Below are 141,545 nucleotides of genomic sequence, written 5' to 3' on the forward strand. Positions count from 1 at the left end.
GCTGCTGTCTGTCTCTGTATAAACATCAACCGCGAGGAGAGACGGGGTTGGAGCTGGAGCAAGAGCGCGAGCAAGAGAGACAAACAGAAAATTGCTGGAAAGCAACCTGAGGACATTAGTGCAAAATAAAACTGTATTGTAACCCTGAAACGGGCTTACAGTACAGTATAGCTCAGTTGGTAGAGCGGCCGTGCCAGCAACTTGAGGGTTACAGGTTCGATCCCTGCTTCCGCCATCCTAGTCACTTCCGTTGTGTCCTTGGGCAAGACACTTTACCCACCTGCTCCCAGTGCCACCCACACTGGTTTAAATGTAACTTAGATATTAGGTTTCACTATGTAAAGCGCTTTGAGTCACTAGAGAAAAAGCACTATATAAATGTAATTCACTTCACTTCAATTCACTTCTCATGTCAGTGCTTGGTGGTCTGGCTTGGTTGGGCGCCAAATTGTGGAGGTTTCCCCCTAATGGGTTCTTCGGACCATCAAGCACCGACATGAGAGCCCGTTTCAGGGTCACAATACAGTTTTATTTTGCACTAATGTCCTCAGGTTGCTTTCCAGGAATTGTCTGTTTGTCTCTCCTGCTCTTGCTCGCGCTCTTGCTCCAGCTCCAACCCTGTCTCTCCTCCCGGTTACTGCTCATACAGAGCGACAGGTGATAAGACAACAAGGCCCACCTGGGCCATCTACTCACCTTTCACTGACTTCGAGGGCGGCCCTAGCACACTCCCATTCCGCTGCAGGCCCGCAGGCCACACCCCCCTCCACACCCATCTTTTTGGGACCACCCTCATTTTGATAGATTTCACCACCAGGGGTGCAAATGAGACATTCTATATTAGATGCAATGGTTTTTTTCCATATTGGGACCATGATTTCAGTCCTAACTTGTTTACCGGTCCCCATGTGGATGGTACTTTTCTTTGTTGATGTCTCAAGAACGGTAGAAACACAAGAACACACACAAACACACACACACACTAACCTCCTGACTGCGACGTACATCCCTGCATGAGGCAGCTCCTTCCACATACTCATCCTCATCACAGGGCTTTCCTGCACCGCCCTAATAAAGGAACCAAGTCAGAACCAGAACCATTTAGAACCCGGTCTAAATCATACGTACACTTTATGAAGTCTGTGTCTGTAAAGGAGCAGCGAGACCACGGCCACCATCAGGCCAAGTAAGAACACGCTGGCACTCAGACCCTCCACCACGCCCCCTAGTGGCTCTAAGAGAAGCCCTGCACATTAGTGAACAGCTGTGTGTGTTTGTGTGCGTGCAAGTGTGTGTGTGTTCGTCACCTGCTTGTGTCCTGAGGGGCGTCGACAGATAGGTGTCGCTAAAGAGCGGCTGAGGGAACTCTTTGTCGGTTTCATCAAACAGTCGAGTGTACGCCCGCACGCTCAGCCTACACACACACACAAACACACACTATAGTTGTGGTGTGTACTGAGGAGAAGGTGCACTTCCCGTTGGCTACCGGTAAGAAGTTCTGGCTTTCAGCGGTCCGTCACAGAATTGCCCGTAGCTGTCACTCAAGAAGGAGTCGTCATGGTAACGATCGCAGGTCCCGCCCAGGCGGTCTCCTCCTGCCCCCAGGTTGACCTCAACTACCTGAGCAACGAGATCAGCTCATTTCGATTTTATTGTGAAAAACCCTTTTTCTTTTTACTCTAAAGTGGCGAGGCGTCACCTGGCCGCCTGAGGCGTCGGCATCTTGCGGACATCGGTTGAGGAAATAGGCGGTCTGGTAGGCCCGGACAGAAGCGTTGTTGATGTAGTGTCGGTAGGAGGGCAGAGGGTGGCGCTGCTCCGGCAGCAAGACATCACCAGCTGTTATTTTTGGACAGTAGTTTCAGCTTTAACGAGGCAGGAAGTGAAAAGGACAATCAGCAAAATAAAAGCACAGCACCGTCAGACTCGGCCGCGATGACTGCGAAATATCGCACGGCGCCGTTGGCATCGCTAAACCAGGAACAGTTGAAGCGAAACAAGATGGAGGACGTCGTCACCTTCGCCGTCATCTCGCTCACGGTCAGGCTGGAGGGCGGGGCCGGTGGACCTGTAAGCGAAGCCACTGGATGAACAACCTGTCAATCATACAGTGGGGCAAAAAAAGTATTTAGTCAGCCACCGATTGTGCAAGTTCTCCCACTTAAAATGATGACAGAGGTCTGTAATTTTCATCATAGGTACACTTTAACTGTGAGAGACAGAATGTGAAAGAAAATCCAGGAATTCACATTGTAGGAATTTTAAAGAATTTATTTGTAAATTATGGTGGAAAATAAGTATTTGGTCAACCATTCAAAGCTCTCGCTGATGGAAGGAGGTTTTGACTCAAAATCTCACGATACATGGCCCCATTTATTCTTTCCTTAACACGGATCAATCGTCCTGTCCCCTTAGTAGAAAAACAGCCCCAAAGCATGATGTTTCCACCCCCCCCCCCCCCCCCCCCATGCTTCACAGTAGGTATGGTGTTCTTGGGATGCAACTCAGTATTCTTCTTCCTCCAAACACAACGAGTTGAGTTTATACCAAAATGGATACATGGATGATACAGCAGAGGATTGGGAGAATGTCATGTGGTCAGATGAAACCAAAATAGAACTTTTTGGTATAAACTCAACTCGTCGTGTTTGGAGGAAGAAGAATACTGAGTTGCATCCCAAGAACACCACACCTACTGTGAAGCATGTGGGTGGAAACATCATGCTTTGGGGCTGTTTTTCTACTAAGGGGACAGGATGATCGATCCGTGTTAAGGAAAGAATGAATGGGGCCATGTATCGTGAGATTTTGAGCCAAACCCTCCTTCCATCAGTGAGAGCTTTGAATGGTTGACCAAATACTTATTTTCCACCATAATTTACAAATAAATTCTTTAAAATTCCTACAATGTGAATTCCTGGATTTTTTTTTTCACATTCTGTCTCTCATAGTTGAAGTGTACCTATGATGAAAATTACAGACCTCTGTCATCATTTTAAGTGGGAGAACATGCACAATCGGCGGCTGACTAAATACTTTTTTGCCCCACTGTAAATGCTGCGTGCTGACTCACGGTCTATCATCGTGACGGCCGTCTGCGTCACCGGCAGACTTGTCTTCCCAGAGGATGACACCCGGACCGTCACGGAGTACCTCCGGAAGGCGTCCAGGTGGTCCAGCGTGACCGTGGTGAGTCCACTCGACAGCCGCAGCGTCGCCATCAGCTGTTTGTCGTCATGGCGACGACATTCCACCTCGTACGAGTCAAAGTCGGAGATAGGAGGAGACCAGGAGCACGACACAGATGATGACGACGTGGGGACACAGTGGACGGACCTGAGGGGGGCCGGACCTGGGAGGCGGAGTTTGGCATACAAGTAGGCAAAATAAACACACACCTATCTTGTAAAAAAATGTTAATAAAAAATTTAAATAGTAGATGTAAAGTAAGTAAGTAAAGTCATCAACATGTCAAAGCTCCACCCACTCATTGTAACGCCTCTTTGAATTGGTTGGCTCCTGACGCTGGGCCCGCCCATCGCCTCTCCCCCGCTGACCGTTGCTACTGTGAAGTTGTACTGTCGGCCCGGAAACATCCCGCCTATGAGGCAGCTGGTCAGCTGGTTTCCGGTGATTGACAAGCGGTCGAGGGGAGTCCAGGCCACAGTAAAGTTGTTGTAGTCTCCAGAGGCGGGGCCAACCCACGACAGCTCCAGTGTGTCATTGGATGGGCCTTGTTTGACGGACAGGTGAATGGGCGGTTCTGGAGCTATAAGGAAAGGTTGAAAGTGGGTAGTCTGGAGGCAGGTGTTTGTTTTTTTTCATCATCTTACTTGTGCGTCCGAACGTTGAGGCCACGTTGCTCAGCTCGCCACTATGAGTGATGACCTCAACACGGTACAGCCCACCAGGGGTCAGCCCTGTAAACATGTGACTCCTATGCTCCGCCCCCAGCAGCTGAGCTCCCAAGGTAGCTCCGTAGTGGTTGTACACGATCACCTGAAAGCATCGCGGACGCTCTCGTATCGATAGGACGAGGAACTTGAAGCCCCGCCCACAACCTGGCTCACCTGGTAGCTGCTCCGCCCCCCTACCCCGTGCTGCCAGCTCGCCGTCAGTTTGTCCGTCTGTCCAAAACTTTCCAGCTGCAGCCGCTCAACAGGGGACGGAACTATTGGCGAAAAAACGAGTTCAGGACGATGACGCAGGAAAGATCAAAGCACAGTGGATGATGACATCGTCACTGACCCGTCCTGGTGAGCACGGACGACTCGCTGCTCATGTCTCGACTACGGCTGATCACCTGCAGGCGGTGAAGTCGTCCTGCTTCGAGGCCTGTGAAGACGCGCTCGTCCACGCCTGGATGGACCTTGTCTACACCTACCAGCTTACCTGCCGGCTGCAACACAACCACACTCGATTAACCACACTTATTCAGCAACGCCTGTTTCATTAAACTAATTAAATAATACTGTTTAATTAAACTAATTAAATAATACCCGTTTAACCATACTAATTAAACCACACCTGTTTAACCAAAAATAAATAAATGGTACACATTTAGCCACTCTAATTAAACCACACCCGTTTAACCACACTAACTAAATCACACCCATTTAGCCACATAATTAAACCATACCCGTTTAACCACACTAATTAAACCACACCCATTTACCACATAGTTAAATCATACCCGTTCAACCACACAAATTAAACCACACCCGTTTAACCACACTAATTAAACCACAACCTTTTAATTACTTTAACCACACCTTTTTAACATTACTTATTTAACCACACCTATTTATCAACACTTGTTTAAAACCCTCCATTAAACCACACCAATTAAATCACACCCATGTAACCACACCAATTTAACCAAGTTACGACACTCTTTAGACCACATCCTTTTAACCACACCCTTTTAATCACATAATTAAACCAAACCCGTTTAACCACACTAATTAAACTACACCCTTTCAATTAATGTAACCACACCTTTTTAACTGTACTTGTTTAACCACACCTATTTAACAACACTTGTTTAAACCCACCCGTTAAACCACACCAATTAAATCACACCCATTTAACCACACCAATTTAACCATGTTACCACACTCTCTAGACCATACCCGTTTAACCACACTAATTAAACCACACCCGTTTAACCACACTAATTAAACCACACCCTTTTAATTAATTTAACCACACCTTTTTAACTGTACTTGTTTAACCACACCTATTTAACAACACTTGTTTAAAACCCTCTGTTAAACCACACCCATGTAACCACACCAATTTAACCATGTTACCACACTCTTTAGACCACATCTGTTTAATCACAACCTTTATATTACATAATTAAACCAAACCCGTTTGACCACACTAATTAAACCACAACCTTTTAATTAATTTAACCACACCTTTTTAACATTACTTATTTAACACACCTATTTATCAACACTTGTTTAAAACCCTCCGTTAAACCACACCCATGTAACCACACCAATTCAACCAAGTTACGACACTCTTTAGACCACATCCATTTAACCACACCCTTTCAATCACATAATTAAACCAAACCCATTTAACCACACTAATTAAACCACACCCATTTAATTAATTTAACCACACTTTTTTAACTGTACTTGTTTAACCACACCTATTTAACAACACTTGTTTAAACCCACCCGTTAAACCACACCAATTAAATCACACCCATTTAACCACACTAATTTAACCATGTTACCACACTCTTTAGACCAGTGGTCCCCAACCTTTTTGTATCCGTGGACCGGTCAACGCTTAATAATTTGTCCCGCGGCCCGGTGGGGGGTCCTTTTTTTTTTTTTCTTGTCATTAAAAAGGGACGTTTTTGTCATGAAAAAGGGAGGTTTTTGTGGTTGGTGCACTAATTGTAAACGTATATTGTGTTTTTTATGTTGATTTAATAAAAACATTTTATTTTTTTATTTTTTTTTTAATAAAAATGAATAAAAAAATATTCTGCGGCCCGGTACCAATCGGGCCATGGCCCGGTGGTTGGAGACCACTGCTTTAGACCACACCCGTTTAACCACACTAATTAAACCACACCCTATTGATTAATTTGACCACACCTTTTTAACTGTACTTGTTTAACCACACCTATTTAACAACACTTGTTTAAACCCACCCATTAAACCACACCAACTAGATCACACCCATTTAACCACACCAATTCAACCATGTCACGACACTCTTTAGACAATACCCGTTTAACCACATTAAATTAAACCTCACCCCTTTAACCACACCAATCAAATACCAGTATAAAGGCCTACTGAAACCCACTACTACCGACCACGCAGTCTGATAGTTTATATACCATCCATCCATCCATTTTCTACCGCTTATTCCCTTTCGGGGTCGCGGGGGGCGCTGGCGCCTATCTCAGCTACAATCGGGCGGAAGGCAGGGTACACCCTGAAATATTAACATTGCAACACATGCCAATACAGCCTTTTTAGTTTACTAAATTGCAATTTTAAATTTCCCGCGAAGTGTCCTGTTGAAAACGTTGCGGTATGAGGACGCGTATGATGACGCGTGCGTTTGACGTCTCGGGTTGTAGCGGACATTTTTTTCCAGCCCGATCCAAGGTATAAGTAGTCTGCTTTAATCGCAAAATTATACAGTATTCTGGACATCTGTGTTGCTGAATCTTTTGCAATTTGTTCACTTAATAATGGAGAAGTCAAAGTAGAAAGATGGAGGTGGGAAGCTTTAGCCTTTAGCAACACAAACACAGCCGGTGTTTCCTTGTTTAAAATTCCTGAAGGTGAAGCTTTACTATGGAAAAGAGCGGTCAAGCGAACATGGTTCCCGACCACATGTCAACCGGCAGGTTTCGGTGAGAAAATTGTGGTAATAAGTCGGCTCTTACCGTAGACATGAGCGGAGCTTGCGTCGTTCGTCGTGCACCTGTCAAAGAGGCAGCTGCGGACTCTCTTGCCTCCTCCGACCGGCCGCCCCCCTACGTGGGATGTTTCCACCGTGGAGGAGGGGATAAAAAAGCTCAGCCCGGTCCCAACGGCTGCCTTTGCTTCACCTTGTCGAGAAACGAGGCTTTCCTCAGCGACACTGGCGGTCACCACACCAGTGGCCACACCCCTACGACTTTCAGGTACCATATAATCTCACTAAAACACTAGTAACACAATAAGCAGATAAGGGATTTTACAGAATTATCCTAGTAAATGCGTCTAATAACATCTGGATCGCTCCCACTGTCCTCGCCTTTTTTTTTTCTAGTCCTTCACTGTCACTATCCTTATCCATGAATCTTTCATCCTCGCTCAAATTAATAGGGAAATCGTCGCTTTCTCGGTCCGAATCGCTGTAGCTGCTGGTGGCTATGATTGTAAACAATGTGAGGACGTGAGGAGCTCTACAACCCGTGATGTCACGCGCACATCGTCTGCAAGGCTTTTTTATTAGCGACCAAAAGTCGATGTTCTCTACTAAGTTCTTTCAGCAAAAATATGGCAATTTCGCGAAATGATCAAGTATGACACATAGAATGGAGTTCAAGTACCTAGGAGTCTTGTTCACGAGTGAGGGAAGAGTGGATTGTGAGATCGACAGGCGGATCGGTGCGGCGTCTTCAGTAATGCGGACGTTGTACCGATCCGTTGTGGTGAAGAAGGAGCTGAGCCGGAAGGCAAAGCTCTCAATTTACCGGTCGATCTACGTTCCCATCCTCACTTATGGTAATGAGCTTTGGGTCATGACTGAAAGGATAAGATCACGGGTACAAGCGGCCGAAATGAGTTTCCTCCGCCGTGTGGTGGGGCTCTCCCTTAGAGATAGGGTGAGAAGCTCTGCCATCCGGGAGGAACTCAAAGTAAAGCCGCTGCTCCTTCACATCGAGAGGAGCCAGATGAGGTGGTTCGGGCATCTGGTCAGGATGCCACCCGAACGCCTCCCTGCCTGGGAACGCCTCGGGATCCCCCAGGAAGAGCTAGACGAAGTGGCTGGGGAAAGGGAAGTCTGGGTTTTCCTGCTTAGGTTGTTGCCCCCGCGACCCGACCTCGGATAAGCGGAAGAAGATGGATGGATGGATGGACACATAGAATGGACCTGCTATCCCCGTTTGAATAAGAAAATCTCATTTCAGTAGGCCTTTAACTACAGTTAATAAACCACACCCATTTAACCACACTAAATAAATAACAACTCTTGAGCCATACTAAATAATCCACACCCGTTCAACCATAAATTGCCTCTATTGTGTGGCGAGGCTGATAAAGCTCCACGTACCTGATAATGCTCTTTCGCACTCTCTTTAGCTTCCTGTTTGTCATCGGATGCCTGCTCCTCCACGGCAAAGAGAGACAGATCATAGATGTCCACATGACCAATGGAGGGGCACCAGGAGAAAGCCAGCGAGGACGTGTTGGCGGTGGCGGTCAGGTTGGTGACGGCGGCGGGCCCTGTGGTTTAAGGCAGGTTGAGCTCTCATGTAAAGAACTAAAGGTCAAGTGTCACTCACGTGTTTGACCCTCCGCTTTGACTTCCAATGACTCCACACTGCCGCTCAGCGTCGCCAGTCTGACGCGGTACCACTTCCCTGGCGTCAGACCCGCCAGGCGCTCGCTGCGGCTCTCAGCCGGGAGTGTTCGATTGACCTGAACGATGCCGGCGTCATCGCTCACCAGCATCGCAAAGCCGTCGTACACGCCCACCGGCCCCTCCCACGTGACGGTGAGGCTGTGGGTCGTGTGGGCGTTGTCGGCCTGCAGAGCGCTGATTCTGGCCGGGGCTGCGGAAGAGTTAAATATGATTGGCGTGGGACGTAACTCAATCGGTGGTTCTGAAGCTAACCTGTGCGACCAGACGCTGTGTTGCTATTGGTCAGCTTCCCGCTTCGTGATTGAATAGTAAAATTGTAGGCCTGGCCTGGGATCAGATCCAGAAAGTCCAAAGAAGCCACGTGTTTGGGCACAAGTCGGGTTTCCATGACAGGCCCATCCTGGAGACAGGGAGTGACAGCAGGAACCGGGAAGTCTGACGTTTGACTAGTCTGGGGCGCACGACTCACAGAAGCAGAAAGCGTGGCGACGTACATGTCCATGTCTCCGTTTGCCGGCGTCCACGTGACCACCAGCCCCCCGCCAGAGTCCTTTGGGTTTCGACGTGGCGCCAAGTGCAGATTTGTCACGGCGGCAGGAACTAGACAGGAAACCAGAACCCCAGGTCACCAATGTGCGGACGAGGACTACAAACACTGCGCACGCTACCTGTCCGAGCCTCCATGAACTGGGCTCTTTGGTTCGGTCCGCTGAATGACGACACCACAATCTTGTAGCGTCGCCCCGGGGTCAAAGAGGACAGGCGGTGACCTCGAACATGGCTGGCCAACGTGACCGCAGGAAGAACACGCGTGTCATTGAAGAGTAGCGTGACCTGCACACACGAGACATAGCTGAGTTAGGCTAGGCCAAGCTAAGCAAGGATATGACTGAGCAGATGCAATGAACCCAAGTCCACCGTGACCCCTGCGTGCCTCATAGTGGTCCACATCTCCTGGGGCGGGGCTCCAGTTGACGGTGAGGTCACATGATCCTACGTTGCTTAGCGACAGATTGGCCACAGCAGATGGAACTGAGAGAAATGACCAAAAATTGTGAAGAACTTGTCAAGAATTTGAGACAACCTGCTGGGACTCACGTGTGCGCCCATCTGTCGACACACTGCTGACGTGAGCGCCGCTCCACGTTTCCACGGTTACGGTGTAAAGCCTGCCTGGCGTCAGAGACAAGAAGACGCACTCACTGCGGCTGGGCGCCACACTCTGGTTCTGCAGAACGCTGTGGTTGTAGGAGATGAGAACCACGTAGTTGTCCAAGTCTCCGGCTGCGTGTCGCCAGTACACCTAACACGGGAAGTGACATTACAGCTAATGCTAACTCACTATATTGTTTGCTCTATTTAGGAGGTAACACACCTTGAGGAAGTCTTCTCTTGCCGAGTGTACGGCGGTAGGATTCTGCACGGTGGCAGGTTCTGTTACGCAGAAAGATAACAAGACCCAAATGTTTCTCCGAGTCAACCGTAGCAGTGAAACGGAACAGGATGGAGCCAAGCTTTCGTACGTGTGCGTGCTTGGACTTGGGTGGCGTTCTCCAGGCTGCCGCTCCTCGTCACTATGACGACCGTGTATAGTCGCCCGGGCACCAGCGAGCTGAAGGAGCACTCGGGCAGCGAGGAGCGCGACACGGCGAGCGTGTGGACGTTCCGACTGCCGTCCTGAAGCCGGACCAGGTAACTGTCGACAGCGCCCACCGCGGGACTCCAGGACACATGCAGGGTGTCCGGCCTGCCCGCGTTGACCACCGTTACCTCGGCAACAGATGCAGGGGCTGGAAGTAAAGTGATTACGACTTAAAGGGGAACATTATCACCAGACCTATGTAAGCGTCAATATATACCTTGATGTTGCAGAAAAAAGACCATATATTTTTTTAACCGATTTCCGAACTCTAAATGGGTGAATTTTGGCGAATTAAACGCCTTTCTATTATTCACACTCGGAGCGATGACGTCAATCCGCCATTTTCTCAAACACACTACAAACACCGAGTCAAATCAGCTCTGTTACTTTCCGTTTTTTCGACTGTTTTCTGTACCTTGGAAACATCATGCCTCGTCGGTGTATTGTCGGAGGGTGTGACAACACGATCAGGGACGGATTCAAGTTGTCTTACGTGGAGTGTGCATCGATTAGCACGGCATGCTAATTGATGTTAACATGGTATTTAGGCTAGCTGTATGTACATTTGTAGCTATATTTGCATCCAACCTTTCCCTCCACCCACATTTAATGCCAAACAAACACTTACCAATCGACGGATTTAAGTTGCTCCAGTGTCACAAGATGCGAAAGTCCTGATTGTTTGGTCTGCACATTTTACCGGCGATGCTAAGGCAGACACGGCACAGAGATGTATGGATATCCTACCGATGCATTTCCAACGATACAGTCAACGAAATCACAAAGGTGAGTTTTGTTGATGTTATTGACTTACGTGCTAATCAGACATATTTGGTCACGGCATGACTGCCAGCTAATCAATGCTAACATGCTATTTAGGCTAGCTGTATGTACATTTGTAGCTATATTTGCATCCGGCGTTTCCCTCCATCCACATTTAATGCCAAACAAACACTTACCAATCGACGGATTTAAGTTGCTCCAGTGTCACAAGATGCGAAAGTCCCGATTGTTTGGTCTGCACATTTTACCGGCGATGCTAAGGCAGACATGGCACAGAGATGTATGGATATCCTACCGATGCATTTCCAACGATAAAGTCAACGAAATCACAAAGGTGAGTTTTGTTGATGTTATTGACTTATGTGCTAATCAGACATATTTGGTCACGGCATGACTGCCAGCTAATCGATGCTAACATGCTATTTAGGCTAGCTGTATGTACATTTGTAGCTATATTTGCATCCAGCGTTTCCCTCCACCCACATTTAATGCCAAACAAACACTTACTAATCGACAGATTTAAGTTGCTCCTGCACATTTTACCGGCGATGCTAAGGCAGACATGGCACAGAGATGTATGGATATCCTGCGACACTCAATCGTTGGTTGGAAGGCGATCGCCGAATAGCGTCAATAGCTTTCGGTCAATAGCTTCAGTTTCTTTTTCAATTTTGTTTTCGCTATTTGCCTCCATACTCCAACCATCCATTTCAATAAGAGCGTAATTTGTTGAATCGCTTAAGCCGCTGAAATCCGAGTCTGAATCCGAGCTAATGTCGCTATATCTTGCTGTGCTATCCGCCTGGATAGCATGTATATCACTCGATGACACAGGAAAATAGACGGTGGCTTCACAGATAGCAAAAATCAGGCACTTTAAAGCCTTTTTTCGGGATATTCCATAATGGGTAAAATTTTGAAAAAAACTTTGAAAAATAAAATAAGCCACTGGGAACTGATTTTTATTGGTTTCAACCCTTCTGAAATTGTGATAATGTTCCCCTTTAACATGCCTGACCTGAGAGCAAAATTCTGCACTCACCTGTTCTTGCCTCCAAGCTTGTGGCTTTGGACTCCACACCCCCACTGACGGTGACGGCCTGCAGCGTGTAAAGGGCGCCTGGCGTTAAACCCGCCATCAGGAAGGAGGCGGAGCTAGCGGGAAGACTGTGGTTGTGAACCACTATGCTGTGGAAGATCACAGGGCAACAATGACATGTTTGCTACGCTAAACTAAGCTTAGCTAAGCTAACACACCCATCCTTGAGAAGCACGACTGTGTAGAAGTCCAGGTCTCCACGCGGTTTTTCCCATGACGCCTGCAGGCTGTCAACGCCGACGCTGCGTAGCGTGATGACACTCAACGCCATGGGAACTGTGGACAACACACTCCCGGTCAGGAAGGTGCGCTTTCACAGTTGCAAAGAGAAGAAGAAAAAATGAACAACCTGTTCGCCCCTCCACAGACACTGACGTGCTGAGCATCGCGCTCCTGGTCGTCACGGTGATGGTGTAGCGCCTCCCGGGGGTGAGGACGTTGAAAGTACACTCTCTCATGTTAGGCTCCACCTCCCTGGTATCCATGGCGATGTCACCTACAGGGCCACACGTCTGTCAGTCAAGATGTGCTTGTGACAGCGCTCAGTGGGTGTGGCTACCGTGGCGAAGAGTCAGCAAGTAGCTGTCACGTGACCCAGAAGGGGCGTGGTTCCACATGGCGCTGAGGGAGGTTTCGTCTGCGTGTCGGATGTGGAGGTTGCACGCCGGCGCCGGAGCTGTCCACATGTCCACAGACTGGTGTCAGTTTTCACGCCTAGTTTGGTGCAAAACAAATGCTCCTCTCACCCGTCGCGCCGTCGCAGCTGCTCTCGGCTGCCATGCCGCCGCTCTCTACCCTCAGCGTTGCTCTGTAAGTCCATCCAGAAAGTAGCCCCGCCCCGACAAAGGTGAAGTTGACAGCTTCCTTGTTCACAGCAGTGCTAACTAATTGCTGGGAGCCATTGTACAGGAAGAGCCAGTAGCTGTCCCAGTGACCAGCAGGGGGCGACCAGGTCAGCAGGAGACCCCCGATGGAGGTGGGGCTCAGGGCGATGAGAGATGCCGGCGCTGGGGCTGCATGCCACACAAGGACAAGGTTATTAAATTAGATTTTCTTATTTAAACGGGGATAGCAGGTCCATTCTATGTGTCATACTTGATCATTTCGCGATATTGCCATATTTTTGCTGAAAGGATTTAGTAGAGAACATCCACGATAAAGTTCGCAACTTTCGGTGTTAAGAGAAAAGCCCTGCCTCTACCGGAAGTCGTAGACGATGACGTCGCAAGTGTGGGGGCTCCTCACATATTCACATTGTTTATAATGGAGGAGCCTCCAACAAAAAGTGTTATTCGGACCGAGAAAACGACAATTTCCCCATTAATTTGAGCGAGGACGAAAGATTTGTGTTTGAGGATATTGATAGCGACGGACTAGAAAAAAATAAAAAAGTAAAAAAAAACAAAAACACATTTAGTAGGATAATTCTGGGAAATCCCTTATCTTTCTATTGTGTTGCTAGTGTTTTAGTGAGTTCAATAGTACCTGATAGTCGGAAGGGTGTGTCCACGGGTGTTTTGACGCCAATGTCTCGGGGAGTCGACGGCAGCTATGGACGGCACAAGCTCAGCTTTTCTCCAGTAAGAACTGACTTTTTAACCACAATTTTCTCACCGAAACCTGCTGGTTGACATTCCGTCGTGTTTCATGTTCGCTTGACCGCGCTCTGATCCATAGTAAAGTTTCACCTCCAGGAGTTTTAAACAAGGAATCACCGTGTGTTTGTGTGGCTAAAGGCTAAAGCTTCCCAACTCCATCCTGCTACTTTGACTTCTCCAATATTAATTGAACAAATTGCAAAAGATTCAGCAACACAGATCTCCAAAATACTGTGTAATTATGCCGTTAAAGCAGACGACTTTTAGCTGTGTGTGTGTGCAGCGCTCATACTTCCTAAAAACCTGCGACGTCTTGCGTACACGTCATCATTACACGATGTTTTCAAGACAAAACTCCCGGGAAATTTAAAATTGCAATTTAGTAAACTAAACCGGCCGTATTGGCATGTGTTGTAATGTTAATATTTCATCATTGATATATAAACTATCAGACTGCGTGGTCGGTAGTAGTGGGTTTCAGTAGGCCTTTAAAGGCCTACTAAATGATGAAATCTTAACATTGCAACACATGCCAAAACGGCCAGTTTAGTTTACTAAATTGCAATTTTAAATTTCCTGCGGAGTTTCTTGTTGAAAACGTCGCGGAATGATGACGCGTATGATGATGCGTGTTTGGGACGTTATTGGTTGGAGCGGACATTTTATGGCTAAAAGTAGTCTCTTTTCATCGCATAATTACACAGTATTTTGAGCATCTGTGTTGCTGAATCTTTTGCAATTTGTTCAATTAATAACGGAGACTATAAAGAGGAATGATGTTGGTGGAAAGCGGTGGATTGCAGCTGCTTTTAGCGCCGAAACACAGCCGGTGTTTCTTTGTTTGTTGTGAAGCTTTAACACAGAGCGGTCAAGCAAACATGTTTTTCTACGTCAACCAGCAAGTTTTTGGATGGGAAAATTGTGATAATAAGTCGGTTCTTACCGGAGACTTGAGTGTATTATACAACCTCCTCCTGTGGCTGTCAAAAAGGCAGCTGTGATCTTGGCTCCTCCATTGGCTTCTCTGAGAGACACTGCCGTTCACTGCAGCCCTCTGACTGTCAGGTATGACTTTATAATCTCACTAAAACACTATTAACACAATAGGCAAATAAGGGATTATCCAGAATTATCCTAGTAAATGTGTCTAATAACATCTGAATCGCTCCCAATGCCGTCCCCTCCTTTTTTTTTTTTTGTGCTTCACTCTAACTTTCCTCATCCATGAATCTTTCATCCTCGCTCAAATTAATAGGGAACTCATCGCTTTCTCGGTCCGAATTGCACTTACTGCTGGTGGCTATGATTATAAACAATGTGAGGATGTGAGGAGCCCTACAACCCGTGACGTCAAGCGCACATCGTCTGCTACTTCCGGTACAGGCAAGACTTTTTTATTAGCGACAAAAAGTTGCAAACTTTATCGTCGATGTTCTCTACTAAATCCTTTCGTCAAAAATATGGCAATATCGCGAAATTATCAAGTATGACACATAGAATGGACCTGCTATGCCCGTTTGGATAAGAAAATCTAATTTCAGTAGACCTTTAAGCTGGTGGGAAAGAAGACAAGAAGTCGATCCTATCACACCTGTTCGTGCGCGGACCTCTGATTGGTTGAGCAGCTCGCCGCTACGAGAGGTCACCGTAACCTGATAGGCCGAGCCAGGGGTCAGCTGATCAATGACGGACCCCGTAGCGTCAGGAGGAAGACTCGTCTTATGCTCGCTCGTGTTGTTGGACCTCAGGGAGACAACCAGAGCGTCCACATCGCCTTCGGGCCGTTTCCATGACAACCATAACGAGGTGCTGTTGCTGTCAGCTGAGAGGTTGCCCACGGCAGACGGGACTAGAGACAAAACATTAGGGACGTTACACTTCAAATCATCCGACCACCTTTACTGCTTCCTCCCTTCCGACCTGTCTGGGCCTCGATGGTCGTGCCGTTCTGCAGCCCGCCTGCCTCCGTCGCCATGGTAACGTTGTAGCGTCTCCCCGGAATCAGGCCGACGAGCATGTGTCGCGTGGCCGTGCTTTCCAAGAGCAGACGGGCTAGGAGGAGGGGTCACAAAGTCACGCAAGCTTTTTGCTCATTGCCCAGAGTGCAGAATGTGTGACGTCACATACCGGAATCCTCTAGGCGGTCGGCATGTTCCCTCAACAGCAGCCAGAAACGCTGTGTCCTGCCCGGGCCCGCCTGCCAGGAGAGTCCCAGGCTGTCACAGGACCTGGAGGTCACACACAAACCAGCTGGCGCTGAAGGATCTGAAATGCACACATACACACAATAAACAACTTGCAATCACATATACTGTATACACACACAGAATGTATACATTTTTCTTAGTTTATTTCAAACATGACATACCCACAACATTATACATCAGGCAATTTCATCATTTCACAATACATCATGTCCGAAAAGGAGTAGGAAGAAGCAAAGATTATTTAATCCTACCCCTTTCCCACGTCAGAGCGCCCACAAATATATACATTCATTCACTGACCTTCTTTACAGCAAAATATCAAAATGGCAAAATGACATCCGTGAATGAGTAACAACAGTTTTGTAATATGTACTTAATTAATTCAGTCATTATTAACATACTGAGATGAAAAATATCTTATTTTCAATAAGTTTGAAAGTGTTTCTCATAATTATTCTTCTTTGTACTTTGTAAGCACTATTAATTTGAACATCCTCTTAAACTGGATCATATCAGTACAATGTTTAACTTCTTTACTTAATCCATTCCATAATTTAATTCCACATACTGATATGCTAAAGGTTTTAAGTGTTGTACGTGCATACACATGTTTTAAATTAGATTTTCCTCTAAGGTTATATTTCTCCTCTTTAGTTGAGAAGAATTGTTGTACATTCTTTGGTAGCAGGTTATAATTTGCTTTGTACATCAATTTAGCTGTTTGCAATTTTACCAAATCACCGAACTTTAATATTTTTTAATCAATAAATAAAGGGTTTGTATGTTCTCTACATCCAACATTATGTATTATTCTAATTGATCTTTTTTGTAACACAGTTAACGAATGTAGCGCACATTTGTAGTTGTTTCCCCATATTTCTGCACAATAACTCAGATGTGGTAATACTAGCGAGCAGTAGAGAATATAAAGTGATTTTTGGCACTGAATGTATTTTGCTTTATTCATCATTGAAATCTTTTTTGCAACCTTATGTTGTATGTTTTGTATATGATACCTGCTGGTATCTGGCAAGGACAAGTCACAGGTGGAACAAATCCTCAGTGCTGAACTCCTTAATATTTGCACCTGGCTCGCCGACAACAAGCTATCCATACACTTAGGTAAAACTGAATCCATCCTATTGGATCCCATATCAACCTTAAGAAAGTCAATGACTTCACTATAAAAGTGGGTGGCATAGTTATCATTAGGAAAGATGAGATCAACTACCTAGGTTCCATTCTAGAGGCTAATCTTTCCTGTGCTAAAATGGCAACCAAAGAACGAGATTCCTCTACAGAATCTCCTCTCTGGTCAACAAAAGCACCTTGAAGATTCTAGCGGGAACTCTCATTCAACCCTTTTTCCATTACGCTTGCACCTCCTGGTACCCCAACACCTCCAAAACCCGACTCCAAACATCCCAGAATAAGCTAGTTCGGTTACTTTTAGACCTCCACCCCAGATCACACCTCACTCCTCCCCACTTCTCTAAAGTGGGCTGGCTCAGGGTGGACAGAGTCAAACAACTTGCACTGAGCCTAGTCTATAAAATCCGATACACCTCCCTGATACCGAAGTACATGTCAAACTACTTCCTTAACGTAAATGACCGCCATAACCACAACACCAGGGGGAGCTCCACAAACCACGTTAAACCCAGATTCCGATCTAACAAAGGTCTTAACTCATTCTCTTTCTATGCCACATCAATGTGGAATCCACTCCCAACAGGTGTAAAAGTAAGTGCATCTCTATATTCCTTCAAAACCGCCCTAAAACAACACCTCCAGGCAACTTCAACACTTTACTAATACCCTCCTCCATTCACATCCCATCTCCCCGGATTTTAAACAACCTAATGTAAATAATCAAATGTACTTCTAAGGTATATTCTTGTTCTTATGCTATGTGAACTCACTATGTTCTCTGCTGGCTGTACATATCCTACTAAGTAAGAGCTACACTGTTTCAATGTCCATTTCTCTTTTGATGCAATTGTTGATGACTGAAGTACTGATATCAACCAAAGCTCCTAATCCCAACCCCGGGATTGTAAATAATGTAAATAATTCAATGTATATACTATGATGATTAACCTGTGTGATGACTGTATTATGCTGATAGTATACATTTGTACCATGAATTGATTAACGTGGACCCCGACTTAAACAAGTTGAAAAACTTATTCGGGTGTTACCATTTAGTGATCGATTGTACGGAATATGTACTGTACTGTGCAATCTACTGATAAAAGTATCAATCAATCAATCAAAAGATTTCCAGTTCATTTTATCATCTATTGGGGCGTATTTTATCATCTTGGGGCGGCATAGCTCGGTTGGTAGAGTGGCCGTGTCAGCAACTTGAGGGTTGCAGGTTCGATTCCCGCTTGTGCCATCCTAGTTACTGCCGTTGTGTCCTTGGGCAAGACACTTTACCCACCTGCTCCCAGTGCCACCCACACTGGTTTAAATGTAATTTAGATAATGGGTTTCACTATGTAAAAGCGCTTTGAGTCACTAGAGAAAAGCGCTATATAAATATAATTCACTTCACTTCATCTATTAATACTCTCCCAAATCTGGTTTCTTTTACGATTTTAATATCTACTCCGTCTATTTGTATTCGTGTCTGATGCTTTTTTCTACTGTTACCAAATAGCATTTGGTAACAGTAGAAAGTAGTAGGTCTTAATATTGTTCTCTGCTGCCCCTAGTGTTCAAAGTGGGACACTGGCGGCGCTACGACATTTTTGAAGATCACACAACTTGAGAAAAAGTTCCAACATTTATATAACAATGTTTACTTTGGGCGTAACGGTGTAAAAGTCGGAGTCCTTACAGGATGGTGAAAGCACGCACACGCACGCACACACACACACACACACACACACACACACACACACCATAGAACAATGGAGGGCAGGAAATGAAGCTCAGCCCTGCATGGAAACACAACAACTTCTGTTCTGGAGACCCTCCAACACTCCACACACACACGCACACACACACCCCCACACACACACTATCCCCGCCAGTCTGCCGCTGTACACTTCCTGCCGCCAATCAGAGTTCGGTGGCGAGAGGAAGCTTCATTAGCGAGGAGAAGTGCGACTTGGAGGTCACAACATGTGTGACTTGGGGCGGTATAGCTCGTGCCAGCAACTTGAGGGTTGGAGGTTCGATCCCAGCTTGCACCATCCTAGTCACTGCCGTTGTGTCCTTGGGCAAGACACTTTACCCACCTGCTCCCAGTGCCACCCACACTGGTTTAAATGTAACTTAGATATTGGGTTTCACAATGTAAAGCCCTTTGAGTCACTTGAGAAAAGCGCTATATAAATATAATTCACTTCACTTCCCACACTTTGATTGTTCTTTAGAACTCACTTGTGTGCACGGTGACGTTGGCCGCGTCCTCGCCGCTACCGGACCGAACCTGCAGCATGTACGCGCTCCCTGGTTCCAAATAATGCAACCCGCAGGTGAAGACTCCTCCCTCGTCATCCACCTGTCCACTACTTCCTGTTAGCCCAGCGATGACTTCCGGCAGTCCCTCCCTGCACTCTGTGCCATCGCCGCGGCCATCCAGCGACGTCACCTCGAAGGAGCAGCCGCGTCCAGGTGTGCTGAGCGTCAGCTGCACCCAATCCCAGTTGGACGCCACCTTGGAGACGGAGACGCTACACTGACTTGATGGTTTGTCCGCGGGAGCCGAGTGGGTCAGACCCTGACGGACAGATGGATAGAACCTCATCATTATCATCATCAACACTTGAATAGCAAGTCATGTTTCGTGTTCAAAAAATATCAATAGCGGCCCTAAAAAAACAAACATTCAAGATGAAAATGATGATTCAAATGCCGTACCTGCAGCACCTGCATCAACGTGAAGACCCGCCAGCACAATTGAGTCCATTTTTGACACCTCGGCATTTTGTCTGTTTGTGGCGTCCACCATAATCGTCCAGTCGCTCTGCTCGAAGCGTCCAGCGAACAGCAGCACCACAGTCTGAGTGCGCGACTCCCAGTTCAGCCTTTCCTGCTTCTCTTTGTCCGCCTCTTCCTGTCCGCCACGAAGAGACTATAAATAACACCTCAGAAAACCTTTCACTTCTTCGGCCTTTTCATTGTCTTCCATCGACTTTCCCTTTTGTAGCCTTTGTCACTTTTAATAACGCAGGTTTGATAATATTTCATGGCACATTCATCGTTGAAATGAAAGAATTGCGAAGAAGAAGAAGGTCATCACCTCACCTCAGACATTCCTTGACATGTGGACCAAACCTGTGTGAAGTTGCCCTTTTCAAAATCTCCCTAAATGTGTATTCATCATTTGTGCTGGTTTTTGCTTTACATATTTTTATTTGTGCTGTTACAGTTTTTAAGTTATTCTAAAATTTTCTGACTAGGGATGTCATCCACACACATTGTCAAAATCACTCCAAACGTGTTTCATTCCTTTTTGCGTTTGTGCTACAATTTTTTTTTTTAATCTATCATGGTTTTATGCTATTAATGTTTTAGGTTTTATAACCAGCCTCAACCCCCACACCTGGTCGAAGTCTCTCCAATTATGTCCCAATCGTTTGTGTTTCTTTTGTCTATTGAAGGAAGGATGGATATTTTTTTATGTCATAAACATTTAATGATTTAGAACCAGCCCCCCCGCCTTGTCAAAACCTTCCCAAACCTTTCCCATTTCTTTCGTGCTGCAATTTTTTTTGGTCTATTTCAGTTTTTAGGTTGATGTTTTAGAATTTTCATGTCATTAATGTGTTATTATTCATAACCCCCCCCCCCCCCCCGCACGTCAAAATCACCCCAAACTCGTCCCATTCATTTGTGCGACAATTTATTTTACCATTATAATTTTTATATTAACATTTAATGATTCATAACCACTGGGGCTGCGAATCTTTGGGTGTCCGACGATTCGATATCGATTCTTGGGGTCGCGATTCGATTATAAATCTTTTTTTTTTTTCGATTCAACGCGATTCTCCATTCAAAAACGATATTTTTCCGATTCAAAACGATTCTGTATTCATTCAATACATAGGATTTCAGCAGGATCTACCCCAGTCTGCTGACATGCTAGCAGAGTAGTAGATTTTTTTTAAAAAGCTTTTATAATTGTAAAAGACAATGTTTTTATCAACTGATTGCAATAATGTAAATTTGTTTTAAATATTAAACGAACCAAAAATATGACTTATTTTATCTTTGTGAAAACATTGGACACAGTGTGTTGTCAAGCTTATGAGATGCGATGCAAGTGTAAGCCACTGTGACACTATTGTTCTTTTTTATTATTTTTATAAATATCTAATGATAATGTCAATGAGGGATTTTAATCACTGCTATGCTGAAATTATAACTAATGTTGATACTGTCGTTGATAATATTCATTTTTGTTTCTCTACTTTTGTTTTGTTCTGTGTCGTGTTTGTGTCTCCTCAATTGCTCTGTTTATTGCAGTTCTGAGTGTTGCTGGGTAAGGTTTGGTTTTGGAATTTGATTGCATTGTTATGGTATTGGTGTGTAGTGGTTTGTTGGATTGATAAAATAAATAAATAATAAAATAAATTGATTTTTTAAAAATGAAAATCGATTCTGAAACACACAACGTGAGAATCGCGATTCAAATTTGAATCGATTTTTTCCCACACCCCTAATAACCACACCGCCTTCCGCGCGAATGCAGCTGAGATAGGGACAAGCGGTAGAATATGGATGAGAAGAGATAGATGGATGGAATCATAACCAGCCCTCCTCCTCTTCCCCCTTTAAAAAACATTTTCCAAACTTTTCCCATTCAATTGTGCTATGATTTTCTTTGTCAAACTCTTATAGTTTATAGTTTTTCAATGTTTTATAATTCATAACTAGCCTCAGAAAACAGTAATAACATAAAAACTATAATAATTTAACAAAATTATTTGCAGCACAAAAAAATGAGACAAGTTTCGACAAGGTTGGGGTGCTGGTTACGGATAACACATTAATAATGGACAGACCATAAAACATTAAGAACACAAAAACTATAGTAGTGAGACAAAAAAGATTTGCAGCACTAACCGAGCACAAGCGATTGGGATAAGTTCGGGGAGATTTTGACACGGTGGCGGTGGGAGGACTTGTTATGAATTATAAAACGTGCCAATTTCTCACAGGTGTGGACCAATACTGCTGATACATAGTGTGATTTACTGCCCCCTATAGGCTATTCACAGCATAGAAACGACAAGTCACTCCATTAGTTTTTATAATTGACTTTAATTTGGGTTTGGGTCAACAAGTCAATTATCTTTAAAAACAACATACGCGTACACGGTTACCATCTCGTGCTCAGACGTTTAAATAAGGTCCATGGGAATTGAAGCAAACAATTACAGTACGATGAAAGTAAAGAAAAACATTTTTTTAAACGTTACACTCTCCGTTTGACATTATTGATACGTCAACTTAAAGTGCTAATTTGGTCAAACAGCTGCTAGGCACACTAAAAACATGTGGAAAGAGTAAAAAAATAAAGTTTTTATTCACTAAAATAAATTAATTTACAATTAAAGAGATGCCTGCACCAGTTTTATGTTCAAATGAAACTCCAGATAGCCACTAGATGCTATAAATACCCAGCGGGCTATGCTATCATGTTACTAGAGTGACGTTTACACAAACATAACAACGTCCACAGACTAAAACTTTGAACTTCCTCCCAAAATTGTACCTCCCTCTTCTCGTGTCCATCTATGTCCACGTGCTCGTCCTTTCTAAATGTCAGTTCCCGCCTCGCCTGCCGAGATCTTGTTGCCACAGATGTTCATCGGCCATTTTCAGTGGCGAGCCGGGACTGGTAAAGGCTCAAGGCGTGATGAACAAAGTGGTACTGCTCGCCGGTCTGGATCATTCCGCCCCTGACACAAGCACAATGCTTCAGCTGCTGCCCCCTTTGGCCTGGAAGCCACATGACAAGCATCTCACCTGTCCATCCGGAGCTGGCACACGATGCCCAACAGGTCCACCGCGTCCTCCGCCTCCAGCTGCCGGCAGCCGATGGCGGCAGCGATGAAGCAGCCTGTACGTCCGATCCCGGCACTGTTAGCGAGGCAAACAGGAGGCGACGTGAGTCAAGGTGAGGCAACACAAGACCAAAGCTGTGTTCTGATTACCTGCAGTGGACTATGATGGGTCCCGCGGGGGATGTTGCCCGCCGCTCCGCCTCCACGTCATCCAACAGCTGCAGCAGGGGCACAGCCGAGTCGGGCGTCTTGTGGTCGGGCCACGACGTGAACCAGTAGTGCTGCAGCACGTGGGTTCGATCCTTATACTACATATACACACACACACACATCAGCGCCCAAAATGACCACACAAACCGCATCAAAGGCGCTTTGAGGTGTGTACCTTGAGTGAGAGGCGGCGAGCTGTGTAGTTTTCACTCTTTCGCACACCGGCGACCGCCACTTCTACCTTCCCGTAGATTCCCCGCCTCTCAGGCCAGTAGAGGACACACTTCTGTGGACGACCAGAGCATTAGGCCCCGCCCACCCACGCCATGTGACTTTCGACGCACCTCCTTCTTCTCCTTGAGCTTGGTGATCATGACGATGGCGGGCGCCGCCTCCTGCCACGCCATCAGCCAGAAGTCATCCACCGTGTTGACCATGGGGCCTTGCGTCGCGATGAAGGCCTTCTCGTTGCCACGGTAACCCTGGGACAGGAAATTATTTTATTTTGAAAGGATGTGTGAACGTCAGCCATTCAAATGGTCTTTTGCATTCTCATTGCTTCCTGATAGGAAATGTCTACTGTCGAACAACTTTCACCACACACACACACACACACACACACACACACACACACACACACACAAAAATGAAGAAAACATCAGATCAGAGGAGTGGACAACCGACCCGCACGTAGTTGGCGTTGATGTAGGAGCTCAGCGGGTCGGCACTTCCTCTGGAATGCAGGTGAACTCTGGTGTGAGGGTCTGGGAGACAAGGAGAGAACATTTTGATTGGTGGGAAGGAAGGAAGGAACTCCGCCCTACACAACAATGTCAGGACTGCAGGAGGAGGCCACTTCCTGGTCGCCTAGCAACAAGGACTCACTTGGCAGGATGGTCTTGTATCGATTCTTGGTCCCGTAGTTGGAAATGTCTAGCTGTTTTGGGTCGGTGAAGTTCATCGGGATCTCCTGAAATGTGAAACAGCGTTTGAAGCACACACACACACGCACGCACGCGCACACACACACACACACACACACACACACACACACTTACAGAGAACTCGGCGTGCAGCCTCTGTGTGTCATCGATGATGTCACGGAGCTGCTGCGGTGTGAGCGGCCGGCTGGCGGCGAGCAGGTACTCGCGGGCGGCCGTCTCCCTGGGTGTTACCACGGCAACGTCGAGAGGCTCCACCGAGGCGAGTGCCGACATGTCCAACACCAGCGAAACGTTGGAGCCGCGCCTGAGGAGACCGTTTCCTTCTTTAACAGGTCTTACTTGCTCATTTACAAACCCTGTTTTCATATGAGTTGGGAAATTGTGTTAGATGTAAATATAAACGGAATACAATGATTTGCAAATCATTTTCAACCCATATTCAGTTGAATGCACTACAAAGACAAGGTATTTGATGTTCAAACTCATAAACTTTATTTTTTTGGCAAATAATAATTATTTTAGAATTTCACGTGCCAAAGTAGTTGGGAAAGGACATGTTCACCACTGTGTTACATCAGCTTTTCTTTTAACAACATTCAATGAACGTTTGGGAACTGAGGAAACTAATTGTTGAAGCTTTGAAAGTGGAATTCTTTCCCATTCTTGTAAAGCTTCAGTTGTTCAACAGTCCGGGGTCTCTGCTGTCGTATTTTACGCTTCAAAATGCGCCACACATTTTCGATGGGAGACGAGTCTGGACTGCAGGCGGGCCAGGAAAGTACCCACACTCTTTTACTACGAAGCCACGCTGTTGTAACACGTGGCTTGGCATTGTCTTGCTGAAATAAGCAGGGGCGTCCATGATAACGTTGCTTGGATGACAACATACGTTGCTCCAAAACCTGTATGGACCATTCAGCATTAATGGTGCCTTCAAAATTCTTTCCCATTCTTGTTTTATGTAGAGCTTCAGTCGTTCAACAGTCCAGGGTCTCCGCTGTCGTATTTTACGCTTCATAATGCGCCACACATTTTCGATGGGAGACAGGTCTGGACTGCAGGCGGGCCAGGAAAGTACCCGCACTCTTTTTTTTATGAAGCCACGCTGTTGTAACACTTGTCTTGCTGAAATAAGCAGGGGCGTCCATAATAACGTTGCTTTTATGACAACATATGTTCCTCCAAAACCTGAATGGACCTTTCAGCATTAATGGTGCCTTCACAGATGTGTAAGTTACCCATGCCTTGGGCACTAATACACACCCATACCATCACGGATGCTGGCTTTTGAACTTTGCGCCTATAACAATCTAAATGTTTTTTTTCCTCTTTGTTCTGGAGGACACCATGTCCTCTGTTTCCAACTATAATTTAAAATGTGGACTCGTCAGACCACAGAACACCTTTCCACTTCGCATCAATCCATCTTAGGTGAGCCCGGGCCCAGCCAAGCCGGCGGCGTGTCAGGATATTATTGCTAAATGGGTTTGGCTTTGCATAGTAAAGTTTTAACTTGCACTTACAAATGTAGCGACCAACTATAGTTACTGACAGTGGTTTTATGAAGTGTTCCTGAGCCCATGTGGTGATATCCTTCACACACGGATGTCGGTTTTTGATGCAGTACCGCCTGAGGGATCAAAAGTCCGTAATATCATCGCTTACGTGCAGTGATTTCTCCAGATTCTCTGAACTTTTTGATGATTTTACGGACCGTAGATGGTAAAATACCTAAATTCTTTGCAATAACTCGTTGAGAAATGTTGTTCTAAAACAATTCGCTTACAAAGTGGTGACCCTCACCCTATCCTTGTTTGTGAATTACTTAGCATTTCATGGAAGCTGCTTTTATACCCAATCATGGCACCTAACTGTTCCCAATTAGCCTGCACACCCGTGGGATGTTCCATATAAGTGTTTGATGAGCAATCCTCAACTTTATCAGTATTTATTGCCACCTTTCCCAACTTCTTTGTTACGTGTTGCTGGCATCAAATTCTAAAGTTAATGGTTATTTGCAAAAAAAAAAAAAAATTCCATCAGTTTGAACATCAAATATGTTGTCTTTGTAGGATATTCAACTGAGTATGGATTGAAAATTATTTGCAAATCATTGTATTCCGTTCATATTTACATCTAACACAATTTCCCAACTCATATGGAAACGGGGTTTGTATGTTTTTTGAATATAATATTACATAACTACTGTACATAATCGTGTACGTGGTACGTCTGCTTTCTTCTCCTCTTGGCTGAGAAGCTTGGATTCCTACTCTCTTGTGATTGGTCAAGGGCAAAAGGTCTAAAAAGTTGCAAATGTAGGATAGGAACTTTTAAGGAGGGTTTATCCACATGGTCGAGGCCATGTTTTTTCGCGAGTCATGCCTTCTCCTCACAAGAATTTGATTGGCTGATGTCCAGGACACCCCCACCCCCCACACACACACTAATGGTGGCTTTTTGAGATCATACGCTCACCTCTCTTGTAGTCCTGAGGCAGGTTTCATCCTGAAGGGGGAGGGGCAGGTTTTCAGCTCATTAATTACCGGGGCAACGCTGACCGGGGGAGGGGGGTCAATGTTGTTGATGAAAAGCACCGGGGCGGGGCTGGAGGGACGTCAACAGGAAGTAAATGCACATAGCAACATGGTGCACAAATGAATGGCAGCTTCAGCTCACCTGGACGGAGGGAAAACTGTGATTGGCTGCTGCTGGAGAGTGGGCGTGGCAAAAGACCCCTTCGTTTGGACCATGCTCCCCAAGGTCACAGCCTGGCGACACCATTCAAACATAAACGTCACCTTAAATTGTGGCGATGAGTGCGGTACCAACAATACCTTGTTGACCTTTGACCTATGAGCACAGTCAGGCGTGACCTTAGGGGTAAAGTAAAAGTAAAGAGGGGGAGCTTTGAGTTGTTCAGAAGAGGTTTTCTCCTTCAAGCCAAACAACACCTGCGAGAAAGAATGAGCTGATGTAAGGGCGCCCTCTGCTGGATCAATCAGGACATCGCCAGCCTTACCATCAAGCAGGTGATGAAGATGATGAAGACAGCGAGGAAGAGGACGGCGGCGTAGTAATTTTCTTCCGTCAACACGTGGTCACGCGGCTCACCCTGCAGGATGTTCTTCTTTGGGTGACAAAGAGGAGGTGAAGCAGCGTTACCATAGAAACTAAGGGGCGGGGACGACACAAACCTCTGTTGAGACTTCAGTGATGCCAAAGTGCGCCAAGTGCCGATGAAGGACCCGGACATTCAGCGCCCGGACGACCTCCTCGGCCGCGCGAGGCTCGGAAATGTCCGGCCTATCAGACGACACAAAGAGCTCCACGCCGTTCTTCTCTTCCTGTAAGAGCCGCCAATCACTCAATCGGCATATCCAGGCACACCTTGATAACGCACTGAAAGCGTGTCCTCACATTCAGACGGTTGATGTGAACGCGTCCGATGGGAACGCCCAATGCCGCTGCCACGCCCCCCCGAAATTTAGCAAGAAGGCCAGTGTTGAGCCTCTTGACGTCCACGGCCAAAAACTGAAGCAGACACATCAACAACATGACATTATAACACAACTCCCGTACTTGACAACACACACACACACACACACACGTAGGCAAAGCTCAGTGAGCTTAAAGTGGGTGGGGCTAAACAAGCTTCCTGATTGGCTGCTGCCCAATAAACACCATGATCCCACTGAGCTTCTTGTCAGGATCAACTTTTATTCTTGTCTCACACGCATACAAACACACAGTGTGGTGATGTGTGGATCGAAACTGAAATATCGATAACCCCGATACCAGATCTTTATGCTCCAATAACGATTCTCAAACCAAACTATTGATACCGTAGTTATTTGAGATAATGTATATCATTAAAAGGAACACATTGTAAGTAACTAAATCATTGAGATTTCGTCTAATTGAATTTGGATTTTTCGTAGCTATCGGCCATAATGCTTTGAATTTAACACATAGTTTTCATAAAACATCAACAGAGACACTGAAAAGGTGTGTCATTGTTTGTGCCATGATGCCATCTTTTGGATGGTTCGCTGATCGAAGTTGCTGCAGATTGAAAATGTGCTTCCTGTTTTGTGCCTTAAACCGGAAATAAATCCTGTTTTGTCTATTATTCGTCTATAGTGTTTCCGCTTGAAAGGTTTCTTTATTCATCGTTTGTAAGTTTTACAATATAACTGAAACAATTCTTAATAAACCATCCTGTGTGTGAGTGTTTTCATTCATACTTGTACATGCTATCGTAATGTAATCAAGCTAGTGTCATTATTATTGGCGAAAATGCCAACCCATTTTAAAGTGTCCGTGTAAGTATTATTAACCTACAATGGCATTTTTTTTTTTTTTTATTATCTTGGTTTCTGAAATTTTCCAAAACGTCACCGTGGAGTTATTGAGTCTATTTAGCTGATTGAAGAGCTAAATTCCGCAACTAGTGGGTCCATGACTATGACTTCAGTTTTGTTTGATTAGCCGTTTTACTGCCATGTGACAGACACCGTTTGGAAACAGTAAAGGAGCGTAAATAAACATTTACAAAGACTTGTGGTCCGTCAATCCAACCATTCATCTTCTTCCGCTTATCCAAGGTCAAGTTATGGGTGCAGCAGCCTAAGCAGATAACCCCAGACTTCCCTCTACCCAGCCACTTCGTCCAGCTCCTCCTGGGGGATCCCGAGGTGTTCCCAGTCCAGCCGGGAGACATAGTCTCCTCAACATGTCCTGGGTCTTCCCCGTGCCCTCCTACTGGTCGGATGTGCCCTAAACAACACCCGAGGGAGGCATCCTGACCACATGCCCGAACCACCTCATCTGGCTCCTCTCGATGTAGAGCAGCAGCGGCTTTACTTAGAGCTCCTCCCGAAGGACGGAGCTTCTCAACCCATCTCTAAGGGAGAGACCCGCCACCCGCGGGAAGAAACGTATTTAATCCGCTTGTACCCGTGATCCTGTCCTTTTGGCCATAACCCAAAGCTCATGACCGTAGGTGAGGATGGGAAATTGAGAGCTTTGCCTTCCAGCTCAGCTCCTTCTTTACCACAACAGATCGATACAGCTAATAGTGTGGTGAAACTAATATTTGTAAAAATATGTATTTTTTTTTTTTTTCATTTGATGGGTGCGGCTTAAATACCTGGGAGCTCTATAGCCCGGAAAGGTTGTTACTTTTTTGTCTACTTAAGGCAGGGACCGGCAACCCAAAATGTTGAAAGAGCCATATTGGACCAAAAATACAAAAACAAATCTGTCTGGAGCCGCAAAAAATTAAAAGCCATATTACATACAGATAGTGTGTCATGTGATTTAAATTGTATTATGAGGACTTAAAGTTAAATTAAATGAGCTCAAATATACCTACAAATGAGGCATAATGATGCAATATGTACATACAGCTAGCCTAAATGCAGTGACCTAATATGTCTGATTAGCACTCCACACAAGTCAATACCATCCAAAAACTCACCTTTAAGCATTCATGCACAACGTTAAAAGTTTGGTGGATAAAATGAGACAGAAAAAGAAGTGGCATAAAACACGCCTTGGAAAGTCGGAGAAAGTTATACATGTAAACAAACTACAGTGGGTTCAAGGACCGCAAAATTAATAGGACAAAAGGGCGCTCGCCAAATACTCAAATCAGTGAAGCATGTTTAATATAAACAGTGTGCTTTATAACAATTAGAGAGGTTTGTGTCATGTTTGTCCTCCTACAGAAACCATATTAAAACAAAAAATATGGTTTTTTCCCTCATCTTTGTCCATTTTTCATACAGTATATTTTTGAAAAAACTCCAGAGAGCCACTGGGACAGCGCTAAAAGGCTGCATAAGGCTCCAGAGCTGAGGGTGGCTGACCCCCGGCCTAGGGTAAATACGAAATGCGCAATCAAGAAAATGACTGACAATCAAAATTAGTCATTCAGAATTATAACACAGCAAGTGCATGAATCCTTTTGTTGTAGGCTATTTGCAGACTCTACATATAGAGTTGCATATAAATAAGATAACACATTTAGTGCAAAAACACTATCATTTGTATATAATTTCTTTAGAGCACTTGAAATACACTACTTTCTAAATTTGACCAGACCTACACAGTGGCCTAGTGGTTCAAGTGTCCGCCCTTAGATCGGTCGGTTGTGAGTTCAAACCCCAGCCGAGTCATACCAAAGACTATGAAAATGGGACCCATTGCCTCCTTGCTTGGCACTCAGCATCAAGGGTTGGAATTGGGGGTTAAATCACCATAAATGATTCTCAGGCGCGGCACCGCTGCTGCCCACTGCTCCCCTCACCTCCCAGGGGGTGATCAAGGGGATGGGTCAAATGCAGAGGACAAATTTCACCACACCTAGAGTGTGTGTGACAATCATTGGTACTTTAACTTTATATATACACAAATAATCAGTATTGTCGATACCAGCCTGAATTTTACTTGGTATCGGATTGTAAAGAGAATCAGTTTGTATCGCACTTACCATGGTAACCAAGTGGTGTGCAGACACAGTGGCATGCTCCACGTGCACGTCGTCAACATGGGGATGATGACGATGATGATTATGATGTTGAAGGTGGTGAGGTTCCTGCTGCAGGTTGGAGTCCAGCTGAGTGTGCGCAGGAGGAGGGCGTGGTCGAAAGTGGAGTGGCAGCTTTTGGTCGCCAGAGGACGACTCTGAGGAGAGGAGGTAAACATTCTGTGACAAACTGTAAACATTCCAGAACTTTCAGACAGCAAAAGGCTATTTCTTAACAGTAAAAGCCCAACACATCATTCGTCAAAGACAGGGGTGTCCAAACTTTTTCCACTGAGGGCCGCACACTGAAAAATCAAAGCAAGCGGGGGCCATTTTCATCATTTTTATTTTAAAAACAATATATGTATAAAAAATATACATTTAGGCCTCCACTCAGTTATGATCCCGGGGACCCCAAAGGGTTTCGGTCAAAAAGAATGATTAAAAATGTGTCATTATTCAGTATCATTATTTTCATTATTATTCAAGTTTTAAATCTCTAGATCAACATTAGGAAAAAAATGGAAAAAACACAAAATATGCAATATTTTCACCCGATAACATTTTTTTAGGTGGAATATTTGAGATTATATAATAATTGGAGCCTTAATTTTAGATTTTGATTCATTATTATTTTTTGAGCAATGCCACTTAAAAACAAATCACACTAAAACTGGCTTCCTGTGCACTTAAGATGTGACTTTAAGGTTTTACTACTTACGTATAAAATACTACAAGGTCTCGCTCCAGCCTATCTTGCCGATTGTATTGTACCATATGTCCCGGCAAGAAATCTGCGTTCAAAGGACTCCGGCTTATTAGTGATTCCCAGAGCCCAAAAAAAGTCTGCGGGCTACAAAGCGTTTTCGGTTCGGGCTCCAGTACTCTGGAATGCGCTCCCGGTAACAGTTCGAGTTGCTACCTCAGTAGAAGCATTTAAGTCTCACCTTAAAACTCATTTGTATAGTCCAGCCTTTTGATAGACTCCCTTTTTAAAACCAGTTGATCTGCCGTTTCTTTTCTTTTTCTCCTCTGTCCCACTGGAGGGGGTCTGGTCCGGTGGCCATGGATGAGGTGCTGGCTGTCCTGAGTCGGGACCCAGGATGGACCGCTCGCCTGTGTATCGGTTGGGGACATCCCTGCGCTGCTGATCCGCCTCCACTTGTGGTGGTTTCCTGCTGGCTCCACTGTGGATGGGACTCTCTCTGCTGTGTTGGATCCACTTTGGAGTGGGCTCTAACGGTTGTGTTGGGTCCACTGTGGATTGGACTTTCACGGTATCATGTTAGACCCGCTCGACATCCATTGCTTTCGGTTCCCCTAGAGGGAGGCTGGGGGGGGCTGCCCACATATGCGGTCCTCTCCAAGGTTTCTCATAGTCATCATTGTCACCGACGTCCCACTGGCTGTGAGTCCCACTGGGTGTGAGTTTTCCTTGCCCTTATGTGGGCTCTACCGAGGATGTCGTTGTGGTTTGTACAGCCCTTTGAGACACTAGTGATTTAGGGCTATATAAGTAATCATTGATTGATTGATTGATTGACTACTCATTAAAGTGTTAAAAATAAATTATATATTTTTTTACAGTTTACTTTTAGCACAATAATCTCAAGATCAACTTCAGATCTATTCGTCAATTATTTGTTTTATTGCACCTGGGGATAGGTTGATTGGCAACACTAAATTGGCCCTAGTGTGTGAATGTGAGTGTGAATGTTGTCTGTCTATCTGTGTTGGCCCTGCGATGAGGGGGCGACTTGTCCAGGGTGTACCCCGCCTTCCGCCCGATTGTAGCTGAGATAGGCGCCAGCGCCCCCCGCGACCCCAAAAGGGAATAAGCGGCAGTAAATGGATGGATGGATGTTTTTTGTTTGTTTTAGACCTTCTTTAAAAAAAAAAAAACAGCTCACTTTTTTTATATGGCAAATCACAAAATATGCTAAATTTCCCCCAAAAAAATTTCAAAGTGGAATATTTAATGTGACCTAATCGGAGCCTTGAATAGGCCAATAATTCTAAATGACATTGATTTTGATTAATTGTTATTTTTTAAAGAAAGAAACAACCTGCATGGCAGCTTTGTGTCATACGAGAAGCATTGCAACAATTTCTTGTTACATTTCACCTGCTTGCTCTTTTATACCACTTTTTATGTTTTTTATTTTTTTCAATTGTATTCTTAAAATGTGCCGTGGGCCGCAACTTTGGACACCCCCGGTCAAAGACATCACCACTTGTGGAGGAAACACAGGAGGTGAGACTCCTCCCTAGCGACAGCATCCTGGTTGCTATGACAACCATGAGCTGAGACTGCTCTGATTGGATGGAGCGGTCCGCTCTGCTCGCATGTGAAGAACCGCCGGCCAATCCCAGCCGCTAACACACACTGTACACACACAAAATACACTCACACACTACCCAGGTTCGTGTTCTTCAACGTTTGTCCAGATAAATGTGTGTTTTTACAGGTCGTTAGCATTGCTCCATTAACGTTGCTTTAGAGACCACTATGCTAATGTGGCTAGCTAGCATAGCATCAACATGCAAATGTCGCCAACGAGCAGCCCAGCAAAGGAAATAATTATCCTTATTCAATTCAAAATAATTAAATAATAAACATTCAGACGGCTCCCTCGAGAATCTCCCAACTGTTCGCCAGACACATTTCCAGCTAAATTTAGGCATTAAGCTGACACACAACGACATGACAATTGTCATGTTAGCATAACAACTATTAGCATAAACAACCCACACCGTCAAGGCAAGCAAATTAAAGCTTCGGCTTTCACGTTAAACTCGAGTTGGACTAGAGGCTAAAAGACGAGTGTTCCTACCAGCTTGAAGCAGCCAGCAGAGAAGAAACACTCCTCCTGTCAGGGCCATCTTCATCCTTCCAGCATCGCACCTCTTTAACCGCGAACACACACCTGTCTGCGGCTGTGCGTGTGGGCGTCTGTGCTACTGCCTGATTAAAAAGAGGAGACTCAATAGCAGGGGTGTCCAACTCATTTTAGATGGGGGGCCACATGGAGAAAAATCTACTCCCAAGTGGGCCGGATTGGTAAAATCACGCCACGATAACTTAAAAACAAAGACAACTTCAGATTTCCCAACAAAATTAGACATAATAATGTGTTAATTCCACAACTGTATTGATGTCAAAATCGATAATTAAGAGTTGGACAATATCGGAATATCGGATATTGGCAAAAAAAAGCCATTATCAGACATCTCTACTCGTTATTTATACTTTCGGAATAAATGATGTGATAATGTTCATCAGTCCACTCCATCCATCCATCTTCTTCCGCTTATCCGAGGTCAGGTCGCGGGGGCAGCAGCCTAAGCAGGGAAGCCCAGACTTCCCTCCCCCCAGCCACCTCGTATAGCTCTTCCCGGGGGATCCTGAGGCGTTCCCAGACCAGCCGGGAGACATAGTCTTCCCAACATGTCCTGGGTCTTCCCCGTGGTCTCCTACCGGTTGGACGTGCCCTAAACACCTCCGTAGGGAGGCGTTCGGGTGGCATCCTGACCAGATGCCCGAACCACCTCATCTGGCTCCTCTCGATGTGGAGGAGCAGCGGCTTTACTTTGAGTTCCTCCTGGACGACAGAGCTTCTCACCCTATCTCTAAATGAGAGACCCGCCACATGACGGAGGAAACTAATTTCAGCCGCTTGTACCCGTGATCTTATCGTTTTGGTCATGACCCAAAGCTTATGACCATAGGTGAGGATGGGAACGTAGATCGACCTGTAAATTGAGAGCTCCTTCTTCACCACAACAGATCGGTACAACGTCCGCATTACTGAAGACGCCACACCGATCCGCCTGTCGATTTCACGATCCACTCTTCCCTCACTCGTGAACAAGACTCCTAGGTACTTGAACTCCTCCACTTGGGGCAGGGTCTCCTCCTCGCATTCCACCCTTTTCTGGGCCAGAACCATGGACTCGGACTTGGAAGTGCTGATTCTCATTCCGGTCGCTTCACACTCGCACAGTTTAAGAACAACATTTCTCAACAAGCTATTGCAAGGAATTTAGGGATTTCAACATCTACGGTCCGTAATATCATCAAAAGGTTCAGAGAAGTTGGAGAATTCACTGCACGTGAGCGATTATAATACGGACCTTGGATCCCTTAGGCGGTACTGCATCAAAAAGGGACATCGGCGTGTAAAGGATATCACCACATGGGCTTAGGAACACTTCAGAAAACCACTGTCAGTAACTACAGTTCGTTGCTACATCTTTAAGTTAAAACTCTACTATTCAAAGCGAAAGCCATTTATCAACAACACCCAGAAACGCAGTCGACTTCGCTTGGCACGAGCTCATCTAAGATGGACTGATACAAAGTGGAAAAGTGTTCTGTCCACATTTCAAATTGTTTTTGGAAACTGTGGACGTCGTGTCCTCCGGAACAAAGAGGAAAAGAACCATCTGGATTGTTGTAGGCGCAAAGTTCAAAAGCCAGCATCTGTGATGGTATGGGGGTGTGTTTGTGCCCAAAGCATGGGTAACTTACACATCTGTGAAGGCACCATTAAAGCTGAAAGGTACATACAGGTTTAGGAGCAACATTTGTTGCCATCCAAGCAACGTTATCATGCTTATTTCAGTAAGACAATGCCAAGCCAAGAGCTACAACAGCGTGGCTTCATAGTAAAAGAGTGCTGGTACTAGACTGGCCTGCCTGCAGTCCAGACCCGTCTCCCTTTAAAAATATGTGGCGCAATATGAAGCCTAAAATACCACAACTGAACAACTTAAGATGTACATCAGGCAAGAATGGGAAAGAATTCCACCTGAAAAGCTTAAAAAATTGGTCTCCTCAGTTTCCAAACATTAACTGAGTGTTGTTAAAAGGAAAGGCCATGTAACACAGTGGTAAAAATGCTCCTGGTGCCAACTTTTTTTGCAATGTGTTGCTTCCATTAAATTCTAAGTTAATGATTATTTGCAAAAAAAAAAAGTTTCCCAGTTCGAACATTAAAAGTATCTAGTTTTAGCAGTCTATTCAGTTGAAAAGGATTTGCAAATCATTGTATTCTGTTTTTATCTACGAATTACACAACATGCCAACTTCACTGGTTTTGGGTTTTGTACATCCCAGTTTGGGGTTTCGGGCAAATCACTTGACCGAAACTGCATGTTGTCTTCTAGTAGAAACAATAAAACAAAACCTTGACAATGGAGGTGTAGTTGGAGCAATATTCTTAGACATCCGCAAAGTATTCGATACTGTCAGTCACCCCACGTTACTTTTAAAATTAACAACTTTTAAACTATCGACAGATACTCTAGGTTGGATTATGTCATACCTATCTGGTCAGACCCAATTTGTCCGTATTGATCACACAACATTCAGTTTCACTGCTACTGCAATTGGCCTGTCACAAGGCTCCAACACGGCCCTCTTAAGCAACCTGCCACCTGTATGTGAGGATGTTATCCAGATGACATGGTAGCTTATACTTAGGGAAAAGACAATGAAACGGGAGCCTCTAACGTTCCCGCGTCTATCCAATAGTCTTCATCCTGATGATAAGATTATGGGCGTGCTGTGAACCCTTTGCCTTTGACACCTACAACAACATGTACAAACCGATTGTTGGTCCGGCAACATGTTGTGTGCAGCTTCCGCAATCACAAGTACAAGATTGAAAGGCATACTGGGTGATACAGAGTACACTGATGGTTGTGATATAAACAACTTACCAATACGCGCCACGCTGTGAAGCCACACCAAACAAGATTGACAAACACGTTTCGGTAGAACATCCTCACAGTAACACAACATAAACGCAACACAACAAATATCCATAATCCTTTCTATCCGTGACACTTCCTGAATATATTTTACACCCCCGCGCCCCCGCCCCTCCAACCCCGCCCACCGTACCGCTGCTGGCGGGGTGTATAAAATAGTCAGGAAGTGTCATGGCTGCAAAGGATTCTGGGTATTTGTAGTGTTGCGTTTATGTTGTGTTACTGTGAGGATGTTCTCCCGAAATGTGTTTGTCATTCTAGTTTGGTGCGGCTTCACAGCGTGGCGCATATTACTAAGAGTGTTAAAATTGTTTATATCACAACCATTAGTGTACTCTGTGTCACCCAGTATGCCTTGCAGTCGTGTGCATGTTGCCGCGGAAACCACACACAACATGATGCTGGACTGACAAGCAGTTCGTACATGTTGTAGAAGGCGACAAGATCAATGGCTTCTTAGCACGCCCTAATACTTATTATCTGGGTGACTGCCGGCAGTCATTCAGGAGAATAATAGCGTCTTTTATTGTCTTCTTCGCTTTATGACACGGGTCTTAAACGGCTCTTTGAATGGCAAAGGATACCGATCACAGAACCATGTATAACAAATATTTCCGGATGGTTCAACCGCCGCTTGCCCGAATCTAATTAAAATCTATTTTTTCGTCATGTCAACCGCCCGACCTGCGGTTTATTTGCGGACTCTGCGGATGAGACCGCAAACCGCGCATCTACATGCCCCTAAAGCTGACCAACACACCGGATTGTAGTCAGTTGGAAGCGTGTCTTAATGAAATTAAACAATGGATGTCCGCTAACTTTTTGCAACTTAACGCCAAAAAAACGGAAATGCTGATTATCGGTCCTGCTAGACACCGACCTCTATTTAATAATACAACTTTAACATTTGACAACCAAATAATAAAACAAGGTGACTCTGTAAAAAATCTGGGTATTATCTTCGACCTAACTCTCTCCTTTGAGTCACACATTAAAAGCGTTACTAAAACGGCCTTCTGTCATCTCCGTAATATCGCTAGAATTCGCTCCATTCTGTCCACTAACGACGCCGAGATCATTATCCATGCGTTTGTTACGTCTCGTCTCGATTACTGTAACGTATTATTTTCGGGTCTCCCCATGTCTAGCATTAAAAGATTACCGTTGGTACAAAATGCGGCTGCTAGATTTTTGACAAGAACAAGAAAGTTTGATCATATTACGCCTATACTGGCTCACCTGCACTGGCTTCCTGTGCACTTAAGATGTGACTTTAAGGTTTTACTACTTACGTATAAAATACTACACGGTCTAGCTCCATCCTATCTTGCCGATTGTATTGTACCATATGTCCCGGCAAGAAATCTGCGTTCAAAAGACTCCGACTTATTAGTGATTCCTAGAGCCCCAAAAAAAGTCTGCGGGCTATAGAGCGTTTTCCGTTCGGGCTCCAGTACTCTGGAATTTCCTCCCGGTAACAGTTCGAGATGCTACCTCAGTAGAAGCATTTAAATCTCACCTTAAAACCCATCTGTATACTCTAGCCTTTAAATAAACCTCCTTTTTAGACCAGTTGATCTGCCGCTTCTTTTCTTTCTCCTATGTCCCCCCCTCCCTTGTGGAGGGGGTCCGGTCCGATGACCATAGATGAAGTACTGGCTGTCGAGAGTCGAGACCCAGGATGGACCGCTCATCGGGACCCAGGATGGACCGCTCGCCTGTATCGGTTGGGGACATCTCTACGCTGCTGATCCGCCTCCGCTTGAGATGGTCTCCTGTGGACGGGACTCTTGCTGCTGTCTTGGATCCGCTTGAACTGAACTCTCGCGACTGTGTTGGAGCCACTATGGATTGAACTTTCACAGTATCATGTTAGACCCGCCCACATCTGAGGTCCTCTCCAAGGTTTCTCATAGTCAGTATTGTCACTGGGGTCCCACTGGATGTGAATTCTCCCTGCCCACTGGGTGTGAGTTTTCCTTGCCCTTTTGTGGGTTCTTCCGAGGATGTTGTAGTCGTAATGATTTGTGCAGTCCTTTGAGACATTTGTGATTTGGGGCTATATAAATAAAAATTGATTGATAGATTGATTGATCTCTAGTGGGTAGTAGTGGATTTCAGTAGGCCTTTAATGTGTGGCTCAAAGGAGAGAGTTGCCACACTGTTCCTCCTGATTTCGAGGTTTGACTATCAGGCTCTGTTTTCTGAAAATTGTAAAGGCATGTCTGTTTACAAATACAGTTTTTTGTTGAACATAAAAAACAGGCCCACATTCCTCCCGAAAAAAACAATCCTGCTTGATCCACATTGTCTTCCCGGTATTGACACTACTCCCGCCCCGCCCCCCCGCACCGGAAGCGACCAAATTTGGGCCTTTGTAGTCATTTTCGGGAAACTCCGCCCAACCCTCCGGGTGACTCTGACCTGTAAAACGTGCTCTCTTCCGCTTGCCTCCTCAGTTCTTACCTGACCGACCTGCCAGCTTGACGACGCCGTTGCGGTCTTTTGTGTTTTTACTGTCATCGTTGGTCAAAAAAAGTCAACATGGCTCAAGTCAACAAGTGCCTCAAGTTAACCTTCATTTTGTCCAACCTGTTCTTCGCGGTAAGTTACGTGTTTCGGTTTCGGTTAAAGATGGCCGCCGTGCCAATAAAAAAAGTGCGCACTTGCCACACCAAAGCTGTTGTTCTTCTTTCAAAGTAACTTATTTCTACTTGATAAACAACATTTTAACTTTTTACTCTCTTTCTACCACTTTTAGACATGTGTTTTTTTTTTTTACTTTTGTTAACTGGCTTGGGTTTTATCGAAGAAGCTACAAGGTGCAAAAAAATGGCGTTAATAGCTTTAGAGACTATGAAAAGAAAAAGAAAGGGACGCCATTGACTTAACTTTGATGTATCTTGTTGTTGGTAACGCCTCAAACTCAGTGCGGACGGTGAAAAGTTGAGAAGATATGATATTGACCGTGAAAGCCAAAAAATACAACTCACTTTTTTTTCTTTTTTGTTGTTGTTTTAGATAGTGGGCGTGGTCATCATCTCTCTGGCTCTGCTAATGCAAGTGTTCACACGTGGAGCCAATGTAAGATCTCACACAAACAAACAAGTTGCGCTGTTTATTTCCCACTAACTTCTCTTCCTGCCGCAGGTGGACGGTCGTTCCACTGCTCTGCTCCTGATGTACGTGGTGGGCACCATCACCTTGTTGATCGCTGCTTTGGGAGCGTTCGGAGCACACCGCCAGAGCCGAGCCGCGCTCATTGTGGTGCGTAGTCGGTCACGCCGCCAAGTTCCTCTTTACATATCAACTTTCCCCTGCTCAACCATGTCATGTTTCTGTGCAGTTCTTGGTGTGCATGGTGATCGGAAGTCTGCTCATGCTGCGCGTTGGCATCCCCTTTGCCGCGCTGCGTCCTCAGGTAGACGCCACCACCTCGCACCTGCACCACGGCCGCAGTTCCCAGCATGTCACCCTCTTGGCTTTTTGTGCTTGTAGATGGAGAACATAATGGAGGAAAGGTTCCGTCAGATGGTGCCGTTGGATGCAGCCTCCGAGCAAGACCAGTACATCGCTAACAATTTGCAAGAAATGGTGAGACGTGAGATCAAAGTCTCTATTTTTATGTCCCATGCTGATGTTGGCGCATGTGTGTAGTTGCAGTGTTGCGGCGTCTTCAGCCACGACGACTGGCGCATGGACATTCCCGACTCGTGTTTGTGTGACGGGGTGGCGCGGCTGGAGGGAAAATGTCAGACCGTCCGCTACAACGTGAGTGTTTGGATTCCCAGACCACTTAGAGAGGAACGTTATCACCATTTCAGAAGGGTTAAAACCAGTAAATCAGTTCCCAGTGGTTTATTTTATTTTTCAAAGCTTTTATCAAAATGTTACCCATTATGGAATATCCCGAAAAAAGGCTTTAAAGTGCCTGATTTTCACTATCTGTAAATCCACCTGACGTCACATAGTGATGCCAATACAAACAAACATGGCGGTTAGAACAGCAAGATATAGCGACGTTAGCTCTGATTTTAGCGGCTTAAGCGATTCAACAGAACGCATGTATTGAAACAGATGGTTGGAGTGTGGCGGCGGATAGCGAAAACGAAATTGAAGAAGAAACTGAAGCTATTGAGCGAATAGCTATTGAAGCTATTCGGCGATTGCCTTCTAACCATTGATTGCATCTTTTGACCACTGGAGCAACTTAAATCCGTCGATTGGTAAGTGTTTGTTTGGCATTAAATGTGGGTGGAGGGAAAGGCTGGATGCAAATATAGCTACAAATGTACATACAGCTAGCTTAAATAGCATGTTAGCATCGATTAGCTGGCAGTCATGCCGTGACCAAATATGTCTGATTAGCACATACGTCAATAGCATCAACAAAACTCACCTTTGTGGTGTGTTGACTTTATCGTTGGAAATGCATCTGCTTGGAGTGTCGCAGGACATCCACACATTTCTGTCGTAGCATCGCTATCGTCGGTAAAATGTGCAGAACAAACGAGGGACTTTCGCATCTTTTGACACTGGTGCAATTTGAATCCATCGATTGGTATGTGTTTGTTTGGCATTAAATGTGGGTGGAGGGAGAGGGTGGATGCAAATGAGGCATAACGATGCAATAGCCTAAATAGCATGTTAGCATCGATTAGCATGCCGTGCATATCGATGCACACTCCACGCAAGTCAACCTGAATCCGTCCCTAATCGTGTTGTTACACCCGACAACACACCGACGAGGCATGATGTCTCCAAGGTACGGAAAACAGTCGAAAAAAACGGAAAATAACAGAGCTGATTTGACTTGGTGTGTGTGTAATGTGTTTGAGAAAATGGCGGATTGCTTCCCATTATAACGTCACGGGGGAAAGGTCATCGCTCCGACAGCGAACAATTGAAAGGCGTTTAAAATGGCAAATTCACCCTTTTAGAGTTCGGAAATCGGTTAAACGTATGGTCTTTTTTCTGCAACATCAAGGTATATATTTAAAACCAGCACACTCTACTCAGGTGCGTATGTTTGTTTGTTTTTGCAGATGCTTTTGCTGCAGGTGAAGAAGTCGGTGTACATTCAGCCGTGCTTCCCTCTTGTTTCTCACTATGTCCTCTTGAGTTTCGACGTCATCATTGGAGTGGTCTTTGTGTTGGCCATTTTGGCGGTAAGAATACTTTTTGCCTCATAGAGGGTGTATGATGAGGCTTCACTTGACACCACTTTTTGTTTTAAATTTGTTGCAGCTGCTGGGCCTGACACTGTCATCCATCATCATCCATCAGCTGCGTGCAGCCAGCCGACCCACTATGGTGATGGTGGTGCCCAGCATCTTCAAGTCGGCACCCCCCAAGTACCAGGAACTGCACAACCCTGCAATGTACTAGGGCACCCCTCATTTTGTTGGAGCATCATTGGGCATTGTTACAAAGTGCCTTAAATTACAAAATGCACTGGCGCTATGGTCAAAAGCTTGCACTTCCAGTTTCTTGATAAAAGTTTGGTCACATTAAAAACTACTGTATGAAGTAAAACACATGTACTTTCTTTTGTAAACAGTATGTACTGTTTTATTCTTATGCGTAAAGATTAAAGAACTTTTAAAATTACAAAGCTTTGTCATTCCGAATGAATAAAATGTCTTGCATGTGACGTCACGGTCCTTTGCTGCCCCCTTGCTGGCCAAAGTACACAGGGCAGGAGACTTTTCCCCAATTGTAGTTTATTAAACAGCTGAATAATTATCTCTCTGAAAAAGTCTGATAGAAAGCCTGTTACGGAATCAAGCATACACATGTCCACGTGTTAAGATGTGAGGCCACCATTGGGGATTTCTGCAGGTCACCAGGAACGTGGAAAAATGGCCTCAGTGGCTTATCGTCGGTTAAATGAAAATATGCAACTTTTCAATCAAGAAGTGTAAAATGCAGAGGAGGAAGCTGTCAAAGATCAGCAAAGCGGGAAAACACCAGATGGGAAGTGATGTCATAATGCAGGCCATGAGACAGCTGTTACTACCTTTACTTTGAAGAGCACAATAACGATTTAACTCATTAAATAAGACTTCCCATGGAACAATGTGTTTGTTAGCCAGATGAGCAGCATCCTCCAGTGGGTGTGGCTTGTGGCTCATCATCAACAATTTGTACACCTCGTCTACTCGACGCTGCCTGGTTGCCTCCATTTCCCTTCGACCTCTCATCAGCCTGAGCCACCTCCATCATTCCTGTGTATCACATGGCCCATCAATAACAACAAAGATGGCCACACACACACGATAAATGTAATAATTTCATCATACTTGACCTTTCACCAGTTTATCAAACACCCTAAAAACCATTCAAAGTAGTTTAGGGATTACACTGAAAAATTAGCTGGATTTTTCCATCGCTTTTCTACATGAGACAATGGATAAAATGTGAGCATTTTTCTGAGAACATTATAGTGTCAGACATTAAATTAAAGGTTCATAACTTTTCATTATTTCATTACAATTACGATTCAGGAGCTACAATTCGATTAAACATTAATTGATGCATTTTTAATTTATGTATATTGATGCAGTTTGAAACGTCTTGTTTAATAAGCCTTTATCACTTTCAACTTTTAAAAACAGTTCATTTTAAGAAGAAATGTCAAATACATTTATTAAGTTAAGGTAAATGTGTACAAAACTATAGCATAAGTGCCCTAAAATAAAAAGGAGCTGGTCGGATCTCTCAGTGAGGTGACTTGCTGCAGTCAGCAACAATTTAGAACTGTCTGCATTAGTTTATTTATAATAAATAGATTATCGATAATTGACTCTTACTAATCGATTCTATAATCGTCCACGTCCGAAATGCAAAGCGTCTAAAGGTTGAATATTTCTCCCACCTCTACATTTCATCAGTAATGTTTGTCAACATATGTGAAACAAATATATTTAAAAAGTGTAAACAAAACAAATATTTCTTAGTACAGCTAGGATTTCTTGTAATAATAAGAAATATTTGTCTCTTTTAATTGTTATGCAGTGGTCATTGACAAACGAGATGTGCGAGCAGAACTTGGACAGCCTTGCTCCTTTATTAATTTAGAATATACAGTGGGGCAAAAAAGTGTTTAGTCAGCCACCGATTGTGCAAGTTCTCCCACTTAAAATGATGACAGAGGTCTGTAATTTTCATCATAGGTACACTTCGACTGTGAGAGACAGAATGTGAAAAAAAAAAATCCAGGAATTCACGTTGTAGGAATTTTAAAGAATTTATTTGTAAATTATGGTGGAAAATAAGTATTTGGTCAACCATTCAAAGCACTCACTCATGGAAGGATGTTTTGGCTCAAAATCTCATGATACATGGCCCCATTCATTCTTTCCTTAACACGGATCAATCGTCATGTCCCCTTAGCAGAAAAACAGCCCCAAAGCATGATGTTTCCACCCCCATGCTTCACAGTAGGTTTGGTGTTCTTGGGATGCAACGACGAGTTGACTTTATACCAAAATGGATACATGGATGGCCAAAAAGTTCTACTTTGGTTTCATCTGACCACATGACATTCTCCCAATCCTCTGCTGTATCATCCATGTATCCATTTTGGTATAAACTCAACTCGTCGTGTTTGGAGGAAGAAGAATACTGAGTTTCATCCCAAGAACACCACACCTACTGTCAAGCATGGGGGTGGAAACATCATACTTTGGGGCTGTTTTTCTGCTAAGGGGACAGGACGATTGATCTGTGTTAAGGAAAGAATGAATGAGGCCATGTATCGTGAGATTTTGAGCCAAAACCTTCTTCCATCAGTGAGAGCTTTGAATGGTTGACCAAATACTTTTTTTTCACCATAATTTACAAATAAATTCTGTAAAATTCCTACAATGTGAATTCCTGGATTTTTTTTTCACATTCTGTCTCTCACAGTTGAAGTGTACCTATGATGAAAATTACAGACCTCTGTCATCATTTTAAGTGGGAGAACTTGCACAATCGGTGGCTGACTAAATACTTTTTTGCCCCACTGTAGGTTTTGATTAAGTCTTAGTCGGTCTCAGTCTTTCCACTAAAATGTATTTTGGGACCACAATAATTCATAAAGGGGTCATATCATAATTGTATCCACATTTAAAACACTTCATTGTGGTCTACAGGGTTATTTTGTCAAACTATTGAATGGATATGGAGTCTACTGACAATGTAAGTTTGAACTAGACGCTAGTTTGTATTATAAATGGCAACAGCGAGGATTCTGCCCCACAAGAGGATAGAAAAAATGAAGAAACTTATTCCCTACAACATCAGACTAATGCAAAGGTCTTCGATTATAACTTTACCAGATATAGAGATATCCGCCGACGTCACAACTGGGAAAAATGTCACATATAGGGCAAATTCCAAATAGCTTGTATGGAGGAACTATGAAGAAAGGCAAAACTGTTTTAAAAATATCTCTGCCATGCCTCCATAGTTTGATTTCAAAATTTCAGGACTTACTCAGAACTCAAATATATAAAACGTGTACCTAAAGATAAGAAAAGTTTAATTTGCGTTACAGATCACTTTTAATTAAATGGTAAATGGGTTGTACTTGTATAGCGCTTTTCTACCCCTTTTTAAAAAGGAGCCCAAAGCGCTTTGACAGTATTTCCAGATTCACACATTGATGGCGGGAGCAGCCATGCAAGGCGCTCACCAGGGCCCATCAGGAGCAAGGGTGAAGTGTCTTGCCCAAGGACACAACGGATGTGACTAGAATGGTAGGTGGGGATTGAACCAGTAACCCTCAGATTGCTGGCACATCCACTCTACCAACTTTGCCACGCCGTCATGACGCAGTAAGTTGAATGATGTAAGATTGTAAAAGGGAGGATAGCGGGAGGTCTTGCTGTGCTCTGGCACAAAAAGCATGATGCAGTTACTAGTGTTATTAGGCTCGAAGTTGATTGGTGTATTGCTGTTCAGTATAAGTCCAATAATAGGGAATTTATTCTTAATGTGTACACTCCGTATGAATGTAAAGACAATGTTTAAACTTGCTTTTATTAATTCTTTTATACAGGACAATCACTGTACGTGTATTTATGTGGTCGGGGACTGGAATGCTGACATTTCCGATGGCAGCTCTTTATTTGCAAGACACCTTATACAGTTTTTTAATGAAAATGCACTCACCTTATTTAGTCAATGGTTGTTGCCCGCTGATAGCTATTCTTATATTAGTGAAGCCTGGCATACAACATCATGGCTTGACCACTGTGTCAGTACGGCTGACGCACACGCCACTATACGTTCTATGGAGATTGTGTATGAGGTCTCTATGAGCGACCATATTCCATTCATATTAGATATCAAGTTGGACAGTCTCCCTGAGTTGACCCAGGAGGTTAACAACCTGAGGGCCAAACTAGATTGGTCTAAACTCACAGAAAAGGAAGTGCTGTTTTACTACAGGAGAACTGATGCTCTTTTAAACAATATGTCTCTTCCACTTGATGCAATTTGTTGCACTAATCTTAACTGTAATGATATTAATCATAGGAAATCCCTTTGTGCAATGTATGACTATACTGTCAAAATCCTGTGTGAAACTAGCAGTTCTTATGTTACATGCACCAACAGCAAATCCAATGGGAAGCCAGGCTGGAATAAACATGTTCGAGTGCATTACCCTGTGGCTAAGGAAGCTTTCAGTGAATGGGTTCTGGCAGACAGACCTAGAATAGGTCCGATACTAGATCGTAAGAAGCTAACACATTCGAGGTACAAATTTGCCATTCGAAATGAGCACGCTATGAGAGCTGACTCATTAGCTGAGAAGCTCCTTAATTACAATAGGAGTGGATTCTGGAAAGAGGTGAAAACTTTGAACCGAGGAAGTATGCCGCTGCCATGCGCAATTCTCCCGTCCAAAGGCAAAACCTAGTAACTCACTTCTAGCTGATTTTGAGAAAACAAAAGAAAACCAATCTATCTTGATGCTGTCTCACAAAGATCTACAAAGTCATCAAACGTATAGATGTTTTCTTGAGCTTTCATTTTCTTGCCGATTGAGCCATGGATTGAATCTGCTCTCATGAATGTGTGCCCTTTCTCCAGATATTTTATCACAGTCTCGGGTGGGCCCCATTCTGCGTTTGCACATTGGGCAAGAGCCGTGTACAGCGTCCAGTTTTTATTTTGACCTCCACAGTTATCTGCCCAAAAGAGTATGCAAGGGGAAGAATCAAGAACAATACAATGCAGGTGCTTGCAACGTCCTGGGCCAATCTTCCAAATATCCCCTCGTGCCATAATATCACATAATCAGGTTGACCGTCGGCCCCCATTCGTGCAAATGTCTCATTAAAGACAATAAGGCGACTGACAAAGAAGCTCCGATTGGTCCCTTGAGATACTAGGTTTTTCTGTTGTATCTACGCGGTTATGCGGTAGGTGCTAGGTCCTGCCATGCGCGTAACAGCTTACTTACGGAACAAATTACAATATCGCATACACTAATGTAAAGCATATCACCTAGGAACTCCAAAATTATTATCAGCTCAGTTTTGACCAAAATTGAGTTACTGGGTTTTGCCTTTGGACGGGAGAATTGAGGGTGTAGCAGGAGCTGATAACATAGCTGAGAAATGGAGGCAGCACTATCCTGCACTTTTTAATTGTGTTAAAAGTGAGCCCTTTGATATAGGCAGCATCCGCAACTGTCAGGCTGTTGGAGTCACTGTAAGTGAGGTGCTGCAAGCAATATCCCCGCAAGCTGATAATAAAGCCAGTGGCCCTGATCATATAACTGCAGAACACCTGAAACATGCAAGCCTCAGAGTAGAAGTCCTGCATTCCATCTGTTTTACAGGCCTGGTGTCTCATGGGCTGCTGCCTGACTCCATGATGGCTGTCACTCTGGTGCCGGTCATCAAGGACAAGGCAGGTAAGGTGGGAAGCATGGATAATTACAGGCCTACTGCACTTGCAAGCATACTTTCTAAAGTTATAGACATCATTTTATTAGACCGCTTAAGTGCTTTTCTTACCACTGCTGACAATCAGTTTGGTTTTAAAACTAAACATGGTACTGACCTTTGTATCTATGCATTGAAAGAAGTGATTGATATGTATAAAGGTAAGAACTCCTCAGTTTTAGTTGGCTATATTGACGCATCGAAAGCCTTTGATAGAGCCAACCATCAGAAACTGTTTTTAAAACTGAAAGAAAGGGGCGTTCCTGATAGTATCATCAGAATTCTGTCATATTGGTGTGCCAATCAGAGCATGCAGGTCAGATGGGGCGATAAATTCTCAGCAACATTTATGGTTAAGAACAGGGTACGCCAGGGGGGAAATTCTCTCCTCTGCCGTCTTCAATCTGTAAATGAATGACCTATCTGTCCAGCTTAATACCTGTAGAACAGGATGTGTACTTGGTAATACTGTGGTTAATCATCTGATGTATGCGGATGATTTAGCTAGAGTGCTGACTTTCAACAGCTGCTGAATATATGTACAGATTATGGTTTAAAATATGATGTGAAATACTGTATAATGCAAAGAAGAGTGTCATCATGATATGTAGAACAAGAGATGACAAGGATCTCTCTTTTCCTTCATTCTATCTGTCAGGACAGGTGCTGAGTGTGTGTTATAAAACTAAGTATCTGGGGCACATCAATACTGATCTATTGGGTAATGATGATGACCTATACAGACAGAGGCCTATGCTGTATGCCCAAGCCATGCTGTATGCCCAAGCCAACATGCTGAGAAATACATTTTATTATTGTACAAATGATGTAAAGATCAAGTTATTCAGAGCCTATTGCACTCCTTTGTATACTTTGTAAAGTATAAGCAGAAAAGCTTTCAGAAGCTGCATGTTGCTTATAATGATTGTATGAGGCTTCTCCTGGGAATTCCAAGAAGCACCAGTGCAAGCCAGATGTTTGTTAGTGTTGGGGTGCCCACTTTCTCAGTGTTGATACGCAACCTTATGTATAAGTTTATGTGTAGGGCATCTGAGTCGGAAAATGACAATCACTGTGTTAACGAACCTTGGCTGCAGTTCGGTTAGATACTCATCTGGACTGTGGAACCATTGGCACACATGTTTGTATGTTAGAAACTGACATTTGGGCTTTGTGTTTCTTTTTATTATTTAGTTTTTTAATGTTTTAGTGTTTTGTTTTGTTTCTAATGTTTTGTATATGTTTAATGGATCTTAAGGTCTGCAATAAAGATTGATGATGATGCAAACGTGTTTGTTACTGGATATTTTCTAATAGGCTTCTGCCTTGGAGACTTTGTATGTGTCAGTAATATGCAACTAAAATTATTTGATATTGGTTTATATTGACAAATGTGTTGTTTATAGACTTTATTTCTACATTATGCATGTCTTGTTTGTGTAGTGCTAGCTTTTAGTAGCCTATAGCCAACCATGTTTACCTTTTGTAAATTACATTACTGAAACACAAGAATTAAAAGGACATTTATATGTTGACCGGCGGTTTAACTTTGCATAAGTAAACGTGCGGATATCCTAAATAAATTTCGGATTGGGTACACCCATAACTGCAAGATATGGTAATGCTGTGCGGCGGAAACTATTTCACAGTAACAGTACAGTGGTACCTCTCCTACAATAATTTTGACATTTTGTATTTTTTGTGCTTTAAATTGAGAGAATTCATTGGAGTGAGAAGCCTTGTCACTTCTAGAACCCCTTAAGATCTGCCTCTAAATAAAGGGTCCTCCTAAATAGCAATAGTTTATACCTAAAGGGTCAACATAACTCTTTTTCCCAACCATGGGAATGTAGAAAGTGAGTGTGAAGGATATTTTAGTATCAAGAGCTTTCATGTGCAGTGCAGAAAAATAATATGTGTCTGTGTGTGTTGAAAATTAGTTGTGGTAATTAGTTGTGTCCTTCCTCCCAGCCTCTGAAATCCAAATTGTGTGAATGACAGTCACATGACAGCAGTGCTTCTTACTTTTACACAAGTCCAAGAAGAGCTCCTCAATGCCTTGGTTGAGCTTGGCTGATGTCTGGTAGTGTTTGGCCCCCACTGACGTCGCGTAGCTGCAACGACCACATTGACTTCAACAACACTGCTCACATGACGGCCATGACAGAATTACTCACCTCTCCGCATCCTCTGTAGAAACATTCCTGTCTTTGTCCAAATCGATTTTATTACCTGCACCACACATTGAATAGGATTGACTGCAGAGTTTTCTTCTGTTATCGTGCTTTGCGTTGCAATGACAACCAGAACTTACCTACTATACATAAACAAATGTCATTGCCCAGCATCTTCCTCAGTTCCTTCACCCAGCTCTTCACCTGCAAGGACAACATGCCGTCAGACGACAAGAGACATGCAGCTTGGCCGAAAGCGGTTACCTTTTGGAAAGATTCTTCATCGGTGACGTCATAGACAAGCACGGCTCCATTGGAGTCTCTGTAGTAGATTGGACCTAACGCATGGAAGCGTTCCTGACCCGCTGTGTCCTGCAACGCACACGCCACGGTCACATGAGCAGCCTCTTGTTGATGTGCACGGTGAAAATGTGACATGTCTCACCCAAATGGCCAGATTGACCCTCTTTCCTGTTATGTTCAGCTTCTTATTAAGGAAGGACGCCTGCAACACATTTATAAATTACAATTAAGATTAATACTGATGATGTAGAACACACATCCTAGTTCATCAAGGATATCGAAATATTCCAATTGTAAAGTACCGATTTTGGCAAGTTTAGACTTGACAGAACTCCCCTGCAAATATTTTACAAGCAGTAAAATGTTATTTGGAATCCCTATTATAATTTAAAATACACATGCTGCCAAATACCTTTAAAATTCATCCATTTCCACACTTTTTTTTGAGTGCCTGGCCGTTTGTTCAATGACTCACAAGTAGAGTCCAACCAGTCATGTTTACTCAAATTTTCCATCATTTCCAAAGCTAATTTCATGAATTTAATCAATTAAAAATACACCAGAAATGTGAAACATCTTATATTTGTTTCTTTGTTTACCAAGTATTTCAATATGATGTCAACCTTTGCTAAAACTGGGGTGAAACTTAAAAAGTTATGTCATTTTTAACAAAAATCTCCAACCTAATATCATGAGCCAAATTAACTTTGTATTGAAGAAGTTTACCATGAATCAGTGCATTTTCACCGGTTTAAAAGTCCATAACTTTCTTAATAGTCATCACAGGAAAATTATACTTACATAACTGGAATCGTCGTTGCACGCACTGTCTGATAAAACTGGTTTCATGTGAATCCATTATTTTTTTAAATGTTACACACATGAATAGAGAAAATATGATGCAACATTAGCAATAAGGCAAACAAAAAATGTTACTTAAGGAATACTTAAGTGTAGGAGGGACGCTTGTTCTAAGCACTAAGACGTCTAAGTGTTGTGGCAAAAACGGATTCCCGCGGAGGGAGCACACACAACTTGGTAAATCTGCACTGCTGGGGCTTTGTCTGTACACAACTGATTACTACTTGTAAGACAAATACACATATTATTATAAGGTTTCTCATTGTATCCCATTGGGTTGAGTTTTTTCTTGCCCTGATGTGGGATCTGAGCTGAGGATGTCGTTGTAGCTTGTGCAGCCTTTTGAGACACTTGTGATTAGGGCTATATAAATAAACTTTGATTGATTGAGTGATTGATTGATTATTGCAAGAATATGTGTTTGAAATGATCTAAGCTTAATCGTGTCCAGAAAAGGAAAGAGTTGGCCATTTCTAAAGGTATTTCATGAGATTGTAAAGGACTGTTGATCCGATGATGTGCAACAACCTCTTTATGGCTTAGCAGCTACATACCAATATTAACTGTTCTTTGTTCATGCACATAATATTGATACTGTTTTTGGATGTTCTCATTAAATCAATGTATTATAGATAAACCTTTTTTTGTAAGTTACAAAGCAGAAATTCATCTTTGACTGACTTTGAATCACTTTTTGGCAACCACTAAGTTATCATGTTGGGTTGATTTCAGCTTTTTAAAGGTTACTTCAAAACGTAAACAGGAGAGTATGTGCTTTGTTATTATATATGTAACTCTTGAGGTTTCCAGTAATTTATGCACAGATGAGATGTGTCAATATCAAAATACTACTCTGAAATTTTGTTTTGCCAACAAATATACATGATTTTAAATCATGGATACATCCAAACACGTTATTAATATTCATAATGTGCATTAAAAAATAGCAGTTAATATTGTATGTAGCTTCTAAACAGGAAATAGGTTTTAGCACATCAACATCGCCTGCAGTAACTCAGACTGAAAGTCTCTGCAGAGAGTGGTGAGGACGGCGGAAAAGATCATCAGGACTCCTCTTCGTCCTATCCAGGAAATTGCAAAAAGCCGCTGCCTGACAAGGGCTCAGAAAATTTGCAGAGAGTTCTCCCACCCCCACCAAGGACTGTTTTCACTGCTGGACTCTAGGAAGAGGTTCCGCAGTCTCCGTAGCATTTTCTTCCCATAGGCCATCAGACTCTTGAATGCATCAAAATAATTCCTTCAACCCCCCCCCCAAAACGGATTAACTTGCTGGAATACAAAGACAATATAATGCACATCCATAAACATGGATGCATATGAAAAAGTGCAATATATGTATCTGTACAGTAATCTATTCATTTACATCCGCATCTTATTGCTCTTTTATCCTGCACTGCAACACCAGGGGGAGCGCCACAAACCACGTTAAAACCAGATTCCATCTAAAAAAAGGTCTTAACTCATTCTCCTTCTATGCCACATCAATATGGAATGCACTCCCAACAGGTGTAAAAGTGCATCTCTATCTTCCTACATACATATCCACCACAGTGGATATGTTTCTTTTACTTTTTATTCATAGCTGTATGTAGAAATGTCTGGTTGTATCTGCTGTTCTTTGATGTTTGATGTTTCCCTCTTACACACATGTAAGAGGGATGTGTACTATGGCTATGAGTTGTTTTTTTCCCTTGGCCTCAGTCTGCACCCCCTCTCCAGGGCCCAGGCTAAGACCGATTTTTTTATTTTATTTTAATCTTCTATTTTTTTCTCCCCCCCTTGTTTACCTGTATCTCATCTTTTTTTTGTAAGGGGCGCTGGAAGCCGGCAGACCCGTCAGCGATCCTGTTCTGTCTCCCTTTAATGTTTGTCTGATCTTGAATGGGATTGCGCTGAAAATTGTAATTTTCCTGAAGGAACTCTCCTGACGGAATAAATAAAGTACTATCTATCTAATCTATCTAATCCTTCAAAACCACACTAAAAGAACACCTCCAGGCAACTAAAACCCTAGACTAACACCCTCCCCCCACCACATCCCACCTCCCCGGATTGTAAATAATCAAATCTATACACCTGTTCTTATGCTTTCTGAGCTCACTTTGTTCACTGCTCGCTGTACATATCCTACAAAGTCCGACCTACACTGCTACAATGTCCAATTCTCTGATGATATAATTGTTGATGACTGAAGTGTTGATAGCCACCAAACCTAACCCCCCCGAACATCTCCACATCCCACCCCCCGGAGTGTAAATAATTCAATGTATATCTGATGATTAACTTGTGTGATGACTGACTGTATTATTCAGATAGTATATATTTGTACCATAAAGTGATTAACGTGGACCCCAACTTAAACAAGTTGAAAATCTTTTTCGGGTGTTACCATTTAGTGGTCAATTGTACGGAATATGTACTGTACTGTGCAATCTACTAATAAAAAGTTTCAATCACTCAAGCAATCTAAGCTAATGCAACAAATTTCATTCTTACCTGTACTGTAAAGTTCAAATGTGAATGACAACAAAAGGAAGTTAAGTCTAAATAACAGTCTTTTACAATCTCAATACCAGAAGATTTTTGAAAACCTTTTCATTTACCAGACATGATAAAAACTAAAATATTTTCAAATAGATTTCCTTACGATGACCACCAATTTGAATGTTGGTCTTACAGTACATGTAGTAATCAGTCGAGGACAAACACAGCCCAAGCAGCGCAGCTTTAACAACACTGTTTCAATGTCCATTTCTTAGATGATATAATTGTTGATGACTGCAGTGCTGATATCAACCAAACCTATCCCACCCACCGGATTGTAAATAAACTCATAAATTATCATGGTTGTGAATTCATGTTATATTTTTTGTAAATAAGACAGATTTTTTTTTACTATAAAAAGGGCAATTTAATTCCTTTGTTACACCGCTATTCTCGCGAGGTTTTGGTTTAGTATTAGGGGTTGCGAGACCTGCATTCGCCCAGACATGAAAAAGACTTCAATTGAGCCATCAGCAGCAGCAGGAACATTTACCTAGCTGAACAAGTATGCACAAGACTGAAATATTTGCTGCCCAGGAACCTCCAAAGTGGCAGGCGGCCATGAGTTTTCAAGGCATAAACCCAAGTAAAGAGCCCGTCTTTAAGAAGCCGTGCCTGTGTAGTCATTTTGGAGCCACGGAGTCTAAATAACTGTCTTTTACGATCTCATTAATACCAGAACATTTTTAAAACCCTTTTATTTTCCATTAATTATAAAAACAAAAATATTTTCAAATGCATTTCTTTAAATCCATCCATCCATTTTCTACCGATTGTTCCTTTTGGGATTGTGGGCGGTGCTGGAGCCTATCTCAGCTGCATTCGGGCGGAAAGCCGTGTACACCCTGGACAAGTTGTCACCTCAACGCTGACCACAAATTTAAATGTTGGTCTTACATGTAGTAATCAGTTGAGGACAGACACACACAGCCCAAGCAGCGCAGCTTTAAAGGCCTACTGAAACCCACTACTACTACCACGCAGTCTGATAGTTTATATATCAATGATGAAATATTAACATTGCAACACATGCCAATACGGCCGGTTTAGTTTAGTAAATTGCAATTTTAAATTTCCCGTGAGGTATCCTGTTGAAAACGTCGCGGAATGATGACGCGTGCGCGTGACGTCACCGGTGGTAGCGGACATGTTCTCCCAGCACCGATCACGGCTAAAAGTAGACTGTTTTTATCGCATAATTACACAGTGTTCTGGACATCTGTGTTGCTGAATCTTTTGCAATTTCCTCAATTAATAATGGAGACTGCAAAGAAGAAAGATGTTGGTGGAAAGCGGTGTATTGCAGCCGGCTGTAGCAACACAAATACATCCGGTGTTTCTTTGTTTGTTGTGAAGCTTTAATATGGAACAGAGCGGTCAAGCGAACATGGTTCTCTACCACATGTCAAACTGCAGGTTTCGGTGAGAAAATTGTGGTAATAGGTCGGCTCTTACCGTAAACATGGGCGGAGCTTGTGTCGTTCCGCCTGCAGCTGTCAAAGAGGCAGCTGCGACTTTCTTGGTTCCTCCATGGCTTCCCTCAGAGACACTGGCGGTCACCACACCCCTGCGACTTTCAGGTACAACTATATAATCTCACTAAAACACTAGTAACACAATAAGCAGATACGAGATTTTCCAGAATTATCCTAGTAAATGTGTCTAATATCTAAATTTCTCCCACTGCCCTCGTCTTTTTTTTTCTTCTAATAATAATAATATTAATAATAATAATGGATTAGATTTATATCGCGCTTTTCTATTGTTAGATACTCAAAGCACTCACAGAGAAGTGGGAACCCATCATTCATTCACACATGGTGGTGGTAAGCTACATCTGCAGCCACAGCTGCCCTGGGGTAGACTGACGGAAGCGTGGCTGCCAGTTTGCGCCTATGGCCCTTCCGACCACCACCAATCATTCATTCATCTTTCATTCACCAGTGTGAGCGGCACCGGGGGCAAGGGTGAAGTGTCCTGCCCAAAGACACCACGGCAGCGATTTGGATGATAATAGGTAGGAAACGAAACTGCAACCCTCAGGTTTCTGGCACGGCCGCTCAACCCACTACGCTATGCCGCACCTTCACTCTCACTATCCTCATCCACGAATCTTTCATCCTTGCTCAAATTAATGGGGAAATTGTGGCTTTCTCGGTCTGAATCGCTCGAGCTGCTGGTGGCTATGATTGTAAACAATTTGAGGGGCTCTACAACCCGTGACGTCACACACACATTGTCTGCTACTTCCGGTACAGGCAAGGCTTTTAATAGAGCGTTTTCCGTTCGGGCTCCAGTACTCTGGAATGCCCTCCGGGTAAAAGTTTGAGATGCTACCTCAGTAGAAGCATTTAAGTATCACCTTAAAACTCAATTGTATACTCTAGCCCAGGGGTAGGGAACCTATTGCTCTAGAGCCAGATGTGGCTCTTTTGATGACTGCATCTGGCTCTCAGATAAATCTTAGCTGTCATTGCTTAACACGGTAAGTAATGAATAATTCCGCTGGTAATCACAGTGTCAAAAATAACGTTCAAAATATAAAACATTCTCATGCATTTTAATCCATCCATCCGTTTCTACCGCACCTGTTCAAGAAGTGGCATTAATGGTCAAAAGTATTTTTTTTATTATAGGTTTGCTTCAGAATAACATTGTTATTAAAAGAATAAGAGATGCACGCATTTAGTTGTTGTAATCTGGGAAAGTCCAAATTAAAAAGGAGACGTAGAATTCTCTGGGGTGGTATAGATCGGTTGGGAGAGTGCTTGAGGGTTCCAGGTTCGATCCCCGCTCCCACCATCCTAGTCACTGAAGTTGTGTCCTTGGGCAAGACACTTCACCCACCTGCTCCCAGTGCCACTCACATTGGTTTAAATGTAACTTAGATATTGGGTTTCACCATGTAAAAGCGCTTTGAGCCACTAGAGAAAAGCGCTATGTAAATATAAATCACTTCACTTATAAATCACGCTCTTGTCAGAGCGTGGGATGACACTGTACAAGAGTACAGGTCTACGGGTTTCTCCTCATTGAGCTAAATTGAATCCTTGCTTCTTGTCTGTTTAATAGATGTCATCAGTGTTTGAACCTGACAGTTGTATTCAATGTTTAAAATATTATATGGCTCTCACGGGAATACATTTTAAAATGTTTGACTTTCATGGCTCTCTGAGCCAAAAAGGTTCCCGACCCCTGCCCTAGAGGGAGGGGGGTTGCCCACATATCAATCAATCAATCAATGTTTACTTATATAGCCCTAAATCACTAGTGTCTCAAAGGGCTGCACAAACCACTACGAGATCCTCGGTAGGCCCACATAAGGGCAAGGAAAACTCACACCCAGTGGGACATCGGTGACAATAATGACCCAGTGGGACGTCGGTGACAATGATGACTATGAGAACCTTGGAGAGGAGGAAAGCAATGGATGTCGAACGGGTCTAACATAATACTGTGAAAGTCCAATCCATGATGGTCGCGAGAGTCCAGTCCAAAGCGGATCCAACACAGCAGCAAGAGTCCCGTTCACAGCGGAGCCAGCAGGAAACCATCCCAAGCGGAGGCGGATCAGCAGCGCAGAGATGTCCCCAGCCGATACACAGGCAAGCAGTACATGGCCACCGGATCGGACCGGACCCCCTCCACAAGGGAGAGTTGGACATAGGAGAAAAAGAAAAGAAACGGCAGATCAACTGGTCTAAAAAGGGAGTCTATTTAAAGGCTAGAGTATACAAATGAGTTTTAAGGTGAAACTTAAATGCTTCTACTGAGGTAGCATCTCGAACTGTTACCGGGAGGGCATTCCAGAGTACTGGAGCCCGAAATGAAAAAGCTCTATAGCCCGCAGACTTTTTTTGGGCTTTGGGAATCACTAATAAGCCGTAGTCCTTTGAACGCAGATTTCTTGCCGGGACATATGGTACAATACAATCTGCAAGATAGGATGGAGCTAGACCGTGTAGTATTTTATACGTAAGTAGTAAAACCTTAAAGTCACATCTGAAGTGCACAGGAAGCCAGTGCAGGTGAGCCAGTACAGGCGTAATGTGATCAAACTTTCTTGTTCTTTTCAAAAGTCTAGCAGCCGCATTTTGTACCAACTGTAATCTTTTAACGCTAGACATGGGGAGACCCGAAAATAATACGCAGTCCTCTCCAAGGTTTCTCATAGTCATCATTGTCACCGACGTCCCACTGGGTGTGAGTTTTCCTTGCCCTTATGTGGGCCTACCGAGGATGTCGTTGTGGTTTGTACAGCCCGTTGAGACACTAGTGATTTAGGGCTATATAAATAATCATTGATTGATTGGCGACCAAAAGTTGCTAACTTTATCGTCGATGTTCTCTACTAAATCCTTTCGGCAAAAATATGGTAATATTGCAAAATGTTCAAGTATGACACATAGAATGGACCTGCTATCCCCGTTTAAATAGGACAATCTCATTTCAGTATGCCTTTAACAAGCGATGTGCATCAGTTTTTGAGACAACACCGGTATGGGCGGCTGACATCCATACGTCCATGGACCAGGACCAGGACCAGCACCAGGACCAGCACCAGGACCAGTTCTACGTTGACACGGCCCGGTGAACCCTGCCTCCCCCGCCCCGCCCCCACACGGCAAGTGTTACCTGTAGCGTCGTAATGTGTTTGTCGTTGAATTTGTTCTCGCAGTATCGCAGCACCATGGACGTCTTGCCCACGCAGCCTTCCCCCAGCAGCACCACCTTGAAGGAGAAGCTTTTGCCGCCGCCCGCTGCCGCCATGGCGGCCACTCGCTGTGTCACAACAAGCTAGCTGCTAATGCTAAGGCTAAGGCGCCTCCTGCGTCGCTCACATCAGCTCGGGGGGGGAAATAGCCGAGAAATGAAGAAACACGCGTCGACACCTGAGGTGGAACACCGAAATAGACATGTAGGACGTACACTCAAAGCCAGGTGGTGTTGTCGTCAGTCTGACGTGAACGGCTGATTTTCACCAACGAATGGCGTCTCTTTGACTTAGCTCCAGTTAGCCGGCTAGCACCAGGGATCGTCTATTCATGAAGACGCATCACTTGTGACCGAGAACAGACTTTGCGTGTTACGTCAAAAGTGGATCAAGTTTGCTATAAAGTCAATGTAAATGTACTAATAGTTGCGATATGTGATTCGCCTGGCTTTAAACTCACAGTGCTGCCGGGTTACTTCATACTAGCGATGTTAAAAACGGCACCAGAGAAAGACATCTGTCCGCACACAATCTGTGGTGTGTCACATGATGCGGCTCTGGCGCTCCTCATGATTTGTCAACAAAACATCTGACAGCTGTCACAATGTCCTTTTTTTTTTTTTTTTAAATAAAAAAATAATATTTCTAGCTTGTGACCAACAATGTGACACATTTTTCTGCGCTTCATTATGACGTCACATTCAACACAGGCTGTCATTGCTTTTTTTGTATGAACATTTAGTAATATCGCATATAAACATGCCAATATACAAACCCCGTTTCCATATGAGTAGGGAAATTGTGTTAGATGTAAATATAAACAGAATACAATGATTTGCAAATCCTTTTCAACCCATATTCAGTTGAATGCACTACAAAGAAGATATTTGGTGTTCAAACTCATAAACTTAATTTTTTTGCAAATAATAATTAACTTAGAATTTCATGGCTGCAACACGTGCCTAAGTAGTTGGGAAAGGGCATGTTCACCACTGTGTTACATCACATTTTCTTTTGACAACACCCAATAAACGTTTGGGAACTGGGGAAACTAATTGTTGAAGCTTTGAAAGTGGAATTCTTTCCCATTCTTGTTTTATGCAGAGCTTCAGTCATTCAACAGTCCGGGGTCTCCACTGTCGTATTTTACGCTTCATAATGCGCCACACATTTTCGATGGGAGACAGGTCTGGACTGCAGGCGGGCCAGGAAAGTACCCACACTCTTTTACTACAAATCCACGCTGTTGTAACACGTGGCTTGGCATTGTTTTGCTGAAATAAGCAGGGGCGTCCATGATAACGTTGCTTGGATGACAACATATGTTGCTCCAAAACCTGTATGGACCATTCAGCAATAACGGTACCTTCACAGATGTGTAAGTTACCCATGCCTTGGGCACTAATACACCCCCATACTATCAGAGATGCTGGCTTTTGAACTTCTCGCCTATAACAATCCGGATGGTTATTTTCCTCTTTGTTCCGGAGGACACCACGTCCACAGTTTCCAAATATAATTTGAAATGTGGACACGTCAGACCACAGAACACTTTACCACTTTGCATCAGTCCATCTTAGATGAGCTCGGGCCCAGCGAAGCCAGCAGCGTTCCTTGATTTTGCTTTGCATAGCAGAGTTTTAACTTGCACTTACAGATGTAGCGACCAACTGTAGTTACTGACATTGGTTTTATGAAGTGTTCCTGAGCCCATGTGGTGATATCCTTTACACACTGATGTCGGTTTTTGATGCAGTACCTCCTGAGGGCTCAAAGGTCCGTAATATCATCACTTATGTGCAGTGATCTCTCCAGATTCTCTGAACCTTTTGATGATTTTACGGACCGTAGATGGTAAAATCCCTAAATTCCTTGCAATAGCTCGTTGAGAAATGTTGTTCTAAAACTGTTCGACAATTTGCTTAAAAATTGGCGACCCTCACCCCATCCTTGTTTGTGAATTACTTAGCATTTGACGGAAGCTGCTTTTATGCCCAATCATGTCACCCACCTGTTCCCAATTAGCATGCACACTGGTTGGATGTTCCAAATAAGTGTTTGATGAGCATTCCTCAACTTAATCAGTATTTATTGCCACCTTTCCCAACTTCTTTGTCACGTGCTGCTGGCATCAAATTCTAAAGTTAATGATTATTTGCACAAAAAAAAATGTTTATCAGTTTGAACATCAAATATGTTGTCTTTGTAGCATATTCAACTGAATATGGGTTGAAAAAGATTTGCAAATCATTGTATTCCGTTTATATTTACATCTAACACAATTTCCCAACTCATATGGAAACGGGGTTTGTACGTAACAATGTTAATATTATACATTAAATAAAAAAAGACATGTAATGATAAAGATAGTAGTGTAGGTAGTTTATACAGTAATACATGTATAAATCAATCCAACAACAAAGGGGTAAAGGTGACATAAACACTGTTGTGTAATAAATACATACAATATATATTTTATATATTAAAGCAGACATTGTATGGTTAATAATTACATATAAAACTGACACGATGAAGTCCACGTTCATTAGCATCTGTGACCTTTTTTAAAACGCTGGCACGCATGCACAAGCACACGCACATTGGGGGTGTGTACAGCTGCTACTTCCTGCTCAAAGCTCAAAGTCCATCGAACAGAAAGGAGACACACAGACGCCACACAGAAGAAAATAACTTTTCTAAGCGGTTCCATCAGTGACATTTCACAAGAAGAAGAAGAAGAAGCTGCTTGGATCCATAGTAGAAATTCAAAGTCCCTAATGGATTGTACCTGAGGCCCAACAGGAGGGAGAATCCAGAGAGTCAGCGGTCAGAACCCGGAGCGGCCATCTTGGGCCAATAGGCGGGTGAGCTCCAACAAACTTCCTAAATAACGTTATTGGTACTTATTTATTATCATCACCTCTGTACCGCTCTGGGAGAACATACTATCAGTTGAACTGAAATGATATATGCTCCTTCTCAGCGCCCCCTGTCTGCCAGCATGGAACCTCACGTGCACGGCGAGAAGGAGGCGCTGCAGCAGTTCTTTGGTGGTGAGAATCATCCAGAGCCTTCTAGAATATGCTCACGTCCATCTTGGTTTTGCGGTGTCCTAGAAGGCCTCCAGAGGGTTTGTTGTTCTAGAGCAGGGGTGTCAAACTCGTTTTAGCTCAGGGGCCGCATGGAAGAACATCTATTCCCCAGTGGGCCAGAATGGTAAAATCTTGGCATGATAACTTAAAAATAAAGACAACTCCAGGTTAATTACTTTGGCCAAAAATAGAACAAGCACATTCTGAAAACGTGCAGTGGGGCAAAAAAGTATTTAGTCAGCCACCGATTGTGCAAGTTCTCCCACTTAAAATGATGACAGAGGTCTGTAATTTTCATCATAGGTACACTTCAACTGTGAGAGACAGAATGTCCATCCATCATCTTCCGCTTATCCGAGGTCGGGTCGCGGGGGCAGCAGCCTAAGCAGGGAAGCCCAGACTTCCCTCTCTCCAGCCACTTCGTCTAGCTCTTCCCGGGGGATCCCGAGGCGTTCCCAGGCCAGTCGGGAGACATAGTCTCAGAGACAGAATGTGGAAAACCAAATCCTGGATTTCACATTGTAAGAAGTTTAAAGAATTTATTTGTAAATTATGGTGGAAAATAAGTATTTGGTCAACCATTCAAAGCTCTCACTGATGGAAGGAGGTTTTGGCTCAAAATCTCACGATACATGGCCCCATTCATTCTTTCCTTAACACGGATCAATCGTCCTGTCCCCTTAGTAGAAAAACAGCCCCAAAGCATGATGTTTCCACCCCCATGCTTCACAGTAGTTATGGTGTTCTTGGGATGCAACTCAGTATTCTTCTTCCTCCAAACACGACGAGTTGAGTTTATACCAAAATGGATACATGGATGATACAGCAGAGGATTGGGAGAATGTCATGTGGTCAGATGAAACCAAAATAGAACATTTTGGTATAAACTTAACTCGTCGTGTTTGGAGGAAGAAGAATACTGAGTTGCATCCCAAGAACACCATACCTACTGTGAAGCATGGGGGTGGAAACATCATGCTTCGGGGCTGTTTTTCTGCTAAGAGGACAGGACGATTGATCCGTGTTAAGAAAAGAATGAATGGGGCCATGTATCGTGAGATTTTGAGCCAAAACCTCCTCCCATCAGTGAGAGCTTTGAATGGTTGACCAAATACTTTTTTTTCACCATAATTTATAAATAACGTCTTTAAAATTCCTACAATGTGAATTCCTGGATTTTTTTTCCACATTCTGTCTCTCACAGTTGAAGTGTACCTATGATGAAAATTACAGACCTCTGTCATCATTTTAAGTGGGAGAACTTGCACAATCGGCGGCTGACTAAATACTTTTTTGCCCCACTGTACCTGTATCACAAATAATCCTCTGGACAAAACACATCAAGGTTGTTAAAAATGCTGAGGAAATTGGTGCAGTTTCAAAATCACAATGAGCTTAAGACTTCGTCTCAGTGTATCTACAAAGCCAAGAGTAAACTTTAAGTCACAGTCTTTCTGGGATTAAACAAAAAAACATGTAAAGTCTTCGAGGTATCACATACCTCCTTTGTCATGTCCATCCAGTGCTAACTCAACAAAATGTAAGAACTGGAGGGTTAATTTTCTCGTTTTTGACAAGACATCATGGGGGAGTAAGGGTGCCAAAAAACGATGCGTTCGAAGCAGAATGCATACAACGGGTTTTAAGTTTCATTTGGATCGAGGGAGAGGAGCAGCAGCCACGTTGTACTTTGTACCTCTTGCCATACTTGCCAACCGAATTCGGGGGATGGGGGGCGGGGTATGTTGAGGTCGGCGGGTCTCTGGGGGGCGGGGTTAAGGGGGAGGAGTATATTTATAGCTAGATTTCACTGAAATTAAAATATTTCTTAGTTCTCATATATACATATATGTATATATATATATATATATATATATATATATATTAGGGGTGTGGGAAAAAATCGATTCGAATACGAATCGCGATTCTCACGTAGTGCGATTCAGAATCGATTCCCTTTTTTTTTTTTAATCGATTTTTTTTTTAATCAATCCAACAAAACCATACACACCAATACCATAACAATGCAATCCAATTCCAACACCAAACCTGACCCAGCAACACTCAGAACTGCAAAAAAACGGAGCAATTGAAAGGAGTCACAAACACGACACAGAACAAACCAAAAGTAGTGAAACAAAAATGAATATTATCAACAACAGTATCAATATTAGTTATAATTTCAACATAGCAGTGATTAAAAATCCCTCACTGACATTATCATTAGACATTTTTAAAAATAATGAAAAAGAACAACAGTGTCTCAGTGGCTTACACTTGCATCACATCTCATAAGCTTGACAACACACTGTGTCCAATGTTTTCACAGAGAAAAAACAAGTCATATTTTTGGTTCATTTAATAGTTAAAACAAATTTACATTATTGCAATCAGTTGATAAAACATTGTCCTTTATAATTATAAAAGCTTTTTAAAAAAAAAATACTACTCTGCTAGCATGTCAGCAGACTGGGGTAGATCCTGCTGAAATCCTATGCATTGAATGAATACAGAATCGTTTTGAATCGGAAAAATATCGTTTTTGAATCGAGAATCGCGTTGAATTGAAAAAAATATCGATATATAATCGAATCGCGACCCCAAGAATCGATATTGAATCGGATCGCGGGACACCCAAAGATTTGCAGCCCTAATACAATACGCAGTTGTGAAAACCCAGTTCTACTAAATTTATTGTACTTGCTGCTTAATAAAAAAAATAACACTTACCTTTCACCATTTGAGTAGCCTTTGTTCTGCCATTTGAGTACTGGCGAGCGATCTCTGAATCCGTGAACATATCCTTCATGGATTTGTTGAAAACATCCGCAAATGCAGCTATCAGCATAGCCTTCTTTGTCTCGGCATATGTTACACCCTCGGGTCTCCATTTAGCAAGGTGGCCCATAGTACCGGGCGTTGCCGCCTTGTGCTTCTCTGATTGTTCAAGAGTGACTATATCCGTTCGGCCACCGTGTCCAATGTTGAAGTCTGATCTACAAAATTTGCAGGCAGCATACCCCTTCCCCTACGAGCTGTCCTGGATGAACTGAAATTCTGGTTTTCAATCATTTTGGAACTTGCGGGCGTACTTCTTCTTCTTACTCGCCGTCGCTATGACTGTCTCTTCTTGGTTCTTCTGCTTCATGTCCTTCTTGTTGTTGTGTGTGCAGTTGTGCACTCTCCAAAAGCCGTAAATGTTAAAACGTCAATGGGCCGGGACGCTTTTGTATGGAGGAAAAGCAGACGTGACGACAGGCTGTCCTCACTCAGGTCCGCATGGACCTGGAAAGGCACGCCCCCAATATTGTTGTCCGGCTCGAAATCGGGAGAAATTCGGGAGAATGGTTGTCCTGGGAGATTTTCAGGAGAGGCACTGAAATGGGGAGGGTTGGCAAGTATGCCTCTTGCTATTCCCAACAGAATTGCTATTATGACATCTGGTGGACACATTTAAAACAACAGTTTCATTCATAAAAAAAAAAAAAAAAAAATGCAGCTCATTTTAATATTTGACAAGCTCATCACACGGGCCGGATAATACCTGTTTGCGGGCCTGATCTGGCCTGAGAGGGCTGTACGTTTCACACCCCTGTTCGAGAGGTTTTGGTGTTGAGAAGGTTCTAGTTGTCTAAAACTCTGATTGATTGATTGAGAAGTTTATTGACACCTTAAAGACTTGAATCCATGTAATGCTTTAAAAAGGCAAATGGATGGCACAAAAAGCACAAAGGCTTGTTTCCATTGTGGTCCATTAAATATTCATCCCATTTGATACATTCGATAATAAAAGATATATAACTTGTAACATGTATAGAAAAATATATGTTTAAAAAATGGATGAATTGTGTACATATACACAGTATACATGGCAGGTGATTTGAAAAACAATATCAATCGGTATAGCTCGGTTGGTAGAGTGGCCGTGCCAGCAACTTGAGGGTTGCAGGTTCGATTCCCGCTTCAGCCATCCTAGTCACTGCCGTTGTGTCCTTGGGCAAGACACTTTACCCACCTGCTCCCAGTGCCACCCACACTGGTTTAAATGTAACTTAGATATTGGGTTTCACTATGTAAAGCGCTTTGAGTCACTTGAGAAAAGCGCTATATAAATATAATTCACTTCACAATCAATCAATCAATGTTTATTTATATAGCCCTAAATCACTAGTGTCTCAAAGGGCTGCACAAACCACCACGACATCCTCGGTAGGCCCACATAAGGGCAAGGAAAACTCACACCCAGTGGGACGTCGGTGACAGTGACAACGATGACTATGAGAAACCTTGGAGAGAACCGCATATGTGGGCAACCCCCCTCCCTCTAGGATACTGTGAAAGTTCAATCCATAATGGATCCAACACAACCGTGAGAGTCCCGTCCACAGTGGATCCAACACAGTAGCGAGAGTCCCGTCCATAGTGGAGCCAACAGGAACAGCTGATCCACCTCTGAAACCATCCCAAGCGGAGGCAGATCAGCAGCGGATCAGCAGCGCAGAGATGTCCCCAGTCGATACACAGGCGAGCGGTCCATACTGGGTCCCGACTCTGGACGAGCGGTCCATCCTGGGTCCCAACTCTGGACAGCCAGTACTTCATCCATGGCCACCGTACTGGACCCCCTCCACAAGGGAGAGTGGGACAGAGGAGAAAAAGAAAAGAAACGGTAGATCAACTGGTCTAAAACGGGGGTCTATTTAAAGGCTAGAGTATATAAATTAGTTTTAAGGTGAGACTTAAATGCTTCTACTGAGGTGGCATCTCAAACTGATACCGGGACGGCATTCCAGAGTACTGGAGCCCGAACGGAAAACGCTCTATACCCCGCAGACTTTTTTTGGGCTCTGGGAATCACTAATAAGCCGGAGTCCTTTGAACGCAGATTTCTTGCTGGGACATCAGGTACAATACAGTCGGCAAGATAGGCTGGAGCTAGACCGTGTAGTATTTTAGACGTAAACAGTAAAACCTTAAAGTCACATCTTAAGTGCCCAGGAAGCCAGTGCAGGTGAGCCAGTATAGGCGTAATATGATCAAACTTTCTTGTTCTTGTCAAAAGTCTAGCAGCCGCATTTTGTACCAACGGTAATCTTTTAATGCTAGACATGGGGAGACCCGAAAATAATACGTTACAGTAATCGAGACGAGACGTAACAAACGCATGGATAATGATCTCGGCGACGTTAGTGGACAAAATGGAGTGAATTTTAGCGATATTAGGGAGATGAAAGAAGGCCGTTTTAGTAACGCTTTTAATGTGTGACTCAAAGGAGAGAGTTGGGTCGAAGATAATACCCAGATCCTTTACTAAGTCGCCTTGATTAATTGTTTGGTTGTCAAATGTTAAAGTTGTATTAATAAATAGAGGTCGGTGTCTAGCAGGACCGATAATCAGCATTTCCGTTTTTTTGGCGTTGAGTTGCAAAAAGTTAGTGGACATCCATTGTTTAACTTCATTAAATATATACATTATGTACATGAGAACTGGGAATTATGAAGGTCATGTGATCCTGTGCAGGTCGGGATGTGAGTCACGTTCTGGACAGTTCTGTAGCCGTGGATACCAGCATCCTGGAGCGCTACCTGAGCAGTGACTTGGACCCGAACACTTTGTGAGCTAAACAGAGGAGTTGCAGCGCAACACGAGTCTCTTACGCCACTTTTGTCTTCTTCAAACTTCCAGCGCGCTTCCTGACTCCCCACCTGACTCCGAGGCCTGCTCTCCTGAGCAGATCCCAGGTCAGGAGTTGGCTAAAACACAATCTCTCGGCCAAGTGCTAATGCTAACGTTAGCGCGTCGTCTTGACAGATTTGCAAATGGAGCCCCCCTATTGGTCCAACCAGCCCATGGTAGCAAGGCAGCTTGCTAACTGCGCCTTCTTTTCAGACCCCGCCTACATCCCTCCTGATCTCCCGCTGAGCCACAACCCCGCCTCGTCTGTGGTCAGGTGTGCGTCCTCAGCGGTCCCGCCCACACTGCACTCAGGTGGACACTTGCTGCCTTCAGATAGATGTTGCCTTCCTTCGCCGCCCACGTACGGCGTCCCCTGGACGGCTTCGGCCCCGCCTGCATCCACCAGTTTGCCAGGCTCCGCCTCCCTACTGCGGACCAGGTGAGTTCCATTGGATTGACAGTGACAACAGGAAGTGTTGTAAGAAGGCTTCCCTGTTCAGCGCTCCTGTCAGTAAAAGAAGACGAAGCGGCTCGCAGGACTCTTCAGCGGAACCGGAGACGAGCAGCAGAGACGCGGCCTGCGGAGGACAAGGTTTGAGCGGCTTGTTGACGTGGGAGAAGTTCCGTCCTGGGGAGTGGAACACCGCCATGGACGTCAGCTTCCAGACGCTGTGAGTCTTCATCTTCCGCTTGGAGTAGCGTGTCCAGCTGATGTGGACTCGTCCGCAGGGGTCCTCCCGTCTTCCTGGTGGACACAGACAAGGGTTTCAACTACTCGCCAGCTGACGACGCCTTCGTCTGCCAGAAAAAGAACCACTTTCAGGTCACAGTTCACGTGGGCGTTGCTACAGAGCCGAGCTACATACCCACGTCCCACGGCGTGCAGCAGGTGGACCACTTCCTCGTCAAGGTGTTTGGGATCAAGGTGCGTGGGAGCGTCACGTGAATGCGAACGTTAGCGAGGCTTCATCCTCCTCCTCTTCCTCCCAGTTGGAAGCTCCCGAGCAACATGTGACCATCGAGCAGTCTCAGGCCGACCGCAGCAAGAAACCTTTGCGACCCGTCAGGTGATTGAGGCGTGGCGCACACCACGGCGGGCCATCTGACCCCAAGATGACCATTGTTTGATTCCCACAGGGTGGCTCTGAGCGGCGGCGGGATTAGCAAAGTGACGTTAGGACGCCTCCACTTTAGCGAGACCACTGCCAACAACATGAGGAAGAAGGGACGACCCAACCCGGACCAGCGGTACGTGGAAGTGCGCCTTAAAGGCCTACTGAAATGAGATGTTCTTATTAAAAAGGGGATAGCAGGTCCATTCTATGTGTCATACTTGATCATTTTGCGATATTGCCATATTTTTGCTGAAAGGATTTAGTAGAGAACTTCGACGATAAAGTTCGCAACTTTTGGTGCTGATAAAAAAGCCTCGCCTTTACCGGAAGTCGCAGACGATGACGTCACAAGGGTGAGGGCTCCTCAAGTCCTCACATTGTTTTTAATGGGAGCCTCCAGCAGCAAGAGCTATTCGGACCGAGAAAACGACAATTTCCCCATTAATTTGAGCGAGGATAAAAAATTCGTGGATGATGATATTGATAGCGAAGGACTAGAAAAAAAAATTAAAATTAAAAGCGACGGCTCCGGGCGGCGGCAGTGTGAGGGTTTCAGATGTAGTTAGACACATTTACTAGGATAATCCTGGAAGATCCCTCATCTGCTTATTGTTTTAATAGTGTTTTAGTGAGATTGTAAAGACATACTTCGAGGTCGGATGGCTGCGGTGAACACGCAGTGTCTCAGAGAGAAGCCGAAGAGCCAAGCTCACAGCTGCCTTTTAAACAGCTACTGCAGAAGGACGAATAATCCAATGATGTCTCCAGTAAGACATATATCACAATTTTCCCATCCAAAAACACGCTGGTTGACGTAGAGAAACATGTTCGCTTGACCGCTCTCTTAAAAACAAAGAAACACCGGCTGTGTCTCGGTGCTAAAGGCAGCTGCAATACACAGCTTTCCCCCAACAGAATTGTTCTTTATAGTTTCCATTATTAATTGAACAAATTCCAAAAGATTCAGCAACACAGATGTCCAAATTACTGTGTAATTATGCGATGAAAAGAGATTACTTTTAGCCGTGAGTGGTGCTGGGCCAAAATGTCCCCTCCAACCAATAACGTCACAAACGCGTTATCATTCCACGACGTTTTCAACAAGAAACTCCGCGGGACATTTAAAATTGTAATTTAGTAAACTAAACCGGCCGTATTGGCATGTGTTGCAATGTTAATATTTCATCATTGATGTATAAACTATCAGACTGCGTGGTGGGTAGTAGTGGGTTTCAGTTTGTGTTTGTGAGAGTGTGTGCGAGTGTCTTCACTAACGATTTGTGCAGATATTTTCAGATGGTGGTGGGCTTGTATGCCGCCATCAGGGAGGAAGAAGAGGAGAAGTCATTCCTCATGGCCGCCCTCGTGTCAGAGAGACTCATCATCAGGGTAACCGCTCACTCCGCCACGTGCACAACGCGACTCCCGATGTTTAACCACTCACATATACACACACACACACAGGCTTCAAACCCAGGTCAGTTTGAGATGGAGAGCGACACCTTGTGGCAGCGCGGGGCGGCGCAGGACGCCGTGATTTGTCACGGCCGAGTGGGCATCAACACGGACACCCCAAAAGAGGCGCTGGTCGTCTGCGGCAACGCCACCGTCACAGGGAGCCTCATGCGGCCGTCGGACCAGCGGGCCAAGGAGAATATTCAGGAGGTAGGACAGGAAGTGACCAGTAGGCGCATACTTGCCAACCTTGAGACCTCCGATTTTGGGAGGTGGGGGGGGGGCTAGTCGGGGGTGGATCGGAGGCGTGGTTTGGGGGCGTGGTTAATAGGAGAGTATATTTACAGGCAATTCACCAACTCGAGTATTTCATATATATATATATATATATATATATATATATATATATATATATATATATATATATATATATATATATATATATATATATATAAAAACAGCTGTTCTACTAACTGTACTGTGCTTGCTGGTTACTAAAAAAACAACAATTACCTTTCACTATTTGAGTAACGTCACTTCCGAGTTTCCAGAAGATGGCGCCAGTATGTGCTTTGCCCTGCCGTCTCTCGCTGTCAGCTCTGTTCGTTTTTGTGTGGTTTGCGTCTATTTTCGTCTCTGTCAGCTCACTGCTTGAGTATGGACGCCAAACACTGTTGGATCTTTGCCCCTTTCCCACTAATATGATCAACTTCGACGTTGGTTTTTTGACGTCCCAGTCAGCTTTTTCACCTGGCCGGATTCCTGCCTTCCTTTCCCGCTTCGTGGCTCCTCTCCCCCACCACCTGCGGGCTGTGTGTCGGGATCTACCTGGATTAGCTGCGACCTTGGACGTGCTGGCCCCCGCCAGGTTCGGTTTTGTGAACGCAAGATCTTTGACGAACAAAACGTTTATCCTGAAGGATTTCTTCACTTCCCGCGGACTTGATTTCCTCTGTGTGACGGAAACATGGCTGAGAGCCGGTGAGTCCGCCTCTCTTAATGAACTTCTGCCTCCGGAGTGTTCCTACTTTAATTCTCCGCGGTCGTCCAGTCGAAAAGGAGGAGGAGGATTAGCAGTTGTTTTTAAAAATGACATTAAATGCCGTCAGATCCGCCTGCAATCCTCCCTTTCAAGCTTCGAACTGTACATGTGGCCTACAGCTGAATTTCGGGAGACTTTAGGGAGAAAATTTCTTCCGGGAGGTTTTCGGGAGGGGCGCTGAATTTCGGGAGTCTCCCGTAAAATCCGGGAGGGTTGGCAAGTATGAGTAGGCGTGGTCAGCTGATCCTAAGAAAACACGTGGTCGCCAGGTGGACCCAGAGAAGCAGCTGAAGAACATTACGCAGATGAGACTGGTGGAGTTCGACTTCAAGCCTCAGTTTGCTTCCAGCATGGGGATAGACCACGCCCACCAGACAGGTGAGCCCCGCCCTCCGACATGCGCTCCAAAATGGCGAATGGAGTGACGGTCGGTGTTTTAGGTCTCCTCGCTCAGGAGCTGAAGGAACTCCTGCCATCGGCCGTCAAGGAGGTGGGCGACATCACGAGTGGCGACGGCCAGAAGATCGAGAACTTCCTGGTGGTGGACAAGGTACGCGCTGACTTTGTCTTCTCGGCAGTGGCTTGCCTCTAGTCTTCCTCGCTCCTCTTCCCCCTGCAGGAGCAGATCTTCATGGAGAACGTGGGTGCCGTGCAGCAGCTTTCCAAAATGACCGACAACCTGGAGAGCCGCGTCACCGAGTTGGAGGTGTGGAAGCGACGCCTCGCCAAGCTCAAGAGCCTGACAGGAAGCCTGCGGTCCACCAGGTACCCCCCGCCCACTAGTCTTCATCCCCTAACTCCCCTTCCAAATAAAATCTGTAATACTACATTGTCAGCACCGCGTCCAGGAAAGAAAGCACTGTGTCGGCCTCGCATGCTTTTCACGTACCAACAAAATCATCCACCACCGGCGACGGCGGCCATTGCGTGCCGCACAGAACCTTCCAGGCCTGCATCTTCACGCTGTGCATCACCGTGGCAGTTTGGTAAGCTCACTTCCTGTTTGTCTAGACAGCAAATATAACTTTGTGTGTGTGTGAGCAGCAGCATCACTATCGGCGCCTTCTACCTGCTCAGCCTATCAAAGCAGAGCGACATGTCTGCAGGCGCCAGGTGACTGCACTTTGTTTGTTTGTGTGTGTGATGATGAGTCTTCTCCGGTAGTAACCTGTTGTTCATTTACAGTAACAGCAGCGAACTTCCTGTGACAACCACGGCCAGCAGCAGTTCAGGTAAACCAGCTTAAAGGCCTACTGAAATGAGATTTTCTTATTCAAACGGGGATAGCAGGTCCATTCTATGTGTCATACTTCATCATTTCGCGATATTGCCATATTTTTGCTGGAAAAATTTAGTAGAGACCATCGACGATAAAGTTCTTAACTTTTGGTCGCTAATTAAAAAAAAGCCCTGCGCGTGACGTCACGAGTTGCAGGGCTCCACACATATTCGCATTGTTTATGATGAGAGCAACCAGCAGTAAGAGCAATTCGGACAGAGAAAGCGACAATTTCCCCATTAATTTGAGCGAGGATGAAAGATTTGTGAATTAGGATATTGATAGTGAAGGACTAGAAAGAAAGAAAAAAAGCGACGGCTCTGGGCGCGTTTCAGATGTAATTAGACACATTTACTAGGATAATTCCTGAAGATCCCTTATCTGCTTATTGTTTTAATAGTGTTTTAGTGAGATTGTAAAGATTGCAAGGACATACCTCGAGGTCGGATGGCTGCGGTGAACATGCAGTGTCTCAGAGAGAAGCCAAGTTCACAGCTGCCTTTTTTGACAGCTGCTGCAGGACGGCGAATAATCCAATGATGTCTCCGGTAAGATATACATCACAATTTTCCCATCCAAAAACATGCTGGTTGACGTAGAGAAAACATGTTCGCTTGACCGCGCTGCTTCACAACAAACAAAGAAACACCGGCTGTGTCTCGGTGTTAAAGACAGCTGCAATCCACCGCTTTCCACCAACAGCATTGTTCTTTGTAGTCTCCATTATTAAATGAACAAATTGCAAAATATTCAGCAACACAGATGTCCAGAATACTATGTAATTATGCGATTAAAGCAGACGACATTTAGCCGCTAGTAGTGCAGCGCTAATATTTCCTGACGGTCCGTTACGTCACGCGTACACGTCATCATTCCGCGACATTTTCAACAAGAAACTGGCGGGAAATAAAAAATTGCAATTTAGTAAACTAAAAAGGCCGTATTGGAATGTGTTGCAATGTTAATATTTCATCATTGATATATAAACTATCAGACTGCAAGGTCGATAGTAGTGGGTTTCAGTAGGCCTTTAAACAAATGCAAGCTTGACATGAACCGCCTCCATTATTTTTTTCCAGCCTCACCCACATCCCCTTCGTGGCCCACCGTGCCCTGGCCCCCCGACGTGCACTTCTGCGACTTGCTCTACTGCGACACGGTGTACTGCTGCCCCTCTCCACCTGGGGGTCGCCGCAACGCCAACGTCACCTCCAGCCAATCAGGCGAGGGCGATGGAGCAGGTGAGAGGTCGAAGTTTGGCGACTGACTTATGACCTTAGCCACGGAGCTAATGTCCATGTTTGTTTGCAGGCACAAACAAAGACGATTTTTTCCAGAAGTTCCTAAGTGCCAGAGACTGTAAGCTCGACATTTTGTAATTTGTACTGCTTGAACATCCATCCATCCATTTTCTACCGCTTATTCCCTTTTGGGGTTGCGGGCGGGGGGGGGGGGGGGGGGGGGGGGGGGCGGGGGCTTGAACATGATGTTTTAAAAATGTGTGCGTCTCAGGGACAAACACCAGCATGGAGTCTTTCATTTATTGATTGATTCTTTTATTAGTAGATTGCACAGTTCAGTACATATTCCGTACAATTGACCACTAAATGGTAACATCCGAATAATTTTTTCAACTTGTTTAAGTCGGGGTCCACGTTAATCAATTCATAGTATAAATATATTCTATCAGCATAATACAGTCATCACACAAGTTAATCATCAGAGAATATACATTTAATTATTTACATTATTTACAATCCGGGGGGTGGGATGAAGAAGGTTTGGTTGATATCAGTACTTCAGTCATCAACAATTGCATCATCTAAGAAATGGACATTGAAACAGTGTAGGTCTGACTTGGTAGGATATGTACAGCCAGCAGAGAACATAGTGAGTTCAGATAGCATAAGAACAAGAATATACATTAGAAATACATTTGATTATTTACATTAGGTTATTTACAATCAGAGGAGATGGGATGTGGATGGAGGAGGGTATTAGTAAAGGGTTGTAGTTGCCTGGAAGTCTTGTTTTAGTGCGGTTTTGAAGGAGGATTACTCAGTGGCCCAGTGGTTAGAGTGTACGCCCTGACATCAGTAGTTCGTGAGTTCAAATCCCGGCCGAGTCATACCAAAGACTATAAAAATGAGACCCATTATCTTCCTGCTTGGCACTCAGCATTAAGGGTTGGAATCGGGGGTTAAATCATCAAAAATGATTCCCGGGCGCAGCACCGCTGCTGCCCACTGCTCCCCTCACCTCGCAGGGGGTGATCAAGGGTGATGGGTCAAGTCCAGAGAATAATTTTGCCACATCTAGTATGTGTGTGTGTGACAATCATTGGTACTTTAACTTTATAGAGATGCACTTACTTTTACACCTGTTGGGAGTGCATTCCACATTGATGTGGCATAAAAGGAGAATGAGTTAAGACCTTTGTTAGATCGGAATCTGGGTTTAACGTGGTTTGTGGAGCGCCCCCTGGTGTTGTGGTTATGGCGGGAAGTAGTTTGACATGTACTTCGGTATCAGGGAGGTGTAACGGATTTTATAGACTAGGCTCAGTGCAAGTTGTTTTACTCTGTCCTCCACCCTGAGCCAGCCCACTTTGGAGAAGTGGGTAGGAGTAAGGTGTGATCTGGGGTGGAGGTCTCGAAGTAACCTGACTAGCTTGTTCTGGGATGTTTGGAGTCTAGATTTGAGGGTTTTGGTGCAAGGCTAATCGAAAAAGGGTTGAACCAGAGTTCCCGCTAGATTCTTCAAGGTGCTTTTGTTGACCAGAGAGGAGATTCTGTGAAGAAATCTTGTTCTTTGGTTGACGTTTTTGATTACCTTGGTTGCCATTTTATCACAGGAAAGATTAGCCTCTAGAATGGAACCTAGATAGGTGATCTCATCTTTCCTGGTGATAACAATGTCACCCACTTTTATAGTGAAGTCACTGACTTTCTTAAGGTTGATACGGGACCCAAATAGGATGGATTCCATTTTACCTAAGTGTATGAATCGCTTGTTGTCAGCGAGCCAGGTGCAAATATTAAGGAGTTCAGCACTGAGGATTTTTTCCACCTGTGACTAGTCCTTGCCGGATACCAACAGGGCCGAATCATCCGCAAACAGGAACAATTCACAGTCGCATGCTGATGGCTTGTCATTTACGTATATTAGGAACAGTAAAGGTCCTAGTATACTGCCTTGGGGGACTCCACGGCTTACTGAGGTGAGGGGGGAAACACACGGTGCTGTTCACTTCTACCACCTGTGCCCTCCCCTTCAAGTAAGATTGCATCCAGCTCGATGAGGTTTTATCGAATCCGATTGCTCTGAGCTTATCCAACAGTATAGCTGTTCTTAAGCGCCAGAGACTGTAATCTCAACATTTTGTAATTTGTACCGCTTGAACAGGATGTCTTAAAAATGTGTGTCTCTCAGGGACAAACACCAGCATGGAGTCTTTCATGATCAAGGAGAACCAGCAGGTGATTGACAGGCGCTACTGTGTGAGAGACGAGTGCGGGTAAGTGTGCAAAACTCTACAAACGCGATCTTTGTCTCAAAAGTCGACACTCGTCCACTTCAGACCAGACAGGTTCGTGTTCCAGATCCCCATCAGCCCGTTTGTCCCCGTCAACATGCGAGTGACGCTCCTCATGAAGTGAGCAAGGCAGCTTAGCTTTAGCGTGTTTGTTAGCTTTTCCACGGCCGTGACCCGCAGCCTATAACCACCTGTCCTGGTTTACTTCGGACAGCTCCAAGCAGCTGCTGGTCGTCCACCTGTGCGCTTTCCAAGAGTCGTCCACGTGCGCCAGCGCGCACGACAGAACCCACGTGAGCGCCGGCAGATACCCTTCAAACACTCAGGTGTTTATCAGCCGAGTCCAGAGTCGTGTATAAAGAGAGTACGGCCAACTCCGTTTCAGGAGATCTCCTCTATGATTGGTCAAAAGGAACTCACATGACCACAGATCATGACTGCTACAACTTTGAGTTGATGCTGTGCGTTTGATGCGCTTTCTCATTGTTTTTTAGATGTGTATAAATGCCCTGTTGTTCAGCGTGCGGTTGCTCCACCCCAATTGCATGCAACTGGGCACCTTGGTAGCAGTCATGGCGCCTGTACTTTGAAAAATATAAAGACTTAGAGAAACTTTAAAGGCCTACTGAAACCCACTACTACCGACCACACAGTCTGATAGTTTATATATCAATGATGAAATATTAACATTGCAACACATGCCAATACGGCTTTTTTAGTTTACTAAATTCCAATTTTAAATTTCGCGCGGAAGTATCATGCTAAAACGTTGCGGTACGATGACGCGTGCGCATGACGTCACACATTGTAGAGGACATTTTGTTCCAGCACCGTTCACAGCTATAAGTCGTCTGTTTTCATCGCATAATTCCACAGTATTATGGACAGCTGTGTTGCTGAATCTTTTGAAATTTTTTTCAATGAATAATGGAGACATCAAAGAAAAAAGCTGTAGGTGGGAAGCGGTGTATTGCGGCCGCCTTTAGCAACACAAACACAGCTGGTGTTTCATTGTTTACATTCCCGAAAGATGACGGTGAAGCTTTACTATAGAACAGAGCGGTCAAGCGAACACGGTTGGATTGGACCACACACACAAAGTACAGTGTATTATGCAGCGATCATTTCGAAAGATCGTGTTTCGAAGAGGGTCCCTTGCGAAGGGCAGAGATGGGCATCGCCACAACCCGTCGACTGGTGCTGAAGAAAGGTGCGGTGCCGACCTTCAGGTTTTACAGGTACGACCATATAGTCTCACTAAAACACTAGTAACACAATAAGCAGATAAGGGATTTTTAAGAATTATCCTAGTAAATTTGTCTAATAACATCTGAATCGCTCCCACTGTATAGTCTTTTTTGCTTTTCTAGTCCTTCACTCTCACTTTCCTCATCCACAAATCTTTCATCCTCGCTCCAATTAATGGGGAAATCGTCGCTTTCTCGGTCCGAATCCCTCTCGCTGCTGGTGGCCATGATTGTAAACAATGTTCAGATGTGAGGAGCTCCACAGCCCGTGACGTCACACGCACACCGTCTGCTACTTCCGATACAGGCAAGGCTTTTTTATTAGCAGATAAGGGATTTTTAAGAATTATCCTAGTAAATTTGTCTAATAACATCTGAATCGCTCCCGCTGTATAGTCTTTTTTTTCTTTTCTAGTCCTTCACTCTCACTTTCCTCATCCACGAATCTTTCATCCTCGCTCCAATTAATGGGGAAATCGTCGCTTTCTCGGTCCGAATCCCTCTCGCTGCTGGTGGCCATGATTGTAAACAATGTTCAGATGTGAGAAGCTCCACAACCCGTGACGTCACACGCACACCATTTGCTACTTCCGATACAGGCAAGGCTTTTTTATTAGTATATAAGGGATTTTTAAGAATTATCGTAGTAAATTTGTCTAATAACATCTGAATTGCTCCCACTGTATAGTCTTTTTTTTCTTTTCTAGTCCTTCACTCTCACTTTCCTCATCCACGAATCTTTCATCCTCGCCCCAATTAATGGGGAAATCGTCGCTTTCTCGGTCCGAATCCCTCTCGCTGCTGGTGGCCATGATTGTAAACAATGTTCAGATGTGAGGAGCTCCACAACCCGTGACGTCACACGCACACCGTCTGCTACTTCCGATACAGGCAAGGCTTTTTTATTAGCAGATAAGGGATTTTTAAGAATTATCCTAGTAAATTTGTCTAATAACATCTGATTCGCTCCCACTGTATAGTCTTTTTTTTCTTTTCTAGTCCTTCACTTACACTTTCCTCATCCACGAATCATTCATCCTCGCTCCAATTAATGGGGAAATCGTCACTTTCTCGGTCCGAATCCCTCTCGCTGCCGGTGGCCATTATTGTAAACAATGTTCAGATGTGAGGAGCTCCAATACCCGTGACGTCACACGCACACCATCTGCTACTTCCGATACAGGCAAGGCTTTTTTATTAGCAGATAAGGGATTTTTAAGAATTATCCTAGTAAATTTGTCTAATAACATCTGAATCCCTCCCACTGTATAGTCTTTTTTTTCTTTTCTAGTCCTTCACTCTCACTTTCCTCATCCACGAATCTTTCATCCTCGCTCCAATTAATGGGGAAATTGTCGCTTTCTCGGTCCGAATCCCTCTCGCTGCTGGTGGCCATGATTGTAAACAATGTTCAGATGTGAGGAGCTCCACAACCCGTGACGTCACGCGCACACCATCTGCTACTTCCGGTACAGACAATGCTTTTTTATTAGCACTAAAAGTTGTGAACTTTATCGTCGATGTTCTCTACTAAATCCTTTCAGCAAAAATATGGCAATATCGCCAAATGATCAAGTATGACAAATAGAATGGACCTGCTATCCCCGTTTGAATAAGAAAATCTCATTTCAGTAGGCCTTTAATGATCCACAAGGGAATTTGTTCCACATAGTTGCTCAGTTAAAAAGGATGGAAAGGACAATGCAGATTTAAAAAATGGACTAAAAATGTACCGATGTAGCAATATAAAATATAACATATATGTAATATTTACATGATACATGTACAGTATATGATATATACTGATATTATATTATGTTTATATCATATATACAATATATAACAATTACCATGTACAATATAATGTTGGCTTCACGGTGGCAGAGGGGTTAGTGCGTCTGCCTCACAATACGAAGTTCCTGCAGTCCTGGGTTCAAATCCAGGCTCGGGATCTTTCTGTGTAGAGTTTGCATGTTCTCCCCGTGAATGCGTGGGTTCCCTCCTGGTACTCCGGCTTCCTCCCACTTCCAAAGACATGCACCTGGGGATAGGTTGATTGGCAACACTAAATTGGCCCTAGTGTGTGAATGTGAGTGTGAATGTTGTCTGTCTATCTGTGTTGGCCCTGCGATGAGGTGGCGACTTGTCCAGGGTGTACCCTGCCTTCCGCCCGATTGTAGCTGAGATAGGCGCCAGCGCCCGCCGCGAGCCCGAAAGGGAATAAGCGGTAGAAAATGGATGGATGGAATATTATAGTATATGTAACAGCTGCAGCATAAAATAGAGCAGTGGTTCTCAACTTTTTTTGAACATTTTTTTAATTCAAGTACCCCCTAAATACAGCACTATGTCATCAGTTTCCGATGTATTAAATTGTATAACAGTGCAAAATATTGCTCATTTGTAGTGGTATTTCTTGAACTTTTTGGAAAAAAAGATATAAAAATAACTAAAAACTTGTTGAAAAATAAATGATTCAAATATAAATAAAGATTTCTACACATAGAAGAATCAGAATAGTTTTTATTGCCATTGTTTGAGAACGGGTTCACAAACTAGGAATTTTTGTAATTCAAATTTTTAATTTGTAATCTTGTAATAATAATTTTGTAAAGTAATCATCAACTTAAAGCGCCCTCCATCTAGATTCAAGAATTTAATTCTAAACATTTCTTCACAAAAAAAGAAATCTTTAACATCAATATTTATGGAACATGTCCACAAAAAATCTAGCTGTCAACACTGAATTTTGCATTGTTGCATTTCTTTTCACAGTTTATGAGCTTACATTCATATTTTGTTGAAGTATTATTCAATAAATATATTTATAAATTATTTTTTAATTGTTGCTATTTTTAGAATATTTTCAAAAAATCTCACGTACCCTTTGGCATGCCTTCAAGTACCCCCAGGGTACACGTACCCCCATTTGAGAACCACTGATATATACAATATACAACAATTACCATGTACAATATTACAGTATATGTAACAGCTGTAGATCCAGCAGAAAATAGACATTATAAACAAAGAGAGGTAGGTAACAGAAGAAAGTCACTCGCAAACACAAGGTGTGGTGAAATTACTGTCTACATTTGACCCATCCCCTTATTCCACACCCTGGGAAGTGAGGGGAGCAGTGAGCAGCAGCGGTGGCCGCACTCTGGAATCATTTTGGTGTTTTAACCCCCAATTCCAACCCTTTATTCTTGTCTTCGATATGACTGATCTTTAGTTAGGTAGATCTTTAGTCGCCCGTACTCTCTCCATAAACGACTCTGGCGGAAAAGTCACCTCTTATAGTGGCTATGTTGCCTAATCTACGTGTGTTCGATCACAGGGGGAGCACGAGTGGCCTCTGCACGTCGCTCGTCTTCATCACAGCTCGTATCACTTCCGTTCTGCGGTGGCCGTAAGAATGAAACACACTTCTATTATTCCTCTTTATACTCTGACGGAGAGGTCACCTGACCCAAGTCTTGTCACATGTGAAGGGTCAAGCCGACTGCAGTACTCACCATCACTTCGCGGGGGCGCTCTTCACAGACTACCACTTCTACTTCTACCGACGCTGCACCGACTGACTTTTAATGATGTGAATTAAGCATGTAAATGATGTCATCCTTTAGTGTGTGTGTATATATTAAAAAGACAAAAATCGACTATTACTTGTTTCGATGCGGGGCCGGCGTACCGTCTCACAGCAGGACATCTTTCAGGACAGACGGATGGACGCCGGCCGCCTGCAGACTCCGCTCCAGTCGGTGCAGGGTGGCGTTCTTCCCCTCGGATTGTCTCCATAGCAACAGGGCGGCCAGAGTGGTGCCGTGATGGCTGAGGGTGTGATCGGCCCGGCAGCGATACAAAGCGGCGGCGGACACGCCTAAATCCATCAGCACGGCCTCCCACTCGCCACCCAGAAGAGATGCCAGGCGGGACAGCTCCTGATCGGAAGGAATTTTCTCTCCAAGCGAGCTAGGCAGACACCAGATGTCTGCACAAAAACATTTCATGTATAAAAAATTAACGAATTTACGATGGCACAGCCACACCAGCATAGATCCATTGATTGAATGATTGATTGAAACTTTTATTAGTAGATTGTACATGAGATGGCGACTTGTCCAGGGTTTGAACCGCCTTCCACCTGAATGCAGCTGAGATACGCTCCAGCGACCCCAAAAGGGACAAGTGGTAGAAAATGGACGGATGGATGTACAGTACAGTACATACAGTGGGGCAAAAAAGTATTTAGTCAGCCACCGATTGTGCAAGTTCTCCCACTTAAAATGATGACATAGGTCTGTAATTTTCATCATAGGTACACTTCAACTGTGAGAGACAGAATGTGAAAAAAAAAAATCCAAGAATTCACATTGTAGGAATTTTAAAGAATTTATTTGTAAATTATGGTGGAAAATAAGTATTTGGTCAACCATTCAAAGCTCTCACTGATGGAAGGAGGTTTTGGCTCAAAATCTCACGATACATGGCCCCATTCATTCTTTCCTTAACACGGATCAATCGTCCTGTCCCCTTAGCAGAAAAACAGCCCCAAAGTATGATGTTTCCACCCCCATGCTTCACAGTAGTTATGGTGTTCTTGGGATGCAACTCAGTATTCTTCTTCCTCCAAACACGACGAGTTGAGTTTATACCAAAATGGATACATGGATGATACAGCAGAGGATTGGGAGAAACCAAAATAGAACTTTTTGGTATAAACTCAACTCGTCGTGTTTGGAGGAAGAAGAATACTGAGTTGCATCCCAAGAACACCATAACTACTGTGAAGCATGGGGGTGGAAACATCATACTTTGGGGCTGTTTTTCTGCTAAGGGGACAGGATGACTGATAAAGAAGTAAAATGACACTATGTCATCCGTTTCTGATTTTTTAAAATTGTATGACTGCAAAATATTGCTAATTTGTAGTGGTATTTTTTTAACTTTATGGAAAAAGATTTAAAAAATACTAAAAACTTGCTGAAAAATAAACAAGTGATTCAATTAGAAATAAATATTTCTACACATAGAAGGAATCATCAACTTAAAGTGCCCTCTTTTTGGGGATTGTAATAGAGATCAATCTGGATTCATGAACTAAATTCTAAACATTTCTCCCCAAAACAAGAAATCTTTAACATCAATATTTATGGAACATGTCCACAAAAAACCCAGCTGTCAACACTGAATATTGCATTGTTGCATTTCTTTTCACAGTTTATGAACTTACATTCATATTATATTCATAAAGGATTTTTGAATTGTTGCTATTTTTAAAATATAAAAAAAAAAATATCACGTACCCCCTGGCATACCTTCAAGTACCCCCAGGGGTACGCCGCGTACCCCCATTTGAGAACCACTGCCGTAGAGGGAAAAGGGAGTAGGTTCCCCACATATGCGGTCCTCTCCAAGGTTTCTCATAGTCATCATTGTCACCGACGTCCCACTGGGGTGAGTTTTCCTTGCCCTTATGTGGGCTCTACCGAGAATGTCGTTGTGGTTTGTGCAGCCCTTTGAGACACTAGCGATTTATGGCTATATAAATAAACATTGATTGATTGATATTCAGTACAATTGACCACTAAATGGTAACAGCCAAATAAGTTTTTCAACTCATTTAAGTCGGGGTCCACGTTAATCAATTCATGGTAAAAAAAAAAAGACAAGTCATTGATCATCACGGTCAACATCCATTTCCTACCGCTTGTCCAATTTGGGGTCGCTGGCGCGCCTATCTCAGCTGCATTCGGGCGGTAGGCGGGGTACACCCTGGACAAGTCGCCAACTCAACAATGAAACAGGAAAAATAAAAGAATAGACGTCGTACCGCCATGTCCACCAGGCGCTGGGGTTTCATTAAGACGTGAACAACTGGATCCGGTTTCGGTTCGGGCCCGCAGATCTAGAAGCAGGCGGTCTTTGAGCCAGCTGAATTCGAAGTCCAGAGCTTGAATGAAGCAGTGGAAAGCTCGCGGGCCGCGGTTGGGCAAAATGTCCAGAAGCTTTAGATTCCTTTTCCGGTCTGTGCTTTGAGACTGGACTTCGTCTACCTGCGCCGCCGTTAAAATGTCCTCCTGGTACAAGAACGGAACGATGATGTCGCTGACCAGCAGGTCCTCGCACAGGTCCAGGGTGTGTTTCCTCAGCAGGTCTTTGTGAACAGGATCCATTAACCAGCCTGTGCTTCTTCAGCAGATCCTTTCGCGGGAAAAATACGACAAAGCCAACACTTCTTCAATGTTATGGTGTCCGACTAGAAACAAGGGTGGCGGAACTAATGACACTTCCTGGTCCGAAGCGCCTAGCTTCTTTTTTTTTTTTTTTATATTTAGTCAAATCTTTTTTCTTTTTTTTTTAAATGTCTATTCATAGATTTCAACTATTACAAACAGTAAGTCAAACAACAATATAAAATATTATAAAACATTATGAAAACAGTACAAAACAGCACCAGGGGGTTGTAAATTCAAAATAACAAAAATAGAATACAAAAAAATATATATATATGTATATATATATATATATATATATATATATATATATATATATATATATATATAAAATAAACGGGATGGCGTGGCGCAGCGGGAGAGTGGCCGTGCGCAACCTGAGGGTCACTGGTTCAAATCCCACCTAGAACCAACCTCGAAACTTCACCCTTGCTCCTGATGGGTGCTGGTTGGCGCCTTGCATGGCAGCTCCCTCCATCAGTGTGTGAATGTGTGTGTGAATGGGTAAATGTGGAAGTAGTGTCAAAGCGCTTTGAGTACCTTGAAGGTAGAAAAGCGCTATACAAGTACAACCCATTTATCAATTTAAACAAAGTGCAAAGCCATAAGCTCATTCAGATTCATTAAACCACTTAAATTTGGAACACAGCATCATCGTTTTCACAGCTTTTTTTTTTTTTTTGCCAGAGGTAGAGAGTGTTTTAATGTAAAGTTCAAAATCTTTTTTAAAGGCACAAAAGATAGGTCGGGTATTAAGAAACTTACATTTATGAATATAAAACTTAGCCAATAAAATAATGAGGTTGCAAAGGTAGAATTAACATTAGCGCGTAACTTAACTGTATTCTTCAGGAAAGTGACGTAATATTTTTAGATAAGTGGTTCTTAAATTGTCATGGTTATTTGGCGACGAACCCCAAGATGCAGAGATGGAATGGGAAAACATGATTTGATTAAATACTAAGACAAAAACAAAACCAAAAGGGTACGAACACAAAGCGCGCACGAGGCGGATAATCAAACAAAAGGAGCTAGCCTGGGAGCTAGAAAATAACGAACAGGAGCTTAGCGTGGAAGCTAGCGGGTAGCGAACAGGCAAACAGAAGTCGTACTTGTATAATGAAAAATAAAACGGAAGCAGGGAACGAAAAACAGTAAGCTACAAACATCAACTGAATATAGCTTACCGCTACGCTGCAAAGACAAGGTACGACACAACAGGAGCGATAACACATCACAAGAGCGACTAGACGTGACATCGACAAGACAATACAATGATCCACCAACTGACACAAGACAAAGCAGGTACAAATAGGAGCAGGCTGATTGGCAACAGGTGCCAATCAGGTGCCAATCAACTGCAGCTGAGGAGGAACACAGCACTCAGGGAACAAGACAGGAAGCTGACAAAATAAGAGCACTAGACAGGAACTAAAGACAGCAGATACTAAACACAGAGGAAACAGACAAATGCAGAGGAAAAAAACTAAAACATAAACTGTCAGGGGAAAATCTGACACAAATGGGGGTACGTGACATTTTTCAAAAATATTCTAAAAAATAGCAACAATTCAAAAATCCTTTATAAATATATTTATTGAATAATACTTCCACAAAATATGAATGTAAGTTCATAAACTGTGAAAAGAAATGCAACAATGCAATATTCAGTGTTGATGTTGTAAGCACAATACCATCCATCCATCCATTTTCTATCGCTTATTCCCTTCTGGGGTCGCGGGGGGCGCTGGCGCCTATCTCAGCTACAATCGGCCGGAAGGCGGGGTACACCCTGGACAAGTCGCCACCTCGGAATTTTTTGGTATAAACTCAACTAATTATTGGGCAAGCCGTCCCGAAAACACTGTATACAATAGGGTGGGAATATATTTCGCTCTTAAGGCGCTAAATATATGCCCCGACATGCTTGGGCACTTATTTCGCTTGACACCGGTAACTTGTTACACTAACTTCCTTCGCATGAGCAGAGCTGGTAAATATATTTCCTCCAAGAGAGACAGTGAAGACCAAATTGGGTCAATAAAGTTCATTTTTGTGAGTGATTAATTCATCAGGTCGCGCTGTTCACACTCGTGTCTTATTTTGAAAGGACACGCTCGTTCCGATCTCCACACACACGCACACACACTGCCCAAATGTAAAAAAATGAAATAAAACAAAAATGAAAAAATAAACATTGCAAAAATGTATAAACTGATTTTTCATGAAGGTTCGCTAACACCACCGTGTGGACACAAGAATAAAAATCAAAAACAAAGACTAAAGTTATCTTTTTTTAATTTAAATATGAAATAGTGATTATTATAGGCACAAACGTGACTCTTTTACTCGGTTGTAGTCGACTTGAAGTGCTTGTAAAGACCCAACGCCAAGGACACAACGATGGCGGCCATCTGCAAAACAAACACATATGTTTTATGTGTGGGTGAGGTCATGTGGTTGATGTACGACGCATACTTGCCAACCCTCCCGATTTTCCCGGGAGACTCCCGAATTTCAGTGCTCCTCCCGATAATCTCCCCGGGGCAACCATTCTCCCAAATTTCTCCCGATTTCCAAACAGACAACATTATCGGGGGCGTGCCTTAAAGGCAATGCCTTTAGAAAACCTCTAGAACCTGTCGTCACGTCTACTTTTCCGCCATACAACCAGCGTGCCGGCCCAATCACGCTAAATATGCAGATTTAACACACACATGCACATACAAGTGAACGCAAGGCATACTTGATCAACAGCCATACAGGTCACACTGAGGGTGGCCGTATAAACAACTTTAACACTGTTACAAATATGCGCCACACTGTGAACCCACACCAAACAAGAATGACAAACACATTTCGGGAGAATAGTCGCACCGTAACAGAATCAGAATCAGAATCAGAATCAGACATACTTTATTAATCCCCGAGGGTAAATTAAAATTTTCAGCACAATCTCATTCAAGAGCAGACAAATATTACAGGGAGAGAGAACAGGATCGCTGACGGGTCTACCAACTTCCGGCGGCCCTTACAAAAAAGGTGAGATACAGGTAAACAAGTGTGTGTGTGTGTGTTTGGGGGGGGGGATAAAAGATTCAAATAAAATAAAATAAAAATATCGGTCTAAGCCTGGGCCGCTGGAGAGGGGGTCCAGACTGAGGCCAAGGGAAAAAACAACTCACAGCCATAGTACTAAGGGGGACACATCAAACTTCAAAGAACACAAAGGACATGAAAGACATTAAAGTAGCGGAGCTGATGCAACCAGCCACTTCTACACACAGCTATGAATAAAAAGTAAAAGAAACATATCCACTGTGGTGGCCTCTGCGGTGTTCCACGCCGTCGCCTGCTGGGGTGGAGGGAGCATGGCCAGAGACAGGAGCAGACCCAACAAAGCAACCAAGAGAGCCAACACTCCACTCTCGGTTGCCAACCAACTAACTAACGCAACATAAACTCAACAGAACAAATACCCAGAATCCCTTGCAGCACTAACTCTTCCGGGACGCTACAATATATACGCCCCCCCCCCCATATCCTGAATTCGGAGGTCTCAAGGTTGGCAAGTATGGTACGACGGCGTGGGTTTACCGCCAAGGTGGCGTAGGTGGAAATAATGGCGATGCGGAGTTTGATTGGGAAGTTGACGTGGTTCTTCAGGACAGGGCCGCAGGGCTACCACACAAAGAGGTCACAAAGGTAAACATGGGGTCGGGGGTGTGGTTGCTAAGCAACGGCGCGGCCGGACACCTTGGAGTAAACCCAGGTTTCCTGAAAGGTCACAGTGGTCACCGGCGTGCACGGCTCCCGTGCGCTCGCCCTGCGAGACAAAGACACGCCCGCTCAGCAGTGCGCGACACGGCAAACAGGAAGTCGTGTGCTCACCTGGCCGGAGCGCATAGGCAGGAATCAGGAAGTGGCATCTCCCAGTCGCCATAACCGGTCAAACCACAACAAGACTCCTGCCGACAAAGATGGAGTCAGAGAGCGTCGATCATCGCCAGGCGGGTCCTCACGTTAAACCCACCCAAGTCTGCAGCTTGATCAGCTCCTGCTGGATGTAACGCTCCGCCTTGTGGAGAGGCGTCACATTGAAGAACACCTCGTCCATGGCGCCGTCCATCTGATGACATCATCGAGACTTTTGTTTTTTTTACCTGAAAGGGGGTTGGAGTTTGAGACAACTTACCTGAGCTTGAAGGTGAAGCAGCGGCGACGACGCCACTGTCACAGCCACCAACTCCACAAACGCCGCGGCGCAAAACTACACGGATATAGGAATACAATACATATACAGTGGGGCAAAAATGTATTTAGTCAGCCATTGATTGTGCAAGTTCTCCTACTTGAAATGATGACAGAGGTCTGTAATTTTCATCATAGGTACACTTCGACTGTGAGAGACAGAATGTGGAAAAAAAATCCAGGAATTCACATTGTTGGAATTTTAAAGAATTTATTCGTAAATTCCATCCATCCATCCATCTTCTTCCGCTTATCCGAGGTCGGGTCGCGGGGGCAACAGCCTAAGCAGGGAAGCCCAGACTTCCCTCTCCCCAGGTACTTCGTCTAGCTCTTACAGGGGGATCCCGAGGCGTTCCCAGGCCAGCCGGGAGACATAGTCTTCCCAACGTGTCCTGGGTCTTCCCCGTGGCCTCCTACCGGTTGGACGTGCCCTAAACACCTCCCTCGGGAGGCGTTCGGGTGGCATCCTGACCAGATGCCCGAACCACCTCATCTGGCTCCTCTCGATGTGGAGGAGCAGCGGCTTTACTTTGAGTTCCTCCCGGATGGCAGAGCTTCTCACCCTATCTCTAAGGGAGAGCCCCGCCACACAGCGGAGGAAACTCATTTCGGCCGCTTGTACCCGTGATCTTATCCTTTCGGTCATGACCCAAAGCTCATGACCATAGGTGAGGATGGGAACGTAGATCGACCGGTAAATTGAGAGCTTTGCCTTCCGGGTCAGCTCCTTCTTCACCACAACGGATCGGTACAACGTCCGCATTACTGAAGACGCCGCACCGATCCGCCTGTCGATCTCACGATCCACTCTTCCCCCACTCGTGAACAAGACTCCTAGGTACTTGAACTCCTCCACTTGGGGCAGGGTCTCCTCCCCAACCCGGAGATATTTGTAAATTATGGTGGAAAATAAGTATTTGGTCAATAACAAAAATTCAACTTAATACTTTGTAATATAACCTTTGTTGGCAATAACAGAGGTCAAAGGATTACTATAGGTCTTTACCAGGTTTGCACACACAGTAGCTGGTATTTTGGCTCATTCCTCTATGCAGATCTTCTCGAGAGCAGTGATGTTTTGGGGCTGTCGCCGAGCAACACAGACTTTCAACTCCCTCCACAGATTTTCTATGGGGTTGTGGTCTGGAGACTAGTTAGGCCACTTCAGGACTTTCAAATGCTTCTTACGGAGACACACCTTCGTTGCCCGGGCGGTGTGTTTGGGATCATTGTCATGCTGGAAAATCCAGCCACGTTTCATCTCCAAAGTTTTCACTGATGGAAGGAGGTTTTGGCTCAAAATCTCACGATACATGGCCCCATTCATTCTTTCCTTAACACGGATCAGTCGTCCTGTCCCCTTAGCAGAAAAACAGCCCCAAAGCATGATGTTTCCACCCCCAAGCTTCACAGTAGGTATGGTGTTAAATGATAAATGGGTTGTACTTGTATAGCGCTTTTCTACCTTCAAGGTACTCAAAGCGCTTTGACACTACTTCCACATTTACCCATTCACACACACATTCACACACTGATGGAAGGAGCTGCCATGCAAGGCGCTAACCAGCACCCATCAGGATCAAGGGTGAAGTGTCCTGCGCAAGACACAACGGACGTGACGAGGTTGGTACTAGGTGGGGATTGAAGCAGGGACCCTCTGGTTGCGCTTGAACACTCTCCCACAGCTCCACTGCGCCACGCCGTCCCGTGTTCTTGGGATGCAACTCAGTATTCTTCCTCCGCCAAACACGACGAGTTGAGTTTATCTTCTTTATCAGTCATCCTGTCCCCTTAGCAGAAAAACAGCCCCAAAGTATGATGTTTACACCCCCATGCTTCACAGTAGGTCTAGTGTACTTGGGATGCAACTCAGTATTCTTCTTCCTCCAAACACGACGAGTTGAGTTTACATGAAAAAGTTCTATTTTGGTTTCATTTGACCACATGACATTCTCCCAATCTTCTGCTGTATCATCCATGTGCTCTCTGGCAGACTTCAGACGGGCCTGGACATGCACTGGCTTAAGCAGGGGGACACGTCCGGCACTGCAGGATTTGATTCCCTGTTGGCGTAGTGTGTTACTGATGGTAACCTTTGTTACTTTGGTCCCAGCTCTCTGTAGGTCATTCACCAGGTCCCCCCCGTGTGGTTCTGAGATTTTTGCTCACCGTTCTCATGACCATTTTGACCCCACGGTGGAGCCCCAGATCGAGGGAGATTATCAGTGGTCTTGTATGTCTTCCATTTTCTGATAATTGCTCCCACAGTTGATTTTTTCACACCAAGCTGCTTGCCTATTGTAGAGTCACTCTTCCCAGTCTGGTGCAGGTCTACAATTCTTTTCCTGGTGTCCTTCGACAGCTCTTCGGTCTTGGCCATAGCGGAGTTTGGAGTCTGACTGTTTGAGGCTGTGGACAGGTGTCTTTTATACAGATAACGAGTGGAGGACAGAAGAGCTACTTAAAGAAGTTGTTACAGGTCTGTGAGAGCCAGAGATCTTCCCTGTTTGAAGTGACCAAATACTTATTTTCCACCATAATTTACAAATAAATTCTTTAAAATTCCCACAATGTGAATTCCTGGATTTTTCCCCCCCATTCTGTCTCTCACAGTTGAAGTGTACCTATGATGAAAATTACAGACCTCTGTCATCATTTTAAGTGGGAGAACTTGCACTAAATACTTTTTTTGCCCCACTGTGGAGGGTGTGTCCTACCAGCAGCAGCAGAATCCTGAGGTTCAAAGCTGCGGCACAAAGGCCCAGCAGAGACAAAAGCACGGTGATGGGACCAAACACCTGCAGGACTTTGGATCCATCAGTGCTGGACAACTGCTCAAACAACTAAGAAGAACGAAACCAGACACTCGGATCACAAGGCAGATGACTAATTGTGCCCTGACTTACCTCCGCTACTGGGACGCCGCCATCGATGGGGTAGAAGCCCACTCCTATCATCAGCACACCCGACACCTACACAGCATCATCACTGTTTGTGTCTTCCTTAAGTTGGACACCAACATGATGTTAGCAGCTCGCTTACCAGCAGCAGCGCCGTCACGCTGATGTCCAATCCACGCAAGTACGTCCTGCAACCAGTCATGACCAGGGCTGTGTGAGCCCTGACACTAAACAGCTGTGTGTGTATGTGCGTGTGTGTGTGTGTGTGTGTTCTTGTATTTCTACCCTTCTTGAGACATCAACAAGGAAAAGTAATTTCCACACGAGGACCGAAATCATGGTCCCAATACGCAAAACCGTTGCATGTAATAGAGAGGCAAAATATTGGAGTCCGTGAACATTGCTCCAAAGTCAGGATTTTTGTTGTTGATTTCATGTGCATACAAAAGTAAACATTGACAGGTGCAATATATGATAAAACAGGGGTAGGGAACCTATGGCTCGCGAGCCAGATGTGGCTCTTTTGATGACTGCATCTGGCTCTCGGATAAATAAATGGGTTGTACTTGTATTGTGATGACTCTTCTTCGGCGTGGTAATGCCGGCGTTGTTTTCCCAAGGATGCGTCGAAGCGATGAACACAACAAGGTAAGTTAAAGGGTATTTATTTAATAATAAAAGGCTATGAACAAAAACACTGGTGTAAACCGAAAAGGTAAACAAAAGACGCTAGCGTGAAAGCTAGGATAAAACACAAGGAAAACTAAAACTTGGCACGAGGACACAAAAGAGTAAACAAAAACATTCAGCATGAAAGCTGGAAAATAAAGTGGCTTAGCGTGAGAGCTAGCGAGAAAATACATATATAGAATGACGAGAGTCGTCACTGTTGCGCGTGGGCAAATTAGGATCCGAGAATGAGTAAACAGAAAAGGTGAGCTTAAATAGGAGGGTGAAAATTAGTAGCAGGTGTGCGGGGCGAGACTAACAGGTGGACTGATGCGTAACCATAGTGATGGACAAAAACAGGAAATAAACGGGTCAGACTGAGAATAAAAAAAACAAACATGTGAAGATCTGAGCAGCAGATCGCAACATGTATAGCGCTTTTCTACCTTCAAGGTACTCAAAGCGCTTTGACACTACTTCCACATTTACCCATTCACACACACATTCACACACTGATGGAGGGAGCTGCCATGCAAGGCGCTAACCAGCACCCATCAGGAGCGAGGGTGAGGTGTCTTGCTCAGGACACAACGGACGTGACGAGGTTGGTACTAGGTGGGGATCGAACCAGGGATCCTCGGGTTGCGCACGGCCACTCTCCCACTGCGCCGCGCCGTCCCAAATCTTAGCTGACATTGCTTAATATGACAAGTAATGAAGGATTCCACTTTTAATCACAGTGTTAAAAATAATGTTCAAAATATAAAACATTCTCATGCATTTTTAGTCCATCCAGCTGTTTTCTACCGCACCCGTTCAAGAATTTGCGTTAATGGTAAGAAGTTATTTATTTATTCTTGGTTAGTGTGGGGCTTGCCCTCCTGGGGTTTGTCAGACCACCAAAGTGTCAGGCTTGCCCCTGACAGTTTGTCTATGTTTTAGTTTTTTCCTCTGCATTTGTCTGTTTCTTGTGTTTAGTATTTCCTGTCTTTTAGTTCCTGTCAAGTGCTCTTAATTTGTCAGCTTCCTGTCTTGTTCCCTGAGTGCTACGTTCCTCCTCAGTGTGTTTAGTATTTCCTGTCTGGTGCTCTCATTTTGTCAGCTTCCTGTCTTGTTCCCTGAGTGATGTGTTCCCCTTCAGCTGCAGGCTGATTTGGCATCTGGCCACACCTGTTGCCAATCAGCCGGCTCCTATTTGTACCTCTTTTGTCTTGTGTCAGTTGCTGGATCATTGTATTGTATTGCATCGTCGTTGCCACATGTCACTCTTGTCGTGCTACCTGTCATGTCATTTTGTTACAGCTACTACCTGTCGTGCTACATTTTGTCCTGGTCGTCGTAGCGGTAAGCTGTTTCTGTTAGCACTAGCTATTTACAGTTTTTCTGTTTGTTTTCAACTACCTTACAGGCTAAAGTTCCTTTTTGCTTTCTAGCTTCAAGTGCTAGCTCTCTTAGTTTGTTATTCCGCCCACATGCGTGCTTTTTGTTTGTTGTTGTTTTATTTATATTAAATAATGTCTTCATATTCTATGCCTGCCTCTGTCTCTGCATCTTAGGGTTCAACAATAAATAACCCTGACACAAGGACCAACATGAGAACCTGTTTCAGGGTTACAATAGTTTTATTTTTCAATAAGTCTCTCAGTTGCTTTCCAGCAATTGTGTTTTTTCTCTTTCGTTTTCGCTCGCGCTCTGGCTCCAGCCCCAACCCCGTCTCTCCTCCTGGCTGCTGCTTATAACAGAGCGACAGGTGATTAGATAACAAGGCCCAGGTGGGCAATCTACGCACCTGTCGCTGCACCCCAGTTCGCTGCAGGCCAGCAAGCCACGCCCCCTCCACAGTTAGCTGGAGAATAACAATGTTGTTACAAAGAATAAGAGACCTATTATACTCTAGAAATGTTGGTCTTACTTAAAAATGCACGCGTTTAGTTTTGTTCAGTGTAAAAAAAAAAATTATGTGGCTCTTACGGAAATACATTTTAAAATATTTGGCTTTTTGGCTCTCTCAGCCAAAAAGGTTCCCGACCCCTGTGATAAAACAAGACGGCAGCTAAAGAAGGACTTCACTATTCAACCCCGAAAAAAACGCCGCCAGGTGAACAGCTGATTTGACGACTTCCGGTGCTGACGTAAGACTACCCGCGTCCCATATGTGATCATAGGATGAAGAAATACACCACGGTACTAAGGCTATAGTCGCTAGGGGTGTGGGGAAAAAAATCGATTCGAATACGAATTTAATCGAATACGTTGTGCGATTCAGAATCGATTCTCATTTTTTCATCAATCCAACAAAACAATACACAGCAATACCATAACAATGTAATCCAATTCCAAAACCGAACCTGACCCAGCAACACTGCAATACACAGAGCAATTGAGAGGAGACACAAACACGACACAGAACAAACCAAAAGTAGTGAAACAAAAATGAATATTATCAACAACAGTATCAATATTAGTTATAATTTCAGCATAGCAGTGATTAAAAATCCCTCATTGACATTATCATTAGACATTTATAAAAATTTTAAAAAAGAACAATAGTATCACAGTGGCTTACACTTGCATCACATCTCATAAGCTTGACAACACACTGTGTCCAATGTTTTCACAAAGATAAAATAAGTCATATTTTTGGTTTGTTTAACAGTTAAAAAAAATTATATTATTGCAATCAGTTGATAAAACATTGTCCTTTATAATAAAAAAAGCTTTTTTGTTTTTTAAAAAAATCTACTACTCTGCTCAGGGGCGCCACTAGGGATTTTGGGCCCCATGAAAATAATCTTTACAGGGCCCCCAACACATAATTTCATATAATTTCATCATCATTAGGGGCCCCTAGAATCCGTCTCCTTTACCCCCCCTTTTCGGCGCCCCTGACTCTGCTAGCATGTCAGCAGACTGGGGTAGATCCTGCTGAAATCCTATGTATTGAATGAATACGGAATCGTTTTGAATGGGAAAAATATTGTTTTTGAATCAGAGAATCGCGTTGAATCGAAAAAAATCGATATATTATCGAATTGTGACCCCAAAAATCGATATTGAATCCCAAAAGATTTGCAAGCCCTAATAGTCGCCATTAAGAGTTAGCTTCTAAAGCCGGTACAGTGGCCATCTGTGGTCTGCGACTCGTTTGTCATCGGCCTTAAGCACATTATAAAAAAACAACAAAAAGAGATCTCATTTTCACCCCTGGTGGTGAAATCTATCAAAATTAGTGTGATCCCAAAAAGGAGGGACTTTTCAAATTGACTGCGTGTCCGTTTTAAAAGTGCTCCCCCTCTGGTCAACATATGAAATAACAAGTGTGTGTAAAAATGTGAAGTGCTCCCCCTCTGGCCAACATATGAAATAACAAGTGTGTGTAAGAAATTGAAATGCGCCCCCTTTGGTCAAAATTATAAAAAAAAAAAAGTATATAAAGTTATAGTACATATTGTCACACACACACTAGGTGTGGCAAAATTATTCTCTGCATTTGAACCATCACCCCTGGGTCCCTATTAAAAGCTTAATTTGTTCAACCTCGGCCCGCGGCTTTGTTCGGTTTTAAATGTTGGCCCACTCTGTATTTGAGTCTGACACCCCTGTTCTAAGCTTTTCTTGTAAAATTGCGACTGTTATTGGGAAAAAATCCGACTTTGATCATAACATTGCACGCATGTTCGGTTTTGCTTGTAAAATTTGGACTTGCGTTGACTAAAATCACGACTTTTATCATAATACTAGAGGCAGGCATTATTCGGAGGTGGCAAGGAGGTAACAAATACAAGAATGGGTGTGTGTGTCTGTGATGAAGAACATGACCAAGTTTGGAAGATCAGCTGGAGAAGAGGAAGGAAACAAGGAAACAAGAAAAGAGATGGAGAAACCCTGTTGCTGTACACCACTTAGCGTTTGCATGAGCAAAACAACCAGAAGAATAACAATCAAGTGTTATTTAACTGGGGTCAGACGTTGATTATTTGTATTGACTTCACGTTCTCGCCTGTTGAAAAGCTGACGTCAAAGCAGGGGGAAAGGAATTCAACTGTTGACTCAAGGCTAAAAATAACTCAAGAGTTCTAAACAACCTTCCAGCTCTTTGGGTCATCAGCAGCCTTAGCAACATGCCAACATTTATGATGACTCCTCTGCGCTCCATCTTCACTTTTTGTCTGACACTTCATGGAAACAGTCCTGCTTTCCGTCCGCCATTTGACATTCAAGCACCTGTACACAGAACAAAGAGGACAGGAACCGGTGGTGGAACAGTTCAAAGCAGGGATCGACTCACTTTAATAGAGGCGAACCACAACTTGAGAACACCTGAACAAGGAGAACCACTGCTCGGGCTGAGCTGCTAAAAAAGAACTCCCGGAACGCAGAAGGAGAACTGGAAGAGATTGCAAACACCTTAGAACATCACCTTAGAACACCTTGAAGGAGCCTAAAAAAGCTGGAATTATGTGGAACATTGGAAGAACTTGAAGATGTAGAACAGGGGTCACCAACCTTTTTGAAACCAAGAGCTACTTCTTGGGTACTGATTAATGTGAAGGGCTACCAGTTTGATACACACTAGAGATGCGCGGTTTGCGGTCTCATCCGCGGTTGACATGACGAAAAAATAGATTTTAATTAGATTTGAACCTTCTGGAAATATTTGATGTACATGGTTCTGGGATCGTGTCTGCCTCACAATACGAAGGCCCTGCATTCCTGGGTTCAATTCCAGGCTGAGGATCTTTCTGTGTGGAGTTTGCATGTTCTCCCCGTGAATGCGTGGGTTCCCTCCGGGTACTCCGGCTTCCTCCCACTTCCAAAGACATGCACCTGGGGATAGGTTGATTGGCAACACTAAATTGGCCCTAGTGTGTGAATCTGAGTGTGAATGTTGTCTGTCTATCTGTGTTGGCCCTGCGATGAGGTGGCGACTTGTCCAGGGTGTACCTCGCCTTCCGCCCGATTGTAGCTGAGATAGGCGCCAGCGCCCCCCGCGACCCCAAAAGGGAATAAGCAGTAGAAAATGGATGGATGGGTTCTGGGATCGGTATCTTTTGCCATTCAAAGAACCATTTAAGACTCGTGTCATAAAGCGAGGAAGACAATAGGAGACGCTATTATTCTCTAGACGAGGGGTGCCCACACTTTTTCTGCAGGCGAGCTACTTTTCAATTGACCAACTCGAGGGGATCTACCTCATTTATATATATCGTTTATATTTATTTATTTATGAAAGAGACATTTTTGTAAACAAGTTAAATGTGTTTAATGATAATACAAGCATGTGTAACACATATAGATGTCTTTCTTTCACAAAGACAAGAATATAGGTTGGTGTATTACCTGATTCTGATGACTTGCATTGATTGGAATCAGACAGTAATGATGATAACGCCCACATTTTCAAATGGAGGAGAAAAAAAGTTGTCCTTTCTGTACAATACCACATGAAAGTGGTTGGTTTTTGGCATCTATTTCATCCAGCTTCCATACACTTTACAAGAAAAACATTGGCGGCAAATTCCGTAGCTTGCTTGATTGACATTCACGGCACCCGAGGGTCTTGTGAGATGACGCTGGCTGCTGCCAGTTCATTATTATGAAAAAATGACAGAGAGGGAGGCGAGAAACACTTTTTATTTCAACAGAATTTCGCGCCGTCCCTTCCGTCAAAACTCTAAAGACCGACTGCACATTTCCTATCTTCACAATAAAAGCCCTGCTTCATGCTGCCTGCGCTAACAAAATAAGAGTCTCGGAAAGCTGGCGTGCACAAGTGATGTGCACGCCAGCTTTCTGAGGGATCGCTTGTGCACGCCAGTTTTCCGAGACTCTGTATTTTGTTAGCGCAGACAGCATGAAGCAGGGCTTTTATTGTGAAGATAGGAAATGTGCAGTCGGCCTTTAGAGTTTTGACGGAAGGTACGGCGCGAGAGTCTGTTGAAATAAAAAGTGTTTCTCGCCTTCCTCTCGGTCATATTTTAATAATAATGATCTTGCAGCAGCCAGCATCATCTCACAAGACCCTCCGGTACCATGAATGTCATTTAAGTGACGTCTTGGTGAAGATTGATGATCACTCATTTTTAGGTCTATTTTTTTTAAAAGCCTGGCTTGAGATCGACTGACACACCCCCCGCGGTCGACTGGTAGCTCGCGATCGACGTAATGGGCACCCCTACCTTAGAACACCTTGAAGGAGCCTAAAAAAGCTGGAATTATGTGGAACATTGGAAGAACTTGAAGATGTAGAACAGGAGTCACCAACCTTTTTGAAACCAAGAGCTACTTCTTGGGTACTAATTAATGTGAAGGGCTACCAGTTTGATACACACTAGAGATGCGCGGTTTGCGGTCTCATCCGCGGTGTCCGCGCGCGGGTCGGGCGGTTGACATGACGAAAAAAATCGATTCTAATTAGATTCGGGCCGGTAGCGGTTGAACCTTCCGGAAATATTTGATATACATGGTTCTGGGATCGGAATCTTTTGCCATTCAAAGAGCCATTTAAGACTTGTGTCTTAAAGCGAGGAAGACAATAGGAGACGCTATTATTCTCTTGAATGACTGCCGGACCCAGATAATTATTAGGGCGTGCTATGAAGCCATTGTCTTTGTCGCCTTCTACAGTATTTACGATCTGCTTGTCAGGCAAGCAACATGTTGTGTGTGGCTTCCGCAGACACACGCACACGACTGCAAGGCATACTGGGTGACACAGAGTACACGAATGGTTGGGATATAAACAATTTTAACACTCTTAGTAATATGCGCCACGCTGTGAAGCCACACCAATTAAGAAAGACAAACACATTTCAGGAGAACATCCTCACAGTAACACAAAATAAACGCAACACAACAAATACCCAGAATCCTCTGTATTCATGACACACCCTGCCTATTTTATACACCCCGCTAGCAGCAACCCCCCCCCCCCCCGTGCATCGGTAAGGTGGGCAGGGTTGGGGGCGCGGGGGTGTATAATATATTCAGGAAATATCACGAATACAAAGGATTCTGGGTATTTGTTGTGTTGCGTTTATGTTGTGTTACTGTGAGGATGTTCTCCTGAAATGTGTTTGTCAATCTTGTATTGTGTGGCTTCATAGCGTGGCGCATATTAGTAAGTGTTAAAGTTGTTTATATCACAACCATCAGTGTACTCTGTATCACCCAGTATGCCTTTCAATCTTGTACGTGTGATTGCTGAAGCTGCACACAACATGTTGCCGGTTCAACAATCAGTTCGTACATGATGTTGAAGATGTCAAAGGCAATAGCTTCACAGCACGCCCAAATTCTTGTCATCAGGATGAGCACTATTGGATAGACGCGGGAATGTTGGTGGCTCCAATTGTCTTTGATACTCTGTGAAAAAAGGTTTAAATATCTCTGTGAGATGTAAAGGCGGCTGACCTCTGATATAATTCAGCGGGCGGTTGGCGGGCGGGCACGGTCCTGAAAGAATGTTAGTTCGGGTGGACGGCGGGTGGATGACGACTTTGGTGATGCGGTTGCGGATGTTATAATTGCCTATCCGCGCATCTCTAATACACACTTAAATAAATTGCCAGAAATAGCCAATTTCCTCAATTTACCTTTAATAAATACACACATATATATATATATATATATATATATAAAATAAATGGGTATTTCTGTCGGTCATTCCGTCGTACATTTTTTTTCCTTTTATGGAAGGTTTTTTGTAAAGATTAAATGATGAAAAAAACAATTGAACGGTTTAAAAGAGGAGAAAACAGGAAAAAACATTAAAATTAAATTTTGAAACATAGTTTATCTTCAATTTCGACTCTTTAAAATTCAAAATTCAACCGAAAAAAAGAAGACAAAAACTAGCTAATTTGAATCTTTTGGAAAAAATTAAAAAAAATAATTTATGGAACATCATTAGTAATTTTTCCAGATTAAGATTAATTTTAGAATTTTGATGACATGTTTTAAATAGGTTAAAATCCAATCTGCACTTTGTTAGAATATATAACAAATTGGACCAAGCTATATTTCTAACAAAGACAAATCATTATTTCTTCTAGATTTTCCAGAACAAAAATTTGAAAAGAAATTCAAAAGACTTTGAAATAAGATTTAAATTTGATTCTAAAGATTTTCTAGATTTGCCAGAATAATTTTTTTGAATTTTAATAGTAATAAGTTTGACGAAATATTTCACAAATATTCTTCGTCGAAAAAACAGAAGCTAAAATGAAGAATTAAATTAAAATGTATTTATTTTTCTCTAAAATCAAAAAAAAAAACTTGAACATTGATTTAAATTGTCTGGAAAGAAGAGGAAGGAATTTAAAAGTTAAAAATGTATGTGTTTAAAAATCCTAAAATCATTTTAAAAGGTTGTATTTTTTCACTAAAATTGTCTTTCTGAAAGTTAAAAGAAGCAAAGTTAAAAAAAAAAAAAAGAATTTATTTAAACAAGTGAAGACCAAGTCTTTAAAATATTTTCTTGGATTTTCAAATTCTATTTGAGTTTTGTCTCTCTTAGAATTAAAAATGTCGATCAAAGCGAGACCAGCTTGCTAGTAAATAAATACAATTTAAAAAATAGAGGCGGCTCACTGGTAAGTGCTGCTATTTGAGCTATTTTTAGAACAGGCCAGCGGGCGACTCATCTGGTCCTTACGGGCACCGCGTTGGTGACCCCTGGTGTAGAAGAACATTAGAACAGCTGGAAGTGAATTAGCACATTTTAGAACGAGAACATGTCGAAGCATCTTAAAAAGAGCTGGGATGATTTGGAACACTTTAGAAATACAAAGCCCAAAACCATTGTGTAGTTTGTATATTGAATAGACTGCAAAAACAGGATATTTAATTTTCCAACTGAGAAACTTAATTTTTGTTGTTGTTGCAAATAATCATTAACTTAAAATTTAATGGCAGCAACACATTACAAAAAAGTTGGCACAGATGCATTTTTACCACCGTGTTACATGGCCTTTCCTTTTAACGACACTCAGTAAATGTTTGGGAACTGAAAAGACCAATTTTTTAAGCTTTTCAGGTGGAATTCTTTTCCATTCTTGCTTGATGTACAGCTTAAGTTGTTCAAAAGTCTGAGGTCTCCGTCGTCTTATTTTACCTTTTTATAATGCGCCAAACATTTTCAATGGGAGACAGGTCTGGACTACAGGCAGGCCAGTCTAGTACCCGCACTCTTTTACTCGGAAGCCCCACTGTTGTAACACGTGGCTTGGCATTGTCTTGCTGAAATAAGCAGGGGCGTCCATGATAACCTTTTAGAACTAGAACATGCATAAAAACACTTTAGAACAGTTTGTAGTATCAATATAACTTTTTAGACCTAGAACATCTAGACACACTTTAGAACAGGTTGAAGTATCAGTAGAACTTTTTAGAACAGCTGGAAGTATCAATATAACTTTTTAGAACTAGAACATGTATAGAAACACCTTAGAACAGCTGGAGTATCAGTAGAACTTTTTAGAACTAAAACATGAATAGAAAGCCCTTAAAACAGCTGGAGTATCAATAGTACATTTTAGAACTAGAACATGTATAGAAACACCTTAGAACAGCTGGAATATCAATATAACTTTTTCGAATTAGAATACATATAGAAACACCTTAGAACAGCTGGAGTATCAGTAGAACTTTTTAGAACTAAACCATGAATAAAAACACCTTAAACAGCTGAAGCATCAATAGTACGTTTTAGAACTAGAATATGTATAGAAACACTTTGGAACAGCTGAAGTATCGATATAACTTTTTAGAACACATATAGGAACACCTTAGACCAGTTGAAGTATCAGTAGTACTTTTTAGAACTAGTACAGAGATATATAGAGACAATAGAGACACTTTAGAACAGTTTGAAGTATCAATATAACTTTTTAGAACTAGAACATGTGTAGAAACACCTTAGAACAGCTGGAATATCAGTAGTACTTTTAGAACTAGTACATGTATAGAAACACCTTAGAACAGCTGAAGTATGAGGACTTTTAGAATGAAAACATGCATTGAAACACCTCAGAACAGCTGGAAGTATCAATATAACTTTTTAGAACATGTATAGGAACACCTTAGAACAGCTGAAGTATCAGTAGTACTTTTTAGAACTACAACAGAGATATATAGAGACAATAGAGACACTTTAGAACAGTTTGAAGTATCAATATACTGTAACTTTTTAGAACTAGAACATGTATAGAAACATCTTAGAACAGCTGAATTATCAGTAGAACTTTTTAAAACTAAAACATGAATAGAAACACCTTAGAACAGCTGAAGTATCAATGGTACGTTTTAGAACTACAACATGTATAGAAACACCTTAGAACAGCTGGGGTGTCAATATAACTTTTTAGAACTAGTATAAATATAGAAACACCTTAGAACAGCTGAAGTATCACTAGGGCGTTTTTAGAGCTAGAACATGTATAGAAACACCTTAGAATAGCTGAAGTATCAATAGACTTTTTAGAACTAGTACATGTATAGAAACCCCTTAGAACAGCTGAAGTATCAATAGACTTTTTAGAACATGTATAGGAACACCTTAGAACAGCTGAAGTATCAGTAGTACTTTTTAGAACTAGAACAGAGAGATATAGAGACAATAGAGACACTTTAGAACAGTCTGAAGTATCAATATAACGTTTTAGACCTAGAACGTGTATAGAAACACCTTAGAACAGCTGGAAGTATCAATATAACTTTTTAGAACATGTATGGGAACACTTTAGAACAGCTGAAGTATCAGTAGTACTTTTTAGAACTACAACAGAGATATATAGAGACAATAGAGACACTTTAGAACAGTTTGAAGTATCAATATACTGAAACGTTTTAGAACTAGAACATGTATAGAAACACCTAAGAACAGCTGGAAGTATCAATATAACTTTTTAGAACTACAACATGTATAGAAACACCTTAGAATAGCTGGAGTATCAATAACTTTTTAGAATATGTATAGAAACACCTTAGAACAGCTAAAGTATCAGGACTTTTAGAATAAAAACATGTATTGAAACACCTCAGAACAGCTGGAAGTATTAAAATAACTTTTTAGAACATGTATAGGAAGACCTTAGAACCGTTGAAGTATTAGTAGTACTTTTTAGAACTAGAACAGAGAGAGATATAGACAATAGAATCACTTTAGAACAGTTTGAAGTATCAATATAACTTTTTAGAACTAAAACATGTAAAGAAACACCATAGAACCGCTGAAGTATCAATAGAAAATTTTTAGAACTAGAACATGTGTAGAAACACCTTTGAACAGCTGGAAGTATACTTTTTTAGAACTACAACATATATAGAAACACCTTAGTACAGCTGAATTATCAGTAGAACTTTTTTAAACTAAAACATGAATAGAAACACCTTAGAACAGCTGAAGTATCAATGGTACGTTTTAGAACTACAACATGTATAGAAACACCTTAGAACAGCTGGAGTGTCAATATAACTTTTTAGAACTAGAATAAATATAGAAACACCTTACAACAGCTGAAGTATCAGTAGAATTTTTTTAGAACTACAACATGTATAGAAACACCTTAGAACAGCTGGAGTGTCAATATAACTTTTTAGAACTAGAATAAATATAGAAACACCTTACAACAGCTGAAGTATCAGTAGAATTTTTTTAGAACTACAACATGTATAGAAACACCTTAGAACTGCTGGAGTGTCAATATAAATTTTTAGAACTACAATACATATAGAAACACCTTAGAACAACTGAAGTATCAGTAGATTTTTTAGAACTACAACATGTATAGAAACACCTTTGAACAGCTGGAGTCTCAATATAACTTTTTAGAACTAGTACATGTATATAAACACCTTAGAACAGCTGAAGTATCCGGAATTTTAGAACGAAAACATGTATAGAAACACCTCAGAACAGCTGGAAGTATCAATATAACTTTTTAGAACATGTATAGGAACACCTTAGAACAGCTGAAGTATCAGTAGTACTTTTTAGAACTAGAACAGAGAGATATAGAGACAATAGAAACACTTTAGAACAGTTTGAAGTATCAATATAACTTTTTAGAACTAGAAACATGTATAGAAACACCTAAGAACAGTTGGAAGTATCAATACAACTTTTTAGAACTAAACCATGTATAGAAACACCATAGAACAGCTGGAAATATCAATATAACGTCTTCGAACTAGAACATGTGTAGAAACACCTTAGAACAGCTAAATTATCAATAGTACGTTTTAGAACTACAACATGTATCGAAACACTTTAGAACAGCAGGAGTATCAATATAACTTTTTAGAACTAGAATACATATAGAAACACCTTACAACAGCTGAAGTATCAATAGAACGTTTTTATAACTAGTACATTAATAGAAACACCTTAGAACAGCTGAAGTATCAATATAACTTTTTAGAACATGTATCAATAGTTTTTAGACTAGTACATGTATAGGAACACCTTAGAACAGCTGGAAGTATCAATATAACTTTATAACTAAAACATATAAAAACACCATAGAACAGCTGGAGTATCAGTAGAGCTTTTTAGAACTAAAACATGAATAGAAACACCTTAAAACAGCTGGAGTATCACTAGAACGTTTTTATAACTAGTACATTAATAGAAACACCTTAGAACAGCTGAAGTATCAATATAACTTTTTAGAACATGTATAGGAACACCTTAGAACAGCTGAAGTATCAGCAGTACTTTTTAGAACTAGAACAGAGAGATATAGAGACAATAGAGACACTTTAGAACAGTCTGAAGTATCAATATAACGTTTTAGAGCTGGAACATGTATAGGAACACCATAGAACAGCTGGAGTATCAGTAGAGCTTTTTAGAACTAAAACATGAATAGAAACACCTTAAAACAGCTGGAGTATCACTAGAACGTTTTTATAACTAGTACATTAATAGAAACACCTTAGAACAGCTGAAGTATCAATATAACTTTTTAGAACATGTATAGGAACACCTTAGAACAGCTGAAGTATCAGCAGTACTTTTTAGAACTAGAACAGAGAGATATAGAGACAATAGAGACACTTTAGAACAGTCTGAAGTATCAATATAACGTTTTAGAGCTGGAACATGTATAGGAACACCATAGAACAGCTGGAGTATCAGTAGAGCTTTTTAGAACTAAAACATGAATAGAAACACCTTAAAACAGCTGGAGTATCACTAGAACGTTTTTATAACTAGTACATTAATAGAAACACCTTAGAACAGCTGAAGTATCAATATAACTTTTTAGAACATGTATAGGAACACCTTAGAACAGCTGTAGTATCAGCAGTACTTTTTAGAACTAGAACAGAGAGATATAGAGACAATAGAGACACTTTAGAACAGTCTGAAGTATCAATATAACGTTTTAGAGCTGGAACATGTATAGGAACACCTTAGAACAGCTGAAGTATCAGTAGTACTTTTTAGAACTAGAACAGAGAGATATTGAGACACTTTAGAACAGTCTGAGGTATCAATATAACGTTTTAGACCTAGAACATGTATAGAAACACCTTAGAACAGCTGGAAGTATCATAACTTTTTAGAACATGTATAGGAACACCTTAGAACAGTTGAAGTATCAGTAGTACTTTTTAGAACTAGAACAGAGAGATATAGAGACAATAGAGACACTTTAGAACAGTCTGAAGTATCAATATAACGTTTTAGAGCTAGAACATGTGTAGGAACACCTAAGAAAAGCTGAAGTATCAGTAGTACTTTTTAGAACTAGAAAAGAGAGATATTGAGACACTTTAGAACAGTCTGAAGTATCAATATAACGTTTTAGACCTAGACCATGTATAAGAACACTTTAGAACAGCTGAAGTATCAGTAATACATTTAGAACTAGAACAGAGAGATATAGAGACAATAGAGACACTAGAACAGTGAAGTATCAATATAACGTTTAAGACCTAGAACATGTAAACAGCTGGAAGTATCATAACTTTTTAGAACATGTATAGGAACACCTTAGAACAGCTGAAGTATCAGCAGTACTTTTTAGAACTACAACAGAGAGATATAGAGACAATAGAGACACTTTAGAAGAGTTTGAAGTATCAATATAACTTTTTAGAACTAAAACATGTATAGAAACACCATAGAACAGCTGGAAATATCAATATAACTTTTTAGAACTAGAACATGTGTAGAAACACCTTAGGACAGCTGGAAGTATCAAACTTTTTTAGAACTACAACATGTATAGAAACACCTTAGAACAGCTGAAGTATCAATGGTACGTTTCAGAACTACAACATGTATAGAAAAACCTTAGAACAGCTGAAGTATCAATATAACGTTTTAGAACTACAACATGTATAGAAACACCTTAGAACAGCTGAAGTATCTCTAGAACGTTTTTAGACTCGTACATGCATAGAAACAGCTGAAGTATCAGGACTTTTAGAACAAAAACATGTATAGAAACACCGTAGAACAGCTGGAAGTATCAATATAACTTTTTAGAACATGTATAGAAACACCTCAGAACAGCTGAAGTATCAGTAGTACTTTTTAGAACTAGAACAGAGCGATATAAAGACACTTTAGAACAGTCTGAAGTATCAATATGTTTTACACCTAAAAAATGGATAGAAACACTTTAGAATAGCTGAAGTATCAGGACTTTTACAACGAAAACATGTATAGAAACACCGTAGAACAGCTGGAAGTATCAATATAACTTTTTAGAACATGTATAGGAACACCTTAGCACAGCTGAAGTATCAGCAGTACTTTTTAGAACTAGAACAGAGAGATATAGAGACAATAGAGACACTTTAGAACAGTCTGAAGTATCAATATAACATTTTAGAGCTACAACATGTATAGGAACACCTTAGAACAGCTGAAGTATCAGTAATACTTTTTAGAACTAGAACAGAGAGATATTGAGACACTTTAGAACAGTCTGAAGTATCGATATAACATTTTAGACCTAGAACATGTATAGAAACACCTTAGAACAGCTGGAAGTATCATAACTTTTTAGAACACCTTAGAACAGCTGAAGTATCAGTAGTACTTTTTATAACTAGAACAGAGAGATATAGAGACAATACAGACACTTTAGAACAGTCTGAAGTATCAATATAACGTTTTAGAGCTAGAACATGTATAGGAACACCTTAGAACAGCTGAAGTATCAGTAGTACTTTTTAGAAATAGAACAGTCTGAAGTATCAATATAACGTTTTAGAGCTAGACAATGTATAGGAACACCTTAGAACAGCTGAAATATCAGCAGTACTTTTTAGAACTAGAACAGAGAGATATAGAGACAATAGAGACACTTTAGAACAGTCTGAAGTATCAATATAACGTTTTAGAGCTAGAACATGTATAGGAACACCTTAGAACAGCTGAAGTATCAGTAGTACTTTTTAGAAATAGAACAGTCTGAAGTATCAATATAACGTTTTAGAGCTAGACAATGTATAGGAACACCTTAGAACAGCTGAAATATCAGCAGTACTTTTTAGAACTAGAACAGAGAGATATAGAGACAATAGAGACACTTTAGAACAGTCTGAAGTATCAATATAACGTTTTAGAGCTAGAACATGTATAGGAACACCTTAGAACAGCGGAAGTATCAGTAGTACTTTTTAGAACTAGAACAGAGAGATATAGAGACACTTTAGAACAGTCTGAAGTATCAATATAACGTTTTAGAGCTAGAACATGTATAGAAACACCTTAGAACAGCTGGAAGTATCAATATAACTTTTTAGAACATGTATAGAAACACCTTAGAACAGCTGGAGTGTCATAACTTTTTAGAACTAGAATAAATAAAGAAACACCTTACAACAGCTGAAGTTTCACTAGAACGTTTTTAGAACTACAACATGTTTAGAAACACCTTAGAATAGCTGAAGTATCAATAGACTTTTTAGAACTAGTACATGTACAGAAACACCTTAGAACAGCTGAAGTATCACTAGTACTTTTTAGAACTAGAACAGAGAGATATTGAGACACTTTAGAACAGTCTGAAGTATCAATATAACGTTTTAGACCTAGAACGTGTATAGAAACACCTTAGAACACCTGGAAGTATCATTACAACTTTTTAGAACATGTATAGGAACACCTTAGAACAGCTGAAGTATCAGTAGTACTTTTTAGAACTAGAACAGAGAGACATAGAGATAATACAGACACTTTAGAACAGTCTGAAGTATCAATATAACCTTTTAGAGCTAGAACATGTATAGGAACACCTTAGAACAGCTGAAGTATCAGTAGTACTTTTTAGAACTAGAACAGAGATATATAGAGACACTTTAGAACAGTCTGAAGTATCAATAGAACGTTTTAGACCTAGAACATGTATAGGAACACCTTAGAACAGCTGAAGTATCAGTAGTACTTTTTAGAACTAGAACAGAGATATATAGAGACACTTTAGAACAGTCTGAAGTATCAATAGAACGTTTTAGACTTAGAACATGTATAGGAACACCTTAGAACAGCTGAAGTATCAGTAGTACTTTTTAGAACTAGAACAGAGATATATAGAGACACTTTAGAACAGTCTGAAGTATCAATAGAACGTTTTAGACCTAGAACATGTATAGAAACAGCTTAGAACAGCTGGAAGTATCAATATAACTTTTTAGAACATGTATAAGAACACCTTAGAACAGCTGAAGTATCAGTAATACTTTTTAGAACTAGAACAAAGAGATATAGGGACAATAGAGACACTTTAGAACAGTTTGAAGTATCAATATAACTTTTTAGAACTAAAACATGTGTAGAAACACCTTAGAACAGCTGGAAGTATCAAACTTTTTTAGAACTACAACATGTATAGAAACACCTTAGAACAGCTGAAGTATCTCTGGAACGTTTTTAGACTCGTACATGTATAGAAACAGCTGAAGTATCAGGACTTTTAGAACGAAAACATGTATAGAAACACCGTAGAACAGCTGGAAGTATCAATATAACTTTTTAGAACATGTATAGGAACACCTTAGAACAGCTGAAGTATCAGCAGTACTTTTTAGAACTAGAACAGAGAGATATAGAGACACTTTAGAACAGTCTGAAGTATCAATATAACGTTTTAGAGCTAGAACATGTATAGGAACACCTTAGAACAGCTGAAGTATCAGTAGTACTTTTTAGAACTAGAACAGAGAGATATTGAGACACTTTAGAACAGTCTGAAGTATCAATATAACGTTTTAGACCTAGAACATGTATAGGAACACCTTAGGACAGCTGGAAGTATCAATATAACTTTTTAGAACATGTATAGGAACACCTTAGAACAGCTGAAGTATCAGTAGTACTTTTTAGAACTAGAACAGAGAGATATAGAGATAATACAGACACTTTAGAACAGTCTGAAGTATCAATATAACATTTTGGACCTAGAACATGTATAGAAACACCTTAGAACAGCTGGAAGTATCTTAATAGAATTTAGAGGGGTTGGGTGTGAAGTAGAACATTTTCAGGTGACAACCGCAGAAGAGAAGAGTGACACAAGGAACAGCAGCGAGATTATGAACCTGTTCTTACTTGTCCTGATTTGTCTTGATAAGTCTTGTCGCACATGAGAGTTGGAACACGGTCATGTTCTACCTTCTCAAAAGTCAGGCTCAAAGATGAGAATGATGTCGATAAGACCACTGTTTGGCTTGGAGGCTCTTCCAACAATAAAAGCTTCAATCAATAAAAGTATTTTTTCACATTTTGTGATGACAAAAACAAGAACATAATTGGATCGCCTAAAACATAACTTTTATAATTGGGAAAAAAAAAAGCACATTTAATTGGTCATCTCTTGTGGTCCTGTTATATTTACACACGTCACTTTCGGTACATTCCAACTAATTTGCATGAAAAACAGCACAAATCAATAAATGGGAGTTAAAGTCCAAACGTTCCTTCAAAATAAAAGCATAGGGCGGTCTGGGGGGCCCGCTGAGGGGCGTGTTCAGGCCGTGGAGGCGTTGTCCTTGGTGATCTGACAGTAGAGGATCATGGAGAAGACCATGCCAGCGATCTACGGCGAGCATGAGAACATATAACAACTTTCCAACTATAATTACGTACGTGTGTGTGTGTGTGTGTGTGTGTGTGTGTGTGTGTGTGTGCTGACCAGCAGGATGGCGATGGCGAATGCGATTCCGATCACCACCTCCATGTTTTTTTCCAACAGACGGATAATCTGACTGGAGCAGGGCTGCGGGGCGACATGGTGACATGACTTTAACGCTCCTGTGGTGGTCGTCACGGCGACCGATGGCGTCTCCAAAGTGCGTGTGTGTGCGCCTCACCGTGTTGTACACGCCGGTGGCGCTGCAATCGGACTCCGTGGCGCTGCAGCGGCACGAGGCGGGAATGGTGGCCCAGTCAGACGCTCCGTTGATGAGTCCGCAACATTTGAGCTGGGAGAGGAAAGATGGCGGTTGGCGTGCGTGTGTATGTTGAGCAGTGAAGTGGAGTGAATTATATTTATATAGCGCTTTTCTCTCGTGACTCAAAGCGCTTTTACATAGTGAAACCCAATATCTAAGTTACATTTAAAGCAGTGTGGGTGGCACTGGGAGCAGGTGGGTAAAGTGTCTTGCCCAAGGACACAACGGCAGTAACTAGGATGGCACAAGCGGGAATCGAACCTGCAACCCTCAAGTTGCTGGCACGGCCACTCTACCAACCGAGCTATGCTATGGGTAAAGTGTCTTGCCCAAGGACACTGTCAGGGTCAAATACCATGAGACATTATATCATGGGTGTCAAACTCTGGCCCGCCGTGTAATTTAATTTGGCCCTTGAGGCAGTATCAATTTAGCATTAGAGCTGGCCTGCTGCTGTAACATCGCATTCACCGCTAATACTCATACTTGCCAACCCTCCTAATTTTCCCGGTAGACTCCAGAAGTTCAGTGCCCCTCCCAAAAATCTCCCGGGGCAACCATTCTCCCGAATTTCTACCTGGACAACTATATTGGGGGAGTGCCTTAAAGGCACTGCCTTTAGAGTTCTCTACAACCTGTCGTCACGTCCGCTTTTCCTCCATACTAAAAGCGTGTCACATAGTATTTGTGGCTTTTACACACACACACAAGTGAATGCAAGGCACACTTGGTCAACAGCCATACAGGTCACACTGAGGGTGGCCGTATAAACAACTTTAGCACTGTTACATATATGCGCCACACCGTGAACCCACACCAAAGAAGAATGACAAACACATTTCCAGTGACCATCCGCACCGTAACACAACAGAACAAATACCCAGAATCCCTTTGCAGCACTAAGTCTTCCGGGAAACTTCCAGCAAACTGACCAATAATTAACATTTTATTCATGCATTTTCTCTTGCTACTTCGAGGCTTGAATGTTTGGTTCATTCATTATTTTTTATTTTATTTTCAAATTTATTATTAGCCTGTGGAAAAAATTGATATATACCTCAGAAGATCGCAAATAGAAAAAAAAGGCATAACATTTTTATTTACGTTTTATTTGATATGCCATTGATATTTTTTTAATTATTATTATTGTTATTATTTGAAACTGGATTTTGCATGTCACTAAAGTTATATAAGCCTTGCTTGTTCAATATTTAATGCAAACTTGTTTTGGTCCCTATTAAAAGGTTTATTTAAATGGGTAAATGGGTTGTACTTGTATAGCGCTTTTCTACCTTCAAGGTACTCAAAGCGCTTTTGACACTACTTCCACATTTACCCATTCACACACACATTCACACACTGATGGAGGGAGCTGCCATGCAAGGCGCTAACCAGCACCCATCAGGAGCAAGGGTGAAGTGTCTTGCTCAGGACACAACGGACGTGACGAGGTTGGTACTAGGTGGGGATTGAACCAGGGACCCTCGGGTTGCACACGGCCACTCTCCCACTGCGCCACGCCGTCCCTGTTCAACCTTGGCCCGCGGCTTTGTTCCGTTTAAAATTTTGGCCCACTCTGTATTTGAGTTTGACACCCCTGCTTAATATAGACACAGAAACAGAGAATAGAAGACAAACCAGTGATTGCTTTTCCAGTACAAAGAGAGTGACCTGGAGAAAGTTTGTCATTTACAGGCTCCAATTCACTCTTAAACCTTTTTCGCATCTCCTCGCCTTTTAAATCATTCGGGATAGCCTGCATTACATACACAAACACACACAGCTGCACTAAGGGAGGAGGGGAATTTGCAGCTGTGTTGGAAACCTAACACCTATGTGAAGAACATCCATCCATTTCTACCGCTTATTCCCTTTTAGGAGTCGCTGGCGCCTATCTCAGCTACAATCGGGCAGAAGGCGGCCTACACCCTGGACAAGTCGCCACCTCATCGCAGGGCCAACACAGATAGACAGACAACATTCACACTCACATTCACACACTAGGGCCAATTTAGTGTTGCCAATCAACCTATCAACATAACATAACATAACGGTCTCATCTGCAAACTCCTCTTTGAAGTTGGCAGGTCAACCTAAAGGCCTACTGAAATGAGATTTTCTTATTTAAACAGGGATAGCAGGTCCATTCTATGTGTCATACTTGATCATTTCGCGATATTGCCATATTTTTGCTGAAAGGATTTAGTAGAGAACATCGACGATAAAGTTTGCAACTTTTGGTGCTAATAAAAAAAGCCTTGCCTGTACCGGAAGTAGCAGACGATGTGCGCGTGACGTCACGGGTTGTAGGGCTCCTCACATCGTTTACAATCATAGCCATCAGCACAGAGCGATTCGGACCGAGAAAGCGACAACCTCCCCATTAATTTGAGCGAGGATGAAAGATTCGTGGATGAGGAAATTCAGAGTGAAGGACTAGAAAAAAAAAAGGCGATTGCAGTGGGAGTGATTCAGATGTCATTAGACACATTTACTAGGATAATTCTGGAAAATCCCTTATCTGCCTATTGTTTTAGTGAGATTACACAGTACCTGAAAGTCGGGTGTGTTGACCGCCAGTGTCTGCGTGGGAAGAGGTAATAGTCCGCAGCAATAACTACAATAAGAGCCAACTTATTACCACAATTTTCTCACCAAAACCTGCCGGTTGACATGTGGTCGGGATCCATGTTCGCTTGACCGCTCTGTTAAACGAGGAAACACCGGCTGTGTTTGTGTGGCTAAAGGCTAAAAGCTTCCCACCTCCATCTTCCTACTTTGACGTCTCCATAGGGCTGGGCAATAAAACGATAACGATATATATCGAGATAGACATGTGATCAATATCAATAGAAAATGGGGTCGATAGAACGTTCCATAATTTCACTGAGTTCTGTTGGAAAAAAATAGTAAGAAAGGCAGAGCCGGAACCGCACGGCATTCTGGGGGGTGTAGGCAAGGGAAGGGCTTTAACCTCTCGACCTATCACGGCCGAGCCTGAACTGCAAGGCATTCTGGGAAATGCTAACAGGGGGGGAAAAAAGCAACTTGATACTTTTATTAGTAGATTGCACAGTACAGTACATATTCCGTACAATTGACCACTAAATAGTAACACCCGAATAAGTTTTTCAACTTGTTTAAGTCGGGGTCCACGTTAATCACCGAGACGGGAATATGAGTGCGGCAGCACGAGAGAAAATTGTAAATAAAAAAGGAAACGGCACGTCACCAGTTTGGCAGTATTTTGGATTTTTTTAAGTCCGATACGAATCCGAATAATACTGTCTGCAAACTTTGCAAGGTCGTCCAAGTCTTGGAACACGACAAACTTATTTTACCACCTGAGCCGCTCTCACCCGCCGGAGTACAGCAGCAAACAGCCTCAACATCAGCCGGTGCAAGTGGAACAGCACCGAAGCGGCAACAACAGACCACCATCGAGAGCTACTTGGTGGCAGTGCCATGCGACAAAAATTCAAAACGTTATAAAGAAATAACGGATGCAATGGTGTATCAATTAGTGAAGGACATGCTACCGCTCAGCATGGTTGAGAAGTCTGGGTAAGCATTTATTTAATGTCAGTATTGGCACATCGAACAGTATTTTCATTTATTTGACTGTTTTTCTTAATTCTGACCTCATTTTAAAGGTTAAAGGTTATATTTAAAATAAAAGTATTCAAATTCAGCCTTTTTTCTCCTGGTCTTTATTTAGAATGTTTTTTTTGTTTTTTTTATCAATAATTATCGATATCGACTGATATGAAACACTTATATCGTGATATAAGGGTCTGGTCCGGTCCGGTGGCCATGTACTGCTTGCCTGTGTATCGGCTGGGGACATCTCTGCGCTGCTGATCCGCCTCCGCTTGGGATGGTTTCCTGCTGGCTCCGCTGTGAACGGGACTCTCGCTGCTGTGTTGGATCCGCTTTGGACTGGACTCTCGCGACTGTGTTGGATCCATTATGGATTGAACTTTCACAGTATCATGTTAGACCCGCTCGACATCCATTGCTTTCCTCCTCTCCAAGGTTCTCATAGTCATCATTGTCACCGATGTCCCACTGGGTGTGAGTTTTCCTTGCCCTTATGTGGGCCTACCGAGGATGTCGTAGTGGTTTGTGCAGCCCTTTGAGACACTAGTGATTTAGGGCTATATAAGTAAACATTGATTGATTGATTGATAAATTTTTTTAGTCATATCGCCCAGCCCTACGTCTCCATTATTAATTGAACAAATTGCAAAAGATTCAGCAACACAGTCGTCCAGAATGCTGTGTAATTACGCGATTAAAGCAGACGACTTATAGCTTGGATCGGGCTGGAAAAGAACGTCCGCCACAACCCGAGACGTCAAACGCAAGCGTCATCATACCGCGACGTTTTCAACACGACAGTTCGCGGGTAATATAAAATTGTAATTTAGTAAACTAAAAAGGCCGTATTGGCATGTGTTGCAATGTTAATATTTCATCATTGATATATAAACTATCAGACTGTGTGGTCGGTAGTAGTGGGTTTCAGTAGGCCTTTAATTTTCATTTCTCTTCAGCTTGTCTAACACAATGCATAAGCAAACAATCATCCATCCATCCATCTTCTTCCGCTTATCCGAGGTCGGGTCGCGGGGGCAGCAGCCTAAGCAGGGAAGCCCAGACTTCCCTCTCCCCAGCCACTTCGTCTAGCTCTTCCCGGGGGATCCCGAGGCGTTCCCAGGCCAGCCGGGAGACATAGTCTTCCCAACGTGTCCTGGGTCTTCCCCGTGGCCTCCTACCGGTTGGACGTGCCCTAAACACCTCCCTCGGGAGGCGTTCGGGTGGCATCCTGACCAGATGCCCGAACCACCTCATCTGGCTCCTCTCGATGTGGAGGAGCAGCGGCTTTACTTTGAGTTCCTCCCGGATGGCAGAGCTTTTCACCCTCTCTCTAAGGGAGAGCCCCGCCACCCGGCGGAGGAAACTCATTTCGGCCGCTTGTACCCGTGATCTTATCCTTTCGGTCATGACCCAAAGCTCATGACCATAGGTGAGGATGGGAACGTAGATCGACCGGTAAATTGAGAGCTTTGCCTTCCGGCTCAGCTCCTTCTTCACCACAACAGATCGGTACAACGTCCGCATTACTGAAGACGCCGCACCGATCCGCCTGTCGATCTCACCATCCACTCTTCCCCCACTCGTGAACAAGACTCCAAGGTACTTGAACTCCTCCACTTGGGGCAGACAATCATATTTGAATAAAAATAAGATAACTTATTTACAATTAATCCAACAGACACAACGGCAGTGACTAGGATGGCAGAAGCGGGGATCGAACCTGGAACCCTCAAGCTGCTGGCACGGCCACTCTACCAACCGAGCTATACAGAGGAAGTGGACCTCTTACCTCTTCCTGCAGTTTTTCCAGATCGTTCCTCACATTCTCGGGCTGATCTGACAGCGGCAGGAACTTCTGCAGACGCTCCTTCACCCAGTCCTTCACCTGAACACACAAAGCAGCTCAACGTCCTCGCCTTCTGTCCACCAATCAGCACGCTCACAGGCTCCGCCCCCGCTCCCCCCACTGAGCAGGTTGCCAACAACTCGGCCAAAAAACCGCCAGGTGTTTTGCGCCGCTTCCTGTTCCTTTTACCTTCTTCTCGCCCACTGCTCCCAGGATCCCTGCCGCCAGCAGGAGGATGAAGATGACGAGGAGGCTGACGAAGAACTGGAGGCATAAAAGGACAGGAGGTTGTCACACGCACGTCGCTCAAAGACCAGCGAGCTGACGTTTGGTGGCGCTGACCAGGATCAGCAGGCAGCGGTTCTCTTTGATGGCGCCGCAGCATCCCAGGAAGCCCAGCACCATGATGATGACGCCGACGGCGATCAGCAGGTCGATGCCAGGAAGAGACTCGTTTGTGATCTGCTCGTTGAAAAATGATAACGTCTAAGAGCGGCGCCAGGGAGACAAGCATGGCGGGTTTTCTCACCGAGTTGCCATCTTTGCTGACTTTCAGGTAGATGGACACGCCCAGGATGATGCAGCCGCTCAGCTGCAAACAACAAACACACACGCTCGTCACCGCTTGCCAAACCGGACGGACCGCTTTGGGCGCGCCTCCTCAGTATCGTCCTGATACTACACCGGCCTCTCATCTTAATTATTCATCAGCCAATCAGCCGCAGCTAATCGACTCATCATTTTTTCAGTGTTAGACCTTTCCATGGAGACGGACTCATGATGTCAAGGTGTTGCCATGAACCCACGGACCAGTCACGAGGCAGGGGTGATGGGAACTCAATCCCTTCTACGGACTGAGTCACAGGCGGAAGTCAATCCGTAACCTCGATTGACTTGATTTCACCATTCTGCACGAACGAGTTGAACCCGTGATTCAGTGGAAGCGAGCGAATTAAAACTTTTTTCACCATAACGGAAAGTTGTTATACATCAGGGGTCGGCAACCCGCGGCTCAGCTGCACAATCGCCGACCCCCCAGATTGTTGCGGGGAGATTCCGGAATTCAATGCCTCCCCCGGACATCACCCGGAGTCAACGTTCTCCAAATTTCACTCGGACTACAATATCAAGGACGTGCCGTGATGATATTACTCCTAACGTCCTCTTGAACGTCATCGCGGAACGCTTTTTGCGTGCCGAACAGACACATGCATTTCGCCGCTTCTATCGGCACATGTGTGAGATTGCAAGGCATACTGGGTGACACAGAGTACACTGACGGTTGTGATATAAACAACTTTAACACTCCTACTAATATGCGCCACATTGTGAACCCGCACAAAAGAAGAATGACAAACACATTTCGGGAGGAAATCCTCACAGTAACAAAACATAAACGCAACACAACAAATACCCAGAATCCTTTGCATCCATGAGAATTCCTGACTATGTTATACACCCCGCGAGCACCAACCCCCCCCCCCCCTCTCCCTGCGTGGTTGAGGTGGGCGGGGTTTGGTGCTCACGGGGTGTATAACATACTCAGGAAATGTCATGGATGCAAAGGATTCTGGGTATTTGTTGTGTTGCGTTTATGTTGAGGATTTTCTCCCGAAATGTGTTTGTCATTCTTCTTTTGTGTGGGTTCACAATGTGGCGCATATTAGTAGGAGTGTTAAAGTTGTTTAGATCACAACCGTCAGTGTACTCTGTGTCACCCAGTATGCCTTCCAGTCGTGTGCGTGTATCTGCGGAAGTCTCTCACAACATGTTGCTGGCCTAACAAGAAGTATGTACATGTTGTAGAAGGTGTTTGAGGCAATGGCTTCATAGCATGCTCTTATTCTTGTCATCTGGGTGACCACCATCAGATATTGGCGAGAACAGTTGCGGCTCCCATTGTCTTCCTCATTTTGTGAACCGGGTCGAAATGGCTCTTTGAGTGGTAAAGGTTGCCGACCCCTGTTATATATAAATGGGTAAATGGGTTGTATTTGTATAGCGCTTTTCTACCTTCAAGGTATTCAAAGCGCTTGGACACAACTTCCACATTTACCCATTCACACACTGATGGAGGGAGCTGCCATGCAAGGCGCTAACCAGCACCCATCAGGAGCAAGGGTGAAGTGTCTTGCTCAGGACACAATGGTCGTGACGAGGTTGGTACTAGGTGGGGATTGAACCAGGGACCCTCGGGTTGCGCTCGGCCACTCTCCCACTGCGCCACGCCGTCCCCGGTGATAAAATGATAAAATACAGTGGCGTAGTAAGCCTAAGTATTTATCAAAAACAATGTAGAGGTTTTATTTAACTAGAATATTTAACATGTTTGTGCCACTGAAACATTACAGAGTTTGAACAGTGTTTGAATATGGGAAAATAAAACACTGTACTTTTATCAAGTGATTATTTGGCGTACCACGAGATGGCGCCCGTGTACCACAGTTTGAGACTCACTGAATTCAACTGATCATCAATTCCAATGAACAGTTGTGTTTTTGTGTGTTTGATTGATTGATACTTTTATTAGTAGATTGCACAGTTCAGTACATATTCCGTACAATTGACCACTAAATGGTAACACCCCAATAAGTTTTTCAACTTGTTTAAGTCGGGGTCCACGTTAATCAATTCATGGTACAAATATATACTATCAGCATAATACATTCATCACACAAGTTAATCATCATAGTATGTACATTGAATTATTTACATTATTTACAATCCGGGGGGTGGGATGAGGAGCTTTGGTTGATACCAGTACTTCAGTCATCAACAGATAAATGGACATTGAAACAGTGTAGGTCTTACTTAGTAGGATATGTACAGCCAGCAGAGAACATAGTGAGTTCACATAGCATAAGAACAAGTATATACATTAGAAGTACATTTGATTATTTACATTAGGTTATTTATAATCCGGGGAGATGGGATGTGAATGGAGGAGGGTATTAGTAAAGGGTTGATGTTGCCTAGAGGTGTTGTTTTAGAGCGGTTTTGAAGGAGGATAGACATGCACTTACTTTTACACCTGTTGGGAGTGCATTCCACATTGATGTGGCATAGAAAGAGAATGAGTGAAGACCTTTGTTAGATCGGAATCTGGGTTTGTCATTTACACCATGTTTTGTGCTGCAGATCTGTTGTTTTTTTTACACATAAATAACATTTATACAAACACACTTCAAGTGCCACCTGTTCGACTTGCTACCATCAGGCAGGCGCTACAGATTCATCAGAGCCAGAACAAACAGGCTCAGAGACAGCTTCTTTCCCAAAGCTGTCACCATGTTGAACTCTAACTTATAATAATAATAATTCACCCCTAAACAATATCATGCAATACTACACTTCGAGTGCAATACGTCCGACACTGATTGTTATTTATTACTTCGGTACTCATGTCTTAATCTGTATATTGTACGGTATTTTGTATTTCTATAGTGTTTTGTATATTGTACAGGATTGCTTATTATTTTTATTGGATAGTAGTCTGTTTATTTCAATTGTTAGTTTTTTCCTTTATTACTCTTGTTATTTATTTCACCCCATATTTGTTCCCACAACCGCACCTTAAATTGGAGTCTTTAATCTCGTTATATGCAAATATAATGACAATAAAGTCCATTCTATTCTATTCTATTTACCTGCTTTCCTTTTTTTGTCATTTAGCTAGCAGTAGCGGGGGTGACCAAGTTAACGGAAAACAAGTCACAAAATTTGAACAACTTGTTCATGACACGCACGTCTCTACTTATATATATTTTTCTTTAGTTTACATGAAGCAATCATCAAACGTCCTGCAGTTGAAGAACAAACATAACACTTCACGAGGTCGAAAGGTGAGGGCCGCACCTCCCTGTACGCAGATCAGGCACGTAGGGCCCGGCAGTCCGTGGGCGGCCCCCAGTTCTGCATGAAAGAGCCCATATAAAATGTCAACGTATTCCTCGCTGCTTCCTGCTCCGTCACCGAAGAGAATGCATTGAAAAAGTTTCCTTTGTTGCCATGCCCAGCGTCAGCGCTTGCATGGAGAGACAGGTTTACAGGGTTTAGTACAGGGGTCCCCAAACTTTTGACCAGAGGGTCGAATTGGGTTGAAAAAAATGTGGCCAGGGTCCGGGAGATATATATATATATATATATATATATATATATACACACACATAATTAGTTGTTATTATGGTAACAATTTAGCATGGGGAACATATTTTAAGTAACAAAGACTTAATTTAGAGTTATTTGGACACAAGGGGAACATATGAGGGTTAGGGTTACTAATAAGCAATAATTCTGAGGTTATTGAGGGAAGTATCTTTGTTAATGGTTTACTGGTTGTATCGTAAGGCCATGCAGAATAAGGTATTAATAAGATTAATAAGTACTTAATAATGACAAATTAAGAACCAATATGTTACTAATTTGGATGTCAATAAGCAACTAGTTAATGGTGAATATATGTTCCCCATACTAAGGTGTTTTATATATACTGTATGTATATATATATATATACATATATATATATATATATATATATATATATATATATATATATATGAGTAACACTTTTTTATACATACATACATACATACACACATATATATATATCCATCCATTTTCTACCGCTTATTCCCTTTGGGGTCGCTGGTGCCTATCTCAGCTACAATCGGGCGGAAGGTGATGTACACCCTGGACAAGTCGCCATCTCATCACAGGGCCAACACAGATAGACAGACAACATTCACACTCACATTCACACACTAGGGCCAATTTGCTGTTGCCAATCAACTATATATATATATATATATATATATATATATATATATATATATATATATATATATATATATATATATGTATTCCGAACGCAATGATGTCACTTTATCGATGGGAAAATGCATTTTGAGACAATATGATTTACCTGAGCGGGTAGGAGACACAGAGAGTAACAAGCAGTACAAAATCGATTAGAAAGGACAGATTTTTGGGGAAAAAAAAGGCATTTTGGACGCTGGTGGGCTAGATTTGGCCCGTGGGCCGTAGTTTGGGGACCCTGGTTTAGTGGGTCAAAAAATGTGCCAGGAAAGTAAACAGCGTCATGTTTTAATGATGTTAACTTTGCTTTTTTTTTTCATACACACACAATTATTATTATTTTTTTCCGATGAATTCTTTCTTAAGCTAAAGTTTTGGAATTTAAAAAAAAAAGAAATCATAATATATATATATATATATATATATATATATATATATATATATATATATATATAAACATGTGTGTGTGTGTGTGTGTGTGTGTGAGGGGGGATCACACGACTACTTCATCTCTACAGAACTCTTTCAGGAGATCTCCTGACGAATGAGGGAACCCCTCATGAAACAGTTCTGTAGAGATAAAGTAGTCTTGTGATTTTTCCAACACACATATATTGCGCTCAATGACGTTATCGAGCACTATTCTCTGGATAATCTAATTAAGACATATACATATATATATATATATATATATATAAAACAAACGTTTCACATGATTTAAAAATTGTGTGAAAAGATTTTATACTGGGGGGCGGGGGACTTCACATAAAACTCTGCCAGGGGCACACCTGAGTTTGTTTACACACAAACATGTTAGTGTAACTAAATCCTCACGCTGGTCGTCATGCAGCAAAAATGAGGAAGTGCAAGATGACCACAAAGCAGAAGGAAGGGTGGGGGTGCAGGTGCCCTCGGCCGCACCCTGAAAGCGAGCAGGTGTGTGGGGGAGAATGCAGCCGACAAAACCAGTTTTACCAAGCAGACATGAAGGCGACATGTTAGAATCATTGGAATCCATATAAAAGCACATATATGTAAGTCTATCGGTAAAACCCACGCTAATTAGTAAACACAAAGAAAGTACACTTTTTAAAGTACACTAAGTGTAAATGTTTAACGTAGAAACAAAAAAAAAAGAAGAATAAAACTCACCCAGAAAAGCAGGTTGAAAATGAAGAGAAGATATTTGATGCATTTGTTGACGGCCATGTTTCCTTCTCCTCCTCCTTCTTCAAATGTCTCCTCTTCCTCACTTTGGCACCAGTTGGCTCCCTTCGCCGCAGCCTGTTCTACCTGTTCGAACAGACCACGCCCCCATGAGCTGGAAGCCCCGCCCCCGCACTGCCAAAAGGAGCATCGTGTGCTGCGTCACACCTGCCAGCAGGGGGAGCCAGCGGCGCAATCACACACTTCCTGTGACAAGCGGAGGAGGAGGAGGATGGAGGGGGAGGGTCAGCGGGGCGGGGCCGCGCATCATCATCATCATCATCGTCATCATCACCACCACCATCATCCCCTTCTCCTCGGCGACACCGACCTCCTGCTCGTCCCAGCCAGGCCCGCGCCATGGACGGCCGAGCCCGGCCTGTAAGCTCGGAACCTCGGCGCTTGCGGTTCTGCCAGAGCGGCGCGTGCTCGTGAGGCTCGTGACAGAGAGGGCGACGAAGATGCTGGGCTAGAGGAGACAAAGACGGAGCGCGTGCAAGAGAGAGAGAGAGATACGGAGGGGGGAGAGAGAGAGAGAGAGAGGCGCCATTGTCTGCATTGGTTCTGTAAAACATCACATGATCATGTTCGTGTGTCGACTGCTGCTCGTGGCCCAACTGCTCGGTTCGGCCCAGGTAAGATGACGTCACGTATGGAAGACGCAAACACAATGTTGTGTGTGTGTGTGTGCATGTATGTGTGTACATGTGTGTGTGCAGCTGGTCGTGCACGCCTGTCAACATAGCTGTAGATCACGCGTGCACGCGCCCCGAGGCACGCGCACAGGTGCACCGCCGCGTCGAGCGGTCACGTCACCTTCTCTAAGACACCTGCGAGCTGTAGTAACAATGTTGCTGCAGCGTTGCACAGTTAGCATGGCCGGCTTGCTAACACACGTGTTGTCTTGCTAACTAACAATGTTGTTGTTTAGTGACCAGTGTTTTTCAACCTCTGTGGGAGATGAGCTAATTTCACCTATTCGGGTGAAGAATATTTTTTTGCAAACCAGTAATTACAGTCTGCAAACGATGTGTTGTTGTTGAGTGCCAGTGCGGTCTAGAGCAGGGGTCTCAAACATGCGACAATTATTTTGCGGCCCACACCTTAATATGAAAATTTAATGTTGGTGCAGCCCGCGAGTTTTATATGAATGGCTTTTATAGCGTCATACCTGTATACCCTCGATTTTTCCGGGTGACGGCCAATTTTCACTGCCCCTCCAGGGGTAATCATTCTCCCAAATATCACCTTAACAACAATATTAAGGGGGCACTGTCTTTAGCGACCTCTACAACATGTACAAACAGCGTGCTAGCCCAACCACATGCTGTATATGAGGACTATATACACCCCCACCCCTTATTGTAGCCCGGAAGAGTTAAGGCTGCATTGGATTCTGGGTATTTGTTCAGTTGTGTTACGGTGCGGATGTTCTCCCAAAATGTGTTTGCCAATCTTGTTTGGTGTGGGTTCACAGTGTGGCGCATATCTGTAACAGTGATAATGTTGTTTTATACGGCCACCTTCAGTGTGACCTGTATGGCTGTTTATCAAGTATGTCTTGCAGTCACTTCCGTGTGTCTGCAGATGTGGCATGCAATATGTGACTTGGCGTAGGAAAAGCGGACGAGACGGTAGGTTGTAGAGGACGCTAAAGGCGGTGCCATCACGGCACCCCCTCAATATTATTGTCCTGGTTTTTCCCGGAAAAATCGCGAGAATGGCAAGTATGTTGCTAGGGCGGGAAAGCCATTCAAAGAAGGTGAATTCATTAAAAAGTGCATGTTGGATTATTTTAAGAAATCTTTTCATGCGGCCCATCCTCCCCCAGTGGCCCCCAGGTAAATGGAGTTTGAGACCCCTGGTCTAGAGCTCGGCAGAGTAACCGTGTAATACTCTTCCATATCAGTAGATGGCAGCCGGTAGCTATTTGCTTTGTAGATGTGGGGAAACAGCGGGAGGCAGTGTGCAGGTAAAAAGGTGTCCAATGCTTAAACCAAAAATAAACAGAAGGTGCGTGCCCTTTGGAAAAGTCATTGAAGTTTAGGGAAGGCTATGCAGAAGAAAACTACAAATGATATGGCTACAAAGTAAACAAAAACAGAATGCTGGACGACAGCAAAGACTTACTGTGGAGCAAAGGCGATGTACATCCGGACAAAGCCCAACAAAGAAAGATACATCCATCCATCCATTTTCTACCGCTTATTCCCCTTTGGGGTCGCGGGGGGCGCTGGCGCTTATCTCAGCTACAATCGGGCGGAAGGCGGTGTACACCCTGGACAAGTTGCCACCTCATCGCAGGGCCAACACAGATAGACAGACAACATTCACACTCACATTCACACACTAGGGCCAATTTAGTGTTGCCAATCAACCTATCCCCAGGTGCATGTCTTTGGAAGTGGGAGGAAGCCGGAGTACCCGGAGGGAACCCACGCATTCATGGGGAGAACATGCAAACTCCACACAGAAAGATCCCGAGCCCGGATTTGCACCCAGGACTGCAGGACCTTAGTATTGTGAGGCAGACTCACTAACCCCTCTGCCACCGTGAAGCCCAACAAAGAAGGATACAAACAACTGAAATAGTCTGGATTTCTAAAACAAAATATATGCAGACTTATCGCTCAAAGGAAGACATGAAACTGCTACAGGAAAATGCCAAAATAAGAGAAAAAGCCACCAAAATAGGAGCAGAAGACAAGAACTAAAACACTACACACAGGAAAACAGAGAAAAAGTCTAAATAAGTCAGAGCGTGATGTGACAGTACACCTACTTTGAGACAAGAGCTATAGTGATGCATACTTGGATATGGTTTAAAGTCACGACTTTTTACTGTCAACAGAGTTTCTTTTTTATATAATTTCTGCTGGCAGTGTGCCTTTTAATTTTTTCAACGCAAAAAATGTACCTTGGCTTAAAAATGGTTGAAAAACACTGATCTGGTGCAAGCTCAGCTGACTGACCTCTTGACCCCGGTGGCGCAGGTGAAAAGTGGACATTTTTGGTCATGTGACATCAGCTTGATTAATGCCTTGCGTGTTCTGCTGTTCCCCCCTTTTTTTTTTTGTCAGATAATGATCTTATTTCCACCATGTGAGCTCATTAACAGGCTAAGTCTTCAGCAGGCTGACTGGTGGAAACAATAGAAAAGTGGTTCAACAGCAGCCCATTTATAGCACACTGTCTGTATTGGGGGTTACAAGTCCAACATGGCAGTGGCTACAGTCCCAGTGGGGTTCCAGGACAAGTTGGTCAGAATGCGGCGCGGGTCGTCACGGCTGATCATGTAACGCACATGATGGACAATTAGCAGCAGACAAGCTCAACACGACACACTCGCACTGTTAAGACAACACACAAAAGAGCAAAAAAAATGCCAAATGTAGCCATGAGATCAACTCAGAGTCCAAATGCAGGGTTTCCCACACATTCATTTATTTGTGGCGGCCCACCACGAAAGAATTACGGCCGCCACAAATAAAAATTATAAAAAAAAAAAATAATTATTATAAAAATAAATTATTTATTTTTTTCCGGCTTTTGACTCGCTCGACCGCTCATAAAAGCAATGGGGCTCTGTCTGTGAATGGAGCATGTAGTTACATATTATATAAATATGTATATAAATATGTACATAAAGTGTTGTAATTATATTCCAACTCCGCGTTCTTCTTGGTCATCGCCGCCGAATCCCCCCTCCACCCCCTGCCGCCCGACCACACCACCACAAATAGATGCCTGACCTGTGGGAAACACTGAAATGCCAGAGTCTACACCAGGGATCACTAACCTTTTTGAAACCAAGAGCTACTTCTTGGGTACTGATTAATGCGAAGAGCTACCAGTGTGATACACATTTAAATACATTTCCAGAAATAGCCAATTTGCTCAATTTATATTAAATAAATAAATCTATATATATAAAACAAATGGGTATTTCTGTCTGTCATTCCGTCGTATTTTTTCCTTTTACGGAAGTTTTTTTGTAGGGAATAAATGATGGGAAAAAAACACTTAATTGAACGGTTTAAAAGAGGAGAAAACACGAAAAAAATTACAGAATTAAATTCTTTAACTTAGTTTATCTTCAATTTCGACTCTTTAAAATTCAAAATTCAACCGAAAAAAATGAAGGGAAAAACAAGCTAATTCGAATCTTTTCGAAAAAAAAATAATAATAATTTATGGAACATAATTAGTAATTTTTCCTGATTAAGATTAATTTTATAATTTTAAAGACGATGAGGTGGCGACTTGTCCAGGGTGTACCCCGCCTTCCGCCTGATTGTAGCTGAGATAGGCGCCAGCGCCCCCCGCGACCCCAAAAGGGAATAAGCGGCAGAAAATGGATGGATGGATGACATGTTTTAAATAGGTTAAAATCCACTTTGAAATAAGATTTAAATTTGATTCTACAGATTTTCTAGATTTGCCAGAATATTTTTGGGGAATTTTAATCATAAGTTCGAATAAATATTTCACAAATATTCTTCGTCGAAAAAACACAAGCTAAAATGAAGAATTAAATTAAAATGTATTTATTATTCTTTACAATAAAAAATAAATTTACTTGAACATTGATTTAAATTGTCAGGGAAGAAGAGGAAGGAATTTAAAGGTATATGTGATTAAAATTCCTAAAATCATTTTTAAGGTTGTATTTTTTTTTCTAAAATTGTCTTTCTGAAAGTTATAAGAAGCAAGAGGGAAATCACAACTAAGTCAATTGACCAAAAGTGTATTTTTTTAAGTTATTAAGCAATGGCACAAACATTCAAGTCATTACCAAAACATAAAGTGCAAGATTGTCAGAGACATTTTAAGTGTCAAATAAAAATGAGCTGTATAATAAAAAATCAAATAGTATTCGTCCTTCACTATGTGGTATGTTACTACGGACGTTATGAAATTCTCTTCATTCTCTAGCGAGTGACTTTTCAAATGATGCTACATATTACCAGTAATGCTACTTTTTATAGCAACGTTTTTGCCCCACACTTGACAAATTACGGTTGTCAGTTCGACATATTCCCACTTGAAACCGAACCACCGCCAGACAATAGAAACCCTGCTGTTTTTATTGGGATTTAAAGGCCTACTGAAACCCACTACTACCGACCACACAGTCTGATAGTTTATATATCAATGATGAAATATTAACATTGCAACACATGCCAATACGGCCTTTTTAGTTTACTAAATTACAATTTTAAATTTCCCGCGGAGTTTCTTGTTGAAAATGTTGCGGACTGATGACGTGTATGATAACCAAGTTTGTGACGTTTCGGGTTGGAGGGGACATATTAGCTCAGCACCACTTACGGCTAAAAGTCGTCTCTTTTCATCGTGCAATTACACAGTAATTTGGACAACTGTGTTGCTGAATCTTTTGCAATTTGTTCAATTAATAATGGAGACGTCAAAGAAGAATGCTGTTGGTGGAAAGCGGTGGATTGCAGCTTCCTTTAGCAACCGAAACACAGCCGGTGTTTCTTTGTTTGTTGTGAAGCTTTAACACAGAGCGGTCAAACGAACATGTTTCTCTACGTCAACCAGCATGTTTTAGGATGGGAAAATTGTGATATATATCTTACCGGAGACATCAGTGGATTATTCGTCCTCCTGCAGTAGCTGTTTAAAAGGCAGCTGTGAGTTTGGCTCCTCGGCTTCTCTCTGAGACACTGCGTGTTCACCGCAGCCATCCGACCTCGAGGTATGTCTTTACAATCTCACTAAAACGCTATTAAAACAATAAGCAGATAAAGGATCTTTCAGAATTATTCTAGTAAATGTGTCTAATTACAACTGAAACGCTCACACTGCCGCCGCCCGGAGCCGTCCCTTTTTTTTCTTTTTTCTAGTCCTTCACTTTCAATTTCCTCATCCACGAATCTTTCATCCTCGCTCAAATTAATGGGGAAATTGTCGTTTTCTTGGTCCGAATAGCTCTTTTTGTTGGAGGCTCCCATTATAAATAATGTGAGGATGTGAGGAGCCCTCACACGGGTGACGTCATCGTCTGCTACTTCCGGTACAGGCAAGGCTTTTTTATTAGCGACCAAAAGTTGCAAACTTTATCGTCGATGTTCTCTACTAAATCCTTTCAGCAAAAATATGGCAATATCGCGAAATGATCATGTATGACACATAGAATGGACCTGCTATCCCCGTTTAAATAAGAAAATCTCATTTCAGTAGGCCTTCAAGTATTCCTTCAATCAATCAATCAATCAATGTTTATTTATATAGCCCCAAATCACAAATGTCTCAAAGGACTGCACAAATCATTACGACTACAACATCCTCGGAAGAACCCACAAAAGGGCAAGGAAAACTCACACCCAGTGGGCTGGAAGAATTCACATCCAGTGGGACGCCAGTGACAATGCTGACTATGAGAAACCTTGGAGAGGACCTCAGATGTGGGCAACCCCCCCACCCCCTCTAGGGGACCGAAAGCAATGGATGTCGAGCGGGTCCAACATGATACTGTGAAAGTTCAATCCATAGTGGCTCCAACACAGCCGCGAGAGTTCAGTTCAAAGCGGATCCAAGACAGCAGCGAGAGTCCCGTCCACAGGAGACCATCACAAGCGGAGGCGGATCAGCAGCATAGAGATGTCCCCAACCGATACAGGCGAGCGGTCCATCCTGGGTCCCGACGAGCGGTCCATCCTGGGTCTCGACTCTGGACAGCCAGTATTTCATCCATGGTTATCGGACCGGACCCCCTCCACAAGGGCGGGGGGGACGTAGGAGAAAGAAAAGAAGCGGCAGATCAACTGGTCTAAAAAGGAGGTCTATTTAAAGGCTAGAGTATACAGATAAGTTTTAAGGTGAGACTTAAATGCTTCTTCCTTCATTTGTTACCATATCCGCGCCTTCTTTCTCTCGTATTACCACTCGTACGGCTACGTTAGCAGCTAACGTAGCCCGGCCTGCTACCTCTGCTGGGCGAGGGCGTGTAATGTGACGTATGACGTGACAGTATGTGACGTGTGTAAGAACGTGCGCCTGCTGGTTTGTGAGAAGGAGAGACAGGAAAGAGTGAGAAGAGCCTGAAGTGTAATGCCTGCAGCTAAAAGCAACTGCGTGAGAACGTATACTCGAATATTACAATATAGTCATTTTCTTTATCGCACAGAGACAAACCCGCCATATATCGTATATATCAATATATCGCCCAGCCCTACTGTAGATAGTGATCAACTGAGATTACTGAGATGATCTGTTCGTTCCAGTTTGCACTCACAATCAAGCCGGTGATCTGGCAGGACACCCTCTTGGAATTTACACACCTCTTACATACGTGTAATAAGGAATGCAGAAATGTCATTGTGTCCATTGGGACCCTCCCTCTTGCAGGGAAGCGTCCTCCCAGATTATTTTTTTCTAAGGCTGTCGGAACAAGGAGAGGTGACTACAACTGATAATGAACTATTTATTCTATAAAAAGGAGTAAGTACAAAAACTAGCAATACAAGCGCTGGAAAGAGAACCGAGCTGTGTAAAGTATGGAGCTTTCTCGGAAAATGGTCGCTGGCCACATACAGCGGGGCCAAAAAGTATTTAGTCAGCCATCGATTGTGCAAGTTCTCCCACTTAAAATGATGACAGAGGTCTGTAATTTTCATCATAGGTACACTGCAACTGTGAGAGACAGAATGTGTTGAGTTTGAGTTTATACCAAAAAGTTCTATTTTGGTTTCATCTGACCAAATGACATTCTCCCAATCCTCTGCTGTATCATCCATGTATCCATTTTGGTATAAACTCAACTTGCCGTGTTTGGAGGAAGAAGAATACTAAGTTGCATCCCAGGAACACCATACCTACTGTGAAGCATGGGGGTGGAAACATCATGCTTTGGGGCTGTTTTTCTGCTAACGGGACAGGACGATTGATCCGTGTTAAGGAAAGAATGAATGGGGCCATGTATCGTGAGATTTTGAGCCAAAACCTCCTATGAGTGAGAGCTTTGAATGGTTGACCAAATACTTATTTTCCACCATAATTTACAAATAAATTATTTAAAATTCCTGCAATGTGAATTCCTGGAGTTTCTTTTCACATTCTGTCTCTCACAGTTGAAGTGTACCTATGATGAAAATTACAGACCTCTGTCATCATTTTAAGTGGGAGAACTTGCACAATCGGTGTCTGACTAAATACTTTTTTGCCCCACTGTATATGTGTTGACACACCCGTCCACTCTCCCTTCGTCTCGTTCCTGGTACCTCTTCTCCCGAAACCTTAAGTAGATACAATGTGTGTGCATTTGCAAAGATAGAAAACACAGGGTGTATTCATTGTCACGTCCTTGAACATAGTGAACTGCACATGAAGTGAGATTTCATGTACAGTTCACTATGTCCCAAGGTTAGAAAATATTCTCCTGACATGTCTCCTTGTCACGTTTGAGAGAATCTTTCAAACGAGTACAATCTTTAGCCATGTGAACATCATGACGGTAAAGATCTCATATCAGTTTAAAAAGGCTAATAAAGGCAACAACTAGCATTAAAGCTAATACCATATTTTCTGGACTATAAGGCACTATTTATTTCCCACGCTTTGAACCCTTCAGCTTATAAAACAGTGTGGCTAATTTATTGATTGTTTTCTTCGCAAACTGCCATTATGTTCTATACTCAACCAATAATTTTCATAGAACATCGACAGAGACACTGAAGAAGTTTGTTTTTATCTGTGCTTTGGTGCCATCTATTGAACGAGCTTGCATTTGCTCCCAGTTGAAAATGTACTTCCTGTTTCGTTCCTTGAGTAGGAAGTATTAGTCCACATAATTTCTGCTTGAAGCAGTTTTTCATTCATCACTCCGAGCATACTTACTAAACCGTCCCATGTGTGATATCGGTGGGAGTGTTTTCATGCATATTTGTACGTGCTATTGTATTTTAATCAAGCTAGCGTTGTTAGACTTTTTGAATATGCTAACACGTTTACACGTGTCTGTGTTAGTATTATTAACTTGCAACAGCATTGTTTTTGTATTGTTTTAGTTTCGTAAATTAATGAGTCTGATTAGCTAAATAGAGAGCTAGCTTTGGCAACTAATGGTTCCACGATGATGACTTCTGTTTTGTCGGATCAGTCGTTTTACTGCCATGTGACCTGCATTGTTTGGAAACAATTAAGTTTGTGAATAAACATTTACAAAATCCTTTGTACCGGTATATACCTGCGGCTTATAGCCCGGTGCGGCTAATATATGTAAAAATATTTATTTCGTCTAAAATTTGGTCGGTGCAGCTTTAGAGCCCAGAGAATTCAGTACTTACCTCAGTGGTCTTAAGTGCCGCGCAGGGGTCAGATCGATACAGTGTCCGCATTACTGCAGATGCTGCACCGATCCGCCTGTCGATTTCACGATCCAGGCTTCCCTCACTTGAACTCCTCCACTTGGGTTAAGATCTCCTCCCCAACCCGAAGATGGCACTCCATCCTTTTCCGGGTGAGAACCGTGGACTCCGACTTGGAGGTACTTATTCTCATCCCAGTCGCTTCACACTCTGCTGCGAACCGGTCCAGTGAGAGTTGAAGATCCTGGCCAGATGAAGCCATTAGGTTAGCATAATCTGCAAAAAGCAGAGACCTAATTCAAGAATTAGTGACTAAGAGCAGCTCTGGCGGAGTTCAACCCTTACTGACAACGAATCTGATTTACTGACATCAATCGTACAGGAAGTGGCCCACCACAATCAGACAGTCCGATACTCCATACTCTCAGAGCACTCCATGCAGGACTTCCCGAGGGACACGGTTGAATGCCTTCTCCAAGTCCACAAATCACATTTAGAACTGATTGGGCAAACTCCCACACACCCTCAAGGACCCTGCTGAGAGTATAGAGCTGGTCCACAGTTCCACAACCAGAACGAAAACCACACTGCTCCTCCTGAATAAGAAGTTTGACTGTCCGGCGCAGCCTCCTCTCCGGTACACTTAAATAGACCTTACCGGGAAGGCTGAGGAGTGTATTCCCACGATAGTTGGAACACACCCTCCGGTTCTCCTTATTAATGAGAGGAACTACCACCTGTGTCTGCCAGTCCAGAGAGACCGCCCAATGTCCACTCAATGTTGCAGAGTGTTGTCGGCATCTAGAACCTTCAGGAATCTCATCCACCCCTGGGGCTCTGCCACCAAGGATCTTTTTAATTACCTCAGCCCCAGAAATAGGAAAGCCTTCGACAAATTTCCCAGGCACTGCTTCCTCTTTGGAAGACGTGTCGGTGTGATTGAGGAGGTCTTCAAAGTATTCCCGCCCCCGATGTACGACATTTGAAGTCAAGGTCAGCAGTACACCCATCTTCAACATACATAGTGTAGACCAGGGGTGCCCACACTTTTTCTGCAGGCGAGCTACTTTTCAATTGACCAACTCGAGGGGATCTACCTCATTTATATATCCATCCATCCATCCATTTTCTACCGCTTATTCCCTTTCGGGTCGCGGGGGGCGCTGGCGCCTACCTCAGCTACAATCGGGCGGAAGGCGGGGTACACCCTGGACAAGTCGCCACCTCATCACAGGGCCAACACAGATAGACAGACAACACTCACACTCACATTCACACACTAGGGCCAATTTAGTGTTGCCAATCAACCTATCCCCAGGTGCATGTCTTTGGAGGTGGGAGGAAGCCGGAGTACCCGGAGGGAACCCACGCATTCACGGGGAGAACATGCAAACTCCACACAGAAAGATCCCGAGCCTGGATTTGAACCCAGGACTGCAGGACCTTCGTATTGTGCGGCATTTATATTTATTTGTTTATGAAAGAGACATTTTTGTAAACAAGTTAAATGTGTTTAATGATAATACAAGCATGTGTAACACATATAGATGTCTTTTTTTCACGAAGACAAGAATATAAGTTGGTGTATTACCTGATTCTGATGACTTGCATTGATTGGAATCAGACAGTAATGATGATAACGCCCACATTTTCAAATGGAGGAGAAAAAAAGTTGTCCTCTCCGTACAATACCACGTGACAGTGGTTGGTTTTTGGCATCTATTTCATCCAGCTTCCATACACTTTACAAGAAAAACATTGGCGGCAAATTCCGTAGCCTGCTTGATTGACATTCACGGCACCCGAGGGTCTTGTGAGATGACGCTGGCTGCTGCCAGTTCATTATTATGAAAAAATGACAGAGAGGAAGGCGAGAAACACTTTTTATTTCAACAGACTTTCGCGCCGTCCCTTCCGTCAAAACTCTAAAGGCCGACTGCATATTTCTTATCTTCACAATAAATGCCCTACTTCATGCTGCCTGCGCTAACAAAATAAGAGTCTCGGAAAGCTGGCGTGCACAAGTGATGTGCACGCCAGCTTTCTGGGGGATCGCTTGTGCACGCCAGTTTTCCGAGACTCTGTATTTAGTTAGCGCAGACAGCATGAAGTAGGGCTTTTATTGTGAAGATAGGAAATGTGCAGTCGGCCTTTAGAGTTTTGACGGAAGGTACGGCGCGAGAGTCTGTTGAAATAAAAAGTGTTTCTCGCCTTCCTCTCGGTCATATTTTCATAATAATGATCTTGCAGCAGCCAGCGTCATCTCACAAGACCCTCCGGTACCGTGAATGTCATTTAAGTGACGTCTTGGTGAAGATTGATGATCACTCATTTTTAGGTCTATTTTTTTTAAAAGCCTGGCTGGAGATCGACTGACACACCCCCCGCGGTCGACTGGTAGCTCGCGATCGACGTAATGGGCGCCCCTGGTGTAGACAGTGCACTGCTTCCCCTTCTTAAGGCGGTGGATTGTGGTCCAGAATTGCTTCGAAGCCACCCGGAAGTAATTTTCCATCGCTTCTCTGAACTCCTCCCATGTCTGTGTTTTTTCCTCCGCGATCGCCAAAGACACACACCACTTGGCCTGTCGCTACCTGTCCGCTGCCTCTGGGGTCCTATGAGCCAAAAGGACCTGATAGGACTCTTTCTTCAAGTGCACATATGGACACCCTTATGTTTGAACATGGTGTTTATTATGGACAATCTGTGACGAGCACAAAAGTCCAATAACAAAACACCACTTGGGTTCAGATCCGGGCGGCCGTTCCAGCCAATCACGCCTCTCCAGGTTTCACTGTCGTTGCCAATGTGAGCATGGAAGTCACCCAGCAGACCAAGGGAACACTCTACAGTACTCCCTCGAGGTGATCTGAAATGGCTAAAATTAGCTGCTGTTTGGTGCATAAGCACAAACAACAGTCAGGATCAGTCCCCCCAACCCAAAGGCGGAAGTTAGGGTCCCCTCTCGTCTAACATGCAGGCTTTGAGCCGTGGGGACAACAAGATTTGCCACCCTAGCCCGTCGCCTCTCACCACTGGCAACTCCAGAGTGGGAGAGCGTCCAGCCTCTCTCTAGAGAACTGGTTCCAGAACCCTTGCTGTGCGTCAAAGTTAGTCCGACTATACATATATCTAAATTTCTTGCGCCCCAGCAGCCAATGCGCTGTCTACCAATATGATGTCAAAGGATCTACAACCCTGTCCTAAAAGAACACAGCCTGCACCATTAAATATGTTAGTTGCTCAGACAGCAGTGTGTTTATAGGTTAGGTTGGGGTACGTCGTCAACTCGACTGTAATAGGGAAAGACGCCGGATTCTTGTTAGCATTTAGGCTAACTAGCGAACAGCGCTAGCTAATTCTCCTGGAAATGAGCAGTAAAACCAGGAGTTTAGAGTGTGGTACTGGTTTTACAATAATTCAGATTTTAACTGGTAACGCTAGCCCTCTGTAATTTTCAATCATTAATACCAGGGGTGCCCATTACGTCGATCGTGAGCTACCGGTCGATCTTGGAGGGTGTGTCAGTCGATCGCGAGCAAAAGCAGATCATGAGCATCATCAATCTTCACCAAGACGTTTTGATTGATTGATTGAAACTTTTATTAGTAGATTGCAGAGTTCAGTCCACATTCCGTACACTTGACCACTAAATGGTAACACCCGAATAAGTTCTTCGACTTGTTTCCATGGTCACTGTTGGTAATACACTAAGACGTCATGGTTTGAAATCATTCATGGCACGGAAGGTTCCCCTGCTTAAACCAGCACATGTTAAAGCCCGTCTTAAGTTTGCCAATGACCCTTTGGATGATCCATGACATACCAAAATGAATACGTGGATGATACAGCAGAGGATTGGGAGAATGTCATGTGGTCGGATGAAACCAAAATACAACTTTTTGGTAGAAACTCAACTTGTCGTGTTTGGAGGAAGAAGAATACTGAGTTGCATCCCAAGAACACCAAACCTACTCTGAAGCATGGGGGTGGAAACATTATGCTTTGGGGTTGTTTTTCTGCTAAGGGGACAGGACGATTGATCCGTGTTAAGGAAAGAATGAATGGGGCCATGTATCGTGAGATTTTGAGCCAAAACCTCCTTCCATCAGTGAGAGCTTTGAATGGTTGACCAAATACTTATTTTCCACCATAATTTACAAATAAATTCCTGGATTTTTTTTCACATTCTGTCTCGCACAGTTGAAGAAAATTACAGATTTCTGTCATCATTTTAAGTGGGAGAACTTGCAGAATTCGTGGCTGACTAAATACTTTTCTGCCCCACTGTATCAATATATCGCCCAGCCCTAACCCAAATAAGGTTTTTCAACTTGTTTAAGTAGGGGTCTACGTTAGGTAATACACCAACTTATATTCTTGTCTTCGTGAAAGAAAGTAATTGCTTGTATTATCATGAAACGTCTTTAACTTGTTAACAAAAATGTCTGTTTTGTAAAAAAAAAAATACCCGCCTTCCGCCCTATTGTAGCTGAGATAGGCGCCAGCGCCCCCCGCCACCCCAAAAAGGGAATAAGCGGTAGAAAATGGATGGATGGATAAATTATATATATGAATGAGGTGGATCCCCCTCGACTTGGTCAAATGAAAAGTAGCTCGCCTGCAGAACAAGTGTGGGCACCCCCGATTAATACTGATAATCATTATCTCCCCAATATCTACATGGATAAGTTTGAGCCTTTAGTTTGAAAAAATGTCCTCATGTCATTTAATTTTTCAGTCAAGTTTGAGCCATAATGACTTGCTAGCTAACGTGGGTTATAAACGTTCATTGTTGTTAGCTTTAAAGGCCTACTGAAACCCACTACTACCGACCACACAGTCTGATAGTTTATATATCAATGATGAAATATTAACATTGCAACACATGCCAATACGGCCGGTTTAGTTTACTAAATTACAATTTTAAATTTACCGGGAGTTTCGTCTTCGAAACCTTGTGTAATGATGACGTGTACGCAAGACGTCACGGGTTTTTAGGAAGTATGAGCGCTGCACACACACACACAGCTAAAAGTCGTCTGCTTTAACGGCATAATTATACAGTTTTTTTGGACATCTGTGTTGCTGAATCTTTTGCAATTTTTTCAATTAATATTGGAGAAGTCACAGTAAGATGGAGTTGGGAAGCTTTAGCCTTTAGCCACACAAACACACGGTGATTCCTTGTTTAAAATTCCTGGAGGTGAAACTTTCCTATGGATCAGAGCGCGGTCAAGAGAACATGAATCCCGACCACGTGTCAACCAGCAGGTTTCGGTTAGAAAATTGTGGTTAAAAAGTCAGTTCTTACCGGAGAAAAGCTGAGCTTGTGCCGTCCATAGCTGCCATCGACTCCCCTGACACATTGGCGTAAAGACACCTGTGGAGACACCCTTCCGACTATCAGGTAATATTAAACTCACTAAAACACTAGAAACACAATAGAAAGATAAGGGATTTCCCAGAATTATCCTAGTAAATGTGTCTAAAAACATCAAAATCCGTCCCAATGCAATCGCATTTTTTTTTTTTTTTTACTTTTTATTTATTTATTTATTTTTTATCAATATCCTCAAACACGAATCTTTCATCGTTGCTCAAATTATGGGGAAATTGTCGTTTTCTTGGTCCGTATCGCACTTTTTGTCGGAGGCTCCCATTAAAAACAATGTGAATATGTGAGGAGCCCCCACACTTGCGACGTCATCGTCTGCGACTTCCGGTAGAGGCAGGGCTTTTCTCTTAGCACCGAAAGTTGCGAACTTTATCGTGGATGTTCTCTACTAAATCCTTCCAGCAAAAATATGGCAATATCACGAAATGATCAAGTATGACACATAGAATGGACCTGCTATCCCCGTTTGAATAAGAAAATCTCATTTCAGTAGGCCTTTAAATAATAATAACAAATAAATGGGTTGTACTTGTATAGCGCTTTTCTACCTTCAAGGTACTCAAAGCGCTTTGACACTACTTCCACATTTACCCGTTCACACACACATTCCCACACTGATGGAGGGAGCTGCCATGCAAGGCGCTAACCAGCACCCATCAGGAGCAAGGGTGCAGTGTCTTGCTCAGGACACAACGGACGTGACGAGGTTGGTACTGGGTGGGGATTGAACCAGGGACCCTCGGGTTGCGCACGGCCACTCTTCCACTGCGCCACGCCTTTAAATCAGTCATGATCATGGCGCAGATTATTGGTGCACTTTCACGTCGAGGATTAACCGCAAGCATGCAGACCACATAAAGATTATTAAAAAGCAGAGAGAATGTTGGAAGACGTCCAGTTGACCCGCGTACAGGAAGTAATCATCTCGTGACGGGGTTAACGAGGTGTATGTTGCGAAAGGCCGCCGTGTGGGGATCAAACAGGGTGAACTTGGAGGGGGGGGGGGCCTAACATTAGCATTCCGTGTACGCCGCCCGCAGGCTCTTGTCTCCGTGACCATGGTAATGCTGGAATCTGACACACATAATGAGCATCTCCTTTCATCTCTGTTGCCACGGCGACGGCACAGCAGCCGCAGCTTGAATGCGTTGGCATAGACCTCTTTGTTTCTCCGGGGCTAGCGAACGTAAGCTATCTTTAACCTCTGACCCGCTGAAGTAGATATTTTGTTGTCCTCTCTGAGGCGTTGGATTTAGAGCACTGACCTGGTTGGAAGACAAGTAAGACAGGACATCGCCAATGTGATGACAGGAGATACGCCACAGCTCGGATTTAGGTCACGTCATGTGACGAGGAGCTGAAGACACAAAACAAAGAAGAAATTGAGCAGCGTGTCATGTGACTGCTCTCTGTTGGCTGCGACACATCTGGCCGTATTTTATGACTCTCAGCGCTGAGTAACGTGTTGCCATGGCGACCGCCGTCATTTCCGGTCACTGCTTGAGGCCGAAGGTGTCACTTTTAATAAAAGGAGACACGATAGCATCAGCCGGACGTGTCGCACGTGCAACAACAAAAGGAGCTGATCAAAAGAGAATCGTTCTTGTCGTTTTCCATCGAGACGGAATGCTGAAGAAGTGCATTCTGGGAATGTGGGGCTTCGTGTGTGTCTCAACTTGGTGCACTTACTGAGTGTTCTGAGTACATACAGTGGGGCAAAAAAGTAGATAGTCAGCCACCGATTGTGCAAGTTCTCCCACTTAAAATGATGACAGAGGTCTGTAATTTTCATCATAGGTACACTTCAACTGTGAGAGACAGAATGGGAAAAAAAAAATCCAGGAATTCACATTGTAACAATTTTAAAGAATTTATTTGTAAATTATGGTGGGAAATAAGTATTTGGTCACCCATTCAAAGCTCTCACTGATGGAAGGAGGTTTTGGCTCAAAATCTCACGATACATGGCCTCATTCATTCTTTCCTTAACACGGATCAATCGTCCTGTCCCCTTAGCAGAAAAACAGCCCCAAAGTATGATGTTTCCACCCCCATGCTTGACAGTAGGTGTGGTGTTCTTGGGATGCAACTCAGTATTCTTCTTCCTCCAAACACGACGAGTTGAGTTTATACCAAACTGGATACATGGATGATACAGCAGAGGATTGGGAGAATGTCATGTGGTCAGATGAAACCAAAATAGAACTTTTTGGTATAAACTCAACTGGTCGTGTTTGGAGGAGGAAGAATACTGAGTTTCATTCCAAGAACACCACACCTACTGTGAAGCATGGGGGTGGAAACATCATGCTTTGGGGCTGTTTTTCTGCTAAGGGGACAGGACGATTGATCCGTGTTAAGGAAAGAATGAATGTGGCCATGTATCGTGAGATTTTGAGCCAAAACCTCCTTCCATCAGTGAGAGCTTTGAATGGTTGACCAAATACTTATTTTCCACCATAATTTATAAATAAATTGTTTGAAATTACTACAATGTGAATTCCTGGATTTTTTTTTCACATTCTGTCTCTCACAGTTGCAGTGTACCTATGATGAAAATTACAGACCTCTGTCATCATTTTAAGTGGGAGAACTTGCACAATCGGTGTCTGACTAAATACTTTTTTGCCCCACTGTAGGTGTGTTCATGCTGAGAAGTTTCTCAAAATCCAGTTACTGAATGTTGCACTCTATAAATCAAGAGATGCGCCCATTGATCCACCTACGACCAATAATGATTTCTTACAATTATTATCAGTGGAAGACAAGGCCAAATATTTTCACACCAAATACGAATAAGCAAGAGCAGACAAGAAGCCATGCTAATCTCTAAGCTGGTTTGAAAACACCAAAATTTTCTGCTTAGCAGCTATTAAAAGGAAATTCAGCAGATTAACAAGAGAGAGGATACGGTATAATATAGGGATGTCAAAATCTCACGGTCTGGTAAAATTAATTGGCAGGTATGTTACGCCGGATAGTCGAACCTCCGGATTCAGGAGGAACAGTGTGGTTTTCGTCCTGGTCGTGGAACTGTGGACCAGCTCTATACTCTCGGCAGGGTTCTTGAGGGTGCATGGGAGTTTGCCCAACCAGTCTACATGTGCTTTGTGGACTTGGAGAAGGCATTCGACCGTGTCCCTCGGGAAGTCCTGTGGGGAGTGCTCAGAGAATATGGGGTATCGGACTGTCTGATTGTGGCGGTCCGCTCCCTGTATGATCAGTGCCAGAGCTTGGTCCGCATTGCCGGCAGTAAGTCGGACACGTTTCCAGTGAGGGTTGGACTCCGCCAAGGCTGTCCTTTGTCACCGATTCTGTTCATAACTTTTATGGACAGAATTTCTAGGCGCAGTCAAGGCATTGAAGGGTTCCGGTTTGGTGACCGCAGGATTAGGTCTCTGCTTTTTGCAGATGATGTGGTTCTGATGGCTTCATCTGACCGGGATCTTCAGCTCTCACTGGATCGGTTCGCAGCAGAGTGTGAAGCGACTGGGATGAGAATCAGCACCTCCAAGTCCGAGTCCATGGTTCTCGCCCGGAAAAGTGTGGAGTGCCATCTACGGGTTGGGGGGGAGACCCTGCCCCAAGTGGAAAAGTTCAAGTACCTCGGAGTCTTGTTCACGAGTGAGAGAAGAGTGGATCGTGAGATCGACAGCGGCGTCTTCAGTAATGCGGACGCTGTATCGATCAGTTGTGGTGAAGAAGGAGCTGAGCCGGAAGGCAAAGCTCTCAATTTACCGGTCGATCTACGTTCCCATCCTCACCTATGGTCATGAGCTTTGGGTTATGACCGAAAGTACAAGATCACGGGTACAAGCGGCCGAAATGAGTTTCCTCTGCCGGGTGGTGGGGATCTACCTTAGAGATAGGAGGAGGGGACGGCGTGGCACGGTCTGGAGAGTTGCCGTGCCAGCAACCTGAGGGTTCCTGGTTCAATCCCCACCTTCTACCAACCTCGTCACGCCTGTTGTGTCCTTGAGCAAGACACTTCACCCTTGCTCCTGATGGTTCGTGGTTAGGGCCTTGCATGGCAGCTCCCGCCATCAGTGTGTGAATGTGTGTGTGTATGGGTGAATGTGGAAATAGTGTCAAAGCGCTTTGAGTACCTTGAAGGTATAAAAACGCTATACAAGTATAACCCATTTACCATTTAGGGTGAGAAGCTCTGCCATCCGGGAGGAACTCAGAGTAAAGCCGCTGCTCCTCCACATCGAGGAGCCAGATGAGGTGGTTCGGGCAACTGGTCAGGATGCCACCCGAACGCCTCCCTACGGAGGTGTTTAGGGCATGCTGGTAGGAGGCCACGGGGAAGACCCAGGACACGTTGGGAAGACTATGTCTCCCGGCTGGCCTGGGAACGCCTCGGGATTCCCCTGGAAAGAGCTGGACAAAGTGGCTGGGGAGAGGAGCGTCTGGGCTTCCCTGCTTAGGCTGCTGCCCCCGTGACCCGACCTCGGATAAACAGAAGAAGATGGATGGACACTTACTGTAAAAGAACACAAAACACAATGCTCAAATGTTGTAATCATCAATCAATCAATCAATTATTTATACAGTATAGCCCTTCAACACAGGTTTCTGGAAGGGCTGCACAAACCACAATGACATTACTGATCGGAATCCACATCCTGCCCGACTGGCTGCAATCATTATCATACTACAAAGTAGGGCTGGGCGATATGGATCAAAACTGATACCCGGTATTTTTAGGTGATACCGCAGTATACGATATATTACAGTATTTTAAACAAAGTGTTTAGTTTAAACTCAACACCACATTACTGTGACTACCAGTGTTCTAACACTACTTGATAAAGGTAATTATTATCATCAATCAATCAATGTTTATTTATATAGCCCCAAATCACAAATGTCTCAAAGGACTGCACAAATCATTACGACTACAACATCCTCGGAAGAACCCACAAAAGGGCAAGGAAAACTCACACCCAGTGGGCAGGGAGAATTCACATCCAGTGGGACGCCAGTGACAATGCTGACTATGAGAAACCTTGGAGAGGACCTCAGATGTGGGCAACCCCCCCCCCCTCTAGGGGACCGAAAGCAATGGATGTCGAGCGGGTCCAACATGATACTGTGAAAGTTCAATCCATAGTGGCTCCAACACAGCCGCGAGAGTTCAGTTCAAGCGGATCCAAGACAGCAGCGAGAGTCCCGTCCACAGGAGACCACCTCAAGCGGAGGCGGATCAGCAGCGTAGAAATGTCCCCAACCGATACAGGCGAGCGGTCCATCCTGGGTCCCGACGAGCGGTCCATCCTGGGTCTCGACTCTGGACAGCCAGTACTTCAATCATGGTCATCGGACCGGACCCCCTCCACATGGGAGGGGGGGACATAGGAGAAAGAAAAGAAGCGGCAGATCAACTGGTCTAAAAAGGAGGTCTATTTAAAGGCTGGAGTATACAGATGAGTTTTAAAGTGAGACTTAAATGCTTCTACTATATAGTTACTCATATAGCTCGGTTGGTAGAGTGGCCGTGCCAGCAACTTGAGGGTTGCAGGTTCGATTTCCGCTTCCGCCATTCTAGTCACTGCTGTTGTGTCCTTGGGCAAGACACTTTACCCACCTGCTCCCAGTGCCACCCACACTGGTTTAAATGTAACTTAGATATTGGGTTTCACTATGTAAAGCGCTTTGAGTCACTAGAGAAAAGCGCTATATAAATATAATTCACTTCATTATTCAACCAAAAAAGTAATATCATTACTTTTGTCTGTATTGTCTCAAATATATACCGCTTTCTAAAATACACCGGTATTAACAAAAGACCGATTACACCGCCCAGCCCTACAACAAACATTAAAAAAAATACTATAATCACTTTTTAATACATGTAATTAATTACTAGGGAAAGTAACTATTGCGTTACTTTAAAAAAAATTAAATAATGTCATATGCAGTTGAGAGACGTTTATGAGAACAGCGTGTGCATGCCTGTGGCTACCTTTTAAAAGGCAGTGACTGTTGCCAAGCGACGCGCATTTGTTAACTTTAGCAATTGTTTGTCGACTCTGACGGCCGTTCTGTTGAAGCTTTTCACCAGCTTGTGTTTCCTCTGGTTAATAATAAGAAGCCGCCGCCCACCCCCATCAGCCACACGTCGGATGTGCGTGAAGGTGAATGTGGCGCTGTCGGCAGTGCGCGGTACACCCTTCCCGCCTTCTGGATCCTTCCTACAGTGCCTGCGGGGCACCATGGCGGCAGTGCGCCGCACCGACCTCTAACGGCCGTGACAAAGGCACTTTAAAACATACCGGTATGGCGGTATTGTCTCAAATATATACCACTTTCTAAAGTATACCAATATCAACGAAACACGGGTATACCGCTCAGCCCTACAACAAACATGTATTTTTATAACCCTACTGAAATTAGATTTTCTTATTTAAACAGGGATAGCAGGTCCATTCTATTTGTC

At 43.3% G+C, this 141,545-nt stretch overlaps 9 protein-coding genes and 1 long non-coding RNA gene across 23 annotated transcripts in view; 4 read left to right on the top strand and 6 right to left on the bottom strand.

The window, feature by feature from the left end:
- The window catches only part of ptprb (protein tyrosine phosphatase receptor type b), a 24,235-nt gene extending 4,255 nt beyond the window's left edge, over positions 1 to 19,980 (bottom strand). The window contains exons 1-30 of one of the 2 annotated variants that reach the window (XM_061914401.1): positions 19,816 to 19,975; positions 19,336 to 19,675; positions 15,863 to 16,000; positions 15,656 to 15,787; positions 15,327 to 15,584; positions 12,884 to 13,150; positions 12,697 to 12,813; positions 12,487 to 12,633; positions 12,296 to 12,413; positions 12,081 to 12,226; positions 10,137 to 10,403; positions 9,989 to 10,047; positions 9,712 to 9,916; positions 9,548 to 9,645; positions 9,282 to 9,447; positions 9,083 to 9,213; positions 8,866 to 9,013; positions 8,534 to 8,803; positions 8,302 to 8,474; positions 4,249 to 4,399; positions 4,071 to 4,171; positions 3,834 to 3,999; positions 3,488 to 3,769; positions 3,074 to 3,352; positions 1,919 to 2,068; positions 1,700 to 1,839; positions 1,487 to 1,620; positions 1,308 to 1,414; positions 1,129 to 1,234; positions 988 to 1,068 (exon numbers count right to left, since the gene is read on the bottom strand). In XM_061914401.1, coding sequence (XP_061770385.1) covers positions 988 to 1,068; positions 1,129 to 1,234; positions 1,308 to 1,414; positions 1,487 to 1,620; positions 1,700 to 1,839; positions 1,919 to 2,068; positions 3,074 to 3,352; positions 3,488 to 3,769; positions 3,834 to 3,999; positions 4,071 to 4,171; positions 4,249 to 4,399; positions 8,302 to 8,474; positions 8,534 to 8,803; positions 8,866 to 9,013; positions 9,083 to 9,213; positions 9,282 to 9,447; positions 9,548 to 9,645; positions 9,712 to 9,916; positions 9,989 to 10,047; positions 10,137 to 10,403; positions 12,081 to 12,226; positions 12,296 to 12,413; positions 12,487 to 12,633; positions 12,697 to 12,813; positions 12,884 to 13,150; positions 15,327 to 15,584; positions 15,656 to 15,787; positions 15,863 to 16,000; positions 19,336 to 19,675; positions 19,816 to 19,881 — 4,943 coding nt within the window. In that variant the 5' untranslated portion in view covers positions 19,882 to 19,975. Of the gene's footprint in view, positions 1 to 987; positions 1,069 to 1,128; positions 1,235 to 1,307; positions 1,415 to 1,486; positions 1,621 to 1,699; positions 1,840 to 1,918; positions 2,069 to 3,073; positions 3,353 to 3,487; positions 3,770 to 3,833; positions 4,000 to 4,070; positions 4,172 to 4,248; positions 4,400 to 8,301; positions 8,475 to 8,533; positions 8,804 to 8,865; positions 9,014 to 9,082; positions 9,214 to 9,281; positions 9,448 to 9,547; positions 9,646 to 9,711; positions 9,917 to 9,988; positions 10,048 to 10,136; positions 10,404 to 12,080; positions 12,227 to 12,295; positions 12,414 to 12,486; positions 12,634 to 12,696; positions 12,814 to 12,883; positions 13,151 to 15,326; positions 15,585 to 15,655; positions 15,788 to 15,862; positions 16,001 to 19,335; positions 19,676 to 19,815 lie in introns of both variants that reach the window. The other variant, XR_009808585.1, reaches the window with a different exon arrangement.
- Positions 19,981 to 22,204: 2,224 nt separating this feature from the next.
- Positions 22,205 to 39,408, bottom strand: ptprr (protein tyrosine phosphatase receptor type R). Of its 4 annotated transcripts, none has more exons than XM_061914406.1 (16): positions 39,324 to 39,408; positions 30,621 to 30,814; positions 27,545 to 27,658; positions 27,322 to 27,471; positions 27,147 to 27,254; positions 26,962 to 27,078; positions 26,804 to 26,895; positions 26,603 to 26,731; positions 24,239 to 24,428; positions 24,066 to 24,150; positions 23,865 to 23,944; positions 23,525 to 23,662; positions 23,356 to 23,466; positions 23,121 to 23,278; positions 22,933 to 23,046; positions 22,205 to 22,865 (listed from the first exon to the last, which is right to left on the bottom strand). In XM_061914406.1, the coding sequence occupies exons 2-16, from the start codon at positions 30,621 to 30,623 to the stop codon at positions 22,772 to 22,774; spliced, it is 1,683 nt and encodes a 560-aa protein (XP_061770390.1). In that variant the 5' UTR covers positions 30,624 to 30,814; positions 39,324 to 39,408; the 3' UTR covers positions 22,205 to 22,771. The 4 variants fall into 4 exon arrangements, with proteins under 4 accessions (XP_061770390.1, XP_061770388.1, XP_061770387.1 ...); XM_061914404.1 differs by lacking the exon at positions 39,324 to 39,408 and adding an exon at positions 33,491 to 36,219 and having other exon boundaries at positions 27,147 to 27,251; XM_061914403.1 differs by lacking the exon at positions 39,324 to 39,408 and adding an exon at positions 33,491 to 36,218.
- LOC133561152 (tetraspanin-8-like) lies at positions 38,843 to 42,045 on the top strand. Its single transcript, XM_061914407.1, has 8 exons — positions 38,843 to 39,035; positions 39,453 to 39,515; positions 39,582 to 39,698; positions 39,778 to 39,852; positions 39,930 to 40,025; positions 40,089 to 40,202; positions 41,477 to 41,599; positions 41,679 to 42,045. The coding sequence occupies exons 1-8, from the start codon at positions 38,976 to 38,978 to the stop codon at positions 41,817 to 41,819; spliced, it is 789 nt and encodes a 262-aa protein (XP_061770391.1). The 5' UTR covers positions 38,843 to 38,975; the 3' UTR covers positions 41,820 to 42,045.
- Positions 42,046 to 42,438: 393 nt separating this feature from the next.
- Positions 42,439 to 58,329, bottom strand: rab21 (RAB21, member RAS oncogene family). The gene is made up of 7 exons (XM_061914408.1): positions 57,913 to 58,329; positions 49,994 to 50,053; positions 49,813 to 49,920; positions 49,689 to 49,752; positions 49,552 to 49,606; positions 49,400 to 49,488; positions 42,439 to 42,658 (listed from the first exon to the last, which is right to left on the bottom strand). Exons 1-7 carry the CDS (start codon positions 58,045 to 58,047, stop codon positions 42,519 to 42,521), a joined length of 651 nt encoding a protein of 216 aa, XP_061770392.1. The 5' UTR covers positions 58,048 to 58,329; the 3' UTR covers positions 42,439 to 42,518.
- LOC133561154 (uncharacterized) lies at positions 57,255 to 58,291 on the top strand. The gene is made up of 2 exons (XR_009808586.1): positions 57,255 to 57,652; positions 57,731 to 58,291. It is a non-coding gene; the product is annotated as an uncharacterized LOC133561154 (long non-coding RNA).
- A 1,945-nt stretch (positions 58,330 to 60,274) lies between the features above and the next one.
- Positions 60,275 to 80,095, top strand: LOC133561155 (myelin regulatory factor-like protein). 7 transcript variants are annotated; one of them, XM_061914412.1, is made up of 24 exons: positions 60,278 to 60,855; positions 60,975 to 61,044; positions 66,605 to 66,698; positions 66,770 to 66,825; positions 66,974 to 67,199; positions 67,261 to 67,431; positions 67,490 to 67,685; positions 67,751 to 67,827; positions 67,898 to 68,008; positions 69,162 to 69,264; positions 69,340 to 69,540; positions 70,642 to 70,750; positions 70,813 to 70,922; positions 70,992 to 71,137; positions 71,209 to 71,358; positions 71,417 to 71,485; positions 71,558 to 71,604; positions 72,731 to 72,892; positions 72,963 to 73,010; positions 75,084 to 75,168; positions 75,232 to 75,306; positions 75,401 to 75,512; positions 79,774 to 79,845; positions 79,928 to 80,095. In XM_061914412.1, exons 2-24 carry the CDS (start codon positions 60,993 to 60,995, stop codon positions 80,015 to 80,017), a joined length of 2,562 nt encoding a protein of 853 aa, XP_061770396.1. In that variant the 5' UTR covers positions 60,278 to 60,855; positions 60,975 to 60,992; the 3' UTR covers positions 80,018 to 80,095. The 7 variants fall into 7 exon arrangements, 6 of the variants coding, with proteins under 6 accessions (XP_061770395.1, XP_061770394.1, XP_061770397.1 ...); XM_061914411.1 differs by having other exon boundaries at positions 60,275 to 60,855; positions 71,221 to 71,358; positions 79,774 to 80,095; XM_061914410.1 differs by having other exon boundaries at positions 60,276 to 60,855; positions 79,774 to 80,095.
- Positions 60,385 to 82,700, bottom strand: cradd (CASP2 and RIPK1 domain containing adaptor with death domain). 3 transcript variants are annotated; one of them, XM_061914418.1, is made up of 3 exons: positions 82,270 to 82,700; positions 80,103 to 80,427; positions 60,385 to 61,131 (listed from the first exon to the last, which is right to left on the bottom strand). In XM_061914418.1, the coding sequence occupies exons 1-2, from the start codon at positions 82,610 to 82,612 to the stop codon at positions 80,132 to 80,134; spliced, it is 639 nt and encodes a 212-aa protein (XP_061770402.1). In that variant the 5' UTR covers positions 82,613 to 82,700; the 3' UTR covers positions 60,385 to 61,131; positions 80,103 to 80,131. The 3 variants fall into 3 exon arrangements, with proteins under 3 accessions (XP_061770402.1, XP_061770401.1, XP_061770400.1); XM_061914417.1 differs by having other exon boundaries at positions 60,385 to 61,227; XM_061914416.1 differs by lacking the exon at positions 60,385 to 61,131 and adding an exon at positions 63,428 to 67,505.
- A 2,253-nt stretch (positions 82,701 to 84,953) lies between these two features.
- Positions 84,954 to 90,050, bottom strand: LOC133561157 (tetraspanin-6-like). Its single transcript, XM_061914420.1, has 9 exons — positions 89,966 to 90,050; positions 89,830 to 89,895; positions 89,641 to 89,766; positions 86,868 to 86,942; positions 86,706 to 86,801; positions 86,564 to 86,640; positions 86,429 to 86,498; positions 86,270 to 86,353; positions 84,954 to 85,086 (listed from the first exon to the last, which is right to left on the bottom strand). Exons 1-9 carry the CDS (start codon positions 90,023 to 90,025, stop codon positions 85,018 to 85,020), a joined length of 723 nt encoding a protein of 240 aa, XP_061770404.1. The 5' UTR covers positions 90,026 to 90,050; the 3' UTR covers positions 84,954 to 85,017.
- Positions 90,051 to 108,042: 17,992 nt separating this feature from the next.
- Positions 108,043 to 120,477, bottom strand: LOC133561159 (tetraspanin-8-like). Its single transcript, XM_061914423.1, has 8 exons — positions 120,320 to 120,477; positions 114,882 to 114,944; positions 114,695 to 114,814; positions 114,542 to 114,616; positions 114,296 to 114,391; positions 108,826 to 108,936; positions 108,648 to 108,731; positions 108,043 to 108,551 (listed from the first exon to the last, which is right to left on the bottom strand). The coding sequence occupies exons 1-8, from the start codon at positions 120,374 to 120,376 to the stop codon at positions 108,483 to 108,485; spliced, it is 675 nt and encodes a 224-aa protein (XP_061770407.1). The 5' UTR covers positions 120,377 to 120,477; the 3' UTR covers positions 108,043 to 108,482.
- A 174-nt stretch (positions 120,478 to 120,651) lies between these two features.
- The window catches only part of ptpro (protein tyrosine phosphatase receptor type O), a 66,832-nt gene continuing 45,938 nt past the window's right edge, over positions 120,652 to 141,545 (top strand). For both annotated transcript variants that reach the window (XM_061914421.1, XM_061914422.1), the window contains exon 1: positions 120,652 to 121,008. In XM_061914421.1, coding sequence (XP_061770405.1) covers positions 120,952 to 121,008 — 57 coding nt within the window. In that variant the 5' untranslated portion in view covers positions 120,652 to 120,951. The remainder of the gene's footprint in view (positions 121,009 to 141,545) is intronic.

The sequence above is a fragment of the Nerophis ophidion genome, linkage group LG10 (assembly GCF_033978795.1).
Source record: "Nerophis ophidion isolate RoL-2023_Sa linkage group LG10, RoL_Noph_v1.0, whole genome shotgun sequence".
NCBI lineage: Eukaryota > Metazoa > Chordata > Actinopteri > Syngnathiformes > Syngnathidae > Nerophis > Nerophis ophidion.

What these genes read in the sequence shown, in the direction of transcription:
- ptprr (XM_061914403.1), bottom strand. Translation starts at nt 33,545, where the DNA reads ATGAAGATGGCCCTGACAGGAGGAGTGTTTCTTCTCTGCTGGCTGCTT. An exon ending in TCACTGAAGTCTCAACAGAG is followed by an intron (nt 27,255 to 27,321) that starts GTTTGTGTCGTC and finishes TGTCACCCAAAG; the next exon opens with AAGAACATCCTGCAGGGTGA. An exon ending in GGCTGCACGCCGAGTTCTCT is followed by an intron (nt 24,151 to 24,238) that starts GTAAGTGTGTGT and finishes TTCACATTTCAG; the next exon opens with GAGATCCCGATGAACTTCAC.
- LOC133561159 (XM_061914423.1), bottom strand. Translation starts at nt 120,376, where the DNA reads ATGGCCGTCAACAAATGCATCAAATATCTTCTCTTCATTTTCAACCTG. An exon ending in TTTTCAACCTGCTTTTCTGG is followed by an intron (nt 114,945 to 120,319) that starts GTGAGTTTTATT and finishes TGTTGTTTGCAG; the next exon opens with CTGAGCGGCTGCATCATCCT. An exon ending in TCAGCAAAGATGGCAACTCG is followed by an intron (nt 114,815 to 114,881) that starts GTGAGAAAACCC and finishes TTCAACGAGCAG; the next exon opens with ATCACAAACGAGTCTCTTCC.
- rab21 (XM_061914408.1), bottom strand. Translation starts at nt 58,047, where the DNA reads ATGGCGGCAGCGGGCGGCGGCAAAAGCTTCTCCTTCAAGGTGGTGCTG. An exon ending in CATTTGTTTATGTATAGTAG is followed by an intron (nt 49,607 to 49,688) that starts GTAAGTTCTGGT and finishes TGTGTGGTGCAG; the next exon opens with GTAATAAAATCGATTTGGAC. An exon ending in TCTACAGAGGATGCGGAGAG is followed by an intron (nt 49,489 to 49,551) that starts GTGAGTAATTCT and finishes TGGTCGTTGCAG; the next exon opens with CTACGCGACGTCAGTGGGGG.
- LOC133561155 (XM_061914410.1), top strand. Translation starts at nt 60,993, where the DNA reads ATGGAACCTCACGTGCACGGCGAGAAGGAGGCGCTGCAGCAGTTCTTT. An exon ending in AAACCTTTGCGACCCGTCAG is followed by an intron (nt 67,828 to 67,897) that starts GTGATTGAGGCG and finishes TGATTCCCACAG; the next exon opens with GGTGGCTCTGAGCGGCGGCG. An exon ending in CACGGCCAGCAGCAGTTCAG is followed by an intron (nt 71,605 to 72,730) that starts GTAAACCAGCTT and finishes ATTTTTTTCCAG; the next exon opens with CCTCACCCACATCCCCTTCG.
- LOC133561152 (XM_061914407.1), top strand. Translation starts at nt 38,976, where the DNA reads ATGGCTCAAGTCAACAAGTGCCTCAAGTTAACCTTCATTTTGTCCAAC. An exon ending in TGTTCACACGTGGAGCCAAT is followed by an intron (nt 39,516 to 39,581) that starts GTAAGATCTCAC and finishes TTCCTGCCGCAG; the next exon opens with GTGGACGGTCGTTCCACTGC. An exon ending in GTCAGACCGTCCGCTACAAC is followed by an intron (nt 40,203 to 41,476) that starts GTGAGTGTTTGG and finishes TTGTTTTTGCAG; the next exon opens with ATGCTTTTGCTGCAGGTGAA.
- LOC133561157 (XM_061914420.1), bottom strand. Translation starts at nt 90,025, where the DNA reads ATGACTGGTTGCAGGACGTACTTGCGTGGATTGGACATCAGCGTGACG. An exon ending in AAACCTGGGTTTACTCCAAG is followed by an intron (nt 86,354 to 86,428) that starts GTGTCCGGCCGC and finishes TTTGTGTGGTAG; the next exon opens with CCCTGCGGCCCTGTCCTGAA. An exon ending in CCACCTACGCCACCTTGGCG is followed by an intron (nt 85,087 to 86,269) that starts GTAAACCCACGC and finishes TTTGTTTTGCAG; the next exon opens with ATGGCCGCCATCGTTGTGTC.
- cradd (XM_061914418.1), bottom strand. Translation starts at nt 82,612, where the DNA reads ATGGATCCTGTTCACAAAGACCTGCTGAGGAAACACACCCTGGACCTG. An exon ending in AGCGCCTGGTGGACATGGCG is followed by an intron (nt 80,428 to 82,269) that starts GTACGACGTCTA and finishes GTTTTTGTGCAG; the next exon opens with ACATCTGGTGTCTGCCTAGC.